Source organism: Heteronotia binoei, chromosome 9, assembly GCF_032191835.1.
Source record: "Heteronotia binoei isolate CCM8104 ecotype False Entrance Well chromosome 9, APGP_CSIRO_Hbin_v1, whole genome shotgun sequence".
Classification (NCBI taxonomy): Eukaryota; Metazoa; Chordata; class Lepidosauria; order Squamata; family Gekkonidae; genus Heteronotia; species Heteronotia binoei.
In genome coordinates, this window is record NC_083231.1 from 43,729,894 (window position 1) to 43,874,072 (window position 144,179).

General features: G+C 42.4%; 4 protein-coding genes across 5 annotated transcripts in view; 2 read left to right on the forward strand and 2 right to left on the reverse strand.

Moving 5' to 3' along the window:
- SCRG1 (stimulator of chondrogenesis 1) overlaps positions 1–1,199 on the forward strand; it is a 5,940-nt gene extending 4,741 nt beyond the window's left edge. The window contains exon 3 of the mRNA XM_060247372.1: positions 992–1,199. Coding sequence (XP_060103355.1) covers positions 992–1,064 — 73 coding nt within the window. The 3' untranslated portion in view covers positions 1,065–1,199. The remainder of the gene's footprint in view (positions 1–991) is intronic.
- An 11,310-nt stretch (positions 1,200–12,509) lies between these two features.
- SAP30 (Sin3A associated protein 30) lies at positions 12,510–19,834 on the reverse strand. The gene is made up of 4 exons (XM_060246530.1): positions 18,927–19,834; positions 16,713–16,835; positions 16,051–16,149; positions 12,510–12,827 (listed from the first exon to the last, which is right to left on the reverse strand). Exons 1-4 carry the CDS (start codon positions 19,278–19,280, stop codon positions 12,705–12,707), a joined length of 699 nt encoding a protein of 232 aa, XP_060102513.1. The 5' UTR covers positions 19,281–19,834; the 3' UTR covers positions 12,510–12,704.
- Positions 19,835–29,466: 9,632 nt separating this feature from the next.
- HMGB2 (high mobility group box 2) lies at positions 29,467–37,558 on the forward strand. Its single transcript, XM_060246531.1, has 5 exons — positions 29,467–29,648; positions 34,414–34,580; positions 35,879–36,021; positions 36,187–36,361; positions 37,026–37,558. The coding sequence occupies exons 1-5, from the start codon at positions 29,615–29,617 to the stop codon at positions 37,191–37,193; spliced, it is 687 nt and encodes a 228-aa protein (XP_060102514.1). The 5' UTR covers positions 29,467–29,614; the 3' UTR covers positions 37,194–37,558.
- Positions 37,559–41,402: 3,844 nt separating this feature from the next.
- Positions 41,403–99,091, reverse strand: GALNT7 (polypeptide N-acetylgalactosaminyltransferase 7). Of its 2 annotated transcripts, none has more exons than XM_060246533.1 (12): positions 98,883–99,091; positions 75,913–76,376; positions 64,212–64,378; positions 56,946–57,076; positions 56,189–56,268; positions 55,187–55,369; positions 52,334–52,451; positions 51,450–51,572; positions 50,465–50,683; positions 46,248–46,346; positions 45,247–45,375; positions 41,403–44,374 (listed from the first exon to the last, which is right to left on the reverse strand). In XM_060246533.1, exons 1-12 carry the CDS (start codon positions 99,006–99,008, stop codon positions 44,237–44,239), a joined length of 1,977 nt encoding a protein of 658 aa, XP_060102516.1. In that variant the 5' UTR covers positions 99,009–99,091; the 3' UTR covers positions 41,403–44,236. The 2 variants fall into 2 exon arrangements, with proteins under 2 accessions (XP_060102516.1, XP_060102515.1); XM_060246532.1 differs by lacking the exon at positions 55,187–55,369 and adding an exon at positions 55,519–55,701 and having other exon boundaries at positions 98,883–99,045.
- Between the last annotated feature and the right edge of the window lie 45,088 nt (positions 99,092–144,179).

Below are 144,179 nucleotides of genomic sequence, written 5' to 3' on the forward strand. Positions count from 1 at the left end.
CACAAAGGCCCAGGCACAAAGCAGAGAGACAAGGAGCTTATAACATAATTGGAAGGGGGAATTAATACCGGAAACAAACATCATGCCACAAGGCAGATTATAGGGACAAGAGCAACAGAAGCATCTGGATCTGGGGTGGCCACACTTGCTTAATGTAAGAGCCACATAGAATAAACATCAGATGTCTGAGAGCCACAAGATGTGAACATCAGATGTTGGAGAGCTGCAACACAGCGAGGGAGGGAGGAGAGCAGGAAGGGAGGGAGGCAAATAGATGGGGGAGAGGGAGAAGTGGAAATAAAAGCTTTAACTTTAAATGCCTTCTTCAAGCTGTCAGCTGGTTTGACTTGGAAGTGATTTAAAGAGACAAATGCCTTCTCTAAACTGGCGGGGTGGGGGCTTCAAGAGCCACACGATAAGTGTGAAAGAGCCCCATGTGGCTCCCGACCCACAGTTTGGCCACCCAATCTGGACGTTGGCTAGTTAGCATCTCCTTCTCTCCAATATTTCCATTCAGAAAGGAAGTGAGCACTGTGCAAGATTCTTACATCCCTTTACCCATATCCTCTTTGTCTAAGAAGAATGGGAATTTAGATGTTTTATATTTAAAACTCTAATTCACATGCTATATTGGAAAAAAATGACTAACTAGGTTTCTCTGTTTACACCACAGAGCACAAGATAATTAATTGGAGAAAACAGAAAATTTTGTGCATGTGCTGTGGTTTGCTTTGAATAAAATGAATCCTATTGATTTTGATGTGCCCTATTTCAAAGTAAATATGGATTCCAGGATTGCAGACTACATATGATCAAAATCTCACATATATGGCCAGTACTTTCTAATCTAAAGATCAAGCAGAAATAGCTTTTGTATATGACAAATGTCAATGTTTGATTTTTTAAAATACATATTTGCCTACACATTCATTATCTAGATAAATAGCTATTTCACACTTAAATGATTTAAGTTTCTGGCAATTTCTTTCAGAAGTATTTTCTTTGGGCCAAAGATCTCTTTTGTGATTCCCTGCAACACAGCTCCTGAAGAACACGTTGCATGAGAAATGAAGACAATGCCAAGCTTTTGCTACTGAAGACAGAATAACACTAAAAAACCAACACAGTCATCTCCAAAACTGACAAACAAGCATAACATAATTTCAGTCTATACTTGTGCTATGAAGTCTGCTGCTAATTATAAAATTAATATTAAACACAATGGGGTTACATCAATTCCATTCAGCTAATGGTGGCACCTTCCATCAGTGCAAAAGGCTCTTCCACCAGTAGAAGAACTTTCTGTACTGGAGAAAGACTCCTTGTGACACTGGAAGCTGCTATCAATAGCTGAGTAGAGCAGTAGAATACAATGTAGTGCAGCAAAGCCCTTTTGAAAACCAGAAGCATGCAAGTAAAGGGTAATGTCTGCAGATCCATAAAGGTATCATCTATATTGTAACAAAACTTATGATCAAAATGCTTTAAATACATATCTCAACAAGAGGCTGGCCAACGAAGAGGGAAAAGCAACTTACACTGTTCTCTCCTCTCCTCTCACAACAAACCTGTTAGGTGGGCTGAGGATATATGTGACTGGGCTGAGCCACTAAGCAAACTGCCATGGCAGAGTGAGGATTTGAACCTGGATCTCTCAGATCCTAACCCAACCCTCTAATGGTTACATCACACTGGCTCCCAATATTTGAATGAATCCTGCAATTATTATGAGCATGGGGCTGGATCCAAGCTGCTTTGCCGCAGCTGAAAAGGAGAGAAGGGGCCTCCTTTGACCACCAAGAAGGCCATGCTATGGATGGTTGTGGATGGATACAAGTCATGTGGGACAGTGGCTGCAACAAGAATTAGGACATGACAGAGATTTATAAAATTATGCATAAGGGAGAGTGTTGACAGAGACCCTTTTTCCCTTCTTCAAAAATACCAAAACTCAAGGGCATGCACTGAAGCTGATGGGCAATAGCTTGAGGATGACCAAAAAGAAATTTCTTTACACAAGTGATTAAAATGTGGCATTCTCTGCCAGAGGTTTAAACAGTTTTAAAATGGAATTAGACAGATTCATAGAGGATAACTCTATCAGTATCTACTAGGCATGGTGACTAAAGTGAACTTCCACATTCAGAGTCAGTAAAGCTTTGAATACCAGTGCCAGGAGGCAACATCAGGGAAAGGCCTCTATGGCCTATTGCTGGACCTCCAGAAAAACTGGTTGGCTACTGAATGAAAAAAGAAGCTGGACTAGATGGACCACTGGTCAATCCAGCTGGGCTCTTATGTTCTTAAGTGAGATAGACTGAAAAAGCTAGAGGGATCCAACCAATGGATTCTGTTGAGTTTCTTGCTTTAAAAATTCTAAGCAGCACAAGATTCAGGAACTGCCAATCTCTAAATGTATTGGAAGATCCAAAAATAGCTGGAAACCTGCTTCTGAACAACTGCAATATATTACAATTGTTGTGCTTAACAGTATTCTCTTTTTCAATTGTATCGTTAGACTGTTCCTATCTTTTTTCCTGGAATAGCAGCATCTTGTGGCATGTTAAATAATAATGCATTTAGTATGACAAAAATGTTCATGTGCCACAGCCTGCTTCATCAGATGCATGAAATCCTTTGATTTTGTCCTAGTTTATTATTGTGTATGTTTTGCCCTTATAAATTATGTGATGATTTTAAGATTGGGCTTGTTGCTATGGGTTGTATTATAACACTTCACTGAGTGAGAAGATTTTCTCCAGTGGAAGGAGTATTCCTCCAAAGCAAGAGCATCTTCTACTGGAGAAGTTACCTTCAGAGAAAGGCTCTTTATTTAGCTAAACTGAGTGGTTGGCTGAGTGGAAAGTTCCATCAAGTCACCGCTAACTTATGGCAACTCCATAGGCAAGAGACATTCAGAACCACTGCCTACCAGATAATTCTACTATTCTGTCACTGGATCTTAAATTTGTACCATTTTGCATTCTGAGTCACTGCCTACCAGCTGTTTGTGGCTCTTTTCACTGTACCAGATTCCTCCTCTGATGAAATGTGCTTAGAGCACACAAAAGCTTAAGTTCTGAATAAAACTAAGTTGGTCTTAAAGGTACAACTTGACTCCTATTTTATTCAGAGGTAGTCTCCTATCCAAATACTGACCAGGGCTGTCCCTGCTTAGCTTCTGACAACATCTGGCTAGCTTGGGCCATCCTATATTTGATACTAATTTTGTAAAAGAATCATTAATATATATTAATATGTTAAATACACATAGCTTATGCTTTTCAGTTTTGAGGGAGGGTTGATTTTTAATTCTTGTTGATGCCAAGTATTCTATTGTCTTCCCTGTTTAGAAAACTAAAATAAAAATTATCAAAGATCTAGGAATTCCAATAGGATAGGCCAGGGTTTCCCAAACTTTTATCTTCCATGGCCCAGTTATTTTTACACTTCTCCTTCATGGCCCACTAAAATTGGGGGTGGAGCCAGGAATTATGTCATCTTCTGTGGTGTCACTTCCAGGTCAAGGGCCAAGTGATGTCACTTCCAGGGCACACTGAACCAAAACTCCACCTTTTCCTGTGATGTCACTTCCAGGGCACTCCCCCAAACCTGCCTCTTCTTCTGAAGTAACTTTGTTTTCAGAAAAACAATGGGGGTGGAAAGTGGGTGGTCTGCAACTTTTTCATACATCCCCAGGGTCCTCTCTTTCCACCCTCACACCTGTGTGCACCTGTTTGTGTGTTCTTCTCCAGCTTGCAAGCACTTCTAATGCCCATGTTCAATTGTCTGCACCACCTACACACCCCTTCCTCAACAGCACTAGCCAGTGTATGCCGTTGGAAGTGCTGTTGCCATTGCCATCAGGAATGCCAGTGCTGTGTACCACAGCACTGGGCTCTGGCAGCTGCTGTACCTAAAAATATGCTGACACATTTAGTAGGCCCTTCCTTTAGCTGCTGCTACTGGAACCCTTCCTCAAGCTACAACCAAGCTTGCTTGGTTTCAAGAAAATCTTTTGACAGCTATTTTTCATACTTTTCCTTGCTGAAACACTGGGAAATTGTTGTGAAAGGCAGCAGAGAATTGTACTGCGATTAATTAATGAATTTCAACTTATATGAAGTTCATACAAGCTTTTCTGCAGTTATCCCAAAAAGGATATTTATGAGGGGCTTGCAGCTTTTTACTGACTGTTTCCCATGCCTTTAAAAGCAACCTATTGTGCAGATAGTTAGCCAGTGAACTTTTCATTTTTTTAATATCTACAGGAGGAGTTTAATTTTGGTGTCAGACAGCTGTTAAAAGCAGGACCAGTAAAATGGTGCCAAGTTCATAGTACCATCACTTCCAGTGCTGTTGAGGTATACAGCAGTAATCTCCAATAATCTCTTTCTGCCCCATATCTCTAACACTCACACAGAAATCTCATAGAAAGGCCAGCTGGCTACAACTGGGAGTGCCAGTTTTTCATTGACAGAGCTCCTATGTCTGCAACAATAATATGATGAATAAAAAAGTTTCATCCAGTAAAAATGGAAAATAAGGAAAAGAATGAAATGGAAGGAAAAGAAAAGAAAAGAAAGACATGAAAATAAATAACATAAAAGAAGCCATGTTGGATCAGCCCAGTGGACCATCCAGTCCAAAATTCTCTCATACAATGCCCAAAAAGCACCAGAATGTCCACCAGTGGGGCCAGGGCACTAGAAGCCCTCCCACTGTTGCTTCCCCCCACCCCCACCAAGAATACCCCCACTTACCTAACCCCCACCAAAAATACAGACAGAGCATCCCTTGCAGATGGAAAAAGAAGGGGGGGAAAGCCTTACTCATCATCAGATGACCCCAGCCAAAAACAATTCTGCCCAGGGGTCGTTTGGTAAAAAAAATAGCTACTGGAATGCCGACTCCCTGCCCCTCCCAGCTGAAAAAAACAGACACCCCTTCTTTGCCGCCCAGGAAATCTCCCCAAAAGAACATACTGCAAGGCACATGAAAACTCATACCTTGAAGAACACTTCATGGATCTAGAGTGCCAATGGACGCCAGCTTTTCTCTCAAACACTGGGAGAGGGGGAGAAGGAAGGAGAGGCAGCCCAGCCCAGCTCCTCTCTGCATTAACTCAGAGACAGGGGAAGGAAGCCAAACAGAGCTCAGGCTTTGCAGCCTGTCAGTCTTCAAGGCTAGCTTTACTCTGCACAACACAGAGATGGGGGAAGGAAGGAAGCCAACTGGAGCTCAGGCTTTGCAGCCTGTGTCAGTCTTCAAGGCTAGCTTTTCTCTGCACAACAGAGAGATAGTGGAAGGAAGGAAGCAGAGCAGAGGTCATGCTTTGCTGGGGGTGGGGCTAGCTTTGGCTTTTCTTGTGACCCGGTAGTTATTTAACAATCTCCGATATGGGACAATGCTCTCTGATCTAATGTAGCAGCTAAATAAATTTGCCTCAACAAATTCAAGAATACAACAGTAATTATTCCTTCTTGTTAAGGTTACTGATTTCTAGCCTTGGATAATATGTTTTGGTTTGTATTTTGGGGTTCTCTAAACAGTTTTTACCTCAGTAAAGTCATTCTACTTTTTAGGCAATAATTCAATGTCCATTAGCTTTGTTCCACTCAAGCAGCCACTAAAAGAGAACTGGACACCAGTACTGAAGTTCCCTTTTTGTCCCATTATTTCTCTCTGGTTTTTCTTTACATAGATGCATCCTCCTCCAAAGACTGCGAACTGTTCCTGAGTTTAATTAAAAAGTCACAACCTTAAATATGTTTCTAGTTGGTTAGGGGTGTACAGGGCAACTGATGCCATAATTCCAAACTTGGATTTTTATGGAACATCAAAAGGTGGTGAAATTGTGCCAAGTCATGAATAGAAAAGAGAAAAATGACTTTGCGGAGATTGCAGTGTAAGTGGTTTCTTTAGCCAGACTACACAGAGAGTAGTAGCAATGATTGTGTCCCAGATTTCTGCAAAGAAGAGTATGTTTGTCCAGTTTCACTATTTCACTGACATGGGCTGGAGAAGTGCCATAAAAGAAGCAGAGAGGGATAAGACAGTTCAGAGGTTGGGGGACCTAGGGCACCTGGGAGCAAGGGAGTGGCAGTTATCTTATGACTAAGCCTCAAGACTAATCAGCCAAACCAGCTACCTAGTTCAATTCTACTGCAGATGAGTTCAGAGTTGTCTAGGATGTAGTTCTTTCAGGTATGACAAATCTGTCCCAGACTCAAATCCTGGTATCTCAGATTACAAGGCTGAGGAAGATTTTTGTTTGAGATATTGCCAGTTAAAATAGACCAACGGTACATACCCCCCAGGACTCAAACGGAATATTGGTTTCTTATCTCACTATATGAGCGAAACTCATTGAGTCCTAATATCTGTATTCTCACCAAGAAGGGCTATATGTCCTATTTATTTGGAATAATAGATTGGAATAGTGACTGTAATGTAATAAATATTAAAATGTATGTCATTTAGAATTGTAGATTGAAATTAATTTCCGTGGGCTGGTGACAGAGGATACAAAACAAACTGCATAACCAGTCACTCCACCTCAAAGAAAAGGATGCTGTTAGTTACCTCCATGTCTGAGAGGTGATGAATGGAGCATAACAGGGTCGCAGTTAATTTCTCTCACCACTTCACAATTAAGAAGGATACATCAGTCTCCAATTTTGACATATTTATTTGCTTCTATGTATTTTCCCCCCAGAACTGAATCCAAACAAACAGTGACCATGTAGACTTAGCTTGTTATTCTTGTTTGGTCTTTGCATCTGTTAAAACATCTTCATTGTGTTAAATGGTAACCACAGAAACTAAACGTGTTATTCCTGAATTTCATATCTTCATTATGTTGCATACTCATTTACTGCCCATTCTCTTCCTATATATATGGACTAGTAAATTCCATTTCATTGTATCTGAGGAAGTGTGTGTGCACAAAAAAGCACATACATGGAATCAAACTTTGTTGGTTTTAAAGTTGTCATTGATTCAAACTTTGTTCCAATACTAAATCAGTCTGACAAAAGGAGCAAACTATATATCACATGGAAATCCTGGTGACTTTGTGCCATTTTTAAAAGCATTAAAACAAATGTAGATCACACCATCCCCCAAATCTTTTTTTTTTTTTAATGTGGACTTTGGAACATACATTTGCTAATATGTCATCACCCTTTTCAGAGTACATTCCTGCTGCACTCTCTAGCCCAGGGTCACCAACCTTGTTAAGAACACCTCTGGGATTCTGCCAAGGGAAGCACAGCCAACCACAAAATGACTGTGGGAGGTACCCGCTTTCTAAAAACACTTGGTAGGAGCAAGGAAAGAGCACTTGGTAGAAGTAAGGAACTGCAGGCATCTTTGCATCCCTGGAATCCATGCTGGCAACTCCTGCTCTAGCCATTAAGTTCCAGCCACAATGACAAATGAGCCTGCAGTACTTGACACGTGCAAGTCCTTGCGACCTTAAGTAGCCTGCATCCCCAGCACAAGCTAATAAGAAAAATCATACAATTTCACAAGTGATTACTAACACAAAACCTTCTCTGTACAGATGTCACATCATCACTGAAAACCACGTGGAATACAAACACACCTGATAAGAGGAAACATAAAGGAGTTTTCCCACTGATCTATGGAAACTTTTGCAGCTGCTGTGTTAATTCAATTAAAATGATCAAAGTACATACAATAAGCTACAACATGTTTATAGGACTTTGTGTTTGCACATTTTGTAACCCATTAAATAGCAGCTACTGTAGCACTGCTTCAGATACTTAAAATGCCAGTATATTCTATTGTTGCATGACAGGTTAAAAGGAAATGATGGGAAGGGGGCTGATCATCTGTAGCTGTTTAATATTTGGTTTTAATTACTTATCCAATATATATTTGGTAAAGACACACATCACAGGTAGGTCAAAATCACCCCTACACTGGGAAACACAAAATAGTTGAAATGCAGTTATAAAGTTATCTTCCTCCACAGCCATTCATTAATTCAGAAACCTGAGAGAATATTACCTATTTGTTACACAGCCACAGCAATAGCAAGAAAAGAGGTTTAAAAACTGCTGTAAATGGTCCATGTATATTTGGAAGACCAGGCCTTCCTGCAAGACTTACAAAGGAATACAGAAATAAGACCAAGTCCCATTTTTGCTTTTTGACAGACATGCACACCTCTGCATTTGTTACCCCACTCAACACACATACTTCAGTTAACTTGTCTCCTTTCTGTTTTTTGCTTTCTCTGTCCTGACACACTCAGCACATTTATTAGAATTTTGTCCATTTAAAAAAAAAAAAAAAAAAAAGCTTAAAACCTGAAATTGCCTCAGTGATGAAATTGCATCCTGTCATGAGCCAGCCAATCAGCACTGTGCACAGCCTGGTCTGAGAAGTGCTTAATGATTTGACACAAGGGCTGACCAACTAGCACTGTGTATATGTAGAAAGCAACACCATTGTGGACTCTGCTGAAATAATGTGCATCCAAGGCTTTTTTGGTAGAGAAAGCCCAGCAGGAACTTGTTTGCATATTAGGCCACACCCCCTGACATCACCATTGTTTCACACAGGGTTTTGGGGTAGAAAAAGCCCAATAGGAAATCATTTACATATTAGGCCACACCCCTGACACCAAGCCAGCTGCAACTGCATTCCTGCTCAAAAAAAGCTGTGTGTGTGTCTGCCTTCACTTTAGTATTTTAGTATCAGACGTCTACAGCAACTACAGTTCTCTAGTATGGACACAATTCACCAGCTATGTATTTGGGATCCTTCAGGAGTTGATAAAACCTCATATTGGTTGAATGAGAGGAAATAAAACAAAAGAACATTCACAATATTAACATTATTTAAAAGGTTCTGGCAGAGCATGGAAATTAGTGTTTGTCCTGTTTTTATGAAGCCAGAGAACAAGACATAAGTTTAAGCCATAAGATGATAAATTCATTATAAACATTTGGATAGTTTCCAAAATTTAAAGCAAGCAGATGGAGATCACCTATCCCCACCTCATACAGACGCTCTTAAGATTGCCAATTAGAAGCTAGCGAAGCAGCTCTAAAAGCAGTGTGCAATAGGATTTCAGCTACATAGTAGCATCCTGCCTAGCTCAGCCTTTAAAACTTGCTTGTTCATCTTGTATTGTCCTCACAGTTCTCAGCCAAATGCTTTGTATGCATAAACATCCTCCTTAAAATCTAGACCAGAACAAAGTACTGCCACTCTGATCTAAACCATGCAGAGCACAGCAGTACTTTTACTCCAGAGTATTAGAAAGCTGCATTATTCTAAAGGTAAAAGTAATACAGCATTTGCTTTTTGTCCATATAAGCTCTGAATATGAGTCAATGTAACACTTAAATATTTCCCAATATGGGTACTGCCGGCATAGTTGGGCTCCCAGACTATATTCTTGTTTCCTGTTTGAAGGTCATCAATTCAGCTGAGCTATTGACAAAACAAGGTGGCCTTCAGCAAATCCCAAACTCTCATCCACATTTTAATATGGGCTTTTTTTGTAGCAGGAACTCATTTGCATATTAGGCCACATACCACTGATGTAGCCAGTTCTCCAAGAGCTTATAGAGTTCTTCTCCAGGAGGATTGGCTACATCAGGAGGTGTGGCCTAATATGCAAAGGAGTTCCTGCTACAAAAAAACCCTGGAGTTAACACTAGCTTATGCTGCAGTTAGTGATCAAGACTGTTGAGAAAATGATTAAGAAGTACTATGGCCGCTTGAGTATATAAATAGCTCCCAGAGAGAAGACTATACAGGAACGTAATGAATTAGACTGGCACCATTCCAGCTGTACAGTTTGAAGGCATCTTCAGTGTAGTGCCAATTTCATAAGGTGCCTACTGCTGCTTTCATCTAATTTTACTGCCTACTGTTGAATAGCTGTGTGAGACCACTAGAATCTCCCCAAGTAGAAGGGTCACTATGACAGTTACCCAAGATAGCTCTCAAACTGGTCAGTCAGCCAAAGCAAGAACAATGGCAGGCACACTCTTTTCTATTACATTATTCTCCCCTTAATTTCTTTTTTAGCAGCACAATCGAGATTTTAAAAGTAACTGAAAAAGAAATGCTCAACATATCATTCATACTTGGGTTTCCGCTACAGTGAGTTTGAAGACTAGTTTATTGGAAGCTATCCTGTCAAAAAGTTACCTTACTACATTTCTTTTACAAGCTGAATCTATGCATATTTAGTTGGATGCAAGTCCTGCTGAGCCAACAGGGCTTATTTCCAGAAAAATGTGCAGCCTTCTTCATTTTCAACCACTCTTTAGCGCTAGCCAATCTATGGGGCAAGAACATTCCATGTAGGTCTTTGTATTCAACTACAAGGCAAAGATACCTCAAGATGACAAGACATCGGTGTGTATCAAGAGTAAAGCATCATGTGAATTTCACACCAATGAATATTAGAGACCACAAAAAGATCAGTTAAACTCCTCTCCAACTCACCTGCTTCTTCAATGTTGTACCCCAACCCTAACCGTGTCGTTTTTAGAATTATACACCATGGATTTCAAGGTGCCTTACTCCCAAGTAAAGATGAGCAAGACAGCAACTTTAGAAAAGCTCTTGATCACTAACTGAGGCTCTTTTTAAAAGTTAGTCTTTGAAATAATTTACTTAGATGATAAACAATGGCAATAGTACATCTTAGTGGCTCACTAAGTGCTCAACAAGTATCAGACAGAGCTTAATGCACAGCTTTTCTTGTTTAAGAAAAAATTCAAGTATAATATCTCAACTAATCAAATACTATGTTAACATATTTAAACCGGTATTAGTTAACTGAAACTGGCCACATCTACTCTAAACAGGTCCCAGGACAGATCCTTGAGGCACTCAACTTGTCACTCCTCTCCAACAGGAAGAGGAACCATTAACACTCTTTGAGTGTGATCTGTCAACTAGTTACAGAGTCACCTAACAGGATCCAAACCACATTTTACCAACTTTTCAACAAAAACAGTATGTGGAATCTTATCAAAAGCCTTACTGAAATCAAGATAAACTGTGTCTACAGAATTCCCCAGATACAAAAAGGTAGGAACTTTAAAAAAAACAAAAAAACCTTAGTCTGACATGACTTGATATGGATGAATGTTTTGCACACCTAACAAAGTGAGCTTTCACCCATGAAAGCTTATGATAAAACACCTTTTGTTAGTTTCCAAGATGTCACTAAACTCCTGTATAATTATGTGGGAGAAAGGCTTTAAACTCTGCAAGCAATGTGGCAGGATACTATTAGAATGAGGCCTGCTACTGTGTCCAAACACTTGCTGCTAGTTCCAAGAACACTGATCGCTGGTTATAGCTCCATCTAGAATCACCCTTAGCCAAAAAAACAAGTTGTGCACAGATACCTCCACCCACCATCGGAATACAAGCAGATCCATTTGCAGAATGCTCTTGGCTAGATCGGGATTCCTGACTGGCGTACACAATTTAAAAGGTTGGATCACCAATTCAAAGCTCCTTATACTCTGCACTTTTCAAGTTGTACTGACGACAAAGAACGGATCTTAGCTCATCTGCTAGGAAGTTAGTACAGAAATAAAGAGTACAAAAATAGTACTTGGAATAGTAATACAAAACATTCTGCTTACTATTCCCCAGCAAGAATTCCATAGTGGATACAAAAAGAAAAGTTTGTTGTACACTTAACTAAAGTCTTTGGGAGTACTCTAGAATCAGAGTTTGCTGATTACAGCTTCCAATGCCACTAGTACTGTACATCAAATTACAAGCCTTTATATAATAGCAATCATTATGAGCTACAACCAAGTCTGTTACTCTGAAAGCAGCAAATGCACAACAACTTGGTAATTCTAAGGCTCAGCTCAGGTACAATGTCAAGCTGTGGTTTGCTAAACACACTTTGGAACTCAGACCATGGTTTAAGCTTTCAAGCAACTATTTAGAGTTACATGCCTGTTTCCATTTTCCAGCCAACATTTGCTCATCACCATTCTCCAGCAATATCAGAAGTTTAAACAGCAACCTACCGCTTGTTAATTTAAAAATACTGCCAAACTTAGTTAACACACACACACAGGTTTGCATACCTATACCAAGCCATAGCTTCCAATTCATGGTTTGTGAGCTGATACCAAGCCAGGTTTATCAATACAGACATCATGCCAAAGCATACCGTGATATTTGAATTGACACAGAAGGTAAAGATAAGAACTCAAAAGTGTATTCAAAGTTCTTCTGTGCAAAGGCCTCTTGAAAAAAAAAATTCAAATGCCATCAGTAGTACTTGCAACTAAATTACTGGAAGACAAGTTAATTTGATTACGAAAGGTGCACTTGGTGCTATTGCATTTCCACAGCACTATCCAGATTAAATGTTTGAAAAACTTCACTTTCAGAGGATATTCCACATTTCAACTTATTCCAGGAAGTTAACAGACAGATTGAAAAGAACAGCCTTACACACATGCCAGACAGCAAACCCATGCAGGCACAGAAACATCAATAGTATTTATTTAAAATATCTTTTACCATGGAAATATCATTTTGGAGCAATCCTCCACCCCAACCCGGCAGCAATGAAAAATAACATTAGGATTTCCTCTCTCAATACCAGTTATAAAGAAAGCTTCAGTACATCCAAAACAGTCTTTAAGTCTGCAAGTCTCAAGTGTGCTTATTTAGTGGACAGCACTATCCATTTTTAGATCAGATTTGTTCTTGTCGTTCTTCACAGAGTAGATAAAATAGGTTAAGGTGTCCTTTTCATTCACTGGAATAGTCCGAAAATGACATCCAATTATCTGTGAAAAAAAAGTTCAAGAATGTTGAATGTTCCCTATATTACTCAGAGCATTTATAATTTATTTGCTGATACAGCTGGAACTAGTCTTAGTCCTTTAAAAAACCTTAGAAACAACACATTCTTCAAGCTGGTTTGCTGTTGTTCATCCAACATCTTTTTCCTAAAGGATCATAACACTTCATTATCACAGCCTTACACTATTTCATCCAGACTAAAACATCCCATAAATACCTAACTGCCCATGTTTTCCTAGGGATTCTGGAGTACTGAGAATCTATACACTATTTCTCTCAGTGTGGGCAGATCTGAGGATACCGACATCTGCGGATCAGGCCCACACAGAGAAAGGAGATTTTTCTCCAAATTTGTGATATTCTCTAGGTTTACCAAAAAATCTTAAAACTTGAAAAAAAATGTTTCAGGAGGTTTTAATGCCCCTCAAAGAAGTGTTGCCTGTGCATGTGCAGACAATGCACTTATGTACTCTCGGTGACAATGGGAGGGCAAAAGCCACAGCAGGCCTGAGCCTGGGAGCTGCAATGGGCTTGCTGATAGGAGCTGTGACAGTTGAGAGGACTCAGGAGTTGCAGTGGGCCTGGCACTGGAGGCCAGGAGCCATGCTGGGCTTGCTAGTATTGATTTGGGGTGGTGGAAGTCGCACTGGGTTCATCCATGGAGGCTGTGAGGGTGGGGATTGGGGGAGTCTCAGCAGGCCCAGCAGTGAGGGCCAGGAGCCATGCAAAGCTTGTCAGCATTTTTATACATAATGTGGCTGTTATGTTCTTGTTCAATACAGTTTACAGCTTGTTTATACATACTTCTTACTTAGCTATAGTCAATATTATTTACTGCACTGCAATGTTATTTACATTCTTGTTCCTTTGCAATCTTGTTTGTTTTCTGTATTGGAAAACTCCAATAAAATGTTAATTACCAAAGCTTGTCAGCATTGAGGTTGGGGGGGGGGATGGGAGCATGGTGGGCCGTGTGGTGGAGGCCAGGAGCTGTACTGGGCTCATTGGAAGCTGTAACTGGGGGGAGAAGCCACGGTATCTGCAAGGGTATCCCTTCCCCCTCTCAGCTTTCATTTACATTTAATTTAAAGTGGGAGCTGTGATGGGCCACTGGCAGTGACAATGGGGATGTTAAAGCTAAAAGGGGGAAGGGACCCCCCCACACACAAGTATTGCCAGCCCCACTTAAATTCTCTCCAGAGCACAAGGGGCAGGTGAGGTTGATGAAGGGAGGCCAGGAGAGTCAGTGCTGTCACTGGTGTGTGTTGGGGGGGGGAGGGCGGTGACCTGGAGAGTTTGTAGTGTGGCTGCTGGGAATGAGGAAGCTGCCAGAGGGTACCCAGAAGAGCTGGTCGTGTTGTTGCTGAGGGTGAGTTGCCAGGCGGGTGTCCAGGAGAGTTGGCAGCATCACTGAGGCAGTAACAAAGAGTGCTGAGGCAGGGGAGGCAGTAAGTTTAAAAGTAGGCACACAGAAGTAAGACAAAAAGTAAGAGGAAGAAAGAGAGGGGAAGAAGAGAGACTAAGAGAAGGTGGGGAGAAGGAAGGAAGCAAAGTGTGGAGGAATGAGATGACCACTCCCACAAGTTTTTTGCAGGTTATTTGTTATTTCCAATTACCCATTTCATTGCAAACGACATCTGAAAAGAAAATGGCTCTGAATCACTTCATCCAGCCGTGGCACAAACTCTGGGAAAGGAGCAGTGCTTTTCTGCCAGGTAAGACAGGTGTGTGGGTTAAGTATTAAAACTGTCTACCATCAAAATGAGCCTGGTTTAGAATATCCATCTTCTAACTGGGAAATCAATTGGGTTACAGCAAATTAGTGACATGTTATTTTTCTCTTTAGTTGCCCACTCTAGACAGAACACATCTGAAGCCTGTGTAACTAAAAGAACACTTATGAGTCACTAACATTTTAGAACTGAATTGTCAAAATTAAAAATTAACAAGTCACTGAAGCTCAGCAGCAATCACCTGACAGTTCATTAATAACATCAAGAAGAAACACTGATGTTTTAGGAAGACTATGCAACATTAAAACCAGCTCTCTTAACAGTGGGTTAGAAGGCAGTCAGACTATGGATCTCCAAACACTTGACCATCTGATTCTCTGCCAGGGTATCAGAGAATACAGCTTCTCCCTACTCCTCATTCCTAGCATCAGGAATATATGCATATATAAAATATGTATATGTAAACAAAATATGCATACAAAATATATATATTGATGAGCTCATTGCTATAACTTCTGAAAACTAATTCCAGACGTTTGATGGCACAAGCTCTATACAACATTATCATTTTCACTGTATGTTCCCAAGCACTACCATTCTGGAACTGAACAATCTTTGCTTTTACTAAGTATTTTTCATAAATCTAATTTCCCCTGTCTTAGCTGCCAGAACTCCCTGAGGATTCTTTTTTCCTGTAGTTTCACCAGATTTATAATGGATTCAAATATTCCTTTCCCTTAAGTGAGGAGGCTTCCATTAAAGGAATACTCCCTAGGTAGCAGAAGAAATTCCTAAGATCCACCCTTCACCTTTTATGACATGAGGCTGGCAACTAATCAGCCTCCAAATATATATGCACACCTACTAAGCTTGAAAACGTGAAAGCAATGTCACCCCAGAGTTGAAAACGACTGGTGCTTGCACAGGGGACTACCTTTACTTACCTTTTAACTAAGCTTGCAATTTTTAATGTTCTAATTGTATGCCTGCTAATGGTGAACAGCGAATCTGCTTTCTCTAGTTTTACATCAAACCAAGCTGACACTTCTATCCAAGATTTCTTCTCCAGTTCCTTACCATCACTTCAGATTCCACTGGCAAACGTGTGAAGTTAGTACTGCTTGGTGCAGAATCCAGCAATTGGTAGATACTTGCCACAAAATCTCATTTATCATTCTACTAATCAGTTAACCAGTTTGGTGAACCTTTTGCAGTTCTTCTAGTTAATTTGGATTATGTGCATCCTAAATACTTTCGTTTAATGTCAGTTTTGACTACTATTCTCAAATAGTTCCATAACTATAAGTACAAAAGCAAAACAACATGGCTACGGATATGGTCAGGAAGAAAACAGAAGTCTGCAAAGTTACAGTCAGCAAAGATTAAAAATAGACAGTCTTTAATATACAAAGGTGAAAGAACTACAGTTCAGAAATACACATTTATATTTAAGGAAGTTACAATCTGCACGTACTTCAACAAGCTGTGCTTTGTTAAGTCCTGGTCTAGTCTGTAACTTGAAGTGCCTTTTGTATCTTCTTAGTGTGTTTACTTGCAACTGATACAGGTCAACCTAGAAAGAAAACAACAGGATTCTTTAATCTGAACACTGGCATGCAAATTACCTCTACTGTAGGGATGCAGTTTGAAAACAACCTCTCTATTTTTTCCCTACATTGTCATATGTGCCATGTGATTCTGCTGCATTGTACTGAGAGCTTCTAGCACAAGACCAGCTTCTGCCACAAAAAGGTGGTTCTGAAACTCTCTCTCATCCAACAGAGTTGCAGCAGTGGTAGAAGATACCACATGAAGGCAGCTTCAAAAAGATCCCACATGAGAAACTGAACAAGTACCTCATTTCCAATATTATCTAAAACTATGCTCTTTAATGAAATATTGCCATCTACACTTGTTCCACACTCCTAAACAGTCTTTTTAAAAAAGGTAAGCCTAAGCATGAGCACTGCCATGAAAACCAACCCACACACATACAACAGTACGTGAGATTAAATAGTTAAAAAAAAAAAGCTTGAGCCACTAATTGTAACTCTAGGTGATTAACAAAGCATTGCTTTCAAGAGTCCTGTATAAGAAAGTTCTATATTTCCACAATTGCAAGAACTATCAGTCTACCTCTGGAGTATCAACATCTTGCACAGGCGAGTCCCCATCATCATCACTGCCTTTTCTCTTTCTTCTGTTTCGGACACTTTGGATTAAGTTTTTGTGAAAGTCACAAATATACAGATGCCTTGCCTAAAAGTTTAAAAAGACACATCAATTATATGCCACACAACCAGAGTAAAATTTCAATTTCTTTATTACACATGTGGTACCCAAACAACAGCAGCTTACAGCAAGTCAATCATTACCATGTCAACATCTTACTGTAGACCACATGATAAACACACTGTATCCAAGCCTATCAGTCAAAAATTGGTGCATTAAAAAAAGTTACTGCAGTGTGGCCAGCTTGCTTTACACTGACCAGCCAAGTGAAGAAGACTACAGCAGAAGAAGCCTTTTTAATATAGGTAGTCGGAAGAAGGGAAAGTGACAAAATGAAGTGTTCTGGTTTTAAAAATGTTTTTGTTGCTACTTGTTAAGATTTTCAATAAGATTTAAAATGTTCAAGGCTAAATCCTGGACATTACTCTGATTTCAAAAAGATGCTTCAAGGAATGTACCCATTTCTAGGGGCAAGGAGATACTCTTCATTTTCATATATAACTACTTTGGAATCTCAAACTATCCAGATAGAGCATTCAGATAATGGTCTTAAACATCTTCACAAGTCCCACAGATCAGGATTTGTATCAAGTGAGGCTTAAGACTGAACCTAGCATTGGAATCCTAACCACTGCAACGCCTAATCAAACTTACCAATAAACTCCAATGGTACTTACCATGAAATAGCCACAGGTCAGCCTGTAAATCCTGCATCTTTCCAAAAACTAGGATTCAAATATCACTACAAGCATGCAAGCGAAGCAATACAAACTGCAAACATTTTTCAAAAGCCAAACCTTCAGGATTGCCTGACAGCAGACAGCAAATTCAATGAATTTTCTTAGAAACCTCTATTTGCTGTTATATTTAACAACACACTTCAACTGCGTCAGTATACACAAAAAAAAAATCCACACATTGGTGCGCACTAACCGGAACGAACAAGTATTGGTGGAGCATTAGGGAGCCATAAGCCGACAGACATTTACTCCGCAGGTTAACGTGCTCCGACTTTAGGAATGTCTCTTTCACTAAATGGCTCCTCCCCCGCCTTCCTCTTCCATTTTATATTTGGACGGAAAGAGGATTGTGACCATCCTTGCACGTACCCACGGCTGCAGTTATTTCACTCGCAGGCAAGGGGGTTATAAAGAGCCTGATGGCTGCCAAGGGGAAGAAGACATAGTGGCAAAGTCGGACGTGCAACACTGCAGCACGAGGCGAACCAGCCAAGGACTGCCCTCCCCGGGGAAAACAAGAGCACTCCAAGAACCCGACACAGTTCTCAGAGAAAGCGAAACAGAAATGAGTGCGATCTCCCGCACAAGGAATCTAGGGAGCCCGAATTCTTACGCAAATAAGTTCCCATGGTCGCCCTTAAAGAAAACACCTTGGTGGGTTGCGAGGAGCAAGGGAGAGGAAGGGGAAACATCAAAATATGGAAGGGAGGATGGGGGGAAAGGAAGGACGAAGCCACTTCTACCCGGACTCACAAAGACCAGCAGCAGAAGCTGCTCCGCTGTTGCAACGTCAGCCATGCAGCCAACTGTTCCAAGGGCAAACAAAACGAGGAGGAGTGGGGGTTGAGAAGAAAGCCCGCGACACTGGCAGGCACCAGGAGGAATAAATCAAGCCCCCTGGCCTGGAATCTCTCAGCTACTTTGAGCGACCTAACCCTTTCTCACACAAGGACACATTCTCACATTTCAGAGAAAGAAACAACTCATCTCGGGGAGGGGGGGTAAGGAAAGGAAAGGGGGAGAACGAGGTGGAGGCAAAGAGGGCAACAGGACGGATGGAAAGCAATCCAAGCTCCCACGGAGCTCAGAAATCTAGCCAGATTTCCTCCGAAGTAAGAGGGCGCGAAGGAAGCCGGTGCAGCGTCGGGCTCCCACAGAAAAGACTTCTCCTCTCTCATTATTTCCCTGCCCCCGACTTGCTTTTGTTTCCTTCGCCGCCGCCCCACCCCCGAGAGAGTGCATGGCGGGAGCGGGGGGGGGGGAGATGCCCCCAACTACCTTGGCCTCGGGGTGGGGATGACACCCCCCTCCCCAAGCCTGAGCCAGCCACCCTGCAAGGAGCCCGCCGTCGCCAACTGCCCCACCGCGGTCAACTTACGCTCTTGTCCAGCTCGATCTTCACTTTCTTCTGCGAGATGCTCTTCTGGATCCTTTTGCTGAAGCTGGCGTTCCCCGCCGCCCGGCTGCACCTCTCGCCTTCCTCGCGCAGGCAGCACAGCTGGCCCGCGCCGGGGCCGCCAGCAGCAGCCGCCGCAGCCGCCGCCCCGGGGGGTCCCGCCGGGCCTGCGTCTGTTGCAGCCGCAGAGGCAGTGCCCAGCCCGGCCGGCGGCTGAGGCAGCGGAGGAGGAGGCGGCAGGACTTCGACGGCCGCCGCTGCGTTGGCCACCACGGCGGGGACGGCGGCGGCTTCCCCTCCACCGCGGGTGACTTCCTCGGGACCGAAGCCGTTCATCCCGCACGGCCGCTGCCTCGAAAGTAAAGTAACTCGGCAGGGCGGCGTTGCTGCCGCGACGCCGCCGCCTCCGTCTTCCCTTTTGTCCGGGCGACCCAGGCGGGGGCCCCGAGGGCCAAGCAGTGCAGTTCAGTCGCCGGCTTACAGCCGCACAGGCTGCTCCGAGGCTCTGCTTCAACGCCGGTGGGAAGGAGCACCAAAACGCCCGCTCCGCATTCCCGAAGTCCGGCTAGCCACTAGTCTTTCTCCTCCCACCTCCTTTCCGTACAAAAAAGGAGCCGAGAGCAGAGCCCGCAACGCCTGGCTGGACAAGGCTCAAAACTCCAGCTTGCCCCCGGCCAAGGCAGCGCGTGGCTCGCTCCGCTTCCCGCTCTGGTCATGTGCAAGACTTTTCAGCTGTTTTCTATCCGGCCGCTGCAGCCCAGCGATACCCGTAACAACCTGCCCCGCTGGGCTCGCTCTGGATCTACGTGTGTCTGTTTTTCTTTCTCCCTTCCCTTTCCTCCCTCCGTCCATGGGCGTTCACGGGAAAGGTAGTTCTGTCTAGCTCCCTGGCTCAAAGAAACGGTCCAGCCGCACACTACAAATCCCGAAATGCATCGCCACACGCAAATATTAAATTTATTTACAAAGCGGTGGCGGAGTGCAGCCTTGGCGCTGCACGCGCGCACGCACGGGCCATTTTACTAGCCGGGGTGAGATCGCACACGAGTCGGAAGATCGCCTTAGTGTCGGTGCAAAAAATAGCTTCCCTCGTGCAATACAAACACGCCATTACCGAGCCGCTCTACGCCAGCCGGTGTGTTAGGAGGCATGGCTCACCCACACGACAGGCGGGGCCACAAGTCCCCTCCTCTTCTCCCCACCCCCAACGGAGGCTCCAGGCAGCCGTTAGAATTTGAAATCTGCGTGCTTGGAGAAAGTTGACAATGGAGCAGCTGCCTCCTTGTGGGGCTGCAGACAGCTTTCTGAGCCAAGCCGCCGCAGTAACCTGCCTGGCTGCTGTCTTCACCGGTTTCTTAGCGCAGCCGCTCCACTCAGACTTTGCAGTTGCTGTCTATCAAGACACAGCAGAGCTGCCTGCACAGCCAGCCCCCACGCTTGGGTCAGCGCCAGCGACCATTGCTTTTTTGGCCCACAGCACGCAAGGGCGCATTCAGTGGGGCTCTTTGGCTGGCAACGTGTGAGAAAGGGACGTGACTTCCTTTCAGGCAGCATCACCCCAGCATCCTGAACACGTACTGAGAAAAACTCTGAAGAAGTGTGCATGCACACAAAAGCTTATACCCAGAATAAAACTGTGTTGGTCTAAAGGTCAAAGTTTGTTCTGGGGAAGAAAAAAAAAAGACGTCACGGATAACATCGGCTGCACACGTCTTAAATTTGCCACAAATTCACAGGGCAGATGGGGGGGGGGTGTCACGTGTAAAAGGAGTTTGCGATGAGTTTTTCACGCGTTGTGCGAAAACAGGGTATCCGGAATAAATAATTTTACTGTCGTGAACAGGGCACAGTCTTAGTGTGGCTTTAAAAAATACAGGGTTGTATGCCGAAGGAGAGAACGCCTGAATGGAGAGAAGGTGGGGGAAGGCGACTCATGACGAGACAATCCCGATGCATAACAATCTTGCAACTGAAAACTAGAAACCAAAACCACTTCAGTACTCGGTTGCATTATTAGAAATCAATGGTAGTACCCACTAAGACTGCCAGGAACATCGAGGCTCTATATCACATAAAGGATTAGGGTTGCCAGGTCTGTCTCAAGAAATACCTGGGGACTTTGGGATGGAGCCAGAAGACTTTGGGGGTGGAGCCGGGAGCAAGGGTGTGACAAGCACAATTGAACTCCAAAAGGAGTTCTGGCCATCACATTTAAAGGGACCAATGTTCCTTTTAAATGCTTTGCCTCCATTTGGAATAATAAACGATAGTGGCACTTTCTTTTAGGGCTCATAGAATTGGACACCCTGGTCCAATCTTTTTGAAACAGGGGAGGGGGTGTTGAGGAGAGGCACCAGATGCTATGATGAAAATTTGGTGCTTCTACTTCAAAAAAAGAGCCCTGTGGCGCAGAGTGGTAAAACTGCAGTACTGCAGTCTGAGTTCCCTGCTCACACCCTGAGTTAGATTCCTGTGGAAGCTGGGTTCAGGTAGCAGGCTCCAGGTTGACTCAGCCTTTCGTCCTTCTGAGGTCAGTAAAATGAGTACCCAGCTTGCTGGGGAAAATGTGTAGATGACTGGGGAAGGCAATGGCAAACCACCCCGTAAAAAGTCTGCTGTGAAAACATTGTGAAAGCAACGTCACCCCAGAGTCAGAAACGACTGGTGCTTGCACAGGGGACTACCTTTACCTTTTTACTTCAAAAAAAATCCCCCCACCCCCTGAGCCCCAGATACCCACAGATCAATTTCCCATTATAGTCTATGGGAATCAGTCTCCATAGGGAATAATGGAGTGCCCAGCAGACATTTCCCTACCCCACCCCACTGTCTGATGATCCTGAAATGGGAGGGGCCAAACCAGGAGATTCCCTGCCCCCATCTGGGGATTGGCAACCCTATAAAGGATACTTCACAAACATCACACCTTCCTATTTCTTTCATATTTTCTTTTGAGGCCATCTTTCCTTATTCTAAGACACCGAAAATCTGTACTGCAGAAGCCTTAAAAACTAATGCAGGAGCCTTGAAAGCTCCAATTCTTGCCATTTCCATTTGTGAGCTAAAGGGTGAAGCAGGCATCTAGCCCACCATTTAAACCCAGAAATGTATTTTGGAAAGCAGGCAGAGTTGATATAACTACAGCAAACTTCAAATCAAAACAACTGGTAGATAGCTCCCATCTAAGATCCCCCCCCCCCATCACAGTCCTATGCATGTTCATTCAATAGAAGTTCCACTACAAAACTTACTTTCAAATTGTGCATGAGATTACAGATGCAAATGAGAGAGGGAGGGATTACAAATAATCCTCACATTAATTGTGGAGGAATATCTGTTTCCTTCCAGGGGGACAATCTACAATGGGGGGCATTTAGGATTTAAGACAGTCCTTTCTTTTTGAAATGGTGTCTAGTGAATGAGTTTATTTTATACAGCTCACTCCACACTGGGGATTAAATATCAGAGTTCTCTCATAGACCTTTAAAAATGGGCGTAGAGCAAACAGGAATCAAAACCAACATTAAGGAATTAGCTGATTGCATTGAATGTACACCTGAGACCTGAGTGTATCACATGTATATATCTATATAAGTGGGGGACCAGGAAGAACTTGTGAGATATATTGCACTTCCCCCTTTATCCCCTTCTATTTCTCCTTGCCCTTTTCTGGCAGCCCCTATAACAGGGGTGGTCAACCTTGCTTAACATAAGAGCCACATAGAATAAATGTCAGATGTTTGAGAGCTGGAAGGAAGGGAGGGAGGAGAGGTGGAAAGAAAACAACTTTAAATTCAATTCATTTTTCAAGCTTGGCGAAGTGATTTAAAGAGAGAATTGCCTTCTCCAAGCTGGCCAACAGGGCAGTGGGGGCTTCAAGAGCCGTACAATATGTGTGAAAGAGCCACATGTGGCTCCAGAGGTGCAGTTTGGCCACCCCAGACCTATAACTTCTCCACTTTTCATTCTCTTCTTCCCATTAACCAGTCAGTTGACTCCCAACTTTAGCTCTCTACTCCCATCTTTAGCTTTTCCTGTTTCTCTCACTCTAGTAGTTTTTCCCAGGAAGGAGCTGTCCAAATGGCAGTGTCCACTGCTGGGCCGGGCCTGCCCCAAGTACTAAGTCCTCTGCCATTAGGAGACATGACAGGGGAGAACCAAACTGTTCTAGCCTCCAAGTCCACACCTGCCCCTCCCACCCACCCACCCACCCACCCACCCTTTGTTCTATAGAAACTAAGATTTTGAAAGCTCAATAATATTTTTGGGGTTACCAAGCAAATGCCAAAATGACAATTGAGAGTAGGTAGATGTTCTAGCCTCAGGCTTCCAAGGCTTACCCTGCAGATGGTCACTTGTCCAGTGTGGAATGCAGAAGCAAACAAAGCCTGAAACTGAACCTACAAGCAACGGCTGTGGGCCATTGGGCCAATTGATCCAGCAAAGCAGTCTTCCCAGACTTCAGCCTAAGCAGGCTGGGATGTAATTGGTCCCAGCTGCACTACAACTGCAGATGCTGAGTGCCTGCACATACCTCTGGCCAGGATCCTGCAAAGAACTACCACCACCAGAGCAGTGCTTTAGCTGGATTGTGTACAGCCGATATGGCGATTAGCCTCCTCTGTGCCACCTTGATCAGGGACCGCTGCTGCTGCTGCTGCTGTTCCTGCAAACTGAGAGAGGATTGTGAGGCACTACAGGCCCAGATTTGAGTTTTGCATGGCAGAGGCTTGGCAGCTGCCTTGGGCTGGTGGCAAGGTATCTCTTGCAGGCTCTGGCATGGTGGCCTCTGGTGCTGGTGGTTTAATATCAACGGAGGCCTCTGCAGTACTGTGACCTCCATGGACCCTTTGGTCGTCCTCAGCCCCCAACTTTGGCTCCTTAAGGTCCTCCATGAGGACTCCGAGAATCACTGAGCTGCTTGGAGGGGGTCATGACAGTAGGCATTATTTTCTCAAAACTAAAGTAATTCTTTCTATTTTGGGTAGTTTTAATTCCCCCAACTTCGTTATTAGTATTATTTCAGATTTTTCTGCAAACCTGGGCCTTCATTCAGATTTGTAGAGAAACACATCTTCGCTGTCCATTTTGATCCACGCTTATGATACATTTTGGATTTAGACATACATTTGAATGACTATTTTACGTTCTAATTTTTATCTGTTACGGACCTATTTTGTTACCTCCAATCCTCCCAGAGCCTTCTCCTTATTAAACCTTCCCTTCAAGCTGTCTGTTAAACTGTAACATGGGGCTAGTCTGTTTCTGTTGTAGTTCCAGCATTATAGACCACCCCCAAAAGTCCCTAGGTTGTCCACCTTCCATAATAAATATGCCATTACTCTTAGGTGGGCATTCCCACCTAAGGGTATTGATGGAACTCTGTGTCTAGAGCAGTGATGCTCTGTATTCTTGGTGTTTGGGGGAGGCAACAGTGGGAGGGCTTCTAGTGTCCTGGCCCCACTGATGGACCTCCTGATGGCGCCTGGCTTTTTGGCCACTGTGTGACAGAGGTTGGAGTGGATGGGCCATTGGTCTGATCCAACATGGCTTCTCTTATGTTCTTATTTCAAGTGCTGAAACAGGTGCAGGAAGGGAAAAAAGCTCCTGGTTCTAATTAGAACTGGGCACTCACAACAGCTAGAATGTTGGACTATGAGTGGGAAGACCTGGTTCAAACTCCAAATCTTCCAGAAAGCCTCTCAGTTGAACCTACCGCACAGGGTTATTGGGAGGATAAAATGGAGGGGGGAGGCGTAATTGGAAGAAGGGTGAGAAAAATGAATGAATTCCATCTTCTCTATTATGGCAAATTAAGTGATTCTCACAAACTCAACTGACAGATTACACATTCAACACAGAAATTAAACCATAAGCAACTAGATAATTAAGTATATACAGCACAAGCCAGGGGTGGCCAAACTGTAGCTTGGGAGCCACATGTGGCTCTTTCACATATGCTGTGAGGCTCTTGAAGCCCCCACCAGCCTGTCGGCTGGCTTGGAGAAGACATTTTCCTCTTTAAATTACTTCGCCAAGCCAAGCCAGCCAGTGGCTTGGAGAATACATTTAAAGTTGCTTTCTTTCTCAAACATTTGATGTTCATGTCTTGAGGCTCTCAAACATCTGATGTTTATTCTATGTAGCTCTTATGTTAAGCAAGTTTGGCCACCCCTTGTACAAGCTGAACACTTGTACAAAATATGTCCCTGGAAGAGCTTTGTGCTCTATAGTAACAACACTCTGGTGATCTCTGGCCTGAGGGAGGTCTGGTTATCCTTGGCCAGGGCCTTCTCAGTTCTGGCCCTGACCAGGTGGAACTTTCTGCCAGATGACATCAAGGCCCTGCATGCAGAGATATTCTGCCAGGCTTTTAGTTAAGGGAACAGCAGTTTTCTATTCAGCTGTACCTCCTTTCCCCCCCTCCCCCCAGACGCTTTGTAAGTTTTCTTCCCTCCACCCCAGCAGGATGCCCTTGTAATCTAGGATTTTAAAAGAGCATACAGGGTGCATCTGATTTTTATATTGGGTTAATTTTTGTGTTGGTGATTTTATGTATTTTTATGCATTTTAACCACATGGTGCATTGCCCAGAGCCTGGCATGAACTGGGACTGGGTGATTCATTATGTACTACTACTACTAATAATAATAATAATAATATAGAATAACTTAAAGTCCTTCTGACTTCATTCAGCTTGATCAAATTCTGGCTTGTAGCATTCTGTTCCTGGTTTACAGAATTAAAAATGGTATGAAGGGACAAGGAAATATTATACTAGAGTTATTACATAGTGAAAGAGCCCCTTTATATAACATGGTGGAGTGCCATATTTTTCTAGCTCCCTTCTATGCTTAACCACAGCTAGGTATGTACTGGGTCTTAGACTGCATCTTGATAAATGTAAATCTTTTTTTTAAATTGTGAAGTTTCAAATTTCAGATAAAACTACATATGTGCAGTCTCTTTCACAGGCTTACTTGGAAGCAAATCAACAAGGTTTAATTATAGATAGGTAACTGAACATAAGACTGTAGCCTTAAGAACCCTACAAGGGAGAGTAAGAAATAGACTTTATAGATATAAAAATTATCCTTTGGATGTATTCCACAGCAAAGTTACTATGACAGACTACATACTATTTTGAGTTTACAAGCCCTAGAGCTTTAAAAAACAAAACAAGAACCACTTTCCTATTTAGCAAGTAACTTCTGTAAATGACCATGAAGTTAACCACCAAACTGACATTTTTTGTGCTTGTCATTGTGGTATGCTGCAGTGAACAAAAATCTGTTTAGTATTCAAACCTTGTATTTCTGATGAACACTTGACATCTTTTCTAACCTTGTGCTCTATCAACAGCTGTTAAGTATGGCAGCTCAACTTTCAGTGGCTGTGTTCTCCTGATTACCAGCTGCTGGGGACATTAGGCCTGACAGAATACAATTTTTAAAAACCTACCTTTATTTTTAACACTATCAGTTTAGTGGGACAAATAACAGTGCAATACACTTTCTTGGGAGTAAGCACCATTGAGTTGACCTAAGTAGGATTCCACACAGATCTGCTTAAGAGCCCTTAGTGTCTGAAGGGTATCCTACCCAAATGTGGGCATGCACACCAAAGCTTACATTCTGAATAAAACTTTGTTGGTCTTAAAGGTGCTACTGGACTCCTATTACCCAAATGTGTGTTATCTTTCCATGTAAGGAAGTTGCAACTGAAGTAGTTAGTAAGAAGACTGGAGTTCACCATGACATAGGGAGGTGGCTGGAGTTCACTATGACATAGCGAGGTGTCAGTTTTCAATCTGTATTTCCCAGAATACTATTTTGATAGACTGCTTGTTCTCACAAACTGAAAGAGCCAGTTTGCTTCCTTTTGAACCTTGAAATGGAATTTCTAGTATACTACTACCCATTTTTGTTCTTAACTCTCCTAAAAATAGTTGCCAATCCTTCACACTCGTTACTGCAGAAGCAGCTTAAATGCTTCTTCTTCTTTAAAAACCTTTTATTTAACTTTATTTATTTTGTGTGATGTCATCTTGCTCTTTTTAGGCTGTTTTGGACTGGATAGACAAAACTGGACCACAGATGAGGTCTCTTTGTAAACTACTTTTCACATACCAAGTTTTAAAGGGAGTACATTCACATTCATCTGAGCAGATACATTCCTGAAAACTGAGATCAAAAGTCAATTGCAGTTGAGTTGTCAACTTTTAAAAAATATACCAGTCTGCTTTGATACTGCACAGCAATGACCTGGTCAGCTTTATGGAAACAGCCAAAATGTCTTTTTCAGGACCGCCCCTTGCAACAGACCTGAGAAACTGTTTGCTGAAACCTGCTGTCTTGTGATCTTCTCTTCCTACAGTAGCCTTTGGTGTGAAATGTGTCACTACTGCAACTTCAGTTGGAATGAAAGATGTGTAGCGATAATGTCCTAATTCTTTTTCTTTTTGGTATTTTTGTATTTATATGGGCATGTGTGAGTCATTATGACCTCTGGTGACTGACCCTGACTGGGGGCATGGAGGATATTCAGAGAGGTGGCTGAATAAAGCCTGCCCCTGACTCCTGGCATTCCAAGGAGGTCTCCCTTCCAAGTACTTGCCAGAGTCAACCCTGCTTAGCTTCTGATATGTGATGAGGCTGGGCTTGCCTGGACTACCCAGGTCAGGATGATGTCCTAATTCTTGTTTCATAAATTAAATGGATATTCTCTGAACAAACATGGATTATGTTTCCTTGACCTGCAGAAATGCGTCTGTGCTGCTGCATTTCCGGCTGGTGGGCCATAAAAATACATGCCAGAAGAACTGTCCTATTGTGTGGAGACTATTCATGCCAGCATCAATTTGCATGCCTCTGTTTGGCAAGCCAGGTGTATACATTGAGACCATCTGTGCAGGCCAAATAATTGCATGATAATTTATCATGATTTATTTCCAGCCTGCAAAATACATCTAGAGCTAAGTAGCAGCATGGGTGTGGATGGAAGAAAAGGAAAAAACAACATGGTATAGTGGTTAGAATGTTGGAATCTGGGAGCCCCAGGCTCATATTTCTGCTTGCACTGGTCACTCTCAACTGAACTTACCTCGCAGGTAGTTGTGAGGACATGGTAGGAGATAATAGTATATACTGCCCTCAGCTCATTGGAGAAAGGGTGGGTTTAAATATCCTAATAGGAAACAAGGCAGATTTGAAATGTTGCAAAACACTGGGTATCAGACAGGCAGTCTGGAAACTTCTTATACAGTTTTAGATATTTATCTGTCTAGTTATAAAAACATAAAGGTCTTCAGAACTGAAACTGCTATGCCAGCTAACATAATTGTATTATAGCAGCACTCATTTTCTAGATAGAAATGGTGTGCCTGTAAGGGGACCTCTGATTCCATAACATTCATAGCATTGTAACTGTTTAGCAATTCCAAGTGCTTTGGGGGGATTTTAAAGGCACAGAGTATGAGCTGGTCATCCTTGACTGACCTTTTTGCTATACATCGCATAAAAACGTAATTGTACACATTCTTTCAGAAGATCTGCTTCCCAATCCTTAAAATAATGCCTTTATCTGCCTGCAGAGGGGGAGTCTTATGTACACTATTCAGGGCAGAAATGGTTCTGTTTGCAAAGACAGTTGCCTGGAGACATTCAAGAGCCCAGCAGAAACCATCAGGCATGAAAGAAAAACAGGAGGGAAACATGAAAAATAACATATAACAAATGGCCAATATACACAATGTACGCAGTTTCCATGTCAAAAAAATCAGAAAAGTTCAGCTAAATATGGGCACAGCAATCTTTAAAAGCAGAGCAGTTCCAGTTGCTAATATTCAGGAAGCATTAATATATGAATGATATTCATTGTCTGTTCTGTTTTTATGTTTATTACATGTTCAGTGGCTGCCTTATGTAATATCTAGAGTTGATTGTCTTTCTGTAGAAGACACACAGAAAAACCTTAGGCTGTTTGCTTTCATGTCAAATAATAACAAAACATTTTATTGACACAGGTCCCAATAGTGTGAATAGTAAATCTTTAAATTTGCAAGTTCCACAAGGATCACTTCCAAGAAAAGCTTGAGAATTTTTCTCTCAGCTTACACCAGAAAAAGAGACCATAGCTAAGAATGATCAGCAGTCCTAAAGGTGCCACTCCAATTTGGGAAATTTCTGACAACTTGGGGTAGAGACTGGGAGAGGTTGGGTTTGAGGAGGAAAGGGACCTTAGTGGGATATAATGGCATAGAGTCCACTCTCCAAAATAGCCATTTACAAGAAGAGTCCTACTGGATTAGACCAGTGGTCCACTTAATCCAGCATCCTGTCTCACACAGTGTCTAATGTCTTATTTTGGAGGGCCACAACAAGACATAGAAGCCAAGGCCTCCCCTGTTATCAGAATGCAGAACACAGCCCCATTACTGAGCTGACTGATTCTCCTTCTCTCCACCACTCACTTGTTGAACTCCCTCCGCCTACATTTAAAGCATAATTCAGTCAGTATTGTTAGTGACCTCTGTTCCAATTTCAAGAACAAGGAAGAAGTGGGGATAATTGACCTGCTAGGTCAATTTAACAGCCTGGCTGGGCAAAAGCCTGCCGACTTGACATGGAACAAAGTAATGTTGGCAGCCCATCTGTCCTCCAAACCAAGTAATGGGAGAAGGTGAAGGACTTTGTGCTTGGAAAGGTAGGGAACAGCAACTTTATCAGGGCTTTCCAGGAGTGGGTTGAGAGTACTCTCTCTCTCTCTGCTCAAGACGCATCCATACCACCTGACCTGACTTCTAGGAATGTAGTAACTAGCAAGGACTAACTTTCAGGATCTGTGTAGATGGTGACTAGAAAATCCCAAGTTAGTATCTGCTTTGGCTTTGAAAGTAAGGGAAACCATTATGATCATGGAACAGGAATCACTGGGGGTATGTGAGGGAGGTACTGGTGAGAGCATTGTGCAGGGGGTTGGACTAGATGACCCCGGAAATCCCTTCCAACTTTATGATCCTATAGACCATTGAGGACAGTCATAATGTGCTTCCAAGCATTTATCACTTAAGACGAGTGTTAATATGTTCTGAATCAGATGTAATTTCAGAATGGTTTTAAAATACTGTAATATGGTAAATCAACACAACAAAACTTTCTACGTATCACTACATAAGTTAATTAACATTATGGGGTGTCAGTTAAGGAAACCAACTGTGCAATCCTCAACACAGTAGAAGCTTTTTTGTTGTTGTTTTAAGAGTATAGTTTGTTTAGAATGAAACAGTAACTCTGCACTGGTCGGCATTGTATAGCACAGCAAGATCTTATATAGTGGTCAATGCCAGACCTCAGAGCTCAGTAAGTTAATTATGTCTGTTTCAGAAATAATTATGTCTATTTTATAGATGAGCAAATTTTTATATCTTACAGTTGGAGTAGTACATATGAAAATATGAATTAGAAGTAAATTCCACTGAACCACTTTTCCAGAAGTCCATGTTTAGGATCAGAATGCCAGCATACCAAACTGGAACTCAAATGCAAATGTTATATTGCACACCTTCATGATTTTTCATCCAAGCTCTAAACTTTGTTCATCTAATTAATACTTACCACTAATAGAAGGAAAGCCTAAATCAGACTGTTTGTATTGACCTCTATTTATCCCTTGTTCACCTTGCCTTTTTTTCATTTTGTCTAGATTCCAATTTTGACATGATTGGAGCATGGACCTTTTATGTTACTTTGTGATGTCCTACCCAAATTATTAACAGTAACAGTCTGAGTTAGCAACACCAGGAACTTTGGTCAAATTAACTACATGAAAAGGGAGTAATATCTTCCAACTCACTACAACTTGTTTCTCAAACAGATATAATTTGTACATACATGGGAGCTTGATGAGCAATGTAGATCTGAATTGATCTAGATTGGGTAACAATCTGTGAACAAGCCTTCTCAGTTATGGAATCAAAATAATGGAATTTCCTCCTCGGGAGATTTGTCTATCTCCCATTATCATTGTCTTCCACCAGTTATCAAGTGAAAGCTTATCTTTTATTTGGTATTCTTTCACTCAGTCTCTTTTGTGTTTGTGGGTTTTGTTTAATTGTTGGTTTTGACTGGTTTTATACTGTGTATTTTTAAAAACTTGTTTTGATTGTTCATTGGCTTGGGGGCCCTAAATTGGAAAGGCAACATATAAAGGTTTTAAATACATTAATTAAAATTAGATGGTGATTATCTGCATTGCAAATAACATCTAATCTTTTATCAACAGTTGCATAAATGGCTTCTAGTGTAACTCATTTTTCATTTCTCCCATCAATAATGCTAGAATAGATGCTAGCATTTAGTGCAGTAGAAAAGTAGATTAACTGTTACTGAAAAGTTTACTTTCTGGTTGTACTGAAGTCCCATCCAATCTTTTTGTTTGAGAACTTTTCTATCTAAGCTGCTTTCAGCTATGGCTTCAGCTCTGCAGGAAAAAAACCCACAATATAAAGACAGAATTAAATTCTTTCCTTTAAGAAACAGTCTAGTTTAATCCCAGTCTTGGGAATTAAGGGCCAACCCACTGCTTTAATCAGAGCACCAGGATTGCAGATTGAAACTAAATTTCCCTTCCACTTGTCATGAACTTTTGAAAGGGATTTGTTTTTATAGCATCGTATGCAAAGAGGAGCAAATGAGAACAAGACCAAAGTTTTCTGGTGATAAAATTAAATATAGAGATTCACATGTGAAAAGAACCATACAGAGTCAAATGGTTCTAAAGTATAGAGCCTTTTGTAAGCCTTGATGACTTTGCTCATGATTAAACAAATCCTTGAAAAATGTGGTACATCATTTTTTCTATGATGTGAGCAATTCTGTTTACATTCTTGCAAACTCAAGTTTAGAATGAACACATGTTGATGTACTGAAGACAAGAGCTTTACCATGCTTCTCTTCCCACATTTTACTCCAAGTGGTCTGGGGCCAACCTTCAGGACCATCTCTCTCAGTATATCTCCCAGACAACATTATGCTCTACAGATCAACATTTTTCAACATCTATTGGTGATTCTTGGCCTGAAGGAAGCCTGTCTAGCCTCAACCAGAGTCAGAGCTTTCTCAGGTCTAGGGCTTGCCTTGTGAAACAGTCTCCCAAGTGAGATCCAAGCCCTGTAGGACTTGATGCAGTTCCACAGGGCCTGTAAAATGGTGATGTTCCACCAGACCTATTGTTGAGGCAGCCAGAATCTCAAATTGCATTTGTCTCCCCCTGCTCTATGCTGTTCCATCTGCATTGCTTTCAACATGCATTGCTTTGTCTGTCCAGCCCCTGGGTTGCCAGCCTCCAGGTCAGACTTGGGGATCTCCCATTTTTACAACTGATCTCCAGCTGGCAGAGATCAGCTCCCTTGGAGAAAATGGCTGCTTTGAAGTGTTGGCTCTATGGCATTGTACCATGCTGAGGCCCCTCCTCTCCCCAAGCTCTGCCCTCTCCCAGATCCACCCCCAAAGACTCCAGGTATTTTCCAGTACAGACCTAGCAACCCTAACCCCAACCTTAATTCCATCTACCTGGTACACACATAGGAGCAAATGAGTTTTGACATCACCACCAGTGGTCTATTAGGAAAAAAGATCGCTTTATAATTATGTTCTAACTAGTTATGGTGTTGTCTATTGATGTAACCTGCCCTAAGCCTGCTTGCAGCGTAGGGAGGGCTAGAAACCCAAAAGATAAATATTCTGAAAGTTGATAGATTGCGACAACACTGGAAACAACTAATTTTTCAAGTAAAAAGCTATATGCTGATCAAGACTATTCTTTTCACTGTGGCATCCGAAGTTGCGAGGGCCAGAACTTTCCAGCAGCTGAGAGGGGAAAGCTGGAAAAACAGCAACAGGTGGAAAGGCAGCCCTGTGCAAAAGGTGGCCTCCAACAGGAAAAAAGGAAGCAGGGCACATTCCAGAGGGCTCTCGACGACCCCTGTTGTCATGTCAAGACTACCCCCTCCTTTTTTTGAGACACAAGCACGCGAAAATCGTTTCCTCTCTGTGCCCAATACAGAGCACATTTTCAACGCCCTGAAGGGAGAAAGTGAGTACTCGAACGACGCCCAACAAGTACCGGAGTTGGGGAGGGGGGACGACCCATTCCGTTGCGTCGTAATCACGAGTAAGTCCTAAGTGGAACGGGACCCACTCCGCAAAAGTGAGTTTACGGTTGTACTCTTGCGTTGCCCTAAGCAGGCTGTAACGCTATGGGATTACTCGGAAGAAGTTTCAGCGCAAGAGTTTACTTCCGAGTAAAGCCTTGACGCAAGAATAAAGTATTAGTTCCTTTTAAATAGGGAGACATAACTTTACCATCTGCTTTTAACATTCACACTTGAATTAAAACAAAAAGTATAAACTGATTGAAACCCTCGCCCGAGGTAAGCTCCTCTGCTCGTTTCGCCTCACATTTGCCACCCGCACTTTTATTTCCTTTCTCTTGCCCTATTTCCCCCACCCCCACTCTTGTTTTGCCACTACTTCCCCCTTCCTCCTCCTCCTCCTTTGTATTTTTAAACCACGCTATGTTACACTCCTCCGACCAATAGCGACTCAGAACGTTTTCCTTAGCCAATAGCAGGTGCCTCCGAGATATTTTTTTCAACTGTATCGGCCCTCCAATCGGAAGCGTGTTCTTAATCCTTCTCTCTCCACACTCCCTAACCGGTTTCAACGGGTATGAGCGTAAGCGATCCCCCCCCTTCTGTCTTCCCTCCCCTTTCTCGACTGAACACAGTAAGTTCGGATTCGAATGACGTTCCTTCAACTCTTGGCCAATCAAGTACTCCGCAAGACTCAGGGGTGTGGCTTTGTCGCGTTTAAACCAACAGGCCAGCCAACCAGAAACCCTGAGGGGTGGGCCTTGTAAAGAGCTCCGCAGGTCAAGTTGCTGTGGCGGGTAGGGCTGTGGAAAACAAGAGGCAATCAAGTGCGCTAGGAACGACGACCCAGTTGGCCGCTGCGAAGGAAGACGGTGATCCGGGAGCTTTCGTCGACTCTCAGGCGTCCCTTCACAGCTGCCGCTTCTTTCCCCCACGCCATACTAGGCAAAAGGTTCAGGGCGATACTCGTGAATTTCTTTTGCTTCAGAATTTGGGCTGCGGGGTCTGAGTAATGGTGACGGGGCTGGTGGAGGAGGGGGAAGGCAAAAGTTTTCGGCGAGGGAGTAGATAAGGCTTGGGGGGGGGGACTGAATCGCTTCAGAAGGTGGGGATTTTTTAAAAGAAATAGAAGGGAAAGCGCAGTTTATGGGGAGGGGGGAGATTAAGTATTCTGGCGGGAAAGCGTTACTGGAGCCACGGGAGATTAGAAGGGCTTTTAAGAAAAGGGAGGGCTTTTAAGGGAGGAGGTATCATTATTCCCAGCGGCGGCCGTTTTTTCCTTCGTGTTTACTTTTCCTGCTCGTTTCTCCCTTCCAGAGAGTGTTGCCGCCGCCATGGGTAAAGGCGACCCCAACAAGCCTCGGGGCAAAATGTCCTCGTACGCTTATTTCGTGCAAACGTGCCGCGAGGAGCACAAGAAGAAGCACCCGGATTCCTCGGTTAACTTTGCTGAGTTCTCCAAGAAATGCTCCGAGAGATGGCGGGTAAGAGGCTCCTCCGCCAGGCCCGGCCGGGCCCGCCTTGTTCCCCAAGCCCCGCCTCCCGCTGACCGCCCTCTTGGCGCGCCTTGCAGTTGCAGCCGCGCGCCTAAGCATTTAAAAGGCGGGAACGGAGTTTTTGTGTCAGGCCTCTGCCGGCCATCGCCAGAATAATAAATACTTTGAAAGCTCTGTTACGCGCTTCCCTCACCCCCAGTTCTGGAGTAAGCAACATGAACTACAAGAAATTAAGTTCTAAAACAGGCTTTTTACAAGAATTTGAGTTTAGGTATTGTATAAACATGAAAACCTGCATTAAAAGCCAAGCAGGGTGTTTTAAAAAAAACGTTGTTGGGGGAGGGCACAACTTTTTGACAGTTTGTTTCATAGGCGTCTAAAGCTGGCTTTAGATACCTGACAGTTGCACTGACAGTTGAGCCACTTATAATTCTAAATGGTGGGAACTACAGTAGTGATACTTGTTCAGGGGTTGAATGAGAAAGGCATATTAAAATGTTTAGTAGTGAAGGCAGTGGACTTGATTCCTTCAAAGTAAAGGTTGCAAGGAATTCTGTATTCGAATAACTAGTGTGGTGGTTTTTTCTGTGACTATAGCTGAAGATTTGGACTTCAGTAAATTCTTACCCAAGTTGTAAAGGCCATATGATTGCATAATGAAACTTAACTGGATATTTGGGAGGTACACGTCTTCTATAAAAATTAACATAGAGAAGAAAATTGTCTTTTTTGACAGTTGTGCTCAGGCAGTAGTGCTTTTCTGTAAGCTACCTTAGAAATAAATATTTTAGAGGGGTTATGGTAGTCTCTTACAGCAAAACTACTGGGATTACCTGAAAGACTTGTATAGGTGCACAATACATCTGTGATTGAGACTGTATATATATACACTGTTGAAGAAATCTGAGTTGTAAGCATCAAAATGCTGTATTGCTGTTCACTTTGATGTCTCCCTATGATATATGGAACGTATCATACAGGATCCCAATTAAGACTTCAACCATTCTTGCAGTTTTGTCAGGAAAGAATTCTGTATTTTTGGGGTGGGGGGTGGGGCTTGGTTTGCAAAGAGTCATAATATCTCTTAAGTCAGTTGGCTAAATAATAATAAAGCCTTTAAAACTTGATTTCTATATCGCAGAAGTAGTATAAATGGTTTTTTTTGTGTGGCTTTTAAGGTGTGGAGGCTTTGGACATATGGTGACCATGCTTTGTGGAAAGTATTAACTGCTAATATCCCAATATATTTTCATTTTAAAAACCCCATTTTCTGTTTTTTTTTATAGACAATGTCTGCAAAAGAAAAGTCAAAGTTTGAAGATATGGCAAAGGGAGACAAAGCTCGTTATGAAAGGGAGATGAAGAACTATATTCCTCCTAAAGGAGAGAAGAAGAAGAAAAAGGATCCCAATGCTCCAAAGCGACCACCGTAAGCTACATTTTTGAAAGCCTTGTAAAGTATTTAATTTCACTTGTTTTGGTGAAGTTCCATATTTATTTTACAGGGGGAAAAAAGATATATATTTAAATTGGCAAAGGATGGCAGTTTTGCTGTGTTGGGAGATATTTGACCGTTCTTTCCTTTATTCTTTAGGTCTGCATTCTTCCTGTTTTGCTCTGAACATCGTCCAAAGATCAAAAGTGACCATCCTGGTTTATCTATTGGAGATACAGCAAAAAAACTAGGTGAAATGTGGTCTGAGCAATCAGCAAAAGACAAACAACCCTTTGAGCAAAAGGCAGCAAAACTAAAGGAGAAATATGAAAAAGTAAGTAGAAGTTATTCATCTTTGAGCTGTTGGCTTTGTTCCTAGCTGATGTTGCAGGAAGAGAACCCAGTGCATATTTTGGTTACTGTTAATTTTCAAATCTGTTCCGTACAAGTTAGGAGAGCAACAAGGGATGTATGGGTGGTTATCTCAGTATGTGGAAAAAACAGGAGAAAGACCATATAGGCCACAGCCCTTTTAAGCCTGTGGTTACCTTTGGAATTCTGATAGAGGGTAGTGGGCTCAATGACAAAATAGCTGCATGAGAAACAGCCAATGAGAAAATGGCTGCTGCAAGAGGCAGAGCCACACATAGAGAAAGCTCATATGCAGGGGAGGAGTAATTAAAAAAATACAATAGAAAGAAGGTGAGATAAAATGAAACTGGTGGCAGCAGCAAAAGAGACATTCTGCATAGTGAATCAGAAGCCCTGCTGGGCTAAACTCCACATGGTTCCACCCACATTCTAAAAATGCTTGAGCACCAAAGGTGTCAGCTTTTACCAAGGCACCCAGGGGCCACCCCATTGAGGACTCCAGTAGAAAATGTGACTTGAAAGAGCAGTTGATGGGATCCCAAATGCCAAGAACAAATTTGAGAAACATTTTCAGTTCTTGATGTATGTTAATACACTAAGCTTGTGTTTAATTATGCTATTTGCAGGATGTTGCTGCATACCGTTCCAAGGGCAAAGGTGATGCAGGGAAGAAAGGTCCAGGTAGGCCAGCAGGTTCAAAGAAGAAGGCAGAACCTGAAGAGGAAGAGGAGGAGGAAGAAGAAGAGGAGGAGGAGGAAGAAGAGGAGGAGGAGGAGGAAGAAGATGAAGAGTAAATTGATAAACTTGCTGTAAAGATTTGTGCTCAAAAGTCCATGATTTTGCTAAGAATGTGAAGTTGAGTGCAGCTCATTGTTAGCTTCAGTATATAAAAAAAAACTGTACAGAATTGTGTATAGGTAATGTGATTCTCTGTAGGGAGATCTGTATTCTAATGTATGTAGTAGCTAAATGCCACTACTGTTAGATTTGAAAGCTGATACTGTCAAATGTTCTGGCATATTTAATGGTTTTTTGAAATTCAATGACTGCTTGGTTTTGAGCAAAGTGAAACATGGGTAGCAAAATAGTCAACTTTGTTTTGCATACTATTACATTGTATTACTTTTTTAACAATTTTGTAATAAAATGATGTACATTATTCTGTCGTGACATGGAGAAGTTAATTTGACCTTGCATGAAACAAGGCAGATTTTTGGACCATCATTACCAGTATTAGGCAAGATTTTGAATCACTGTTTTTAATACTAATGAGTAGAGCAACAACTAAAGCAGGTTGCACCTCTGCATTATTTGCCATGAATACGAGAGTACTAAGCCATGGTATGGTGTTATATACATGCACCTCTGACTCATGCTCTTTTGTATTCTGTAATTCTTAACTGTTAAGGATAGCAAAACCCTAACTTACATCTGATCTGGCAGGTTATAGGTCACATTTATCCTCAAACCATTATTTGCATCTGAACGAGATAGAAGGAAATCATTTTTCGTGATAGAAGAGGGAGAGAAAGAAGCATGCCAACCCATCCTTTGATGTCTGAATCAGGATGAAGTGGCAGTTTTATTTATGGCATTTATATGCTGTTCTTTCCCCCAAAGCAGTTCACAAATTTGTAAACAGAATAATACAATACAACGAACTATATAACTTCACAACATCCTTTAAACAATTTTTACTTGTCCTAGTTGGTAGTAATTGAGCTATCTCCCTCACTCCATTCAGCCAAAGCTATTGAGAGCCTAACCAGCCAAGACAGCTTGAGCCTGGACCTTCATGTCACAAAAGTAGAAAGTAATGCGCAGTGGCTAGCTTCAGATTCACTAGCTAAAGGTAATGTCCTCTAAGGTAAAATCAGCATTCATAGTTTTCAGAAGATGGAGTGCTGAGCTGTGTTGGTTCACCTTTTCACGTTTTCCTTGGTGCTCAGTATATTGGATAATAGTGGAAGTGTCCTGGATTCAGTGAGCTGTGGCATAAGCAGTCTTAGAAACCCTACTTCATGAACAAGTGGGAGGGGCTATAATCTTAGTCTTTATATTTACCAGAATTTTATACATGTAGACCAAGATCTGAATATCTGCTTCAGACCGACTTCAGGGGTTGCCTGCAACACCTTTTTTTACTATTAGGTGATGAGTTTAAAGCATTTCAAATTCTCTAGTTTACATTATGTGACTAGGATAGAGGGGGTGGAGAGAGGAACAGGGATGACTACAATAATATTTAATGACAAGGGTTTCCAAGTTAGATAATTTTTTTGTGATCAAAACAGTAACTAGCCATCCCTGCAAGCTCAATTATCTTCCATCAAGTGTTCCTCTTCTGTAGGTAACTGATCTTTTCCACTTTGGTGCATATAATCATTTTGCCACTGATGTGTAAAAAACTTCCATAGTCCCCCCCCTTGCCCCTTTATACATTTAGACATGTCCTGCCAAAATGGTACTTAAGTTGTCAGAACAGATAGTCTGGAACAAGAATAATATTTTAGGTAAAACATCTTAGTCACTGATATCCCCAACAAATATAGCTGTATTTTATCCCATTTTAACATTTTAAAACCATTCCATACCTTGACAATTATTTTGAAACTAGGAAAAAGACCGATTCTGGGGGAAAACAGGCTCTAGAAAGGATCTGTGTAAGTCCACACCCAAGTGAAGGCATTCACTCAACTGCCCAGTGTCTTCCCACCCCTCGTCCAACTACCACCACCCCCAGCCACCTCCTCCTCTCCACTTCCCCTGCAATTGCACCCTTGGCACTCCAATACTCTCCCACCTGTGACATTCACTAACCCCCCACTCTTGCTGTCTTCCCACCCACACTGCAGCTGAAACAGATGCCACCCCCCGCACAATGTATATGTGTCCCCATGTGTGGTGGGTGGGTCAAAGTCCTGAAACAGGCCCATAATGGAAATAAGGAATAATTATGAGGTTTGGGGGGGGGCATTATGGTCACAGACACTAAAACTCCATGTTCCTTTTGTTTGCAATGCATTGTTGCCCTTTCCTGCCGTATTCAACCTTGAGGTGTTTAGTATCAGCATGAGCTTGTGGCATGTTCTGGTATTTTTGACCTGGCAAAGGTAAAGTATGTATCTCAAAGCGGCCATTTTCTGGAGGGGAAGTGATCGGCTTTCCATCTCCTTCCCCCTTGCTACAGCCTCTACCTAAGAAAAGGACAGTTTGTCTCCATAGTGGGGGCCAAAGCAGCTCTCATCTCCCTCTTTTGATCTGCGCAACAATCCTGTGAGGTAGGTCAGGCTGAAAGTCTAGGAATTGCTGCTGAGTCATTACAGATACAGACTGAATCAATACTTTAGTTGTAGAAATGATACAATTGATAGGCTTTTTGTGCATGTAATCTCTTGAAGATAAGTTAAAACAGAAAGGCTATTTATATAAAAACAAGGATGGTGAAAGCTGCAGGTAGCATATTAATTTCTTGGACCATGAACAGTGATTTAAATTGATTTGTTGCTCACCATGTAGTTAAATAGGGCACTACCAAGATGGGCTTGGATGTATAGTTTTTATAGTAAAAATGTATGTTCAAATAAAATATTTTTCTGTGATTGGAACAAGAAAATAACAGATTTTATGAGGATTCTATTTAAATATTTACAAGGCCTTTTTAAAAAAGCAGGAATGCACAGGAACGCAGTTTCAGCTGGCTGTCAGGAGGTGTGGCCTAATATGCAAATGAGTGCCTGCTGGGCTTTTTGTACAAAACAAACCCTGAATATTTATGTTATTTTTGGTCTCTTCTTTGTGGGTGCGTAGTTCCTATTAATCTCATATAAAGAAGAGTTGCTTTCTGCCTATCTTTGCATCAGAAACCCAAATTTCAGTTTTAAAAATACAAGTAAAATGGCTCCAGGGGGGTAGCCATGTCAGTGTGAAGTGGCACCTTTAAGACCAACAAAGTTGTATTCAAAGTATGAGCTTTGAGTGCACACACACTTCTTCAAATACAATGAAACAGTTATTCAAAGAAGTGTGCATGCATGCGAAAGCTCACACCATGAATAAAACTTTGGTCTTAAAAGGTGCCATTGGACTCTTCGACAAATGGCTGTTAGTGGCCTTATACACTCATCCAATGATTTAAGGTACATTAGATATAAAGCAGCAATCTTGCAACAGCTGCGTAACGAAGATTTTACTTGTAGACATACACCGATCAAAGCAGCAAGTAGATGTTGTAACAATTTAGATGTTACTCTTGTGCAAACGAGATTCATGAGAGATCCTGGAGGTGGGGGAACAAATGATTGGGAAAGCTATGTCCCCTCCCAAATTTCTTCTAAAGGCCTGAACAGGATGATTTCCCCATCTCCTTCTGCATGTGCCCCCCTTCAATTTTTAATTATTTTTGGCATTGTCAAGAATATGCACATTCGGTCCTCACTTTTTTTTTTAACCCTACTTTACAAACATGTTATTCTGCATATTTAGGGAGACTTCTGTGTATGGGGAGAGAACTCAACATTTTCTGGGTAGGCACTATTCCTTGCTTTTACCATGAGCATTAGATGTTGCAAATTGTATAAAGACTCTGAGATTCAGTAGGAACATAAAGGAAAGGTCCCCTGTGCAAGCACCAGTTGTTTCCGACTCAGGGGTGATGTTGCTTTCACGATGTTTTCACGGCAGACTTTTTACAGGGTGGTTTGCCATTGCCTTCCCCAATCATCTGCACTTTCCCCCCAGCAAGCTGGGTACTCATGTTACTGACCTCGGAAGGATGGAAGGCTGCGTCAACCTGGAGCCGGCTGCCTGAACCAGTTTGCGTGGGGATCGAACTCAGGTTGTGAGCAGAGTTTAGGACTACAGTACTGCAGCTTTAACACTGTGCCATGGGGCTCTTAGGAACATAAAACACATCCATAAATAAAAAAGTTGTGTAAAGACTGTGATTCAGTAGGAACATGTCTAGGTTTTTTTTAAAAAAGGATCAGCTTTTGGTGCAAATATATAATAAACCCACAAGATAAAATATTTATTTTCCTCACCTAAAAAACAAGCAACCCAGAATTAAGATATACACAGGATACCCAGATTTATCCCTAATAAAACCTTTGAAGATTTATACAATCTTTACAGAAACATACAGTGTTATCAAAATCTGCATAAATCAAATTTATAAAATGTGTAGAAATGCATAGTGATCAACTTACAAAGCAAGGATATGGAAACTACTTTTTAAAAGGTTACAGTAGGAAAAGTCATTAGAGTAACATTTTATGTTGTAAGATTTGGAATTTAAAAATACAGATCCGTATTCACATAAAGTATTGGATTTTAATGACATTGCACACAATACCCATTTAACACAGATGTGCACAATCTATGTGCAATCTCTTTCACTTATGCATAGTAATGTGATTAAATTAAACTCTAATCAACAGAGAAAATGAATCAGTTTTCATATACACAACTAAGAATATGTCCACACCCTTATCATCCTTTAGTCCTCCTTTATTTTGTAATTATTCACACCTTTTAAAAAGGAGGCTAGAAAAGACTCAAGCCACAAAAGATCCCAGGCCATATGTACCTGGCCTTTGTAAGGCCAAAATTCTGTGTTCATGAAAATATTATATGCTACTTTGAACTGCACCTAAATCGAAAAAAAGACCTTATAATGGAAGCATTTCCATTACCTTTTAGGTGTTCCTTCACTTTTGTTCAAAAAATTATGCTATTGAAGCCAAAGTATACTTGTGATAACAGTTGAATAATTTAGGAAGTTAGTTTCAATCTGAGATATGAAGTCATATGCACAGTAAACCAATTGATCAAAGTGGGACTCCTTGTGTAGAACTGTTTACAAGACCCACAGGCCAATATAGCATGGTTAAATTGACAGCAATCTCTGTGGGATTATGCCTAACATCTCATCCTTCAGATTAAGTCTTCAAACAGGTTTGGCTTTTCACATTTTTTTAAAAAAATCAAAATTTAAGATGACCTTAAAAGCAAAAACTTGCAACACAAACATTTAGGAAACTATTCCTTGGTATGTGAACTTCCTAATATATATTCTTTTCTCTCCATGCTATGGCACAAATATGGAATTTGGAATCACGACACTGGAGAAGAGTCAGCATAAATCCCAGTGTCAAAAAACACCATGTAATCTTTTTCCAAATATGGGAGGGAGAAAGTTTGAGAGAGAAGACACTTGTACAAAACAATAAAACCAGCCCTGATCTGCCCATTTCTAATCTACATATGATGCTCTAAAACGAGATGCACCCCCCCCTCTGCATGCTGCCTGTTTGCAAAATAATCATGAAACTTCTTCAACCAGCTTCCCTTTGTCACAAGAAAAGTGAATTAGATCAATTTTACTCTTCTGTGTTGTGCAGAAGTCGATATATTTCAATTCTGACATATACAGAAGATTTGTAAGGCTTTGATACAGTGTTTGTATGTTTTTAGCTGTAATCTGGAGTGCTCACTTCCACTGAACGCATCACATAGTGCTAAATTTCAGCTTGATATTGCAAAACAGAAGATTTAAACCGCTTTAATGCTGTTTCACATAAGTGGTTCATGGATTTCAGTGCTACCCAATATCCAATCTTCTTTAAAGGTCCTGATGAAGTTACAGGAACATTGTTTTGGGTTCTTCATACAGAATTAATTCATAGTAGCCCTGTACAGAGAATGTGGATCACAGGGAGGGAGTGTATGCATGGACACTTTCTCCACACATTTTCACTCTGCAGGTCATTTTTTGATTGCATGGAAGTGGAGCTCAGAACACTCATATTTGGTTTTCCTCCCTGTGCGATCAGTCAGCTTATGGATGGGTCATCTGTACAGGGTTAGTAAGACGTGCACCAATTGGTTACTTTATTGGTACAGAATAAGCAGTATGCTAGAGAACATGGCAATTTTTTTTCTTTAAGCATCATGTGGGTAGTACCAACTCATCCCTGTTCAAAAAGGAGACACCTAAATATCCCATGCTATAAAACAAAAAGCTTTTCTCGTGGAAAATACAGAGGTAAAATTAAAGAGGCACTAAATATGTTGAAAATTCACCTTTCAAAAAAGCAGCATGACTGTGAAAGAAGGCCACCCTGGCTAAAAACCTGTGGCAGTGCTTATAATATGTAAAATCAAAACAACGTACAACAGGTTGATAATCACCATGTTATAGCAAAATCTGGTTACTCCAACCTTTTTCAAGTGTGAGTGTGTTAAAAAACAAAACAAAAAAACTGCCTGCAGACCCCTGAGTGTAATCCCAAACACAATAATTGCTTGGATCTGAATCCTTTTACCTGCGCATGAGCACAAGGCACATCTGCATGCACAGGAAAGTTGTATACATTGCTAACTCTCCTGTCGCCACAGTCCCCTGACATTCCATCAGCCTTCATGAGGGGCTTTTGCGATGACCCAGGGGGAAGGCCCTGCCAGAAGGGTTAGAAGAAAGTCCTCCTGAACAAGCAGAAGCAACTATTATTTTCAGATCTAAGCAGATGCTTTTAACTTTGTTCCAGTAAATATGGAAACAGAGTCAAAAGCACATTAAATTATCACCTATTTAAAACATCTTAAAATGAAACACACACAAATAAAGATGTAAACATCTATAAAGTTTAAGGTAAGAGCAGTTTTGTAAACATTAACTGCAGACGATAAATCTATCACAGTTCGTCTATGTCCCTCATCCAGATCAGGAGGTTCTGGGCTTGCAGCTGTATAAAGTTAATAGTTGCAGCAGTTTTCAGGCTATCTTCAGTCCTATATGAATTAAATTTATCAGTAGGTAGGTTTCAGGCTGTTCAGTCTACACACTAAGGATATTGTTCATTTCCCATTTTTGTGTTGGTTTGCTAGAGTCACAGTCTGAGATGAATATTTGATGCAGAACCTCTGAACGATCCAAACATTTCCCTGAAGGAATATGGGTAAATCTATGTAGATTCTGGGAAACAAAAATCGAAAAAAAGAGTTTATTTTATTTAATTGTCTCATGGAAACCATGCTAGCTTTACTAATTAAGAAATATAGGGCTTTGACAGCAGTTTGTGATATGACATGCCGCTCTGCTGTTTAAAGGTGTTAACAGTGGTTACAAATTCCACTGTGCCAGTGAATGGTACTTGACTGAGCCAAAGCAGCTCTGTGAGTCTTGGACATATCTTGGGTCTTGAGAGTCAGTGTGGTGTAATGGCTAGGGTATCAGACCTGGATCTAGGAGAATCAGGTATGAATCTCCACTCTGCCATGGAAGTTCATTGGGCCAGCTTGGGCCCACACTCTTCCAGCCTAACCCACTGCTCAGGGCTGTTCTTGTGAGGCTGAAATGGAAGAGAACGGTGTTGTCAGCACTGTTTGGTTCCCATTAAGCAGAAAAGCCAAGTATAACAGATAAATATAGTTTTAATCCCAAATGTATTAGTTGCTATTAAATTTTTTAAAAAGTGTAAACATTAAGGGATTCATAAGTGCCTTAGCCATCACATTGCAAGCAAATAGGCATACTCTGTTCCTGATCAAAAAGGTATTATTCTGCAGCAGGAAATACCTAGTTTGTAGAATAGGAGCTGTTGACTTAGAAGTCTTACACAGCTCCCAAGGACTTTACTAAGTACTTGGTATTCCTCAGCCATTACAGGTGTCATACAGTTTGATCTATAAGGGTTAGACAGGGATAAGCAATATTTATTCAGTTATAAGGGAAATGCACTCTGCACACAGATTTCTTTTCTCATTGCTACATTTGGTTTTCTGACTGTCTACCTCACTGGCTTCTAGGAAACCCATCTGACTCCTACATCTAAGTCCATCAGATACCTTGAAGTACTGCCACTCTTTGAATTCATTTAGATTGCAGTGTGTAATCATGACTTTAGATCCATCTGGTCCTTTTGTCAAACACTGGTCATATTGCATGAGCTGATTTGCTTCATTGATTCTGAACAGCTACCGGGAGAAAAAAACAAACCACTATTCAAATAATGAAATATTTATAGCAATAAAATCTGAAGTAGTACATAAATACTTTTGTATTTTAATGAAAAAGTAAATATCCACCTACTATTATTAAAAGTTCATAATTGATTAAGTACTGTCATATAATATTCCCTTTATATCAAATCCCATCAAAGCCTTTCCTCCCAAAATGAAAGCAATCTGTCACACATATACCTTCTTTCCAATTTTTCAAGTTTCTCAAGCTTTTGAGGCAGATACTTTGTCAACCTTACAGGAGCCCACACTCATTCCTTTTATTACCTCATATAACATGGAATGTGATCCTATTGCTCCATTCCTTGTGTTGGCACCCCTAACAACTCTGACAGTGTAGCAAGACTAAACAGTCTGCCTTGAAGAACAGTAGAGCAGTGTAACAACAGGGGAGACACATGGAGTTGGAATCTAAAAGATCTCTCTCCAAATCAGCAAGTAGACAGTTCCTTCCAACAAATCAATCAGAGGTTCAGAATGGGCCTGAGGAGATGGAGGTCTGTGAAGGCATCCTCTCATGAGACCTACTGGCTACCACAAGTGCCTGCATCTGTAGGCACTTTAATCCAAACCTGCACTATTGACTGGGAGAAGTAGATTCTAATTCCACAACCAACTGACCAATAAGGTCTCTTATTGACCTCTTAAATTTAAAATTAAACACCAGCAGCAATTATGTGTTTTAGACTTGGTGCAGAATACATCGACTGAGGACAAAAATCAGATTCAAATGAGTCGTTATTGTAAATAGAAAGTGGGGCATAAATACTCTAAAATAGAATTTTGGCATCACCTCATTCAAAACATCTTATACTGAATTAACTTACTTGATTTCCTCCCATTCTATGGCATGGTCCAAGCTCCACAAAGCCTCCATTGGTGTGCCCCATGCTGTCTATGCAATAAGCAGTTTCAAAGCCTCTGATCTGGAATATGAACATATATAGCTTATATTATATCTAAATGTTATAAAAGAGAAAGATACAGGTACTCTTAAATAGCATGTAACTGCATTAAAAAATCCTTGAATCAACATGAAACAATTCAGTAAAGATATCAGATGAGTGTGCTGCAGCCAGACTATATCAAGGGACTCTTAAAAGATACAAGAAAAGCAATTCCTCCTTGATAAACACATGTCAAGGTCAACACTTTTGGAGTATTCTGAATATGGATATGGATATACACCCAGCTGCAGAAAAAAACGAAACAGGAGAAAGGTCTGCAACAGACAATCATAATTTGTTTTATACAGATCTCTCTCTCTCTCTCTATCACCATGGGAAAGCAAAATAAGGCTTAAAGAAAAATTTCCAAACATGCTACAGCATGATTACCCTACCCAAGACAATTTTTTCGAAGGCACTTGCTGCACAATATACAGTTACTACAGTACAGTTGTGTGTCTTGCAAGGAAATAAAAAGGGGATTATTCCATGAGTCATCTCCAAGCAGGCATTTTCCTACATGTACTGAAAGAGCAGCAGTCACACAGGAAATGCAATTGCCTCACCTTTTTTTCCCATAAGTTTGCTTCTATTTAATATAATTTATTGTGTATTCTTGGTGATTGTTAAGAGGACAATTACATGTATAACTGATTAGTTCAATGGATCTGCCTGTGCTTGCTAGACTTATCCTAAAATCTGCTAGCTACATATGCACTTATGCTTCTTGCCTATGTTGAAAAATCAAATATTTCAGTTCCTATTCTACAAACTAGGTATTTCGTGTTTGCTTTGCTTCAATCCTTGATTTTTTTGGTTGCCAGCAAATGTGACAGATTGATGAATGAATCATGAATAATGGCTTCCAAAGCCCTTTCAGTTCCTACCTCTTTGGCTCCCAAATTAGATTCCTTCAAGACTACTCATATTTTAACTACAGACTCCAGCTGGCTTATTTCTTGCTTAGTCACACTGCGATACACAAAGGGGGAGTGCTGTGATCAGCAAAGGCTTGCAGCAAAGGTTTGCAGCAACAAAAATGTTTGGGTGGAGGGCAGCTGGGAAACTTAAAACCAACGAGACAATAGAAAGCAGTGGTAAAAAGTACAGAATCACACCCTTTTATACCCACTCAAGTCAATTGGGTTAATGAAGACAATAACTCAGGATTGCACAGAAAGTCTCTCCGTAGCTATACTCTTATCACTCTTTCATAGTTAGAAATCAGAATTGTGTGCTTTGAAAGGCTGAAACCATGCATAAGAGCAAACATTACTTTAGAGACTGCAAAAAAGACTTGCTTCTACCAGGTAGTTCAGATGCATCTTGCAATCAACTAAGCTCTTCAATGTTATACAGTTACTTACAATGAAGTAAGTAACTGTAACTTTGTTTCTTCCATGTGCTAAGCCATTTAAGTGTGGAAACACTGCATAACTTCACATCTAATACTATTTTATAAGAAAATGTAATTTGCCATTTAGGACAGATCAAACGGCAGCCATTTAGAGGTATCTTGGCTCACCTGACTGAAGAAACAGGTTTTCTAAATGCGTGCTTTTCTTTGTATCCCTCCCCTCCTCCTGCAACCATGGAGATTTTTACTAGTTCCAGCTGCCTGATTTTAATATTCTGTAGCCTGAATAATAGGAGTTTATCTTTTCATAGTGTCTGAGCACAGAGGATCCTTTCCCAGTGCAGGAGAGTCAGCTACAAGACTCCAAGACTCTTCGAGCATAATTCTCTGGTGCTGGTGCTGTTTTGTTTTATCTTTCTCTCCCCTTCAATCTTGAGATGAAACCAGCTTCTTTCTTCTAGTTCTAGAGGCCAGGTTTGGGGCCATTGTAACTCCAAAAGATGGAACATTGGCAGAAGGACTAGGCCCCCACCTAATCTCATCTCAAATACTGAGGGAAACAACTATTCCAGAGAGAACTTCACCAAGTACCAGGCTGTTAGACCATTAATCAGACTATTAATCAGTCTGGTTTTAGCCCTGTGATCCTACTGTATTAACACTCTGCCAGAGAAGGAATCAGCATCTCTCACAAACAAGTCAGACTGTCCCAATCATGTAATTTGGAAAGTTTTATGGGCAAGACTGCTCTAAACTACCACCACCCTCCCTACCTGGAGACCTACCCCCCGTTTCCCTATTCAGAAATACTCTCAAGACTCTGAACCACTCTCTTATTTTGCGCCAATTATGTACCATGCCTGATTCCTTATCTGGCCCACTCCCTCTTTCCAAGTATAGCGAGAGGAAAAACAAAAAAAACAATCTTTTGTTTTTGAGGGAAGGTGTTTGTCTACAACTGAAGCTAGCATATACTCAACATGTACTGGTTTCACCTACGTTTGCTGCCACAGGAGTTTATTCTGGCATAAGAAACATTTGTTTGTCTCTTTCACTTTAGGTTACCTTTTTGTATGACTGGCCATGAAGAATCAGGATGCCTGGACCCTGGTTCAGGAAGTGGACCCCCTTGACCCAAATAAATAGGATTTAGTCCTTGCTCTACCTAAACTGGCCTCTTGATCCCCTTTCAAGTAGAGTATCAGACACAATGTATGGATTATGAAATAACTGGAATACTTCAGATCTTCTGAGTTTGGGTACTGAGTTCCTGAGTTCGCTAATTGTTAGGAACAGCTGCTTGTGGTGTTTTCTCTGTCCAGACTCTCAAAAGCTTGTTCCAAGCTTGTACTGGTGTCTTGCTATACTGTCAAAGATCTCTTATAGCCCTTTGTTTCTTCCTTGTGCTAAGCCATTTAAGTGTGGAACAAACTGGAAAGCAGGCCCAATTCAGAATGACATGTATCTAGCATACATCTGATAATCTTTACCATGTGTGGACAAATACTGAAATGGAAGGCAGATCATTTCCAAGCTGCTGAGTGGGAAGGATAGACAAAAGAGATAACAGATTTACAGTGCAGTATCTTTTCATGTGCAGCCAATAAAACTGACAATGAGAACTGCTTCATTTTTCTCTTCAAAAGCTTCTAGTATAAGTTATTAGTACAATAAATATTTTAGAAGTCAACTCGTTCATGAATAGTGCTCTTCAGTCACAGCTTCAGCAAGGAGTACCTCAACCTATTTAAGCCCATTCAAAACAAAGAGACCAAAAAAGGCTTGAAGCAACTTTCTTACAGCTTTCTGCACTGTGTGAGCATGCCTGAATCTCTCTTTGCTATTTACACAAATGAACAGCAATAATCGCTCAAGCACGTTATGAAGACCAATTCCTCAAAATAATTAAATCTGACAGCAATACAGGAATTCGTGTTGAATGTAGAATCATAACTAGGGTTGCCAGGTGAACTGGATCAGTGGGCTGGGAATAGTTTTACCTTTCCAGGAGCAAGAAGGGAAAAACAGGAAATAAACATGATGTGTTACGTCACCAGGAAGTGATGTATGCATACTGGTGACATGGAGAGGGGGAGACATTCCAGCTTTGGTCAGAACTCTAATTCTACCACAGAGTTTTGTCCCAAAACCAGTGTCAACCTTGACATCACTGATGTCACTACCTGGGTGCCTACATCACTTCCTGGGTACACAAGCCCCACAGCCATCTCCCTCTTTGGCTCCCAAATTAGATTGAGACTGCTTTCTGAAAGCTCTGATAGCAATCTGAACTGGGGACTGGCAACCCTACTATTTGCAAAAATGCCTCACAAATCTGAAGCTTTAAATCTATGAGCTACATTATATATGTATGCTAGTTATACTTCTAAGAGTCAAACAACATGATACATTTGGCCAAAAGAGGGGTCAGGGTTACTCCAACCTGGCTTACTTTCCTGTAGGGTAAGTGGGGAACTTCCCTAAATGCTTTAAGGCCCAATTCAAATTGGGACTGTGGCATCAGGTGAGGCTTCCATCACCACTCATTATCCTGAGGAGAAATGGCACTGCAGTCTCAATCCAAATTAGGCACCTGGGCGACCAAGTTCCCAATATCTGCCATTTGGCTATTTAGAAAGTGAGTTGGATCAGGGGAACCCCACCCCCAGTCACGGGTAAGCATATTGTGTAGCTAAACCTTAATTCCCACATGGTAACTTGCAGTGGTTTTAGGATTTACCTCTCCCCACTCCACATTTTTTGGTGGTAAAGGGTAGTGTGATGTAATATCATAAGCTATTTCTTCCATGAACCATTTGAAACTTTTACATTGATGATCTTCACGAAATTTCTTCAATTCAGATATATCACCATAAGCTAGTGCTTTAGTCTCAGGGCGACTAGCATAGAAGTAATCTTTGTATTCATCCCACCAGACCTCCACAACTCTGACATAGTTCTGTAAAAAAAAAAATATATAACATATAATAGTGAAAAAAAAACATACCTGATTTTTAACTTTACATCTCCCCCTTTTATTTTGGGATTGCACTTTGCACGAGGAGGACTAGGGTAGTTTTAATCCCAGCAATTAAAAAAAAAACTTTTCAAGGGTTATTATATACATCATAACAGTTTTGGCATTTTTAATGAAAAATACTACAAGATTGTAAATGTATTAAAAATAAAACCGTATCAGGACTAAGAAAAGCATAGTAAAGTCCAGTTGCCGGGGGGGATACCAATCTAATAATATATTGTGGAAGTTGGACTTTTATACTAGAAAAAGAATGCTGGCTAGTCATCAATAGGTTCCAACTCCTGAGAGTTGTAAGTCTCTCTCCCTCTCTCTCAACACCCCCCCCCTCCCGCCAAATGAGCAGTACCAGTTTTAAAAAAGGATTCACTGACCAGCATTGACTAGAAAATTAGACAACAGCAAACTGTTGCTCTTTTCTACTGCTACAGACAGACTAACATGGCTATCCATCTTGATCTAGCATTGACTAGACAAGGATCTTTAATAAATAATTATCATTTATGTGACAAAAAGAGAGCCATATATTTTAATCCATCTATAAACCCAATCCTATGTACATTTACTTGGAATTAAGACCTGCTAAGTTCAATAGGCTTTACTGCTGAGTAACTGTGTATAGGATTGCAACCTGAGACTTTTAATTTAGCCATTGAAGAGAATGGTATTTTAATGACATAGGTCGCACTTTTAAAGTAGGTGATGATCCAACATATGCTGGTGGTGGATTTCCTTGCCATCCCTGGAGACGATAAATGTGTCCAACACGAGAACAAGGGACAAACAAAAGCTTCCCTCCACACTGCCAAATCTGCAAAGTGAAGAGGTAAAAAAAGATTAAACATTCACAGAGTTTAGAATATCAAAAGACATGTGGTAGGTATCAGCCTATAGTGACAATAAACTGGTGTCGGCAAGTAGCAACTACTTTGCAACCCAAGAGAAACAGCAGCCTCACAGAAAATCAGGCTTCAGCTTTCAAACACTGCAATGGAAGGAAGAAACGAAGCATAGCACTAGACAGAAATGACATAATGGGGAAGAGGGCAGTACTTCAGTCACTGGGCCAACTGAGACATATGTAAGAACTGGGTTGAAATTAGGGTTCTCAGATCCCCATGCCTGTCCAGTGGAGGGATTTTTTTTGGGGGGGGGGATTCCGGGGGTGGGGGGGGGGAGAGGTTGTGTGACATCCCCAACACAATTACATCACCTGGAAGTTTAGAATATCAAAAGACACAGTCTGATTTTAAAGAATATCAAAAGTCATCACATCAGGAATGCTCTGGTATTTGGGTGAAACACTATGGGTTTTTCACCCTTAAAACCATACAGTTTGCCTAAATACCAGAGTGTCCCCCCCAATGTCCTTGTTTAGGGGAGGGGTTTCCCCCACTGGCCAGCTGGTCTGTAGCAGAGAGGAGCCTCTAAAACTCTGGGATTCCCCGCTGGGACCTGAGAGCTGACAACCTTAGTTGAAATTTGATTCATATATACTTGAAGAATGAATGTTTTATCCATTGTTTTGGAGGGAATGAAGACTCTTATTTTTAGTTAAATAATGTTGCTCACCTTGTATGAAATTTCAAAATTTTCACCACCCCAGATTTGTAGACCTGGGTCATAGAGACCTAGTTCAAAAAAGAAGTCACGTTCAATGGCAAATAATCCACCAGCCATCGCAGGGGATCTAGGAGAAAGAAAATGTAATCAGAAGTTCACAAGGCATGGAGGTGAAAAAGAAATGCCTTTACATAAAAAGCAACTAGCTGTTGTCTTAGACCAAAAAGAAATTATAAAGCTTTGTTGGTAGCTAAAAACAAAGTCTACAGCAATGGGTTCTGATTGTAGACTATGATGATTATAGTTTTGAAATTATGGATATCAAACAAAGGCTACACAGGACACCCAACTGCACAGTTTTTTGTTTTTGAACAAGGCAGAATTGGAGGCTGCGATTTAGAATAGAAAGAGCTGCAGGGGGAGGTTCTGCTCAACCTTCATAAGACTTTAGTGCCTCCTGTGGTGAAAAAGATATGGCATTAGTGAATCTTTTCCCATATAGGTAGCAAAGCTATTTGAGAAGGTAATTTTGAGCAGACACTCCCTCTTTAGTAGACTTTTTCCTTCTCCACTGCAGTTTCCAAGGCTGCTTTGCATTAATAATACAAAAGCTTCTGCAGGAAACAAACACATAATTGAGTGTCACAAGGTTGCCCTGGTATTGTGAGTCTATTTTTAGTTCAGCCATGCCGCATAAAGAGATTGGTATAACAGTTTTCTTTTAAATGAGGGAGGAGCAGTCATATCACATTTTTCACCTTTATAAGTTGTGGAGCAAATTTTCATAATAGCCTTCTTCAAACTACATATGCATATGGCAAGGGAAGGGGTTTCTGTCTCCCTTTACACATATAGGCATCTATAGACACGTGTTGTTCAATGGGTGCAACTGTGTACCAGGATCATAACAGGAGAAGGCTAAATGAGAACACAGTATTTGGCTGCATGAATCAGGGTTTCCTGTTGAACTTGGCTGTTCTGTTTGTCTCTAACATAATTCTGTTGAATACTAAAATAATGGACTGAAAATTGGTGTGTTCATAGCAGTATCCCTGCATTTCAAGGATGAATTCCATTTTTAAGCAGACCAAGAAAGATGTACAGCATAATGCTATGCAACATCTACTTGGAAGTAAGTCCAGGATGCAATTATATGCTTTATCTCCAAATTCAAGTTCCGGCCCTCATTTCTATTGAGCAGGACTGGTTAAACAAGGCCTCTCAAACCTTATGTGTTATCATTTTCAAAGTTTGTTTTATTTCAACTATTGTTGGCAACTGGCATTGTTTTAGATATCCTACAACTAGAAATATCAGGTGTTCCAGGTACAGCATGGGGGTGCCCATAACCAGTCCTTGGGTGACTCCCCTGCTACATGGATATATTAGTAATACTTTCAGGTAAATCTACTTAGATAAAAGGAATTAATGAAAAATATATCAAGATGCTTTTCCAGTCTTAAGAATTCAATCAAGGCTGCTGGGCATTTCAGCACTTAGTAGTTAAGACTCTACACTTGATACATGTACAAGAGCCATGAATCATTCAGAGTTATCGAATGTTTTGACATTCATACCCCTTCCCTGAAACCAAAAACTAACTTTGTATATTTCCCTCAGTTTAAAAAGCAGTTTAGATGTGTGCATGTATGTCTGTTTGGAGATACCAATGAGAAGACAGCTAACATCAAGATAACTACATTATACATAGTATGCTACACCACACCCACAGAAATAGCAGAACACTTATTTTAAAATTGCACCTTTTATAATGAATTCTAACTTTTACTAGAAATCTAATTTCTATGAAAATTAACAACACATGTTTTATGTTCTTTCTCCACAGTCATGTGGACTAGGAATTCTCCTTTAAAAGTAGAAATCTAGGATCTGCAAAAAGTCAGATTTCAATATGCACAACATGTATTGTCAAGTACCTGCTGCTGATTTTTTCTCACTGCTACAACTGTTTCATAATACTGTATGAATGCCAATAAGACATTTAATTCTGTAATGGGGACAACATTTTAAACTTCAGATATTGAAATTGTCCAAAGCTTCATAATTTCTTGGGAATATTTTGGAATGTTAGTGAACACACCAGAAAAGATACAATAATATCCGGAATAACAGAAACTTAAATTCAAGTTTAAATCAAGAGTATATTACAGAAATTCTAGTTGCAAGGTTAGTAAATCAAAAGAGAACCACAGCTTCACTAAGGAGCAGGAGAATGTAAATAATCTCAGAATTTTCTAGGCAAACACATTTTGTTAAAAAAACCAAATCACTCATGAAGCAAAGAAAACGGATGGAAAAATCTGAGAAGAATATTTTCCAAACAGAACTGTTTGGAGTGTTCAGGTAACAGATGTCTACATTTTACATTTTCTTTCACTAAATCTCCAGCTAGCATATTTACATTTATTAGACCAGCTGGCTGAGCAAGGCAAAGTTTAACTTACTCCTCTAGCTAGTAAGAGCTGCATAGATGCATGGAGACCAACTGCCTTAGACTGGAGTAACTGCACAGGATAGCACTGTTTTGAGTATCTGATTCATAAAAAGCATGCTAAGCAATTTCTGAAATTATATCAGAAGCAGCTCACATATTTTGTTGAATATGAACATCCATCCTACAGTTTACTTAGAGTGCTAAGTATGTGGCAGAGAGGTGCAAAATGAGTTAGTAAGGCTACATTAGAAGAGCTGAACTATGTATTAGTGAAAAGAATGATGCCTCTTAGCAGAGTGTCTGCTTTCATTAGAAATGGCTTAAAAATCAGCAGAGTCCATGCAAGTATTTAATAGTTCAGTACATCCTTAAGAAAAGGAGAAATGGGTAAGTGGTTTAGTGATTACCGATACGGCTCAGTTTTTGTCTTTCTCATTGCCTTCTCACGTTTGGTCAAGGGCACCCTCTTCCAGAGCATACTCCAATCCCATGCTCCTCTAGCAAACCCATCTTCGTCACCACCCCCTTGGGGTACAATCTGATAAGTGTTGCCATCTATGACATCTATAAGCGGCACAGTGCATGTGGTTCTGCAGGATTATGGTGGTGGTGAGGATGAGAGCAGGTACATGGCACATTTTAAACGAGTCATGGTTCATGGAAAAGAAAGGGGGAAAAATGAAAGGATTTAGATAAGCATGAGTTATAAAAACAACGGAAGGAAAACAGCACTCTTTACCGATATGGCTCAGTTTTATATTTTCTTTTTGCCTTTTCCTTGTGGCTTAATGGGATGCGTTTCCACAGCAAGCTCCAGTCCCAGGCCCCTCTGGCAAAGCCATCTTCATCCCCACCTTGCTGTGGCTCAATGGAATAGTCATCCCCATCTATGTAATCTATTAGAGGCACAGTACATGTCGTTCTGAAACATTCATGGGAGGGGAAGAGACAAGGTTTAACTGTCTAATCTAATCAATCAGTTGCTGTCTTTTCTACTTCATTCTAACTAGAATAATACACCACAAAAACTGCTGCCATTCTTACAGAAAGATGGGGAAGCAGTGCAGATGCGAACATGATGAATTAAAACTATTAAAAGTATACATTCATGGCAGAAGTAGAAATGGCAATAAACCCCTCTATGTCTTCCTTTATATATATATTTTTCCTGACAACACGTTGTCGAAAGGAATGATGGAAGCCAATATGTTTGTTGCTTCTTCCTGTGAGAAGAAGGGAGGGAAGGAGTGATGGACATCTTTTTAGATTAAAAAAAAAAGCCTCAATTTGTACCATTACTTTGTTCTTGGTCTGATTAGAGCTAAATATACCATTTTAACTTTCCCAATATCTAGCACACGAAAATAAAAAGGTGACCTGCAAGCCCACAATAAGCAGAGTATTATTACCTGTCTTTAGATATAGGAGCTATTAGTGGTGCATACCAGTTTATTGCCACCTCACAGTGGGCGTCAAGGTAAATCAAAACCTTTAAAAAAAAAACAGGAAAGGAGGTTTCAACTCAGTTAAGATGTCCTTATATGGAACAAATGTATTTACTTGAGCATTTTTCATTTTATGTCAAAATCAGTTTATCACTTTTTTCAAGCAGAAGAAACCAGGGGCCCCAACATTTTCAAGCTTGTGGGCATTGTTAGAATTCTGATACAGGGTGGTGAGCATAACCAAAAATGGCTGCTGCAGGAGGTGGAGTCAATAAAAATGACTGGTGCAGAAGGTAGAGCCAACCGCAGAATGTCAGGGGGTAAAGTTATACACAACTCTAATAGAAGCTCTTCAACATTTTAGGCAGAATCTTCGTTTAACAGGATGCCTTTAAAATGAACACAGAGTAATGCAGTGAAGACTTTTGTGCTGGGGTAGCAGCAGCTACTGAAGCAAAAAAAAATCTTCACACCCATTCAGAAGCCCTGCTGTGAGAAAGTCCCACCTGGCCCTACCCACTTTCTACAAATACATGGCAGGTGCCAGCAAACATATTAGTGGGTGCAATGGTGCCCATGGGCATCACATTGGGCACCCCTGCTGTATAGCACTATGCAATGTAAAGAACAGTTATTGACACAATCAGTGGTTTTAAGATCTGTTCAAAGCAAAATTCAGACTATGGAAAAACAAAGGTTTTATTTAGCAAATATTTTCTACCTGTCCAAGTTTAGCCTTCTGGGCTCCAATGCTTCTAGCTTGAATTAAACCTTCTCTCCTTTCATTTCGAAAAATCTTTACAAGGCCATTCCACTGCTTAATATACTCCTCTAGTCTCTCTTTTAAGTGTGCTATCAAATAATAAAAAGAAGTTTTCATATATGTTATAAATTATATTGTTTTGTGCTTACAATACAATAAATATGAATTGACTAAATATGGAGATTCTGCAGATGCCGAGGATCTTAAATAATAATTGCTTGATTTATTGGACAATGACAACTGCAAGCTAACTTAATAGCCACTTTCACATTACTTGCATTTCTAAAAGTGTTGCTGGGAAATACAAGAGACGTGTGTCTTCACAAATGTTAGAAAGGTCAGACCTGAGAATGCGACTAGAGAGACACAGGTCTCATGCTTACACCTGCCCCTTTCAGCAATAGAAGGGAACAAACTTTTAGTCATTTTCCAGCCACTTCCTCTACACAGCTTTAAAACATGAGTATGGAAATGTAACAGAAGTTGCCTTTATGGTAAGCACTAAATCTTTTCTATGTGCACCTTAGCACTGTGAATTGCAGTCATTGGCAACTGTGGGTAAGTGGCAAATTCACAGCTCCTCTGATATGCTAAAAATAAATATAATCAATTCACATAATAAAATGCCAACATTTATAGGCAACAAAATCCATTAGATGGTGCAGAAGATAAAGCATTTACACCGCACAATAAATATTAGCAATGTCTGAATTGGAAGGCATATGTGGACGTAAAGACCCTCCAGAAGTACGTTCAATAGCTCCCCCTTCCAAATGCAATACGGAATACAGTAGTGGCTGATGTTGCTTACAGAACTGGTAGTCTGCTGCTTCTTGTGCACCTGCATTAGTACCCTTTATCCATATGGACTGGGTTATCTTTGGGATTTAGGAGTATGGTTTTATTGCAGTTACATCCCAGGTCCTCTTCCTCCACACTGTGTCTAATGACAGATTATAAAAATGCCAGTGTGGGAACCTGCTATTAAGAATTCTTGTGTCCTTCTCTTTAAAAAAACTTTCTCACAATTCAGGCCACTGCAGCTTATTTGGTCACTAGAAACACTATATTATTTTATTCGATTTTTAGCCTGCCCTTCCCGTAGAACAGGCTCAGGACGGGTTGCCTCATAAAATAAATAAAACCCACAAAACTGTCCCTCTAAAGTTGTTGCTAGCCGCCCTGAGCCCATTAGGGGAGGATGGGATATAAATTTGATAAAATAAATGAACAAATAAAGCGAAGCAAAAATAGACAGTAAAATGTGATGGCCAGAAAGACAGCAACAATACGATGTCACCTGCATGTAAGACTTGGAGTATTCCACAGGGCTTTTGTCCACATTAAGTTTTATGTTAGAATTGGCTTTAAGTTTGCAAATCTGCCTGACTATGCCTCTAGAAACGAGGCCAAGCTCACAGTAAATTCCTGAACTTAATATAAAACTGTGCACTTAAGCATTACATCCCCAGACTTTTCTGCTTGTTGAGATTCAGTTTCTCCCTCTTCTGACATTGCAGTTTGAGGACTTCAGCTGATGCTCACCCAACCACATTACTAGTCTGACTATGGAAGTGTGTAGAGTGGTATCTTTAGTGCTAACAGTGGTGGTTATTTTGCTGCGCTATACCCAGAGATAATGAAAATCCAAGACTGACTCATGAGGGATCTATAGATGCATAGGTATAGATAGCTTCCTACACGGGGTTTGTACGCATGCGTTAACTAAGCCGGCTGTGTGCGTGTCCTCCCCTTCGAACTGGAATTTTAAATAGCTCAAAAGAATGTAAATAGCTCTTTGGCAAGTCTATTTGAAGAACGAGCTTACTTACGAAGGTCTGAAGATCATAAGAATTCCTTTCTGGGGTCCCAGAGGGTAAGACAACAACTTTTACTATCAAATTAACGAGGCAACGCCCTGGTTAATTACTCAGCGGTCGTGGGTAACTCCGGAAAATAATCATCATGGCTAAGACAATTAAAGAATTATCTGAGCAGATATCAGCTTTCCAGACTTTAATAATGTCGTCCCAGGACCAGATGAGATCTGAAATTAAATCACTGAGGGACGCTTTTACAGAGTTGAGTGCAGAGCTCAAGGACACTTGGAACATTGCAATCTCTGCTAATGAGCTGGCCTTATCTAATAAACAAAAAATACTCCAGCTGAATTCGCAACTTACAGAGCTCTCTGATCGTAACAGAAGAGCGAATCTGATCCTGGGTGGAATTTCAGAGGAAATAAATAATAAGCTCCTGGAAGGAACCCTTATAGACTGGATGGGTGAGCAAGGAGTCACTCTGCAATCTCAGGATATTGAGAGAGCTCATAGACTGCAAAGGAGACAAGATGGGGGTGCCCCAAGGGAAGTCATAATTAAATTTTCAAGGGAAAAGACTCAGCAGACAGTTTTCAAGACTTTGAAAAAAAGGAAAGACCTTTCTTTTAGAGGAAGGAAAGTTTGGGTGAGAGAAGACTTCTGCCAGGAAACCATCAGAAAGAGAAGGCTAATGAGACCCTTTGGGCAAAAATTATATGACAACAAGATTAAATTCTCTTGGGGGTACCCCTCCTCAATAATTATTTTTAAAGACGAAAAAAGGCTGGTGGCCCGCAACCCTAAAGAAGCAAGAGATCTCCTCACTCGCCTGGGCATCGCCACAGACGACCTAAGAACCCGAGAGAGGAAGAGGAAGAAGAAGAAGAAACAGTGGAGCTCGGTGTGGACCCGGGAAAAGGAAGCTCAAGTAGACAAGAGAAAAGGCCAAGAACGGACTACTAAAGGGAAGTATAAAATATTTTGAGCTAAATTTAGCTATAAGCTTGAAGGGGAGGGCGGGATGCGTGCCCCCTGGAAGGTGGAAGACAGGATGATGGTTTCATCCAGGAAGTAGAGAATGGATAGATCTTTAAGAGTCCTTTCACTGAATGCGAATGGTCTAACATCAAATCTTAAGAGATTCAGAGTAATTAAAATGGCTAAAGAACAAAGAATAGATTTGTTGTGCCTACAGGAAACTCACAAAGAAATAAATGATAGAAAACCATTGATAAAAGATCTGAGGTGGCAGGTTTTAGCAGAAGCAAGAGGGTCTTCCAAAGCTAGAGGCGTGGCTACATTGATTCGTAAGGATATTAAGGTGGAGAACATGGAAAAATTAGTAGATAAGGAAGGTAGATACCTCTTAGTTAAGTTTAAGCTGGAAGCCATAAAAATCACTATAGTAAATGTTTATGCACCAAATAAAAGACAAAGGAAATTCTTAAACTTGGTTTTTAAGAAGATACAACAGTTTTCAGAGGGCGAACTAATTATAGTGGGTGATCTAAATATGGACATAACTAAAAACAATAGTATTAACCTAAGAGATTGGGGCTTGAAGGACGCTCATGAGTTCATCAATATGAGACCCAGCCCGACACATATTTCTTGTAGACATAAAACAGCATCCCGCTTAGATTATATAATTTTGGAAAAAAATAATAATATGGTGGTTAAAGAGATCAAGACCCATCCAATTTTGATTTCTGACCATGCCCCTCTAAGTATTGAATTAGAATTAAATCTTCCCTCGAAAAATAGACCTTGGAGGTATAACAACTTGGTAATGACAAAAGAAGAGGATAGGGAATACTTAATGACACAGTTAAAATTATATTTTAAGGAAAATAGAGGAACTGTGTCAACTAATATATTGTGGGACGCTGCTAAAGCGGTAATAAGGGGCCATTTGGTTAGGAAGGAAAAAGACATAAAAAGTGAATGGTATAAAAAAGGCAAACAAAACTTAAGGAATTGGAGGAGTTACAAAAAGAAATAGTGGGAAAGTGTAATCCTAGTTTACAGATTAGAATTAAAGAGATTCAAAAACAGTTGGAGGCCCTAGATATGGCAACAATGTGAAAAAAGGAAATAATGGTTAAGAACGACTTCCAGAGGAATAGCATTAATACAGCAAAAAGATTAGCTAATTATTTGAAAGTTAAAATGGCAAAACAATCAATTAGAACTATTAAAATTAATAATAGCACAACTCAAAACTCTAAGGAAATCACTAAGGCATTTGAAGACTTCTATAAAAATTTATATATGAAAAAGAATATAACGGAGGTGTAGGACGCACCTAAGCTAATTATAGAGGAGGAAGCAAAAGCCTCACTGGGTACTGAGATTACACTCCAAGAGATAAAGGAAGTAATAAAAGCGCTCAAAAAGGGTAAATCACCAGGGCTGGATGGCTTTACTTCTGACTTTTATAAAGAAATGGTAGAAATTATAGCACCAGAATTGCAGGTAGTTTTTAACGAAGTCTTGGAAGGAAAGAAAGCCCCGGACTCATGGAAGGAAACAGAAATAATTTTGATATTAAAGCCCCAGAAAGATCCAGAAGAAGTAGGTTCATATAGGCCCATTAGTTTACTAAATCAAGATTATAAGATTTTTGCTAAGGTTTTAGCAAATAGACTTAAGAGAGTTATCCCGTCAATCATAAAAGGGGACCAATACGGTTTTATTGAGGGTAGATCTATTGCCCATCCTATTAGAAATATCTTAAATGTATTGCACCATGGCCAAAAGGAAAAAATAGCTTTGTTAAAGTTGGATGTTTATAAAGCCTTTGATACTCTCTCACATGAATTCTTGTGGCAAATATTAAAGAAGATAGGTTTAGAGGAACGGTTCTTACACGCTATACAGGAAATATACAACGGAGGTAAGGCCAAAGTTAGAGTCAACACTGACCACTCACAAGCGTTCCCAATTCAAGGGGGGGTAAGACAAGGCTGTCCACTATCCCCGCTTATATTTATAATAGCTATAGAGCAACTAGCAGAGCGAATTAGGAATGCCGGGAGAATAGAGGGGTATAAGTCAGGTATTGAAGAAATGAAAATTAATTTATTTGCGGATGATATCATAGTAATTATGTCTAACCCAAAAGACGGAGTTAAAGAGATTAAGATAATTTTAGATGATTTTGAAAAGTGTTCAGGGCTCGGAGTGAATATGGCAAAATCAGAAATTCTATACCTTAATGTTAATAGAGAGGAAAAACAGGAAATAAATAGGATTACGAATATAGGAATGGGAGCCAAGAGATTAAAATATTTAGGGATAGTCCTCCAAAAAAATATGGACAAAATGATAAAGGAGAACTATGGTAAAATATGGAAGAAAATAGAGAGGGATATGAATAATTGGAATCATAAAATACTAGGGATATCATCTAGAATAAGATCTCTTAAAATGTTCATGATACCAAAGTTAATGTATTTATTCCAAACGTTACCCTTAGGTTTGAGGAAAAATCAAATTGAACAATGGAATAAAGCAATCAAAGTGTGGATTTTTAATAATAAAAACAGTAGGTTTCATAAGAGAATTCTATACAACCTTAAATCAGAATTAGGTTGGGGAATCCCAAATTTAAGTAAATATTATGAGGCCTTCCAACTAAGAGCGTTACTTGATTTGAGTGAGGATAAGGTACAGAAGTGGATTAATTTCGAGAATGCGGTCAACAGTGGCATTGGAAGATTTGGATTTTTTTCCACAGTGTCGATAAAAGATCTAAAATTAGCTATAGGGCCCAGAAGAGCAGCATTAGAAACCTGGATGAAATGGTACCCACAGTGGCTAGGGAAGGTTTCAAGGTGGAGCCCCCTAGAAGCTATTGTTAAGGAGGTGCATGCTATAAAATGGTGGGAAAGGCTTAAAAACAAAGGCTATTTTAGAGTGGACGATATGTTTAGGGGTGGTAAGCTAAAACCCTTACAGGAAATTATAGAAGATTTAGGTAATCAATACTGGTTAAACATAGCAGGCTTGCATAAGAGAGTTAAGATGATCAGTGAAAAGGGAGAGCTTTGGTTAGACACTCCAATGGAAGAGATATATAAGGTAATGGCCAAACAAAGGAAGGGTCTAGTGGGGTTATTATACAGAAAAATGATTTCAAATAAAGATAAAATAATAGTACATTTACAAAAGATTTGGAGTCATGAAGGTCAGTTAACAGAGGGGTTGGCTGGGAAAATCTTGGATGGTCTAGAAAGGATTAAAGTAACCAAATTTAAAGAACTGGAATATAAATTTTTCACAAAATGGTACAAAACTCCCGCACAAATAGCCAATATATTCCCAGGAGTGAGCTCCAAGTGCTGGCATTGCAAACAATTTAAGGGTTGGTTTGCACATATGTGGTGGGAGTGTGAAGAGGTAAAACCCTTTTGGGGGGAAATTATTCAATTTATTAGAAAAGTCTGCAATGTACCATTAACCATTGGCTTTAATATGATGTTGTTAAGTATAATAGGAAGTCCGGCACTAAGTAGACCCATGCAAAACCTTGTCAAGGCAATGATACTAGCGGGGAAGGCGGTCATCGCTTTGGGGTGGAAAGATAAAAGTAAATGGTCAATAGAAAGCTGGCACAGCTATTTGTTTGATTACATACAGTCTGACATCGTGGCAACAATCAACAAGGATTCCACGTGGGAAGATAAAGTCAAGGAAATCGAGACCAGATGGAACCCTTATTTAGAGTGGATCTCAGGAGAAGCAAGGAAGGACATTCAGTGGAAGATCAGGACTCTGTGCCCTTGGCTGAGGGGAAAAGACTAAAAGAAGATGGGGAGGGTTGGGTGGGGGGCGAGGGTTATTTGTAATTTCAACATCCATATGCTGTAATGGCCAATTGTACTAAAGTCAATAAAACATAAAAATACTTATTAAAAAAAAAAGATAGCTTCCTACACTTCTAATTTTGTACTCTATGCCCAACTTGGATGTAGGAATGCATTGTGTCAATACGCCTTTGGTCATGAAAACCTCTATGATTTAATTGCTATTAAAATGGGGTTGCAAGGCAACCACTGTGTTCTCTCTGACCAGGAGTCCTGATTAGATACTAAAACTCATAGCTGTACACCATCACTGCTCTTTGAAAAAGAATAGGAGTCTAATATGGCAAGGAAATCTCAGTTCAAAGGAACAGTCAGACATCTGTCATATCTTACAGCACTTTATTCTTCTTCATTCAGTAATCATTGAGCACTTTTTCAGATAATAATTTATTAGGAAAATTTACCAAATCCTAATTATCTTTAATGTGGTAAACTGTGTTAGTTTACTCAAGTTTTCAAAACATGAACACATCACACTAATCAGTTTAGATGAAAAATATATTGCAAATTCCATTATTCATATTAAATACATTTACCTTTATTGCTGAAATCATCAATCAGAACAATTTCAGCCAGATACTTCCTTGGTGTTCTTTTAATCACACTGTGAACTGTCCTCATGAGTGTGGACCATCCTTCATTATGGAAGACAATGACAACGCTGGAGGTGAGTAGGTTTTCATCATAATTCCAGTACTTGCACCTGTAGAAGATAATTGTGTTATATTTCAGCTTTTTGCATAGCATCAGGGACCAAACATGGATGCTCTGAGAACCAACTGTGAACAAAACTATCTAGATCTACCAACTTGGATTATTATTTCTGTCTCCAAAACATAACACCAAAGTAACTGAAAGTAGGCTTTCTAATATGCCTTGTATATCATCTCTATATGAAATTCACTATTATCCCGGCAATCCCTATTTTTTTTTGGGGGGGGGGGGTCTAGCAGAGAAGGGGGGGGGGAACAGATTTTCTTCATGGTCTCTGTGCAGTCCCACACTTGGGTTCTGTGCTCACATAGAAGCTCACCTCGGGGTTTCCAAGGCTCCAATCTGAGAATGCTGATGCTCTCACTCTGCCCTGGGGAGCAGGCAGCAGTGCGCATGCCCGAGGCTGAGGGAGAGTGCCTACCCACTCAGTTTCAACCGCAACCGCTGGTAAGTCACATCAACAAGGTAAGTAGACGAGAGATGCCAGCAGTGGGGATGGCTGGGCGGGTGTGTGAGACTGCACAGATGACCACTCAAAGATCATCAGTTACAGGTAACCAAAAAGTAACAGCATATCACTCCCCTGTCAACTGTTTTTGGGCTTTCTACTGCAGTGTGTGTGTGTGTGTGTGGTTTTAAAAAGATTGCAGAAGACAGCCTGATGAACAGTGAACCCCATCTCTCCATGATCTGAGGACTGGCTTCTCCCGCAGCCTTGTTTAAAGGACGTTGTGAGAAAAGCCAGCACAAGGCTGACCTGGCTGGGAAGGCTCTCATTCCAGCTGGCTCAGCTGATCTGAGGGCTGGCTTCTGCAGTCCCTTTAAACTTTAAAGAGACTGCAGAAAGTCTGACAAACAGTTGAGAGGCCTCTCCACTGGTTTTTGGATCTATCCCGAATATATCCAGGATTTTTGGGGTGGAGGGGTAGGGGGATGTTTTCCTGAAAGATTCTGGATATCTTTGGGATGCCAAAATATACCCCAAAATACCAATAAGGTATTTTTAAAAATATATTTTCAGCTCGGATAGATTCAAATACACATCCCTACTTGCAGGTTTGGCTATAGAAAGCTGTGTCATCCTAAGAACACTTTCCTGTAGGGTTTCTAGGTCCAACTCAGGAAATATCTGGGGACACTGGAGGTGTAGCCAGGAAACGTTCCCTTTCCCTAAAAATAAATAAAAATATAGCAGTGCAGTTCCCCTGAATATAGTCTTCATTTCCTCCTCTTTATTGCATTCAAATGGTTCCATAGTAGATACACTACACTTTTTAGTATTCCATACTAAAAAGAAAGTGAATTTACACACACACTCACTCACAAAGCAGCCAGAGTAAACAGTTTATATGTCCACACTTTTGTGATCTCCCTGGGGCAATGGTATAGATAGCTTTGCTCACCGGAGTTGCTGAATGTAACAATCTGCTGTATTCCAACGAACTTATGGAATGAGAGGTCTCGGGGATGGAGTTTACCTCTATCCCATACTCAGGTTCTAGATAGCTCTTTTACTACACAAACAACCTCTGAAAGGAATGCAAAATGAACAGAGGGATTGGGCTCTTTGGCTTCCTCTCTCTCCGGCACACATGGCTCTTCCTGCTCAACCCTAGCTTCAGTCTTATTGAGATTTAAAGGCACCTTCCAAAACAGAAGCAGTTGAAAGCTTTTAAGCCTGCCTGTGATCAAAGGCACATTGTGGCTGTTGGGGCAGGGCTTCCCCCTGCCGGTCAGCTGGCTGGTGGTGCAAAGGAGCCTGCAAAACTGGGGGATCCCCCTCTCCAGACCTGGGGACTGACAAGCCTACTTTCCTGAGAGTAACCCAACTTAACAGACTTAAGTAGGATTCTGAACAGACCTGTTTTGGATGGTACCGTAAGTAATTTATACTTCTAAATTCCATAAGCACATCAAATATTGCAATTTTATGAACAAACTAAATTATAAATTATGCATTTCATGTAGTTAAATAAATTTAGGTTTGATAGGAAAGAAAGCATTACATATATTTCAGTCTTCTTCCAAGATTCCATTTCTCTCCCCCTCCAATAGATAAATTTTTTTCACTGGTTTCAAATTTTCCAACATTTTTCATCTCTAGTTTGAGCCAAATTATTGTGAGCAGAGCAAAGCTTGCAGATGGGGCTTTCCTGCCAACCCCCTGCTATTGCAACCCACCAAACACTATGAAATCCTGCTGCTAAGGCAATGGAACCAGGGCCGTAGCCAGGATTTCATGTTTGGTGGGGCCCACAGCAGGATTTGTTGTCTGGGGGGGGCGCAGTTTGGCAGCTCAGGACTCTTGGCATTGTAAGCTGCCTTGAGTTCCACAAGCTAACCACCCTTTGTGCCTGGGCAGCCACAGCAGCTCTGCTCTCCCCACCCCTTTCTTATGTGCTCCTCTCTCAGAGAAAGAGAGACCCCTTGACTCTCCCCTCCCCTTTTGCTCTGCAAGGTGTGTTAGCGAAGGGGAGAAAAACAATTGAGAAGACCATCAGCAATGCTACTACTTGTTCAGAGTAGTGGTGAGCAAAGGGGACAGATTAGGGGCCCTCCAATGGAGGGGCCATATAGTTGGAAGGGGGTTGAAAGGATGGGCCTGGCCTCTCCCAGGTCCCACTGTAGCTATGGGCCTTAATGGAACCCTTGCAGCAGAGGGAAGTGAAATGCGGGTGAATACTGAGAGTGGGAAATGAGCAGAAGTTGCCAGCTCTATGCTGATGGATATATACCGTAGGTCTGCTACCTTGAATGGTTCTTTTGGATCCAAACCATAATATTTATCTCCCAACAAGTTTAATGGATTACAAATGTGGTGTTTTAAATGTGCAATGAATAAAGAGCATATCTATCAAACTATTAAAACAAAAGTCTCCAGCTTTCTTGCAACATACACGATGGTGACTGTAATGGGTCATAGGGACCATATCATTTCAATCTTGGCCCATCTACACCGTTCCCAATCTGTTTCTGGACCCAACTCAAGGTGCTGGTCTTGACCTTCAAGGCCCTATATAGTTTGGGAGCAACATACCTGAAGGACCGCCTACTACCTTATGAACCTGACCAACCACTACTTTCCTCTTCAAAGGAATTTTCTGCAAATGGGTGAAGTCCTTTACATTTCATTTTGTGTTCCCTCAGTGATGCCTCCTTCTAGCCCAGTGTGTTAATTGCTGTTTTTATGTATTTGTATTTAGCTCCGGTTTTAATTTCTTTGAATTTTTGTTCATTTTAATATATTTTTTTAAAATGTGTTATTATTTATATTTTTAATTTGTCAGCCACCTTGGTGGCCCTTACAAGGCCAGAAAGTCAGAGTATAAAATTCATAAAATAAATATGTAAATAGGCACTTTAAATATGAATTTCAAAACAGCCACCTCTAGTGGAAATTCTGGGCTTGCTCATCCTTTAAAAAATTTCCATGAAGCATGTAATTCCAGGTTTTTTCGCCTGCCCCTCCTTTTTTATAAATGAAGCATGTTTAAAAAAATACTGGTTCTTCATAGTGATTGCTATCACTTACTGCCATCTCAAATTAGATTACCAAACAGTAGACAAAAATGCTTTATCCTTTTATAGAGCAATAGTGACATCCAGTGGTTATCTAAACTAATACAAGTTAACAAAAGATGGCTTTTTATCCTGCTTTATATAGCCCACTAAAATACAAATAAGAAAAGGCTCAGTATGTTACTTGTTTGATATTATTGTTCAACAGTTTAAAATGCCTTGTGCTCTATAACTATGTACAAAAAAGCCAAATCAGATGCTGAATGCTCAATCATGTCTCAGAATGAACACTGTTGTATTAAGCATGATATGAAGCCCTTTTCCTTGGGAGTGTTGTCTTTCTCTCTGTATGTTTCCTGACATCTTCCACATTAGGTAGTGGGATTATAACATTTATTTTTCCATGTGGACCTCCTTTTTGACTAAAGGGAAGGAATTGCCCACCCACCCCAAGCAAAATCTGTAGATCCCAGCAACAGTACTCCACAGGCTGGATGGTTGTCTGTGAGTTACTGCCTAATGCAATACAAAGGTGCAAAGGACTCAGAATAGTCAAGCCTCCAGTGGGCTGAGCTTCAAAAAGATACCCAACATTACAGGACAACTTTGCATAAAAAGAAAACCATTAGGTTTCAGGATTTTAAAGTACTTTTTAAGTACTTTGACCATGAATTGTATACATTAAGAATAACTTACTTAAGTTATGTAGAAAGAGCAGAATTTCTGAATGGAAAAAAGGAAGCTTTCAGGAACAAAAGATAAAATTGTACGAGCGTTTTGCTGTAAAGCTAAATGCATCCTGCCATCTAGTGACATATCTTTAGTACTGAGCAGCCGTGTTGGTCTGAAGCAGTAGAACAAAGCAGAAATCAAGTGGCATCTTTAAGACCAACCAACGTAAAGCGATGTAAGCATGAAAGCTTACGTTCTGAATAAAAATGGGTTGGTCTTAAAGGTGCCACTTGATTCCTGCTTTGTTCTATATCTTTAGTACTGCTCAGCCACAAAGCAAAGGTTCAAAACAGTACTTGAACAATAGTCTAATCTTTCATTTTGAAGCAGCTTTTATTTACCTGATAGGTGACAGGTGCTAGTACTCATACCACACTGACATTTCCACCCAATCCCCCTAGGATTTCAGAGACTCTCAAGAGAGTCCTCAAAAAAGAACCTGATACTCAGTACCAGTGAGCTTGTGCATGTCAAGTCCTGTGAAGTTGCTTTTAACTTATGGTGACCCTATGAATTAATGACCTCCAAAACATCCTATTGCCCAGGCCTTGTAACCTGAGGGTCATGGCTTCCTTTATTGAGTCAATTCATTGTATGTTGGGTTTTCCTCTTCTCCTGCTGTCTTCAACTTTTAAAAGCATTATTGTCTTTTCCATTGAGTCTTATTTTTAACTAAAACAAAATGCTACCAGAGGATAACATCAGTCTCTTTACTATGGCGCATACTGACACATACCTGGAAGTCCACCTCTCTTTCCTTCTGAATGAGCCCAAGTGTCAGTAAAGATTAGGGCAGGGATCCCCAGTGTAGTGTCAACAGGTATTACAGTGCTCACCAATACCCTCACTGGCACCTGCAGAGTGTTTTTAGAAAGTGAGAGGGACAACATGTGGCTTTTGCTTAGCTCTTATAAAGAGGATGGCCAGGCCAGATGTCTGAAAAATCAAGATAGATACTGCCATGTAAGGGAGTCCCATTAGCTTAGTGTATATACACTACAGCACAAGGATCATCACTGAATGACTGAAGGTAAGTTGTGTGTATACAACAAAATATTTTAAATGGTATGTTCATTTAGAAAGGCATCCTTTTAAAGTGTATACACAGAGAGCTAATGGGAGTGTCTGCTTGAAATGCTGAAGACTTACTAGCAGTTATGCACAAAGTCAGTCCTTGACGTTTTGTAGCTGACTCTGCCATCCTGGAGCAGTCATCTTGTGGCTGTGGCCACTATCCTTATCAGAATTCCAAAGGTATCCACAGGCTTAAAGAGGTTGGGGACCCCTGAATCAGGGTATCCATTTAAATAGTCATGCAATATATATATATATATATATATATATATATATATATAAAATCCCCTCTTCCTTCTTAAGTTAAGTGGGTCTCCTTTCCCCCTCAATTTTGGCCAGAATATAGACACTCCAAACAGAAGCTAAAGCTGCTGGCTTCCTCATCACGAAGCATCAGACTTACTCCAAATACATGAATGCAAAAGGCATAGGAAGAGTTCCACCCTGAAGGAACAGTGATAGGAGAAACACACGAGAAATACAACAGTGGCTGTATAAAAACAGTTCACAGCTTTGGTGCATGATTGGCACATTTGTTCACAATACAGGATTCTATAGTTGTCTAAGGACTTTTTATATAGCTTATGTATATTTATCATGCAACAGTGAAAGAGACATGCTGTACAGCAGCACAAAAACACGGAACATAAGCCATGTATTGGAGAATAGCAAACATAAACTCAAAATAAAACATTGATATTATTACCCCAAGCAAATTTCTGTGAGCACAGAACACGAAACATTTAGCATTAAAAACTATATGCATATGAAGAAACAAAACATAGCAATGGCATTACCAAGATACTCCTTTTCCCATTTAGCATCCATACTGCTTTCGTATAAATATGAAGGATGAGAAAGCTTATATATTACATGTCCTAAAACATTTTCTCTTGTTTTTTTAATACAGGCCACAAGAGGTAGGATGGTAATTTCCATTATATCTCACCAAATATATAATGTCACAAATCATAAGTGATCTTATTATAGCAAACTCTACAATTACAATGATATAATCTGGGGTTTCATGGTAGTAAAGGCCTGTAGCATTTCCAACATCTAGAGTTCTCAATTAACTTTCTTAGAAAATAAGCCTGTTTTAATAGTGCAATCAAAGGAAAAAATTTGTTAAACCAACATGATTTGTTTACAGTAAATTTACTAACATCTATCAGTCTCCACTTAACTACATTTGCCCCATCGCCTTTGAATGTCAGAGAGCAAACTACAGTCTTGAATGCAATCACAGAACAGACCAAGGCACAAGCCTTGTCCTCCATACATAATGTAACACATTGCTGGCACAGGTAAGATTTTAGTCAACATGATAGGAACAGGACATGCTTTTTTATGTCTAAAGGCAATCCCTGGCCTCAACAGTTTAAAGGATCTTGGGTAACAGAGCTCAGAAGGATCCCTGTCCAAGGAAGACACTGCAAGGATGTTCTCAATTTAAATAGGAGGCACAGGGCACAAACAAACCAAAAGTCTATATGGCTTCTTTTAATATACTAGGAATAAGGCCTGTTGTGAAGAAAGAGACTCTGGGTGAGTGCCCCCACCCTTGCTGTCTTCCCACCCACACAAGTGAAGGCTTTCACTCCCCCTCACCTACAGGGGAGCAGATCTCTGCCATCTGGAGAGCAGATGTAATTCTGAGTGATTTCCACCTCTCACCTAAAGATTGGCTACAATGGATCCCCAGGAGGAAAGGGTTGGTTTGGAGGGTGGAGTCTAAGGCATTGTATCTTAGACTCCACCCTCTAACCCCCTACCCCTCTTCAAACGCACCCTCTCCAGACTCCACACCTCAAATCTCCAGGAATTTGCCAACCTGGAGTTGGCAACTGCTAAGTCACACTGGCTGTCATAGCAATGCTGCTGCTGAACAGGAGCAAGTAACCAGGTCTAATTAAGTCATGCCAGTCAAGTGGCATCAAGTCACGCAGAGGGTGCTGCCAGGCCTAGAGTAGCCAACCTCCAGATAGCGCCTGAAGATCTCCTGGGTTTACAACTGAACTCTAGACAACAGATCTCTCTCCCCCCCCTGGAGAAAAATGCTTTGGAGGGTGGATTCTGTGGCATTATATTCAGCTGAGGGCAAACGACTGCCTAGCAACGACCTCTGGTTAGCAGCTTTCCCAGAGGACCATGGCCTCTGAGGAAATGCTTCGTGCAGCTGCAGTAGAGCGGCAGCCCTTTCTGCCCCAAGCAGAGCATAAGAACAGGGCAAGAGGGGAGGAGGTTTCCCTTCACCCACTCTACTCAGCCGGCTACCTCTTTCGTCTCTCTGGGAATGGATCTGGCTTTTCCTATTGGCCACACCAGACCATATCCTTTATATGCTCCCCCAGGGAAGGGGATAACCCCAGCCTCTGCCTATCTTCCCTCTCCACCCAGTCCTGGGAAATGACAGATCCCTGGGCCAAAGGCTCCCCCACCTTGGATTGGCAAGTCCACAAACTCTTCCCATGGACTCTTTAAAAGGCCACAAGCACTACCTGATCTGCTCTAAGAGGGCCACGGCTGCCTGTTCCTCCTGTCCCTTTGTCAAAGTCTTTAGAGCCATGGCCATGTCTGGCCGGGACTCTTGTGAGTCAGTTTCCTTTTGCTACCCCACGTCCTGCTGCTGCGGGTCTGCCTGACTCCTTTGGTGGCCAGGCATTTTTGCCACCTGCTGGGCCACAAATGGGGGCCTACTCGACTTTGTCTTAGCTTGGGACAGCCAGGGGACTTGCTGGGAGCTGGCCACTCTCAAGTCAGCTTTGTCAGGGCTGCATCTGGCAGCAGTCTGTCTGGTGGTTCTCCCAGTGTTGGGGCCATCTGGCATGTCTTTGGTGGGGCTGGTGGCCTGCAGTGGCAACTGCGGGGTTGGAATTGCCCAACCCTGGACAAATGCATTTTACAAATGGAAGGGAGCCTTCCTTCTTTCATAATGAAAGAGGCCAGACTCTTTTCATGGAAGGCTAGGAATCTATTTTATAAAAATTAGCCTAACCCAGTTTCAAGACCATGCCACTCATACTTGCCAATCCTCATAGCTCGGCTCTATGAAAGTATGTGCAGCAGTACCTCTACAAAACTATTTTGTACTTCTACAAATATATTTCAATGTATGGACCAATTTCCAAGCCTCTGCTTTCTTATTATCACCAGGTGTGCAGTTATTATGAGTATTTGTCTATAAGTTCAGCAGGTGGAGAGAGTTTTGATTTGAAACAGATGACATAAAAATTCACCACCTGCACTGCAAGTGTTCACATGCATATAAACACATTCCAGAAAAGGACTGTGCCCGCTAATCACAAAACAGATTCAGAACAGAATACAAATATTGTATATAAATAAAATTCTTTTAAAGGAGGGTGATTGGGACTGCTTTATTTAAAAGATGATGTCATTTGTGAAAATATATCCTGTAGACACCCTGCTTAGAAAGGGAAGGGGTGATTTCTGCTGATTCCCCCCATCTCCTGCAGGCTCCTACTGTGTCGTTCTTGAAAGACCACTGGCCCTTTGTAACAAAATGTCAGGAAAGTGGAAGGGGTAAAACATAAATTGATGCACACTTTTTAAAAAAGGGCACACTTTTTCTTAACTTTTTCTTAACACAGAGGTCCTGTGCTTGGGTCGCGGTGCCCTCGGAGGGGAAATCCCCTTGCCAGTTCTTGACGGTGTGCAGCTTAAAGCGGCACACAAGGTCAAGAGCCTGGGGGTTCTTCTGGAGCCTTCATTATCAATGGAGGCACAGATAGCGGCCGCTGCTAAGTCCGCGTTCTTTCATCTTCGACGGGCGAAGCAGTTGGCCCCCTTCCTGGAGCGCCGCGACCTAGCAACGATGATCCATGCTACGGTCACCTCGAGACTGGACTACTGCAACGCCCTCTACATGGGGCTGCCCTTGTGCCGAATTCGGCGGCTGCAGCTGGTGCAGAACGCGGCGGCTAGACTGTTGCTGGGGCTCCCAAGGTGGGAGCACATACAGCCGGGGCTGCGCGGGCTGCACTGGTTGCCAGTGGCATACCGAGTTCGCTACAAGGTGCTGGTTATTACCTTTAAAGCCCTATATGGCCGAGGACCTACCTACCTAAGGGACCGTCTCTCCCCATATGAGCCCCAGAGGGCACTGAGGTCATCTGGGAAAAACCAGTTGAATATCCCTGGGCCAAGGGAGGCCAGACTGAAGGCCACCCGGGACCGGGCATTCTCTATTACCGCTCCATTACTGTGGAATCAACTCCCTGAGGAGGTGAGGGCCCTACGATGTTTAGATGGATTCCATAGGGCCTGCAAGACCCACCTCTTCAAGATGGCCTTCAACTAGTGGAAAACTAGTGACAAACTAGGTATGCTGCTGGAAATGCTTTTATTCTTGAAATGCTTTTACTCTCTGAAATTTACTGAAACCTGTTTATAACGCCATATTGTTAAGTTAATTTTAATAATTTGTAATTGTTTTAACCATGTTTTATAAGTATAATTGATGTAATGTGTGTTTTCTGTTGTGAGCCGCCCTGAGCCTGCTCCGGCGGGGAGGGCGGGATAGAAATAAAAAATTATTATTATTATTATAACATCATGGCCAGATGCCTCATAGATATATCTGCACTTCAAATTATGTCAGTTTTCCTTTAGTTTTTATTTTGCAGTCAAACATGCTGCCTAAGATAACATATACCTTCCTCCAACAATTAAGAAAATAAAATAGACAAGGCACAAAAGTCTCCCTGACAATCACACACAGCAAAAGTTCTATGAAAATTGAGTGTAGATTATAGGTTTCTTCCCCATCAAAGGATCACTGGCTTCAAGCAAGAAGAATAAAACTCAAAATGTTAAGATTCTTAAATTTCTGAGAGCGAGTTTAAAAGATAATACCTGGTTCTTCACAACTAAAACACAGAGCACATTCTCCATACAATATCCTTCCCAATATTTACATTTAAAGAAGGAAGGTGAAGAGGAGCATTTAAAGGAACCATTACACTATTATATACTGATTTCACTCAGAAAGACTGCATTCTGCACTCAAAGTCAAAGAACAAAGACAAACATTTATTTATTTATTTATTTCGATTTATATCCCGCCCTACCCCACCGAAGTGGGCTCAGGGCGGCACAAGTCAAGTCAAGCTAGCAGTCAGTTGATTGTGTTCACAGCTCACATATTAGAAAATCCTATTCAGAGAAACAAACAGTTGAGCTTCGGCAGCCATAGATGATGATAGTGGTGTGGTTACTAGAACCCGGAGACGTGCCTTATGGGAGTGACAAGAGCTTTATGTATCTCAAAGAGAAATAAGGGTAAAGGGCAAAAAAAAGAAAAATGGGCTTTCTATCGTTCTTACCTGCCCACTGCAGAAAAAGAATTGCAACTCAAATGTGAGCCCGGCTTAGACAGCTGTAATGTATTACTTATTGTTTGAATACCTGCCAGAATGCATGTCACATTAAATCAGGAAATTAAGTTTGAGGCAGTGGTGGTAAGCACATTTAAATCTCACTGATTTCAATGGGAGAAGAACAGTGCAATCCCAAGAACACTCTCCTAGTAGTAAGCTCCATTGAAAAGATCTGCGTAGACCTACTTAGGATTGTTCTCATAAACAAATACTTACATCTTTCCTATAAAAATGCAAGGCGTTTTTAAGAACTACTGAACTATAACTGGATTTCACCCTCATTTTCCTATTTAAAGCAAACCATGGCATAACTACAAACAAGATACTATAAAATGCATGAATGCTAAACCCCACTGTCAGACACATTCTCCCTGGGAATACAAACTTTTTTTTCTGAAGCTGTTGCGCACATAGAGGGAAAAAATATTATTCTATTAATAGGCTTCATCTTTCAATTGGAAGAAAAGCAATTTAGGGGGGGAAACCCAAATGAGAATTACAAACCTTGCTGAACCTGGAAACACAAAAGTACAATATTTACCACAACAGAAATCTGAAGAAGGTAGAAACAGAAGAGTTATCAAAATACCAGAACAGAGCTGTGTTTATTAGAAAGTGGAAAGAACAACTGGAAAAGAAATTAAAGAGATTAGATAAAGTATAAATCCTAATAAAAAGGGAATGAAAATGGATTAGTTCAATTATATTAGTTAAATTAAACATGCACAATGAGAGTTACTAATTCTGTCCTACAAGAAACCCAGAAAAAAGAAGCAGAGGCAGACAGGGTACTTACTCTTCATCACGCAAGTCATTAATAGTCCGATCTAGTGATATCATGTCACTTGCTACCATGTTAAAGCCAAACTCTTTAACACTGGCTTGAACCGATTCTTTATACTCTGGTCCTAAAACATATGGCTTGGCTTCCTCTCCAGGGCCACCTACAACTCCATGGGGCTCAGGTTCTTTGGGTTCAAAGTTACCAAGAATTCCAGATTGCAATATGGGATCATGGTAGTTTAGTGCCTGTGGCTTAAATGTGAGATACTGTCGCTGCATGATGTTTTGCTGATCGTTATTGCCACCAGCATGAGGATTTCCTTCATTTTTGGCCTTATTCCTTCGCCGAATTGATTCCAAGTCTACTTCCACACCTTCTACATGAGGCCAGGGTAACACAGGCTTGAATTTGTCATTTCCAGGAACCAGCCCACGGTCTCCATTGTTTGGCAAGAGATTGCTGGAATCCTTGTCATCCTACAAAGAGAGGCAGAGAATAATTTAAAACAAAATCATTAGCACAGTTTCAGTGCCCCTTTTGTTGCCAATTCTTTATTCCCAATCTCAGTGACAACTATCCAGATCAATGGACTCTGCACACAAGTATGACACACAGAAATTAAATTATAACACACATTAGCATAAAATTAGTATTAAGTATGATACCTCCTTTGTTCCTGCTAATTGTACTGCCAAATTCATATTTCATAATCCAATATCCACATATTACAAAGCAGAGAATATAAAAGGGTTGCACCAGATACTAGTGTGTATACAGGAAGTCCCCTGTCAAAGTAATGTCAGAAAGGCAGGGCTGATTACAAAGGCTGTACATGTCATTTAAGGATCAGGTAACTAATTCTAGAAAGTTGTTGTTAGATAGATATATTCCACAATCTTTTGCAATATGTACAGTCTACTTAAAGTATCATAACCAAGACAAGGAGTGGCCAAACTTGCTCAATGTAAGAGCCACATAGAATAAATGTCAGATGTTTGAGAGCTGCAAGACATGACTGTCAGATGAGAGAGAGAGAGATGGGGCAGGGAGGAAGAGGTGGAAAGAAAGCAACTTTAACTTTAAATGCATTCTTCAAGCTGCCAGCTTGCTTGGCTTGGATAAGTGATTTAAAGAGAGAAATGCCTTCTTCAAGCTGGCTGACAGGGTGGTGGGGACTTTGAGAGCCACACAATATATGTGAAAGAGCCACAGTTTGGCCACTCCTGATCAAGACAGACACAAGTTCAACAATATGCGACTGAGCAAGGCAGCTTATGTTAGATCAGGAAAAAACCCCACCAGAATAAATGGGGCTTAAGAAGCCTAATGTGAACTGGGACAGCCAGTCTGGTGTAGTGGCTAAGGGTGTTGGACTAGTATCTGGTAGAACTGGTTTGAATCCCCATTCATGCCATGGAAGCTTGCTAAGTGATCTTGGGCCAGTCATATGCTGCCAGCCTAATCCACTTCACAGGAAGTAGAGGGTTAAAGTGAAGGAGAGGAGAATGATGTAAGCTGCTTTGGAAGAAAGGTGAGTTATATATGAATTAATAAAAAGGGGTTCTATATTACCATTCTGAACATTTCTGTTTTCATTAAAACAAAGAAAACTTGCTTGCATGCTCACAGCTGAGGTGAACAGCCTTTTATGGTTCCAAAGGTAGCCAACAGAATAAAATAGTTAATGATAAAGATCAGCAAAATGTATCAGTGATTATGAGTTAGACACAAATTGCTTCTCCTGCTACAACATATACAGAAACTGTCAATACAATCCTGAACAGAGTTTTACTCTTCTAATCCATTAAGGTCAATGAACTTAGAAGGGTGTAACTCTGGCTAGGATCATAGTGTGTGTTTCCAGACATTACCATGCGTAAACCACTATTGTGCCACATTGACTTGAACTCTTGCTTTTCTTTTTTTCTTTCTGGTTTTTGGTAGACTTTCCTCTATGTTTTGTATTAGATGTGAAACAAACCCTTACTTTTCAAAATCTCATGATTTCCACTTCTCTTTCAGCACTGAGCATACACTTGATGATTTTGAATATTTTGGGGAAACAATACTTAAGATTTTACTGTATGGCCCAGTCACTGCAGAAAATAACATACTCCCCTACATGCCAGAACCTCTCCTGAAAATCGAACACCATGCAAATGCTTGGATTTCAGAGAAGGTTATCTCATCGCAAAGAATAAAGGTATCAGTACAATTTACTATTTTTTCAGCCATGGCATCTGAGGATGCTAAACTATAACTGCAGATGTTTTCATTAATTGTATCAGATTACAGTGCCAGTAGAAACTCTGAAACCAGAATTCCAGGAGCCTCTGGACAAATTAAAATTTTAAAGAGTGCACAAACCAGTGTTCCTCCTTGATATCACATATTTTTGTAGACAAGGGTAGTATTCAACCCTTGAACAGAAAGGCCTCTGTATTCGAGCAAAAGAAAGGCCTTCATTATTTATTTAGATATTTATACCCCACCTCTCCTCGATGTGGAACCCAGGTGACTTGCAGCATCATTCTCCTTCATTTTTACCTCACAGCAACCATCCTGCAAGGCAGGTCCGGCTGAGAGATTGTGACCGGCTCCATTTCACCCAGTGAACTTTCATGGCACAAGTAGGGATTTGAACCTGAGTCTCCCAGATCTTAATCTGGCACTAACCACTACACAATGCTGGCCCTCTTACTTAGCTATATCACTGGTGCATATTGTCTGCAAAAAAAAAAAAGAATGGTGAATTGATCTCATTTTATGGATAATTCAAAATTCAACTCTACACCAACTCTGGTAAGCCATTCCTGGGAACTGGGCCTACCATAGAAAAATAGCCTTTGAACCAGCTGTTGCCATATAGACAATCCTAAGAGAGGGCACCCCGAAGAGAAGTTGTCCAATGAACATAGCTGGCATATGGGAAATGATGTTCAGGAAGTATGAGGCTCCTAAGGCCGTGAGGAGCTTTAAAGGTAATAACCAGCAATTTTAATTTTACCTAGAAACAAATGGGTAACCACAGTAGTTGATACATTGTAGAGGGAAATATACAAGCAAACTACTACATTCTAAATTGCAATACAAGCTGCCAATTTCCAACATGCATTCTCAAATAAAAATTACAATTCAGACTTGGATAGCAACTTATTTGGAATACAGCTTTTTTTATTTAGCCACCTAAAAATTGCAAGGAACATTCAAGTAGCTCATTTATAATCAGCTTATAAATCAGTTCAGTTTATTATTACAGTCATTGACCAGAACATTTTAGTCATTTAGAGCAACCTTAAAAGTACCTTATAAAAAGTCTCACAAAGAATCTGCATGTTAAGATTCGATAACTTAAGGGTTGACAGTAAAAAATAATTTAAAAGATTATGATGTAATCCTTTAAACGATTTAAAAAGTCACTTTAAAATTTGTTAAACTTATCAATCAAATATTCATACCAGGCAATGATGCTATGTGAGCCTTCTGCTACTTTAAGTTACATTAGTAATGATACAACTGGTGGGGGAGCATCTGGATTGCACAGCTGTCACTGGTTGTTTAAAAGATATTAACATAATGCCATGAAAACATAGTTTACAGCTGAACCGCATGACACATCCAGAGATTGCAGTGCTTCTCATGCAGCTCCAATGCTACATGTTTGAACTCATCCAAAACATGCCAGGAAAAGGTCAACTATGATAAGAATGCAGGAAAAGGTGATCAATAACTGGAAAGAGACACAGAAGATGACCTACCCATGGTTATTTAACTATGACAATAAGGATCTCAGCTGTAACATCATGATATATTCATTTTTAATTTTTTTTTAGTTATTACTGGACTGCTTTAAATATGAATGAAATGACTCTGAGAGCATACCAGTGTGAAGTGAGATTACAAACTGACAAAATCAATACAAGTTGTAATGTACAAGTTCAAAGAAAAAAAGATGCAATGACCATTATCTCTCTCCCTCAGACACACAAGATTTCCATAGAACCTGTGATCACAGATGAATGAGTTCTATGAAATGGACAGACATCATCGCAAGACCTTTTATAGTTTTTGTGTTCTTGCCTGAATTTTAATTTTAAAACATTAATGTTATTTTTTATTCAATATGGTACTGAACTTTACTATTATTGAGAGCGGGATACAGTTATATTAACAGTTGCATACTCATCACAAATAATTAATCATTTTATTTGGCTGACTGCTTTGAATCCCACAATAGGAACTAGACAAAATGACTAGGGAAAAACCGTATACAATGAACTAAGAAAAAAGCACAGTGCTCACGGTTAACAAAAGCTGTACATTAAATATTTAAATACAAAAAATGACACAATTGTAATTTTTTCAAACATTCCTAAGGGGACAAGTCCCACCTCTTTATAAGGTAAGTACAATGCAGACTCGACAACAAAGCACTCGCTTAAGTGCATGTAGAAATATTGTCCATTTCCAGGGAACTTTCATTCCTTATACTATGCTGGTGTCACAGGAAAATGTCCAATAGGCCCCAATTCTTTGTTGGTCCCTGCACACACATGTTGTAAAGCAACAGAATGCTAGCCATGCTGTTCCGTTTCCCAAAAGCTTCCTCGTGCCAGCCTTTTTGCATGACTCAAAGTGCTTGAATTGTTTGGAAAATGTCCTAAGAGCACGCATGACTGAGGAAGCCTTTGGGAAACAGAACAGCATGGCTAGCATTCCGTTACTTTACAACGTATGTGTGCAGGGACCAACAAAGAATTGGGACCTATTGAACATTTTCCTGTTTGACACCAGCATGGTATAAGGAATGAAAGTTCCCTGGAAATGGACATTTCTACATGCACTTAAGCGAGTGCTTTGTTTTCAAATCTGCATTGTACTTACCTTATATAGAGGTGGGACGTGTCCCCTTAGGAATGTTTGAAAAAATTACAATTGTGTCATTTTTTGTATTTCTTTAAATATTTAATGTACAGCTTTTGTTAACTGTGAGCATTGTGCTTTTTTCCTGCTTTGAATCCCAGGCATATGACAATTCCCATGACTGCCCAAATGAGAACTCCAACATATGCAGTTTTGAAAAAGATCTATTCCTATGGTACATCTCACTCTTATCTAGGCAAAGGAAAGAATGTGCTCCCTAGGAGTGTCATAGAAGCAATTAAAAAAGAAGAATCACCATAAATCTTACAGGCTGGATATTAATTTCCTTATAAGAGTTATTGCTGTTTGAAATACATAGATCATGTACTTACTGGATACAGCAACTGATTAAAATAAGCATTTTCTCAATCTTAGAAATATGTAAGGCAATAGTTATGTATCTGCCTCAAGTCTTTTTGATAAAGTCTTTGTTGATATGAGAGTTACAGCTTGATAGGTAGCATCACTGGGAAGCAGGAACTACCACCCTAATTCGAGGACCAAATTGCTATCAATGTTATTTATGTATATTGGACAAAGTCCCAATTATGTGATTGGATATGCCAGGAAATAAGTAAATACAAGGAAGATAATGAAGAATGAGCTAGTGTCTAACCTGTTCTCTGGATCAGAGTCATGAGCCAAGAAAAATGTTATGCACATGGAGCAAGGATATGTTGCATAAGAAATGAACCAGTCTCATAGAAGATGCTTCTGTGATAAGTGGAATAAAGAAAATTTTCAGTCCAAACCACTTCTTAGGCTGACAGTAGCTGTGTCAGTGTTGTATGGTTTATTTCCTTCATCACAAGCAGAGGAATGTCACAAGAAACTATGGTCAGGTATTTCCAGCAATAACTCTGTCCTCTTGATTACGTTATGTCACAGAACGTCACACTGTAGTTAATTATGGTGGGACAAACCTAAAGAATTGGCCTGTATTTGCATAGTACAGCATAAGCACAAATTCCTACAGCGCCACCAATTTGGTGCAATCTCAGATGTAAGGTGGTTTTTAAGATCTTCCTCTTCCTGCGCAGCTTATATCTGCAGTGAAGAGAAGCAGATGGATTTTTTAAAGAAGTGCTCTTTAAGAGTCTAATGAATGTTGTGCAGACACTTGAAGGCAGATATTGAAAATATGAACCCTATCTCATCCACAAAATGGTATAAGCAACATTCACTATGGTAAGACCAGCAGAAAATATCCCATCCATGTAGCAGGATTCCTTTTGCCTTCTCTTCCAGTGTGGCACAGTGGTTAAAGTGTGGCAGACTCCAATCCGGAGAAATGAGTTTGATTCCCTACCCCTCCACATGAAGTCTGCTGGGTGCCTTCAACCCAGTCACAGTTCTCTCAGAACTCTCTCAAGCCCACCTACCTCGCAAGGTGCCTGCTGTGGGGAGAGGAAACGATGGCAATTGTAACCTGCTTTGAGATTCCTTAGGGTAGACAAAAGCAGACAAAAGTCACCTTAAGTAAATTCCCTCTGTTGTTCACTGGGTACATGTTTGTGTGCACATGGGTGTGCAAACCTTGGGAGACTTCTTTGAAAGAAAAAAAAAATACCCACAAACTCTCTGTACTATACTTTCAAAATAATGACAGAATATACCTATCCGTTTTGGGAGGGGTGAACAAATCCTGAAATTCTGCTCATTCTTCCACTTTACTTCATTCGACTTTCTAGAATCTTAGGAGATTTGCTTGCTCTAATAAGTCAAACATACTCTTGCTGCTACTATCTATTTGCTGGCAAAGAAGAGTCCCTATTACTCAACTTCACATCTCATTTGTCAAAACCTCCCCCCAAAAAACACCTATAGCTACACCTCCTCTTTCCAAAAGGCTGCCCTTGACAATATCTTTTGCTGCTTTTCCAGCACTGCTCCAAAGGCAACTGCTAGAATCCACATTTTGAACTTCCCTGTCAGTAGCACTATGCTTTTTTGGATATTTCAATAAGACAAACCTCTAATGAATGCCAACCATAACAATCCATTTGTCGTGATAAAGCTGAAGCCAGTTGCACCACATTTCACAGGTATACGTGTTCAAAGGATTCAACTGTACAGACTCTGAGCACATTGTACAAGATACTGACACCTGAGGTATAAAATGGCAAGTCATTAGCTCTGCACATTACAGGCAGATATCTAATCCTGTCTGCTTGATTGTAATAGTGTATGAATTTTCAATTAGCCCTAGTAACTCATAACTCAAAATGTAACCTAACAAGGATACCAAGTCATCCTATGTTTGTTTGATATTAGTCATAGCAGCCTCTTTTCCTGCCCTTTCCAATTTGATATCAATCATTTTACCTGGCTATCCCCTCTATTCCTCCAATTCCATTCCATCACGTTTTTCCTGCCCTGGCTTTTTATCAGACATTTTATCCCCACCCCCCTCCTTTACACACTTTTGGCCCTCTTTTCCTTGCAGCCTTTGTCTTTTTACCCCTCCTTTACTTGTTTTTTTGATTTTTTTCTCTCTCTCTCTCTCTGTCCAACAGTATTTCCTCTAGTCTACACAGATAATTAGTTTTCCAGTTATTCTGGGTAGGATGCAAAGACCTATATTTTAAAATAAAAATCTATTCTCATTCAGGATTTGAGACTCTATGGAAGTTATGGCCCTTCCACTGCATCAGACCAATGGTTCATCTAGTCCAGCTTCCCATCTCACACAGTGGCCAACCAGTTCCTCTGGACAGCCAACAACAGAGCACAGAGGCTAAGGCCTTCCCTTGATGTGTGGTAGTTAGGTGTTATAGCACATTGCACAGGCTAAAAGGAACCATCTTCTTTGTAATTACACAGTCCAAGGCTTGAGCTCTAGTATTAAAAGTAGGTTCTGGAATCTAGTTCTACTTCAGTTGCACACCATAGGCAATAAAAAGCCTCCATATAGTTATCAGATATGCTCCCCATTCATCAAAACAAGAGCTCAAATAATTTGTTCTTTTGCACCTTTCATTACAGTTATTTTCTACCTGTAGTGCATGGTGATATGGACTGTGGAGGTAGATCTAGTTTTTATATGGGCATGGACGGGTAAATGATACTGCTTTTGTGCAGATTACTGGGCTGGCTGACTTGTGGACCCTTCCTACGCTATAATTCTCATTTTTTGTGTCTTATAAAAAGCAGGAAAATGTGTTTCAATATTTAGTTTGTACCTGAATTTATTTATTGGAAAAGTTAAGACACTTCATAATTATTGACCTGCACCAGGTATTTCAGGAGGAAAGATACTAATAGAGAAGAATGATATTTAGTCATGACTTCTTTTTTAAATTTTAGTTATATTTAAATTTAAATTTTAAATTTAAATATTTATATATTTATATTTATATATATATATATATATTTATATTTAAATTTTAGTTATGTAAAAATGCAGTTTAGCCCTAACCTGGATAGCACAGGCTAGCCCAATAGCATCACATCTCAGAAGCTAAGCCAGGTCTGCCGTGGTTAATACTTGGATTGGAGACCACCAAGGAGTACCAGAGGTGCTACGCAGAGACAGACAAGGCAAACCACTTCTAAATGTCTCTGGTCTTGAAAACTCTATGGGGTTGGCATAAATTGGTTGAAAGTTTATTTTAGCATTTTTGAAACTGGTGTTACCCATCCTGATACTAAGTAAGAAGGTGATCTAGAATATTTTAAAATAAAGTAGTGCTTGAAGATCACAGTGTTCATTCAAGCTGTGGAAATATTCATTTGCCTCAATGCCAGTTTTTAAATTTTCCCATGTACTATTGTTGCTGTAAACAATCATGCCAAATACCTCTAGAAATTTCCCAAACCTCTATGGTAAAACAAGGTAAAAAAGCAACCTCAATAGCTGCAATTTCATTAGTAACACAGTAACTAATCCAGTTCTAAATTAGAACACTTTCATTTATTAATCCAAGAATCAACAACTATGACATAAGGTTGCCATCCTCTAGGTAGAGCCTGGAAATCTCCTAGAATTACAACTGATCTGCAGATAACAGAGACCAGTTCCCCCAGGGGAAAAATGGCTGCTTTAGAGGGTGAATTCTAGAGTTATACCTCACTGAGACCCTTCCCAAACTCTGCCCTCCCCGGCTCCCCCTAGCAAATCTCCAGGAATTTCCCAAAATGGACTTGGTAACCCCAAGTGACTGTTCAGACTGTTAACAAGATACTAACGAGCCAAGTTAAAGTGTGCAGTGGTAGGATTTCTGCTCATCGAGCACAATTTTCTCTTCCCCATTTCAGTGCAGCCCCCTAACTCCCACTGAGGTATGGGGGATCTCCAAGGAACAGCATGAAGGGGATGTTAGAGGGCTACAGTTGAAGGTGAGGGATTGTTTCCTCCTGTGCTGATGTATTTGTTCAACAATATCTAACCCCCTGACTCATGCACTAGTCACAGTCTGAGGCCTGTCTCAGCCTCTCTGGTCTTCAGAATACATTTTCAGAGGTGAAAATGTTGTATTTAAGCAGCCAGGCTGAGAACAACATATTTATGCCAAGGGCATTCTGCCACCACATGACAGGCTGGGGTGGGGGGATGACACATAAGGATGAGAAAAGCACCTTACATGTTTGGAAAGTTCCCATGGAAAGGGGGTTTGTGAAAATACCAGATGAAGCAACCAAAAGGAACACACAAAATATAATTTGCAATAAACTTACCATCCACACATAGGCAAAGGAGAGTCATGCCAAGGGTTAACATTATATTTCATCTGAAAATTCAATAGCATAATAGCAAAAGATAATAAAACCAACAATAGAACAATAGAATACCATCTCCTTGATACCAAATAATGATCTTTTATATTATTTTTACCTGTAGGATTTTGGACTTTTAATTGCATCCTCAGTCTGTGGAGACAGTCCCTAAAGTCCTGAACCTGCTTCAGCGGGGAGGGTGGGATATAAATCCAACAAACATAAACATAGTGCATTTTTTAAAAAAAATTGTGGTTTTGCTTCACTTACACAGTGAATCTACTCATTCATTTCATACACATATTATTAAGCATCTCTCTTCAATCTACACAAAAGGCAGAGATTTCAGAAACAAAACAGAATCCTCTTATGTCTGGTATCAAGGCTCAAGGTTATGCACTCATCTGCAATATCTATCAGAGGTCAGACAACAAAATGAAAAGATAGAATGTACAACATCTGTTTTAGTAGAATGTATAACATCTGTATTAGTAGAATGTACAACATAGTATTAATAGTAAAGAATAAGAGTCCAGTTGCACCAAAGCTAACAAAATTTGTGGTAGGGTATGAGCTTTCTGAGTCCTCGCTCACTTCCTCAGAAGTGACTCATGAAAGCTCATACTCTACCACAAATTTTGCTAGTCTTTATGGTGCTACTGGACTCTTACTTTTTAATACTGCTACAGACAGACTAACATGGCTATTCATCTTGATCCAACATCTGTTAAAAGACTAATATAACGAACAATGCCACAAGTTGTCCCACATGGAATTATTCAGAATCTCACTGTTAAAAGTTGCTTTCTGCCTTGTTTGGCATTCAACCATTCTTTGAGACAATACATATGCTTAAAAATACTACTCTTATTTTTAGTTCAAACAGAATCCTTCAGTGAATAAGGATACATTTCACAAAAGCAAGTAGAACACTTTCTGGGAAGAGTAGATTCAGGTGGGTAGCTGAGTTGGTATTAACCATCAGAAAAAAGTTTCAGTCCAGTGGCACCTTTAAAACCAACAAAGTTTTATTCTGGGTATAAGCTCTTGTGTACAGTTTGGGATGCCAGCCTCCAGGTGGAACCTGGGGATCCCCCAGAATTACAGCTCATCTCCAGACTACAGAGATCAGTTTCCCTGGAGAAAATGGATGCTTTGGAGGGTGGACTCTATGATATTGTACTCCACTGAGCTCCCTGTCCTGCCCAGGCTCTACCCCCAAATTTCAGGAGTTTCTAAACATGGATCTGGCAACCCTACCTCCTCCATCCTCCTCCAGAGGTTGAAGGGGACCTGGCAACCCTACTGCACACTTCTCCAGTAGTTATTCCATACTGCGACATTTTAAATACTACTAGAGAGACCGTGTAAATGCAGATTTGGCAGCAGCCTCAAAAGAACATCCTAGCACCTGTGGATTCTCTAACCTTTCTCAGCTTCAAGTGAACTTTAGATTCCCTCCCACCAGATGTTGCCAACATTCTTGGGAAAGGTTACCTTTAGCTTGTTTAAAATGTAGTATAACCACTCAAAGGCAGGTTAAGCACAGCAAATTACTCCCAAGAACATGTACCATGTCAATATTTTTATCTCTGCAGACTGCTCAGCTCAAGGGCAGAGGTACTGCATAAAACTTGTGCCTTACTAACATAGCCCAGCACACCCAGCCTCAAAATATACAAGGATAAAGCATCAAAGAACTCTTGCTACACACTAGTGATCACAATTTTGCTGGGCTGAGCTGGCTCTTCTTAATGCAAAATGACAAGGTCTATGTCCTATTTTATCAAATTCCAGACAAACTTTAGAGGAGCCTAATACAATGGATTAAGCTTGGCCCACTCTGCTACATTAATACAGTCAGTCTACAGCATACCAACAGAAACTTTCACAAAAAAACAATGCCAGCTGTAAAGAAAGCTTCAGGGAACGTCCATTCCCAGTTCACATTTGACCTTAACCATCAACATACTGGGTGGCCCTAGGCAGGCCACTATCAGCATCTCTCCCCCCACCTCCCCTGCATCTGTAATACAGTAAAAATGGAAGCCTTAAGGGAAAGCATTATACAGATACCAAGTATTATTAACAGAGAAGTCCTTTCTCTTTCCTCTATAATCCCTATCAGAGCAGCACAATGGAACATTTGTTCTACTTCTCCTTTTGTTCAAGTATTACCATACACTAAAGTTTACACAGAGAGGGTCATAAGTAACGTTTTTTCAAGCCAGAGCACCTAAATTACATCTCCCATCAGCCATACCTCACAATATCTATACCACAGAATCTTTTCTGTATCAAGCAAAATATGGCCAGTAACAGCTTTTTATTTGTTTGTTTTAAGCAGAAGCACAACAACTGCATCTTCACATTGCCACATTCCCTTAAAACACAATGCTAGTTCACATAAGTCTGCAAGTTTTATTGGGTGACGGCACACAAACAGCAAGAAAATTAAGAATATATTTGGATCTAATGCAATAGGGATGTTAGGTAACTTTTTAAATGTAGGCCTACCATCAATTGACAATAGACAAAACTATCTTGCTTGGTTATACAGAGCAAGATCATTCCATTGTTTCATGCTCAAACCTTCTGGGCAAGGAATGCTAGCCAGAAACAGGTTCTTCTGGGCTTGGGGCTTTTAGCTGTGAAGCTGCCTCTGAGTAAGCCTAGATTAAAATAGCCTTTGTCCTATTCCATGTAGGCCTTCCCAGGCCAAAGTTGTTTATGAACTGAACAGGCAGGTGGACTGGTGGAGCAATAACAGCTTTCTCTTCCTCCAAGACCTAAGCCCAGCAGAGCATATCCTAGGTTCTGCTGGGCTTTGGGCTAGTTGTGGAAGAAAAAAGAAGTTGCCTCTTGAAGTACCTGCGTCTTCTGCAGTGCCTGTCTGACTCTCCCAGGCTGCACAAACTACTATTGCCCAAGCAAAGCTAAAAGACCCTGCTACCTGCTAGCAGCCAAAGAAAAAACTGCTACCATCAAGGGCAGGGCAGTATTCAGCTTCTCAGCACTACTCAAATACACACACTTTCATGAATACCCAGACAGACAAATCACACACAAACACCCCTCTCCCACTCCTGCACCAGCCGACAACATTCTTTAGTGAGGAGAAGGGAAGTTCTCAGCAATTTATGTCTCTGTGTAAGCTCAGGGAGTTGCTGCCTACCCCTAGTATGAATACATGTTTGCTTACATCATAATAATACAGACAGTTCCATTTTCCCCTGAAAGTTAAACCCATTTAGTCAAGCTGGTCATCAAAAACATTATTTAACTCTTATCTCATGATTTACCCACACAGACACTTGCTACTTAGCTTTTCCTCCTCTCTGCTGTAATTTAAGAGTAGTTTTGTTAACAGCACAATCCTTTGTACGTTGTCTCAGAAGTAAGCCCCACGGTCATCAATCCAACAAGTGGGGAGGAGGGAAGACAACAAAAAACAGCATTATGGTGTATCACCCTGATCGTCCGGGGAGGGGGGGGGAATACTGCACGAATTAGGTGCATTCTGCTGCACAGCAAACAGATTTTTCATGAAAGGGCATTACTGTTCACATGATACCTCTTTAGAAATCACTATGGTGTGGGGGCAGGAAGGGGACTGGGAGAACAGGCTGTTTCTTCCCTATGCACAAAGAGCAGCACACTTAAGTTTTACAACATCAACCAATCGGCAGTACCCAGAGCCTCAAAACAAAAACATCATCCCAAGAGAGCTAATTAGTGTGATAATGTTAGGCTAAGAAATAGTGACTGGCTCAAGGTCACCCAGGAAGCTGCACGACTGACAAGTACTTGCAAAAAGACCTACCCATTCTGTGTCCATTTTCACATGGGTGATATGCCTTCAGTTTGACATGTTGTTGGGAAGTGTCTCTCCCCCCCTCCCACTTCCGAACAGCATCATAGAGCTTTTGTACACCACCCAGGTTTTCCTTTACTTTTGTGTGATCTTTCCCAATCATGTATTGCACTGGGAAGGATTGTAAAAAAAAGTTAGGCTGGCTGCAGTGAGGCCAGGACTGTCTGGATTTTTCCAGTCTCACCAATACAGTAACCATTTTCCCTGCCCCATCCCCACATCCACCATTCCCCTCCCCCAGGAGAGCTTTCTGACTTTTTTTTTTTAATTACCGATTGGCATAGCAATATAATGATATATTGGTATGTCCATTAATAATAGAATTAATGGTTGACTCACTGAGATCCCTCACAGGGTTTAAGGCAAGAGATGAGCAAAGGTACCTTGCCATTGCCTTCCTCTGCTATGTTCATTACTGTTTGTTGTTTAAACCTGTGGAAAAGACCCTTCTTGTAAACAAGTGGGAAGGGGGGAAATGGCCAACAAGAGGACTGGGATAGGGATAGGCTTGCTATGTTCCTGCGGGGGCAGGGGATCTTCCAGAGGGTCCTGCTCAGCTGGCAGGACCGGTGCTTGCCTTTCTGGCGAATATATAGGGAAAATGAAGAGCACAAAACTTGAAACTTTTCACATTTTTAATTTACTGATTTTTAATTTTAATTTTTTTAAAAAAAATGTGATATGTTATTAAAAATTGTGAGAATAAGTGCTTGCCGGCCAATCCAAGAAGAAGGGTGGCAGGATAGGATGAGGTGGGAGACCAAGTCGCACATCGGGGAGAGGGGGGGTGGCTTGGCTTTGTTGAGGGCAGCTTGGTGATGGGAGAAAATAAGGCGACAGTGGTCAGGAGCCAGAGTAATGTGTCTGGGAGGGGGCACCCAGTGGTGCTCCTGAGGCCATGTGGTGCCTTAGGCAACTGCCTACTTTGCCTACTCCCACGCACCGGCCCTGTCAGCTGGGCAACAGGAAGAAAATGCTGGAAATGAGTGTGTGTGGGGGGGGAGATGTTCTGATGTCTCTTCTAGCACAGCTAGACATCATGGCATGGTGTCACTGACAACACTCCAGCGTTCAGAGTGTGCAACCATAGTTTTGGCCAAATGCTACATTGCTGCCAACAGTGCAATGGCATCACTCCCAGTTTTGCACCAGAAGTCATGTCAGCAGGGCCAGCCCTAGACTGTCTGGCACCCTAGGTAATGCAAACTTCTGGTGGCCCCTCCCTGCACTGTTAACTTCACTTAGTCACATGGGAGGGCACCCAATTCATCACCCCCAGAAGGCCAGTGCCCTAGGAAATTGCCTAGTTTGCCTAGTGGCAGGGCCAACCCTGCATGTCAGTGTATTGCTAGCAATATCATGCTTCCAGTGAGCTCCCCCCCCCCAAAAAAAAATCTCCCACTAGTTGCTACCCTAGGGAGGGAAGATACTAGCAAACCCTAAGCAGGGAAAATGCAAGAAAAGTTACCATTTGTAAGCCCTGTTGCCACTGGATTTAAAAAACTGACAACTGCAGTAACACTGGTGATTACACAGGGAAGTACTGCCTTGAGGAAAAGGTCTCTGTCTAGCACTCTGACTGTTGCACCACACTGGAAATGTGAAGGGGGGACAGGAAGAGCACAGCAAACACTGAACTCACCAAAATTAGCTGCAGCTCCCCCAGTGCTTAGCTCAATCTCTTCTCCCAAGGCTTGCTGAAAATGAACTAACGGCACAGCTGCCCAATTCTCCCCCTACTTCCACTTCAGCCCAGTCCAGCCAGGTGGGACTCTGCTACTCCTTCCAAAACCAGCACTTCAGCTTTATTGAGGAGGCAGGGGGAAATTAAATAAATGATATTAAGGCTGAATTCTTCTTAATTATCCAATTTCTCATTTCTGGGGGTGCAATTGCACCTGCTGCACCCTGTTAATTACAGCTAGGAATACTGCAAGGGTCTCATATTTATATTTGAGATCATTTTTGTAGGAGCTCTGTTCAAGTTCTTACGTTCAAAAATACAGAAGCAGCCATTTATCTGAACTACTGAAAAGTCACTATTACAGACAATAATCACTTAGATGAAATAACAATCCATATGAATAATATAACTCTGGAATACCATGCTGCTTTCTTTGCATATGTATTAGGAACTCATTTAGTAAATATGCTCCCAAAAGATTAATTTTTGTGCATAACACACATACTTTCTATCAGACAAATGAATGCTATATTCTCTGATCATTGGATGAATATGAAATACAAATTTATTGATGTTATTTTAACTGTAAAACTGCAATGTAACTTGAATTATACAGCTTTTAACCAAATCAGTGGCAACGAAACTTAGACCCATCACTCAAAGGCCAGTTTGGTGTACTGGTTAAGACTGCTGGACTACAATCTGAGAAACCCGTTTGTTTCCCTACTTTGCAGTGGAAGTTCACTAGATGACCCCAAGCCAGTCACTTGGTCTCAGCCTAACGTACCTCACAGAGTTGTTGTGAAGATATAATGGAGGAGGAGAAATGGATGTTATAAGGCACTTGGGGTCCCTACTGGAGAGAAAAGGAGGAAATAAATATAATTTATGGATGACTGTAAAATATCTAAAGCCTAATGCAAGCAGACGCTGTTCACTAAAATTAGGATTTTAAATTTATTTGTTAGTGTATCAGTTGTAAAGATATTCAGATTCCCAGCAGCAGTCTTATACTTTCTGATACAAATGTAGGTACGTAGTTCAATTCCATCCATATTCTGTGTTGAATGGAATCCTAGGACAGAGTGGATGGAATTGTAACCATAAACTGCTAGGCACTAGTGTTATATTTTGGAGAGCCCAGATGGTCATAAGCCTAGGATTTTTCCAGCACTATTAAGGGCATGCCATGCCGCAACAATTTTAGATTGCTAAAAACAATTCAAATTACAGTTTCACCTCCCATATTGGCTTATAATGGTAAATACATTTTGTTACACATTTTAACATTTACTGTTAGCACTGACAAACTGCTAACAGATAAAATAAACACTGGCTGGGATCCAAAGAACCCTGTTTGCAATCAGCAGGTGGTCTGACATGCAAACAGGAAGTTGCCAATTTTCCATCTGCATACTATTGTACAGTACTGAGTCTTTTTCTGGAGGATTTCTTGGCTTTCAAGACTCACTGGGGAGCAGGCAATGGGGTCTACTGGGAAGAAGGGTCAGATCCATTCCACTGTACACATATGCATAGTCCTTTGAATCCTGGCTATTGCCACACCATGGTGGCACTGCAAATGATGGGGGGAAAAGATTATAACCTTAAAGCTTTCTTACTTATTTTATTTGCATCCTACCCTTCCTCTAGGATTTTCTAGTCCTCCAACTGTATCCTCATAATAAACCTGAGATATAAGATAGCGACTCGCCCAAGATCATGCAGTGAGCTTCATGGCCAAATAGACATTTGAAGCCAAGTCTCACTGTTTCAAGTCTGCCCGTATTGATCACTTCCATTTCATTCTGTTCAAAACCAGTTGATAACACGTCATTACTTTGCACATTCTCATTTCCCTGCACCTCCCATTCCAGATCCATTTTAGGCAGGGTGTGGAAGAGAAAAAGATGTATGTGCCAAGGGGCAGACCGACTTCCACAGAGGCCCCAAGAGTGTTACCCTAGCAACCCTCCGACAAAGAACCACAACCATAGCTGTTAATTTTAGGAAACAAACGAAACAATATGAACACAGCAATCCTGCACAAAGCCTTTTCTAGCAACAGAATGCAGTTTTACAGCCTATGGCTAAATATAGATGATTGAGGTGACAAGGTCATCTCATACACACCCTATAGGTAAGAAAGTCATCACTGAGACACCCTACAGGTAGTCAGGAAAGAATGCACTATGATTGTTTTCTATTTCAGACCTGTTCTTACATTGCTTTTAAAAAATATATCCCACAAGACTTCTTACAAATGACCCGAGATGGTTTTCACTGCTTGAATGCAGCTGAAAGTGTGCATTCAAGGAAACACATCAGTAATCCTGCTGCTTTTGTCCAACACTCAAATTTATTATGGTCTTAATGCTGAAGTTAAAGATCTTGTTTTGCAGTCATTTTCAATGCATTGTCATCAGTGTTATCCCGTCAAATTTACCACAAAACCTCACTGCTATATTAGCTGACAGCATTCTTAGACAGCAAATAAATACATACTGCATGTAATTAATGTAATGTAATCCATGTAATTTAATGCTTTTAAAGATGCAATTCTGTATTTTATTACTATAATGGTACATAATAGGCAGCATGGTATAGTGAGTAGAGTGCTGAACTAAGATCTGGGAGATTCCAGGCTCAGATCCTCATTTTGCCATGGAAACTTGCTGGTGATCTTGGGCCAGTCACACACACTCAGCCTTACTTGGGGGGGGGGGCATGCCCCACAAGTCATCCCTCTGTTTTATCTTTTTGGCCCTTCCATTGTTGCTTGCTACCATCGCTCTCCTGCCCCGGTGCCACCTTCCCCGCTCTCATGCCAGCTTTCTCACTGTCCTGCCATCTTCTCCCCTCTCCTGCGGCTTTCTCGCTCATGAACACACTGGTGCACATACTCTCATAGTCCGACTGTGACGGCTCAACAGGGGAGCAAGCTGCCTGTTTTTTTAAAGTTTGTGATATCATTTTGTGCCCCACACCCCCTACCTAAAATTTTATCCCTTGCCCCTCCCATCTAAAATTTTATCCCCTGCCCCCCCTAACATTTTCTGGCTACGGGCCTGGCCTTACCTAGTTCATAAAGTTGTTGAGAGGACAGAACAATGGAAGGTACTCTGAGCCCCTCACTGGAAAAAAAAGCAGAGTATATACAAAATAAATAAAGGGGAGCATTTGTATCCTTTCTCTCATCTCCAATATACCTTATTCCAGCCTTGTAAATAATTCAAAATTTGCTAGCAGAAATGTTTCCCAGATCATGCACATCTGCTGTGGTCCACATATTGCTATGGGTAGTCATAAAGAATAGCTGAACCAACTCTTCTCCAGTTTGCACAAACATCTGTCTGGTCACCTAGGAGCAAAACTAATCTTCAAAAACTCTTTCTATGCAGAAGACATCTCATCAACTTAAAACCAAAGGCATAGACCTGGATTTTTCTTTTCCATTCAAAACTGTGCAACTCCAACTTTTCTTATAACCATTATTTTAAAAACAGATTTCAGCTATTTCTAGTGAAAATGTCACATGACTACATTAACACCTCTTCACACTGAAGGAAATAAAGAACAAAACACCCAGAGTTCCAACCAAATGCACACATAAAGCGTTTTGCAATTTACTTTCTCCAAACCCTTCCTCTCTGCAGCCTGCACATGAGCACTTCCCAATACCACATGCAAAGGATCAACTATATTGTCCTTTTAACATACAAAATCTTTACTTTTTTTTCTTGTTTGCCTCACAACAGCCTTGCAATTTTTATTTAAATCTGTCCCGCTCTAATTCTTAGCCAAACAAAAGCAACTCCTACCACAGCTAGTCACAATGGACAAATACTTCATGTTTAGAATCTATGTTAAATCCAGGCAGTTTATTCTAACCCACAGTGGTTCTCTATAAAAGGATTCAGAGTTGTTGAACCTGCAAATTTGTTTCCTTGCCCTGGCCTCAAAGAGCAGTATTTTTATAAGCTGCCAGCAATATACATTTAAGAAGGAAATTCTGCAACCAAGGTACTCGATGGTCCAGGATTTCATAAGCCATCCAAGTGTCAGAAAGCAGTGATTTATGGACTTGTCTGAGGCTTGATCTTTGTTGCATTTTTTTAAAAAAATCAGCAGAGCGAGTTTTTCTACCCATGTCTGGAACTGTACCTCCCACCTATCACAATCGATGTACAACACATTGGTGAGGTTATTTTTTTTTCCTTGTGAGCCACTTGTAAACTAATTTCATGGCACACTGCTCCCAAAAAGAGACAGTTTACTGTTAAACAATTATTTTTAGAAAACAATCCTGTCATACTGAATGTTTATTTACAACACACCATAAGACACCATCTACAATCTAGAACAGGCCACAACCCAGTGTTTCAGCTAAATTTTACTGGACTACAGCTAGGGTCAGCAAATATCAGTGTTTTCCCCAGAAAGACCTAAAGTTCATGTTGCTAAACTTTTGGTAACAACCATGATTAATCAGGCTCCTACTGACCAGGTTATCGTTCAACAGAGGGTAGATTATGCATCCTAACCAAATGGATTCCGAAGGTGAAAAATATGATGTGATTCTTCCTCTCCTCCCAATCAGGTTTATACACTGATCTTATGCCATGTTAAAGATTATAAAGAAATAAGGCATAGCAGTTATTCTGAACATGGTACCCCGAAAAGAACTCAATGCAAATTTCAGGGAACATTCAAGACATCAAGGTTACTGGCATACTGGTGATGTGTGGATTAAGACAACACAACAGATCTTGAAGACTGTGGTTATTCTTTCTCAATTCTGCACTAGGATGGCAAATCCCTAGCTGTCATATAACCAGAGCACAGAGACATTTCTCTCAGGGATCCCTAGGGTTGAATCCAGTCAGCTGTCTCACTCAATCTAATCCAATTGTTCTTCTTACTACAGCCTTCATCCCATGTGACTGTTGACCATGCATGTTTCAATGATCCCCAGTGTAGCTTAATTTGGTAGTCAGATGAGACTGACTACCCCCATGATCTCAGCAGTGGAAATGCTGGCTGGATCTACTGAATACCCTGTTTAAAAACTGATTCAATTTATACTTTGGATGCTGTTTTTTCAAAAAACAACTGATTCAACTACCTTTAATATCCAACTTACTACAGTAAGAAAGAGGACGTGGTATACAGTTACTGGAACTGGGCATTTAAACACGTAATATTCTCTACAAAATGAATTCCTCTCTCACCTTCAGATTTCCTGAAGTGTGAACCTTAATAACCTTAATAAGCTTTACAACTTCATAATGCCAAGGGGTAACACATGCTTAATATAGCGCCTTCAGTTCCCAGCTGTTGCTGAATTGTTCAGATATAAAGCCATACTCCATGAATAGACCTTAAAGGAGTGCTATATTTTCCCTAACAAATTTCATATTCAATGATGTCATAGGAAAATGTCTCCAAGTTTTTCCTCACTATACTACTACAAGTTGAAAACAGTCTCTTTTGGTGGACAGAACTACCCTGGGAAAGAATGAAGCTCTCATAGACCCATCAACAGGAAGTAAAGAGGAATCTATTCCCCAGTTACATCCTGGGGTTTAACTTTTCTGTTAGTGACAGCAGTACAGATGTGCACAAAAGATAAGTGAAAGTCACACCCACATGAAACTGAAACCTGTAGGCTCCTTCAAATACCAATTCCAAAGCTGCCTCATAACAATTAACATTTGGGTTCTACAGTTCTGAGCTGCTTGACTATCCCAGGCAGCATTTAGAGTAGAACCTCCTAATAAAAACTGAATACTTCACAAGACAAAGTCAAAGCATTCTGGCTCACATGGCATCAAAGACCACAGATGATCTGGTGACTCCTACATTCTTTTGTGCATTAATTATTAAAATTAGGTGGGTGGTGCTCATTAATGAACAACTGGACCACTCCTACTCTGATTTTAAACACAAAGTTAAATACAAGTCTTAATTAAGACATTACACTCATTTAAAACAAAGCAACTGTTTAAAATCTGTCTAGCTTCCAAGGATTTAAGTCAGTCTGAAAAAGCTCAGACAAAAGAAACAAAGCTGCTTTCAACTCTTTGTACAACTGGGCCTTAGGATCAGAATATTTCCCAAGGGAGCAAATTCTAAAGCTGCTGGATCTGTATCAAAAGCAACCCTCAGGAGATAAATATCAAAGTGTGTGCCACCAGCAGTTAAATGTTGTGTTAATTATGTTGGCTGCATATTCTTGAGTCGAAACCTTACCATTAAGTTTAAAAATAAAAAACATATTTCCACCTAACAACTAACATGAAAAAAGCTAAATTGAGCTGATGTGCAAATAACCATGCACAGTCAAGGGAGTACAGAGAGAATGTGTGTGTGTGTGTGCCCCCAAATTGACATTTACTGCAACTACTTTTTGCACATTTATGAGACTGTCTACTTTCACTTGCCTTTATCAAAACTGCCAATTAAAAAAACATACTGGTTTTATTCCTGTACCTTTAACAGCATCATGGCACACAGAAATGTAACATGCTAAACTCTTCCAGGCTTGGAGACCAATGCTGGGAAAGCTTCTTCTCCAGCTGAATTTCTGTATGTCAGACTGCCACATATAGCATGAATGGCTAAAAAGAAGGTCATGGTCCTAACTAAATGGTATTTGCATCAAAAAGTTCATCCTCAAGGTTACTCAATACCACTCAAATAGGTTTACTCTGGCCCAGTGAGACATCAGCTAAAAAAGTACCATATGTACCCAGCAGCTCATTGAAATCCGGCCTTGGGTTCTAAAATCAGCACAACCGTTCTGTGTATACCTGGCCAAAAGCAGAGAGACAGCCAAGGCAACTTGAATTAAAACAAGCCACTGAACACCTGCAGTACCACACAAGTAAGCTCTTCTTGTTCACAAAGCACCACACTGAAGTCAAGTTTTCACATTTGTGTGGTTGGGGTAAATTTTCACTCTGTTGTTCTAATACATAGTTGTGGATGAGTGGGGGCTTCGAATCCAATGTTGGTAAACAGGTCACAACCTCTTGTGGTATCTTGAAAACATTTTTTTAAAAATTAATTGAAGTATTCCTGGATTAGAGCGACACATCATCAGATGGAAGAATTTTAATCCATGGAGGCATCTCTAGAATTTAAAACACCCTTCCCCCACTAGTAACCTTCCACAGGACTACTCTTAACAGTCTCACACAGATCCCACTCTGGAAGAACAGCAAATAGACCCCCCCTTTTAAACACCCCCCCATCAACTGAAACACCACCTATGGGGAAGGGGAGGTAATTACACCAAGCAGGAGAAAGTAGGCTCGTGAAATCAGAGCCCGGGCTTGCCGCTCCTACTCCTCCCAGCTCCACAGGGGGTACGGTATTAACAGCAGCCTCCTCCACCCCCGAGCAGAGTCCCTCGAAGTCCCGGGGGAGGGGGCGCCGAAGGCAGCATCTCTCAAGGCGCCAGGACTTCTTACAGGTGCGACGGCCGCCCCGGAAGATCCTTCCCGAGCCCGCACCCCAGGAAGCGAGGGGGCGCCAAGCGAGCCCCGTCCGAAGCCGCGAGCGTCCCCTTCGCAGGCCTTGCCAGCACCACAGGCCGCAGCCTGGGCAGTGACAGTAGCAACCGCCGAAGCCGCCCCCTCTCGGAGAAAGCGAGCGAGGACTCCGGCCCGCAGCCTCCCAGGGAGGGAGGGTCGGCGCAGCAACAGCCTGCCTGCCCAGCTACCCTCCCCTCCCCACCCCACCCCCAACCCGTCGCAGCTCCTTCGGGAACCGAGGACTCACCCGCACCCTGCCCAGAGGGCTGGGCTCCTCCGCGCGAGGCGATAGCGACGACCAGAGCAGCAGCAGCCCCAGGAAAGAGCCAAGCAGCAGGACGGCGCGCAGGAGGAAGCCCAGCTTCAGCCGCATCCTCAGCACTGGCCCGACCCGCTCCCCTCAGCCGCCGCCGCCGGGCTCCCCCGCCCGCCTGCCTACCCCCCCACCCCCCTCCCGCTGTCGTCTGTTGTTGCTCCTCACTTGCGCCCAGCCGAGCTCTGCGTGCCCCCCCCCTTCCCTCCTCCTTCCACTGCCGCCTCTCTCTCTCCTAGGCAGGCGCCTGGCGCCGAGCCCCGCTCTTGCTCTTGCTCTCGCTCCCCTCCCTGCAGCTTCACTTCTCCTGCCTCAGCCTTCCTCGCTCTTGTCTTGCGCTGCCGCCGTCTCTCCCGACTCCTGCTGCTCGCTGTGATCCCTCCCCGCAAACTTTTTATAAGCTTCCTCTTTTTTTCCCCCCCTCTCTCTCCTTTTACTCGCAGCCTGGCTTTCCTCTCTCCGTGCTCTCTTTGCGTCTCCTGGCTAATCTTTCAGCTCAGCTTGCTAGAAAGAAGCAGGAAGTCACCCCGGGAGCAAAGGCTCCACGTGGCTGCTTTACAGCCTAAAGGGCTGTTGCAGATTGACTGGAGGCTGCCTTTTTGACACGTCCCCTTAAAGAGGTGGATTTGTTAGAGTAAACCTGTAAGGAACTGTGCAAATACCTGGCTGCTGTTCCTGGCTTTGGCAAGGTGGGAAAAAGGGATCAGCAGGTTTGCCTGCTCTCCCTGTCCCAGTCTTTATCTTGGCTTGGACTGGCACAGGCAAAAATACTACATTAAGAGGTGCAGTCAGGAACTGTAATACTGAAAGAACGCCAAGAAAGAACTGGGTGGCATAAATGTACGATGGAAAAAGCTGTCAGAGGAAATCAAGGGGATCTGTGTTGCAGCAGCCTGTCAGATGTATCTGTTTATCACAGAGTAATAGGTGTGGTAGGTCTGGCAAAAGAAAGATGTACAGTCCAAAAGGTATTGTTATTCCCTGACAACCAGTGGTTCAGCCCATCATCATAGGGTCTGCACTGAGCACTAAGAAAACCTGATGGACAAAGCAGAGGCAGGTCCAGAAAATAATATATGTGGCTTCCTTCATGACGTTTATGAGTGGATGTATCTGTTGTCACAGCAGCTCAGCTTTGCTGATATCTACAATGCATTCCATTGTTGATCCCTGCAAGTATTAAGGGGGCCATGGCTGAGTAGCAGAGCATCTGCTTGGCATACAGAAGGTCCCAGCTTCATGCCCCAGTGTCTCTCCATTTAAAAGGATCAGGTAGGAGGTGATGTGAAATACCTTCACCTGAGACTCTGGAGAACACGGCCAGTCTGAGTAGGAAAGGAAAGGTCCCCTGTGCAAGCACCAGTCGTTTCCGACTCTGGGGTGACATTGCTTTCACAACATTTTCACGGCAGACTTTTTACGGGGTGGCTTGCCATTGCCTTCCCCAGTCTTTTACACTTTCCCCCCAGCAAGCTGGGTGCTCCTGTTACCGACCTCGGACGGATGGAAGGCTGAGTCAACCTTGGGCTGGTTACCTGAATCCAGCTTCCACTGGCATCAAACTCAGGTCGCGAGCAGAGAGTTCAGACTGCAGTACTGCTGTTTTACCACTCTGCGCCATGGGGCTGCTAGTCTGAGTAGACAATACTGCAATTTTTAAATTTTATTTATTCAATATAAAATCTTACAGATAATAGTAGGAATCACAAAATAACGATGTAACGTGTTTGCATACTCACATATACAGACAAATCAACTATATAATAATTACTACAGTGCAAATAAAGTTTACATTAGCCTAGAACACAGTAATAAAAAAACAACATTAAATCTATGAATTAAAAATACAGCATTTCTTTAATATAAAAACACGTTATAATGGCAGCCTGACAATACTGCTGTTGGTGCACCAGTAGTCTAATTCAGTAGAAGGCCTCTTCATATGGCATCTCAGTAGGCTTGTGACCAATGGCTCGGTTAAAATGAAGGACTGTTATGGGGAACTGTCTCACAACCAGGGCACCAGGCTTTTTGGCATCCTAGGTAAGCTCTCCCCCCCGCCCCTCTCCCATGTGGTGGCTCTTGGCCCTGTGTGGCTCAACTCCCAGCTACTGCCCACCAGGCAGGCATACTCCAGTGTGCCTCCTCCCCCGGCGGCTGCTGCTATGCCGGCAAGGGAGTCAAATGGCTGGGCTGGCAGAGCGGCCGTCCGTGCATTCGGCATGCTCCAGCTGGGCTGGGTGCATGATGCTGTGCTGCACTGGGCAAAGCAAGTGGTGGTTGGTCTTTCCCTGCGCTGGCTGCATGCCCCCACTCCTGCGAGTTGTGGGGGGGGGGGTGCCCAGTTTGGCACCTCCAAGGTCCACTGCCCTAGGTAATGGCCTTAGGTCATGCAATGGGTGCACTGGCCCTGCTCACAAATTTTCTTTATAGCTGCTGTGTTATGAACAAGTCTTTAGTCAAATAACTGAACCATAGAGTTACTATATTTGAAACCCCCCAAAGAGGATGTATGTCCTGGCCAACTGCTTCAAACAACTGATCATTATGAAAAATCTCATTTCAAATACCCCTGCTGTTTAAGCTGGAGCTTGCCTTCACTGGGGGGTAAAAGGTAAAGGTAGTCCCCTGTGCAAGCACCAATCGTTTCCAACTCTGGGGTGACATCGCATCATGATGTTTTCATGGCAACTTTTTTTTGTGGGGTGGTTTGCCATTGCCTTCCCCAGTCATCTACACTTTACCCCAAGGAAGCTGGGTACTCATTTTATGGAAGGATGGAAGACTGAGTCAACCTTGAGCTGGCTACCTGAACCCAGCTTCTGCCAGGATCAAACTCAGGTCGTGAGCAGAGCTTGGACTGCAGTACTGCAGCTTACCACTCTGTGGCACGGGGCCTCTCATTTCAAATACCCCTGCTGTTTAAGCTGAAGTTTGCCTTCACTTGGGGAGTACAAGGCAAAACAGACTCAGCCTTCCAACCACAAAAGAGGACATTTTCACCAGTTTTTTTTTTTTTTTAAGAGGGCATGTCCTCTAAAAAGAGGCCATCTAGTAACTCTAATCGGGGAGTATTTCTTCAGCTCTCATTTATGCTAATACTTTGCTGTATGCAGGGGTCGTTTTGTAGAAAAATAGGTGGTGGAGCTCATCCAGGGATTGTTATGCAGCTGCACCTACTATTCAGTGGACAAGGTGGGGAGGAGGACGGGGAACCATCAGAAAGATTCAGGAGTTGCGCTCTTGTGAGTTCTGAATTCAAGGCCTGGCTGTATGGTAAAAATAAAGTTGATTTCAAACTAAATGTGTGGGAAGGCACAGCCAACCCACATACATTGGTCCCTGTTCCTCTTGCAGTTGAATATTGTCGAGGCACAATTCGTGCTCAAGGGTGGTTGATATTATTATTATTATTAGTTATTATTATTATTAAAGAAGTAGTATTGGTGCTGATTCTCTCAAGTCTTGGAGTTAATTTTGAAAAGTCTAATGTTTATTATAAACTACACATACACACACACACATAGGGGTCATTTCATAGAAAATGAGGTGCTGGAGCTCATTAGCACAACTCATTTACGCATGCCACACACCCCTAACATCACTGGAAGGTGTACCAAATTATATCAGCTCAGCATCCACATTAAAATGCTTCTTGAATTATAATTGTCATAATAAAACCTTACTTCCATCATACTTTTAAAATTACTTTCTCCTATGTGGCCACAGTGGCATGATGAAGGTTTTCATCTGTTTGCTTTATATGTTTTGGTTATATTTCCCATTTTTTGTGGGGGAAAATATTAGAAAGTTTGTCAAATCTTAGAGTTCAGGAAAATTCTCACAAGGGGTTTGAACAATGGAGCCCAAAGGCAAGCATTTGAATTTTTTTTTAAAAAAATTCTGTCTTAGATTATTTTTGGCGTTTTGTATTAGTTTCCATAATTATATTGGTAGATCTTATTTCAAATACACCAGCTTTCAGAATAGTATGTGCTAGTTTTTACAGATTTGGAATTATATAATTACCTTACTATAGAGAAAGTATTTGAACCTGTGAGCCTTGGATAAATCTTCAGTTTCAAAAAATTTGAAAATTAGTTCTGGAGGATAGATTACACTAGAGGTAAAGCAAGCATTGTATGGAGAACAATGAGTTTGTCATAACATCTAAAATTTATTCAGTGTTGGGGGTGGGAACTATGCTGTCTGCCACACCTGGAAAGCAAAGTCTTAATTTGTTTGCAAATCTGTTTAAGCTCTGCTAGTGACATGAACAGTGAGCAGAAACTGAGATGTACTTCTGTACAACAAAGACTTAAGGTATTGCACTAGGAATGAATAGCACAGTAATTATCTTTACATGTAAGCAAAGTGCTCAGAAAGTGAAGGTCTGTGGTGAAAAAAATGGCTCCCTTATTGGGTGCATATTCAAAGTAGGTAATGAAATTTTAAATCTTTATTGAAGTGGTCCAAGGACAAAATGTGGTGAAATCAAATTGCTGTTGCCACAGTTTATCACACATTGTATTGAAGTATTGTCCATAAACATAACATGTGAACAGTAATATATAAGAACACCCACCCTATGTTGTATAGTTACAATGTTAAACCAATGTCTGATATTCTGGTTCTGAAAGTTCAGGGCTAATTTGGCATGTTATTTTTGTTTAAGAAGATATTAGGAAAGCCCATGCCATGGTCAGATAAATTTCACTTTGGTGGCCATGACACAAGAGCTTGGGTTAGGTTAGTCTGGTTCAAAATCACCCAGTGAGCTTCCACAGCAAGATGGGGATTCAAACCTGGATCTCCCAAATCCTATTCCGAAGCTCTAACCACTTTACCACACTGACTTTCATAGAGTGACTGCTGTTGAACAGTAGCAAGCAACCAGGCCTAGTTGAGTTGTGGAAGTCAGGTGGTATCAAGGCACCCAGAGGCTGCTGCCAGGGTCAGCGATACCAGCTAACAGGTGGGATCTGGAGGTCAGAAATCAATCCCCCTGGAGAGAATGGCTGGTTTGGATGGTGAACTCTGTCACATACTTAGGTAGTTATCTACAGTCCTTTTGCTGTAAAACAGACCAGTAAAAGGAAATTGGATTGTTCTAGATTCAAGGACTCACCTTTTTACAGCCAGCATAAATAATAAGATATTTACTTACGTGGACTTACTTTTGCAAATTAAATAACAGTAAATAAAAGTGAGGTCTTACATTGATTAAACATATGAATGAAAAGGGAGGGAAACATGCCTATATAAAGAACTGTGTGATTAAGCCAAGTATAAGTAGTTTGCCTAAATTGTTTTTCTGCCAGTAGGGTTATCTCTATTGCAGGGGTGGCCAATGGTAGCTCTCCAGTTGTTTTTTGCCTACAACTCCCATCAGCCCCAGCCAGCATGGCCAATGGCTGGGGCTGATGGGAGTTGTAGGCAAAAAACATCTGGAGAGTTACCGTTGGCCACCCCTGTTCTATTGGGTTAAATTAAAAAAAAATCATTAGCTGCCTTGGAAGCACAGAAGCTTTATGTAGTGTCCCCAATTCTCCATGTTTCCTGGTTAAGGGGAAACTGCTGTTCAAACAAATTACAAAGATGATCTGACTTCAGTGGTGACAAGAGAAAGTAATTTTTCTTACAAAAATAGAAACACATATTGCATAACATATTTAACTTATTGTGAACAGATTAACCTCAAAAAGACTAACTTGTTACAGCTCCAAGCAAATGTAAGAGATAGAAGAAGAGATGAAACAGAAGGCAAGCAATGGACAAAGAGGCTCAACATCTAACTGATGAGAGGGCAGGGCCAACTGCCAAGTATACTGAGAGAATGCTCTTAATCCTTTATCTCCCAGATCCTCTTGCTCTTAACCCTATATCTCCCAGATCCTCTTGCAAGCGAAGTTACAATATTAAAAAATCTCCACCCATCCACCCAGAGCACGCTGCATACAGTAGCTGAGCCAATTCAGCTGAAATCAACTAAAAAGACAGTTTGTTTCTTCTACATGCACATCCCTGTGTCATTTTAAAACAAGATATTTTCCCCTAACTTTTGCCAGCAATTGTATTGACACAAGCTGGCGTATTGACACAAACTGTACCAGATACAAACTTGATGTAAGAGAAGCTTGACTTAAAGAACTGCTACACACCAACTTGGGTTGGTTTGTGTACATAGATTTAAATGTGTTAAACTATTTAAGTTTGGGAATAAATGTATCAAATGTATTTTCTGTAGGGATTTAAAGGATTGCTGGAAGGGTTCTTAATGGACTTCAAGATGAAGAAATTCAGTACTAAGATTTTTTTCATGTATTGATGAATCATTTTCAAATGGTATAATCACTAAGTAAGCAGAGTTGGTAACCTGTTGCTATCTGGAGGTGAAGTATTCTTTTCCTGTTCCTCTAAACTCCACTGCAGGTGTCACTCCACTGCAGAGGATTTGGGGAGGCAGCTAAAACGTAGCTGTAGTAACATTGGCCTCCTTCCTTGCCAGCAATGAACTAGAACTTATTATAAATGTGATGCTGTAGCTTAAAAGGTCAATGACATTTTATGTTGCAGCAACAGGAACATTGTTTCCAAGGTTTAAGAACATTATTGTACAGATCTACCCGTACTGGTATGACCTCATTTAGATTACTATTTTTAGTTCTGGCCACCAGAGGAAAGTTACAAAGAAACTGAAGAGTTTACAAGGCAAACCCTATGAATACAGGCGAGATGAACACAGTCTAGAGAACAAGAAGATTAAGGAATGGATATGCTCACAGACTTCAAATACTTAGGATGTCAGAAGAACTGAGACGACAACAGAACTGTTCACACAATCTAACAATGGTAGAACAAGAAGCAACCATTTTAGCCACAGGGAAGCAGATTTAGGTTCACATTAGGAAGAAGACTCTGCAGTAAGAAAATAAAATCATCAGTGGAATGGTCTATTGATTCAGGCTGTGTTTCACCATAGAGTTTTTGAAGAAAAGGTTTTTGTTAGGTTTATGTGTCAGCATGTCCTCCTTTTCTGAACAAGACTTGAATAATCTACTGGGTCTGTTCTAACCCTATGTTTTTTTACTGTTCTATGATAAAGCACATATTTTCTGTTGTGTGTGAGCAGAATATGTGTACCCTAGACATGTACCCATGTGAATGTGTAAGCCAAAATGCCCTCAAAAGGTTGGGGAATTGACAGGTGGGCAACTTCGGCTCAAAAAGACCTAGAATCTATGTATACAGGATTCCACTTCCAGAAATTACTGCTAAATTTACCAAGGACACTAATTAAGTAAAACAATTATGCTTTTATTACAGAAACTTATAGAATACACATATAAGGTAATGGATACATATAACACATATACAGACCTAATAAAAATAGAGAGAAATGCACAGAGGTAACACAGGGATAGACAAATAGGGTGATAATTACCGATCGTAGTCTTCAAGGAAGGCTCCAATGGCGACAAACTAGGGCGATGGGGGAAGGGACCCTCAACTGATCAGGAATCGGGGATGTATCTAAATAGCAGGAATGGGGTACTGCTAGATGCACACGTGCAGAATGTTGGGTCAGAGGTTATAAAGTCTACCTTGACCCCTAAGGGGGTAGGAGGTTCAGGGGCGGATGACAGGTTGTCAGCTGGTACATGACCTCAGAAAAAGGGGAGGCTCTGCAATGACCATAAGGGCTGGACTTGTGCGGTAGCCAATGGCCAGTTTATTGAGGGCACTTGATTGGATACCTGGCCAATGAGCGGAGTTGGCCCTGGTTACCTGATGGGGCTTCCAGGTAACAATGGGCAAGGGGGAGGCCCCAGTGTGACAGTTAGGGCAGGGCATGGGTAGAGGTATTGGGTGGAGGTGATTAAACAAGCTATCCAAACTTATCTATAAGTGACAATAGAGGGTCAAATCGATACCTAAGGTGACACCCGATTCATACAATAACTATGGCTCTGAGTGAAGCTATTCTTCCTCTTCTTTACTCCTCTGCTGGCACCATCCTTTGTCTTGAGTTCTGTTGGACAAAAGCTTAGGCAGTCTGGCAGGATCCACGCCTAAGATAAGCTTGATTGCCTTATGCCGAAGTTGAAGCAGCTGCTGGATACGTGAGTCTCTTGCTTTGCTGTAATCGAGTCAGGAAAACAAGATGGATTCTGGTGGTGTTAGCCTTTGGTTCATGGAAACAGGCTGGAAACTGTTTGCCTGTACAGTTCATGGTGGCGTGGCTTCTTCCTCTGCAAAGGCCGAGATTGTGCACTCAAGGAGCAGCTGGAAGCTCATCTGTAGTTCTGGCTAACACCTATCCAGAGATGTAGAATGCTGCTGCAAAGCTGAGGCTTACGGTAGTCACATAAGCCTTAGAAACCGTGGGCAAAGTCCACTTCTTAGAGCAGATGTGTGCGAGTGAAAACTCCAAGCACCCTGGCAACCATACTGGTGATCACAATGTCCATGTGTATGAAAAGTAGGGGGCTTTTTCTTACAAATGAGGCTCAGTTTCCAATTTAACTCAAAGTTAAGTAGCCTGAGCCCAAAGAAGATAAATACAGGTTTGAGTTTTACATTTAGATGTGAATCCTAGGTTGGTAATGATCAATGCAAATTGTAACCAAGTGATCATTGGCTTCTAATGCAAGTTTAAAAGAAGTACCTGAGACCTTGAGCATGATGAGATCAAAGAGTTTTATTGAGGGGAACAATTAGCACAGTCATGATAGTATCAAGTTTGAATTATAATACTTTATCACTAGGATGCTCAAACAGATACAAATAGCCCAATTGCCCACCAAGAGTCGGAATAAAGAGTCGGACACAATGCATTGGAATAAAATTGGGCCACTTTATTAACTCACAACATGAACAGCAAGGGCACCCCACCAGCAGCCTGGTCAGGGCTAGGGGTCACCACGACCACTCCCTTGCCATTAACGGGCGAGAGACCCAGCCCCCCAGCTGGAGCTGAGCCACTCAGCTCCCTCCAGGCAGGCACAGCAGGGAGGCCCGCACTAGAGGGCCCAAACCCAGACGCACGTCTCGGCAGAAAGGCACCCTCTAGCCGAGCCTCCTGAACAGTCTGCATTCTCCAAACCCGGGTCTCCAAAACCCAAGGTTGATCATGCAAGACCCCAAAATTCCCCAAAAGGGGGATGCTTCACAGTCCTCCCCTAGCCACATAGTGTCCTAAACACCTAAAACCTGCCAACTAAAGAGACCACCTATTTAAAGGCACCTTCCCCAAGCCAATTCCACAATCCACTGCACTGCTATGCAGGTTAGGCAAAACACACACCCCAGCGACAACCAATCAACCTGGGCGTAAAAAATTCCTACCCGGCTCCCCAAATGAGGCAACCAGCAATGCCTACATAACAGACAGGGCGGGTGGGAGGGCCGATCGACGAGGGACTGACACGAGGGGACGGGGAGCTAGCCGTTAAAGCGGCTAAACCCCGCCCCCAGCAAAGCGCACCCAAACAGGCGATCTCCGTCTCTTCCCGCCCTGGTGGGCAAACAGATTCAAGCAGCCTAGCAGCTATGCTGCAGGCTGCAAGATCAAGAATCTCCACAAACACCAAGCAGTGTGCATCACTCAAGAAGAGGAAACCAGCTGCTAAAGAGCTAAGCAGGTCATAGGCAGAAGGTCTGAATTCAAAGGAGGGGTTCTGCAATGTCTAAGCAGCCATAATTGCAGTCACTGTTAAGTGTACCTTAAGCTCACCACAAACAGCATTCTGAGTACCTACTGCCTGGATTCAGAGCAGTAGCCAAAGTGCAGGTAAGGAAAGACACAAATAGGTATAGAAAAAGGCCTGCATGGTTAGCAATCAAAGTAATGGAAGCTCTAAAAGGTAAGAAGGATTCCTTTAAGTGGTGGAAAGCTAGTCTTTGTGAAGTTAATAAAAGGGAACACAGGATGTGTCAAATAAAATGTAAGTCTGTGATTAGGCAGGCAAAAAGGGAATATGAGGAACATATTGCAAAAAACAAAAAGACCAACAATAAAAATTTGATTCAGATTGAGGTGACAAGAGAGGAGATCCTATTGCTGACAGACAATTTAAAAACTGATAAATCACCAGGTCAGGATGGCATACATCCAAAAGTTCTGAAAGAACTCAAATGTGAACTTGTGGATTTTTTGACAAAAATATGCAATCTTCCATTAAAATCTGCCTCCATTCCTGAGGACTAGAAGGTTGCTAATGTCACCCCCATCTTTAAAAAGGGTTTCAGAGGAGATTACAGATCCATTCATTCTGACATCAATACTGGGTAATTTGGTGGAAACTGTTATTAAAGAGAGAATTAGTAGGCACATTGATGAACAAAAGCTATCGAGGAAGACTTTCATGGGTTCTGTAAGAGAAGATCTTGTCTCACTAACCTGTTAGCGTTCTTTGAGGGGGTGAACAAACATGTAGACAAGGGGGACCCAATAGACGTTGTTTACCTTGACTTCCAGAAAGCTTTTGATAAAGTTCCTCATCAAAGGCTCCTAAATAAGCTCAATAGTCATGGGGTAAAAGGACAAGTCCTCTCATGGATCAAAACCTGGCCAATTAATAGGAAACAGAATAAATGGGCAATTTTAACAGTGGTGGGTAGTAAGCAATGGGGTACCACGGGGCTCAATACTGGGTCCAATGCTTGTTAACTTGTTCATCAATGATTTGGAGTTGGGAGTAAGCAATTAAGTGGTTAAGTCTGTGGATGATGCTAAATTGTTCATGATGGTGAGAACCAGGGAGGATTGTGAGGCACTCCAAAGGGATCTGTTGAGGATGGGCAAGTGGGCATCAACATGGCAAATGAGGTTCAGTGTGGCTAAGTGCAAAGTAACACACATTGGGGCCAAAAATTGTAACTATAAATATACATTGATGGGGTCCAAACTGGCAAAGACTGACCAAGAGAAAGATCTTGGAGTCATGGTAGATAACTCACTGAAAATGTTGAGACAGTGTGCGACTGCAATTAAAAAAAAGGCCAACACTATGCTGGGGATTTTTAGGAAAGGAACTGAAAACAAATCAGCTGGTATCATAATGCCCCTATATAAATCAATGGATAAATCAATAGCCAGCTCTCCATGGCCATCGACAAGATCACTCCCCAACGTCCTCTTCATCCTCGTTCACGATCCGCTCCATGGTATACCTGGGAGCTGCGATCAATGAAATGGCGATTAAGACGACTAGAGAGACAATGGCGACATACTCGTGATGAAGCTATGAGAACATCCTATAGGTCATTTATGCGGACCTATGAGATGGCAGTCCAGGCCACAAAGAAGAATTACTTTGCATCCCAGATTGCAGCTGCAACCTCGCGCCCAGCACAATTGTTTAGTATAATTCGGTCACTAACAATTTTACCGCATGGTAAACAACATATTAGAGAATTGGAAATAGGCTGTGAGGCTTTTGTGGGTTTTTTCGCAGATAAAGTCTCATCACTCCAACATGACCTTCCCGCCATACTTGATAGAGTGAAAGAACTTGGGGCACCGAGCACGTCTTCTGGTCCAGTTCTGGATTCCTTCAGTCCACTCAGCCTGGAGGAAGTTGACAGGATCCTTTTAGATGTCCGCCCTATGACTTGTAGGTCGGATCGATGCCCATCCTGCCTTATAAAAGCTAGCCAGGCGATGCTACGTGAACCACTGCAAGATATCATCAATAGATCCCTGATAGAAGGGATCTTTCCCATGCCCCTTAAAGAGGCTGTGGTCCATCCCCTCTTGAAAAAACCATCTGCAGATCTGGCCATATTGGTGAACTATCAACCAGTATCAAACCTTCTCTTTTTGAGTAAGGTTATAGAGCGGGCGGTGGCAATTCAGCTACAGGGATTCCTGGAGGACACTTCCACACTGGATCCATTCCAGTCTGGCTTTCAACCAGGTCACGGGACAGAGACAGTTCTGGTCGCTTTCATGGATGACCTCCTGCGACATCTGGATCGGGGCGGCTCAGTAGTGCTGCTATTATTGGACCTGTCAGCCACTTTTGATATGGTTGATCATCAGCTACTGACTGGCCGCCTTGCTGACGTGGGGATTCAGGGGTCCGCCTTGCAGTGGTTGACCTCCTTTCTCCAAGATCGGGGACAAAGGGTGGTGATAGGGGAGGAGTCATCCCAGAGGCACTCACTTGCATGTGGTGTGCCTCAGGGTGCGGTTCTGTCCCCGATGTTATTTAACATCTATATGTGCCCCCTTGCCCAGATTGTCAGGAGGTATGGATTGGGTTGTCACCAATACGCAGACAACACGCACATCTATCTATTGATGGGTGGCCAGTCTGACTGTACCCTGGAAAATCTGGACCTGGTTCTTCAAGCCGTAGCATCCTGGCTCAGGCTGAGTCGGCTGAAATTGAATCCGACGAAGACGGAGGTTCTCTATTTGAGCCGGGGTGGTTCAAGGGTAGGGGTACAGCTGCCAGCTCTAGATGGGGTGCCATTGATACCGGCCCCTAAGGTCAAGAGCTTGGGCATGCTCCTTGAGTCCTCCCTTACAATGGAGGCCCAGGTAGCAGCCACTATTAGATCCGCCTTTTTTCATCTTCGGCGGGTGCAGCAGCTGGCTCCTTTTCTGGAGCACAATGACTTAGCAATGGTGATCCATGCTATAGTCATCTCAAGAATAGATCACTGTAATGCTCTCTACATGGGGCTACTCTTGATGCTGACTTGGAAACTACAGTTAGTGCAGAACACTGTGGCACGGCTGTTAATGAGGCTCCCTCGATGGGAGCACATTCAGCCTGTGCTGAAAGAGCTGCACTGGCTACCTATTGTGTTCCGAATCTGTTTCAAGGTGTTGGTATTGACCCTTAAAGCCCTTTATGGTCAGGGACCTGTTTATCTGTGGGGCCGCCTTTCCTCATATATCCCCCAGAGAGCACTGTGTTCAGGGACAAAAAATCTGCTGTCCACCTCTGGACCAAAGGAAGCCAGGCTGCGTTTGACATGAGCCAGGGCCTTCTCAGTGACAGCACCAGAGTTATGGAATGCTCTCCCGGAGGCCATAAGGGCCCTGCGGGACCTTCCTACATTCCGCAGGGCCTGTAAGACCGAATTGTTTTGACAGGCCTTTGATGCTTAAACTGAGAGAGAGCTGCCACCTGACGTCAGCTAGAGTTCCTGGTGACCAACCGTCTGAAAAGCAGAACCGCCAACATAGTAATGGTACAGCACCGTGGAATAGTTTTTAAATTTTAATTGTATTAATGTTTTATAGATTTTATTGACTTATTGTTTTAATCATGTAAACGACTGTTGTAAGCCGCCCTGAGTCCGCTTGCGGAAAGGGCAGGATAAAAGTCTAATGTAAATAAATAAATAAATGGTGCAGCCTCATTTGGAATACTGTATACAACTCTGGTCCCCACACCTCAAAAAGGATATTATAGCATTGAAAAAGTGCAGAAAAGGGCAACTAGAATGATTAAAGGGTTGGAACACTTTCCCTATGAAGAAAGGTTAAAGCACTTGGGGCTCTTTAGCTTGGAGAAACAATGACTGAGGAGTGATATGATAGAGATTTACAAGACTAAGCATGGGACAGAGAAGGTAGAGAAAGAAGTAGCTTTCTCCCTTTCTCACACTACAAGAACTTGGGGGTATTCAATGAAATTGCTGAGCAGTTGGGTTAGAATGGATAAAAGGAAGTGCTTCTTCACCCAAAGAGTGATTAACACATGGAATTCACTGCCATAGGAGGTGGTAGCAGCTACAAGCACAGATGGCTTCAAGAGGGAATTGGATAAATATATGAAGCAGAGGTCCATCAGTGGCTATATTACTAGAGTTGTAAATTTGTGTTTTTAATTGTAGGAATGTTCTCTTTTGTGTGCAATTGTAGTACTTTTTGTGCATACTGGCTATGGGCTGTTAATAAATCTAAATCTGAAACCAGTGGCTGTTAACCACAAGGTATAAATGGAACTCTCTTTCTGGGGCAAGTGCTGTTCTGTATTCTTGGTTCTTGGGGGCAGCAATAGTGGGAGGGCTTCTAGTGTCCTGGCCCCACTGGTGGATCTCCTGATGGCACCTGGTTTTTTAGCCACTGTGTAACAGAGTGTTTGACTGGATGGACCATTGGCCTGATCCAACATGGCTTCTCTTATGTTCTTATGTTCTTTGGTGCAGATGGAAAGAGAAGGCATGCAATATGTCAATATGAAGCTTCCATAGCACCACATATAGCAGAAATGAACTGGAACTTCAATTTGGGCCTGGATCCTTTCCAGAGTTACAAAATTTGGGTTTGAATGAAAATAAATTATACTTTCCTCTCCGGGCTTAGGGAACCACATAGGGGTTATACCAGCAGAAATGCTCAGGAACTTCAGTTTGGGCCCATATCCTTAAATTACAAGGCTTAGGGCTGAGTGAAAACAAATTATACTTTTCTCTCTGGACTTAGGGAACCCAGTGAGGTCCACTGTCTGACTGGTCCTGTGGGAGAAGGCAGTCCCAAGGTCCCAGGGATATTTACAAATAAGGAGAGGAGGGGAAGTCTCTCTGGATGGAGAAGTGGTGGGTTGAAGGCAGTCTTGGTTACTGCATTGAATTTAGATTTGTAACAGGAAATGTCATCATCTAAACTAGCTCAGTCTGAATGAAAAAGGCTTTTATTGGACAATCTGCTTTAAATTTTGTGGTTTCTAAATCGGCTTGACTTTTTCTAATGTGGCCAGAGTTTTGGTGCTAAAGCACTTTTTTAATTGCAGAAAACTACAAATTAATGAAGCGATAAAGGCATAGGCTTGTTCCTCTCTAAGGCTTTCATTTCTAGAGACTGTCATTATTTATTTATTTATTATGCTAGATTTATATCCCACCCACTCTACGAAGACTCAAGGTTATGTGAACTATGAGGTTATATGAACTAATTCCAATCCTGCCCCTTCTCTGCTGGCTCTTAGTCATTCTGGTGTAGATAGCTCCAAATTTGTTTTCTGGACTTCTCATAACTAAAAAAGAAGAAATGGTTACCAAAATGGAGGGAAAGAGAGAAGTTAACAAAATGGAGGCTTGATGGTAACATACTATATTCTATGATGTGACAGTTCTATAATGTGAGCTTCAGATTGCCAACTGACTGGAGAAAACAGTCCTTTCTCATTAATATGCCAGTTTGGTGTAGTGGTTAAGTGTGCAGACTCTTATCTGGGAGAACTGGGTTTGATTCCCCACTCCTCCACTTGCACCTGCTAGCATGGACTTGGGTCAGCCATAGCTCTGGCAGAGGTTGTCCTTGAAAGGGCAGCTGCTGTGAGAGCTCTCTCCAGCCCCACCCACCTCACAGGGTGTCTGTTGTGGGGGAGGAAGGTAAAGGAGATTGTGAGCCACTCTGAGCGTCTTCAGAGTGGAGGGCGGGATATAAATCCAATATCTTCTTCTTCTTCTAGACTTAATGGTGTATTTTTTACCTCCATGCCACAAAAGGCTTCCACTGCCCATCTCCACCCTTGAAGCCCCATTAAAAGGATAGATTTTTTTTCTCCATGCACTCTAAAAAGGTAAAATATATAGACATAAAAATTCCATTTAAATTTATTTGTTTAGTTTTCTTACTGTGTTTTAATGAAAAAATTGCTGAAGGCAGTTCTTAAAAGATAAAATAAACACATTACCACAACAGTAAAAACAAACAATTCGAACAGAATTAAAATGCAGAGGGAAAAATCATCTTTCTGGAATAAATAAGTTTCTAGTGGAAACTTTAAGACATATTATAAGGAAAGCTGAATGGAGCTTTTGGGAAGGGGAATTTTGAAGTTTGGGGGTAGCAGTTGAAGGTGTCAACTAAGCTGTCAACTAAGGGTGCATGTGAGTTCCCACAATCCAGTCCCATTGGATGATGCCAGAGCACCAGCTGGTACATATGAGAGGAGGTGGTCTTCAAGAATGTTGGACCCATTGAGTTTTGAGACCATCTTCAAAAGCAGACCTACCCAGAGCACATTCAGTAATCCAATCTGGATCTCACCAGGGCATGTGTGACCTATGTTCTCAATAGACCTACAATATAGGTTAGTATTCATTGGAGCCTTGAAATGATTCTTTTGGTTGTTCAAATGGGAATAGTCACTATTTGACTCCTTTGGTAGGTACGGAACAAGGGCCTGCCCAATAAAGTACAGTGCATTTAGTGGATGCTATGCTGAATTTAAATGTGTTTTTGTACAAGAAGTTCTGAGTCCACTGGCAACACTGAAGGAAACTGGGAAGTTTTTACATATGCTTCTCTCTCTGTGTATGTGTATATATGGAACCAAGTTCTGAACATTTTTTCAGTACCCCAATTTTTCCTGACAGCAACTTCCATCTACTTCTTCTGCTTAATAAAGAAAAAAGAAAGTTGCCCTAGCAATCTAATGCAGCTAGGTCAAACCCACTGTGTTTTTCATTAATATTTTCAGTCAGAAGCATGTGTTCATCGGTGGCTATAGTGAATGTGAATGAACCATTTTACCTTGAGAGGGTACAACCTTACACCTAAGAATTTTTAAAGCTTAACTTTACATTTAGTAATTCTTGTCAGTGCAGCTTTCTTTCACCAAGAATGGGGGTAACTTCCTCTAGAAGACAGTCTGTCAAAACCCCTAGCAAACCTAAGATTGCCTTTAAAAGTGCCAAAATACACATACACTCTGCATCTGCATAGCATCCCTACGCATTATGAGTTTCTCTTGTTGGGACTCTGGAAGCAATAGGGAGGAAGCTGGCTGGGAACCCTTTCTAGTGCATGACCACATGCTTATTTTGTTATTTAATTAGCAGCTGGTTAAAGAGGGGTGGAGTTGGTATAGGCATGGTGGAAATAGCCATGTCATTTTGAGGCAGCTTCTCCAAAACCATGACTCATGCTCTACTTTAGTTGTTCACTCTGTGGCTTACTATATGATCAGGTACGAAATCTGCAAGAGAAAACCTTTTTCCTGTTCAGTTTTCCAAAACGCAAGAAGAGGGATTTAATGTGTGTGCGTGTATCAAACAGCAGATCAGATTTAAAAAGTTGAAACTCAAACAGAGAGATGGTCTGTCTTCAAGAATGTTGGCCTGTCTTTAAAAATTGGTGGGATATTATATATACCAGAAGACAGATCATCTCCCTATTTGAGTTTCAACTTCTTTAATCTGATCTGCTGTTCCATTAATTAATTTAGGCTCAAGAAGCGTTCACATGTGTTTTTGCTTGTGGGCGTAATAAACCAGAGGGTTTGTTATCTAAAGCTGAATAAAGAGTTTGCATTACACATCTAGTATTGTAAAATTTGACAAGATTCCAAGTGATAGTTTGGGATTAAAGGGTTAAAATATTTTGAAAATGAAGATTGAAGGAATATATACTGATGGCTGATATAAGTGTGACAACAATGTAAATGTTCTCATCCAAGGTGAAACTGGTGGGATATTTGTCAAAAGCAGGCTGGATCTAGCTGTGGCCAGCAAATTTTCAGGGAACAATTCAGAAAAGCCAGAACTGAAATAATCTACACAAATTTGTATTTATTGTTTTGCAAATGTTGCTGGAAAGTGTGGTGTGATAACTTTGGCATAATTGTGTTACTTTGGAATTGATTCATTCGAATATAAAACAAGCAAGCAACTGCCAATTGCTAGATACAGGCCTGTTTTTTTCCTAAGCTGTTGATTTTGGTTTTCTCTGTTCCAATTAGTGGCCTTTCTTCATTATTTATTATTGTTTCCCCCATCATGACATGGGGATTATAATAATTTCAACATGGCTAATGAATGAATGGGAAGTTTGTCTAGTTTCATTTTAACTTCCATTGTTTCTAATGATGGCATCTTTTGTTAAGATAATATTATAATTTGCACTTCAATGCTGCCTTCCATTTGTAGAGCTCAAATAGCTCTGCAAGTATTAATGAATTCAGTCTCAAGAGTGGAGGGTGAAATGTTATTGTCTTCATTTTACATCAAGGAAAAGTGCTGACGCACAAAGAGCTTTCCTCCAAGTAGAAGCCGATTACAGAAATAAAGGTTAGAATCCATTACCATGCATCAGTTACATCAAGTACACATGGTCCCTTTTGTGCTCTTGGCCCACAGCTACTAATGTCCATGTAGACTCTTGTGGACCAGCCTTGCACCTGGCACCACAGCAAGCCACTGAACATGACCTGTCAGTGCGTTGCATTGCTTTTGTTCAGGCTTCTTCTCTTTCCCTTTTGGAAACTTCAGCGTTAGGGAATGGAGAGAAAGGAATACATACTGCAGTGCTACAACTGACTCAGGCCTGCCCATCAGATTTTATTTCATTCGTTGACAGATTTGTTTTTGCTGCTTTATTTCTTTTGCAACTGTATAACCATCCAGACTTGCAGCATTGAACAAATTGTTTCAAGGCTCTTACAAAAGGGTTGCTGCCAGAAAGTGGCAGACATGCAAACTCTGCCTACATATTCTGAGAATTTTGCCCAGAGACTGGGAGAAACTGGAATCTGCTTTATACAGAATCAGACCATTCGTCCATCAGGGTCAGGATTGTTTACTCAGACTAGCAGTGGCCCTTCAGGGACTTAAGTAGAGGTCTTTCACATTACTTACTACCTGATTCTGTTTTTAAATCGGAGATGTCAGGGATTGAACCTAGGACCTTCTACATGCCATGCATGACACTATACCACTGAGCCAAGTCCCTCCCCCAGCGAGCATGGTAAAAAAAAGAAAAGAAAATGTATGGCTGGTAAAGAAAAGAGAACACAATGAGAGATGAATGTGCTGTGTGCAATGTGAACCAGAATTCAAAGACTGGAGCTCAGACCCAATTAAAGCTGTACAAAAACTATTATGAGAGTAGAACTATGCATTGCATAGCAAAAACGACACCTCCAGTATAGGTTTTGCCATATTCCTCAAAACATATAGGATCATTTGCTCCCTGTTATGTCTTTATGGTACCATGTATTTTTGACCTATTAGTGACAGCTAATGATGTGGAGTGGAAAAAAGGAAATGTACACTGGGTTGAAGTGAATGGCATGAGGTTAGCGATTCTACAAGTTATGAAGACAAGGGGGAGAACATACCACGAGAATGCTGTTTTTGGCAGCCTTGCACATAGTATAATTCCATGCTAAGACTTTCAGTGTTCATTTGTAATAGCTTTTTTTGGTGGTGGGGGTGGTTAGTACATTGAGAGGGGACAAAGACTCAAGGGAAACCATGTTCTGTATGGAACGATAGTGAACTTCACTCCATTGTTTCAAAATAGTGTCAATTGTCTGATTTAAAACTTCCTCAATGGCATTTAATTTCTTCTGGTTTCATTGTGATTTGTTGCTTATCTGTTCCTGTGTTGTTCTTTGCTTTATTATAGTATGTGGTCTGATTTGACAAATGTTGGCTGCCTGGCCTCCTGCATTTACATCTGCAGGTTGTAAATCCCAAGTGGACTGCAGCTACACATCTAATTTCTGTGAGATGGGAATACCCTAATTTGGAAGTGGAGACTTTTTTTTTTGCTTTTCTATATCTGTCAAAATTAGACACCACTTGCTTCATAATATCACTAGACTTGTAGTCACCATGTCTCCTATTTCTTCTCTGACAATTCTGTAAAGATCATATTCTTTCACGTTGACATTCTTGTCATGAAGACCAGCTCATAAACTCTTCCGTGACTCATGTCTCCTCTAATTCTCCTCCTGCAACATAACCTCTAGTTCACCCTGTATTTCACTGTCTCTTAGCAGCGATATGTATTTCTTCACTCTTGTGTCTCCGTAGACTGCAGTCTGTCAATCTTGTGATGTACCTTTCTTCATATTACTGTACAGTCTTCAGGGCAAATAGGAAAAAAAGAAACATGTTTGAGAAGTTTGGCTACCCGTTATATTTTGAATGGTTATTACTTCTCTGAATGTTAAGCTTTGACCATTTAGCATTAAGCAGGGACTATGGCTTAGTGCGAGGCATCTACTTTGTATGCAGAAAAGTCCCAGGTTCAGTCTCAGGCATCTCCAGTTAAAAGTATCAGGTCATTGTGGTTAATGTGAAAGACCTTCACTTCAAAGCCTTGAGAGCTGCTGTCAGTCTGAGTAGACAGCGCTGACCTTGAGGGATCAGAGGTTTGAGTCAGTATAAGGCAGTTTCATGATACTTTCCAAACACAGTGATGTGAAATATTGTGTGTCTTTGACATTTTTTTAAATCCTCAACCTTCATGGCAAATAAAATTATGGTCTTTTGCTAATCGGTGTATCTGATTCTCATCATGGCGCTATCTGTAGATAATTAAATCCAGAGGTTGGAGCCATGGACAGAAAAAGACATGTCTGTCTTCAAATCTGAGAAAAGTCCCAGGTTTGTAGAAAAATCTGAAATCTAAAAAAAGTGGGGATTAACCCCCCCCCCAACAATAGAAACAGCGCCTGTTCCTTTAAGAAATGAATGAGATCTTGCTGGCCATTGTGAGGATTGCCAGGCAACCACTACTGTATTATCAGTCTTCAAGTCTTGGTTTCAGCCAGTAAAAGGCAGGGGAGAACTCTTTTTCCATGGCTATTTGACCTCCCAGTCCACAGACTCATAAGGGCCAGACTCAGCACCAACCACAGGAAATTTGGCAATTTGTCAGATTAGGATCCATGAGACCAATGTTTGAATCCCTGCTCTGCCATGCGTGACCTTGAGGCAGTCATTCCCAGCTTACTCTACCTCAGAGGGCTGTTGTGAGGATAAAATGGAGGTGAGCAGAATGATGTAGGATTGGGTCCTCAGCAGAGAGAACAAATGAAAAAAATAATAAAGCTGAGGACAGAGGAACATTTTTTTAAACCTTGGTTAGTGAGTGAGAAAGAAAAATAATATGGGGCTGTCAGGAGGAGAGAAAGAGGAAATGGTGTGAGGAAGGGAATATAAGGAGAAATGAAGTCTCCTCCCACCATGGAAGTCCTTGTGGGTTTCCTATTTGTCAATATAACTAATTCCCGATATGGTCAGAACTGTGGCTATGTAAATCCTGAGATTGGAGCCATGAATAGACAAGACAGATCTTTCTACAAACCTGGAAAATGCTCCAGGTTCGCAAACAAATCTGAAATCTAAACAATCATAAGAATAGCAATAATGATGATTAACAATCATGATGATAACCTAGGGTTAACCCCTCAGTAATAGAAGCGGCTCCTGCAGTTTTGAGAAACAGGTGCTCTCAGTTACCTTGGCTATGTGCTCCTGAGGTGCTCTCAGTTACCTTGGCTATGTGCCATCACAACAGTATTGCCAGCTTTTGAACCCTGGTTTCTGTCAGTAAAAGGCAAGGAGAGGCACAAGGCCCTTTAAGGGAGGACTTGTTTTGGCCTTTAAGGGAGGTCATGTTGGGGCCAGGCCCAGCAGCACCCACTGGGGGAATTGGTAGCACATGACTTACATGACACAGCCAACCCAGTTGCTTGGCTCTAGTCAGGCCCAGCACTAGGGGTTCTGGTGTCCCAGGCCGAACCCTGCTCCCCACCCCCCAAGGAGTCTTCTCACGCACGCTTTGTGATGTCATCAGGCTGTGCACACTTTGTGCAAACGTTCAGCCTGGCCCTCTCCCGCTTCAGAGGCAGCTAGGAGGAGGCCACCTCCTAGAGAGAGCCAGTTTGGTGTAGTGGTTAAGTGTGCGGACTCTTATCTGGGAGAACTGGGTTTGATTCCCCACTTCTCCACTTGCACCTGCTAGCATGGCTTTGGGCCAGCCATAGGTCTGGCAGAGGTTGTCCTTGAAAGGGCAGCTGCTGTGAGAGTCCTCTCCAGCCCCACCCACCTCACAGGGTGACTGTTGTGGGGGAGGAAGGTAAAGGAGATTGTGAGCAGCTCTGAGACTCTTTGGAGTGGAGGGTGGGATATAAATCCAATATCATCATCATCATCACCATTATCATCATCATCATCATCATCATCATCATCATCATCATCATCATCATCATCATCATCATCATCATCTTCTTCTTCTTCTTCTTCTTCTTCTTCTTCTTCTTCTTCTTCTTCTTCTTCTTCTTCTTCTTCTTCTTCTTCTTCTTCTTCTTCTTCTTCTTCTTCTTCTTCTTCCTTCTTGCTTTGCAAGAAAGAAGGAGGCAGCCTTTTCCCAGCTGCCTCTGAAGCGGGAGAGGGTCAGGCAAAGGGCAGCCTGAGCTGCATGTTATTTCTTAGAGAACATGCGGCTCAGGCTGACCCTTACCCAGCCCTCTCCGGTTTAAGAGGGAGCCAGGAAGAAGCTGCCTCCTTCTTTCTTTCAGGAGGAAAGAAGGAGGTGTTCTCTTCCTGGCTGCCTCTGAAGCGGGAGAGGGCCAGACAAGGGGTGGTCCGAGCCACACATTCTTTGCAGGGTTGGTGTGAGCCAGGAGGGGGAGGTACACCCTCACCCTGCGGTGGGGTGGCACTCCAGGCGGCTGCCTACCTTGCCATCTCCCATTTGCCAGCCCTGGTTCTAGTCTACAGCAGCCACTCCACAAAAGCCACTGTGGTGTGGTATTTAGAGTGTCAGATTAGGATCTGGGAGGCCCAGGTCTGAATCACCACTTTGCGATGGAAACTCTCTGGGTGACCCTGAACCGGTTACACATTCTCAGCTGACTTACCCTATGGGATTGTTCTGAGAGTAAAATGGAGGAGAGGAGAATGTTGTAAGCTGCTTTGAGTCCCCATTGTGGAGAAAGGTGGGATATAAATGAACTAAATCAGTTCATAAATGTAGCTGAAAATGGGTGGCAGATAAAAGATAGGTTGGTTGAAGTGTGGGAAGCAGAGAAGGCAGCAGGGAAATGTGAGGATATGGGGGTTGTCAGGAGGAGGGATAAAAGAAATAGTGTGGGGAAGGGAAAAATAAGATCCCCCCCCCCCCCGAATCATTGCAGGTTTCCTACCATGCAACTGGGACCAGCCAGCAGCTCAGGCACAGCACCCAACGCTTGTCCTGTCACTGGTGCCTGTCCTCTGAAGGCTGGCAGAAGAGGAGGAATGGGAATTGCTGCCTCCCACCCCCCCCCCCCACACACACTCTGTGAAGCTGTCAGAGCTGCAGGCAGGGGAGGAAGAGAGGCTGGAGCCACCCCACTGCATGAGCCACGTGGCCAGGCAGGGAGGAACAAGCAAGGGTTGTTGTCCCTTCTCCACTGCCCCCCTGCCAAGGTGGTGGTGCTGTGGATGGGCAAGAGAGGAGGGGCAGGAGCTTGAGCCACGTGGAGGTTCACAGCAGCAGATAAGTGGGCAGGTGAGGAGGCAGAAGGCTGGGGAAGAGGAGGATGACGGACAGGAGCCAACACCTCCCCCCTGTCACTGATGAATGCAGGCATAGTAGGGATGGGTGGTGGGCAACAAGACAGACAGCATGTGGGGGAGGAGAAAGTCAGCAGAACAGTGGGGAGGCAGGTGTGCAAGTGACAGAATGGGTCAGCAGTGGGATGCTACAGCCACCAGGATTCTCTCTCCTTCACTTCTCATGAATGCGATCATTACTTTTTAATGCTGTTGTAGTGAATCTTATTTTTGGTACACAGGTTCCATATTTAAGCCTTGATAATTGCCTGTTTTGCATTATTCCCCACCTCCTTTATCCAATCAAACCACTCCTCCCAAATTCCTATCATCCTAATTTTAGATGCTACTGTTGACGGCCGGGTGGATGGTGGTAGATGAAAGGTTTAGAACCAGTGGGCTGATGCTCTCCATTCCTGTCTAATGTGGGGCTGGACACAGTGTCACAGTTGGTCACTGGCCACAGAATTGCTAAGAATGCTGCTACATTACTACTTCTTTGTCACTGCCATTATTATGCTTTTTATGGGGCTGCTGGACGAATGTAGGACTGCAAGTTACAGCTGCTTTGTGGTGACCCTGTGGGGTTTTCAAGGCAAGAGATGTTCGGAGGTGGTTTGCCATTGCCTGCCTCAGCATCAGGACCCTTGCATTCCTCAGAGGTCTCCCATCCAAATACTAGTCAGAGTCAACTCTGCTTAGCTTCCGAGATCTGATGAGATCGGGCTAGCTTTTTTTTTTACTTGGAAGTAAATCCAAGTGGATTGAAGGAGACTTACTTTCAAGAAAGTGGCACAAAGGATTACAGCCTAATTGCTCCATCTCATGCTGAAATGATACTGGCTAGAAGAGGAAGAGATTGCTACTAAATATCCACTGGTATAACCACATTAAGATGGTATAGTGAAATGATGGTAGAGTATCATGACGGTGTTACTCTGGGATAATTTTAGATCTGTGTAACTGAGATATACAGCTATTTCCGAATATACGGCCCCATTATACCTTATGGGCCATTGAAATCAATGGCAAAATAGGGTATATTGGAAGCCGCCTGGAGGGGAGGAGGTTTGAGGGAGATGTCCCAAATTCGCAGGGGGCCTGCAGGGGACTCTCCCCTACAAAACCCCCAAGATCCAAAAAGATTGGGCCAGGGGTTCCCATTCCAGGGGCACCCAAAGAGGGTGCCCCTATCCCACCATTATACCCTATGGGCCATTGAAATCAATGGCAACATAGGGCATAATCAGAGGCTACTGGGGGGCAGGGGGTTGAGGGAGAACCCTCAAAACTGCAGGGAACCCACAGGGGACTCTCCCCTACAAAACCACCAAGTCCCAAAAAGATTGGGCCAGGGAGACCCTGTCTTTGGGCTCCCCAAAAGGCCCATTGACACCAATGCTGGGGAAAGCCCAATTAGCTACTTCCTCCATTCTAATTGCTGTGGGAAAAGTGGCTCTGGCCAGAGGGGGGTTTGAGGGAGAAGCCCCAAAACTGCAGGGCAGCTTCAGGGGACTCCCCTGCATGCAACCCCCCTGGCCCAAAAAGACTGCACCCATCTGTGGGCACCCCAAAAGGAACACTGTTCCCAATGATGAGAAAAAAACTGGGTCTTTCACCCAGATGCCAGCTTCCCTGCCACAGAACGCGCAATCTACAGATGCCAGCTCCAGCCCTGCCCCAAGCAACGCGGAGAGAGCTGGCGAAGCACAACAAGCATGCTGGTTCTGGGTCTCTCACCCAGATGCCAGCTTCCCTGCCACAGAACATGCAATCTACAGATACCCTGCCCCAAACAACACAACTCTCAAACAAGAGAAGCCATGTACCACACCTAGCTCCACATCATTCTGTATCTGACACAAAGCAAGAAGCATTTAGACTTAGCTTGAGTGATGGATGGTTGGCTGGTCCAGGCTCTTTTGCATTACCCAGGGTGCACCACGAGGAGGCAAACCAGAGTTGCACCCCAAATAAGGAAGATCACTGGGAGGGCCTCAGATTATGTGAGAGGAAGGGAACCATTCCTTCTCTCTCAGCTCAGCAGCAACACACCAGCTATCACTGTCCTCAGCATTGGTATGGCTGCTGGCTGCCTGTCATCATCACTGGTACCTCCCTCTTTCTTCCTCCTGCCCCTGAAAAAAAACCTGGGTTATCCTGGCTGGGCCTGTGGGTGCTTTCGGTTACAGTTGGGGGCTGCAATGGCCCTTTCAGTTCCAGTATGTGTGGATGGGGACTGGGGAAATTTGGATTGCTTTGCAGATTTTAAATCAGCATTCACTTTTGGTTTGGGGATGGATGAGGGGTGGGGTGGGTGCACTGCCAATCAAGTTGTGAGTGAGTTTTTGGGCTGTCTGGACTCTAGTCTATGTTTAGTGGGAGAGCGTTTTATAACCACCTTCCAAGCGTGGACTAAGAGAGGATGCAGGCACAAGTAGGTGCTCACTTCATTCACTCTCAGAGTCTACATTCTGGGAGCCGAACAGAGGCAAGTTGACCTTCAGGAAGACCAATTGCTCAACTGTCCAGGGTTGCAGGCAATTGCAATGTGCCAGACAATGTCGCCCATATGGGAAAAGACACGCTCGCTTTGTGCACTCATCGGTGGGCATGAGAGGAATGCCTTGGCCACGGAGGAGAGGGCCAGCCATACCCCCTCCTTCACAACCCAGTAGTCCAAAGGAGACGTTTCCTGTGACTTGTTGGGCTCCGAAAGATAGTCTTTCGCCATCGCAGAACCCGTCTCCACTCTCAGGGGCCTACCACTCCCAGAAGGGCCAATGAGCTGCCCGATGAGTGTCATCTTGGCACTCTTCTTGGCGTGAGTCTAGTGGGAAACACTGCCTAGCCAGGGAGGTTGGGGATGAACAGCAGTGGAAGTGGCAGATGAACTGCCACCCCTCTCCTCCTCAGCTACCAGCACTGGGCCCGCCCTGACTCTGCAGCACTCGACCTTCTGGGAGAGCTCGTCTTGCCAGCGATTGAGCTTGGACAAGACCTTATCCTGGGTGAAAGTCTGAAAGCGGGCCTCAAGCCCTTCCTGCAGCCTAACAACCAGGGCACGCACCGCTGGAAGAACATCTGCACGGCCTTGAGCTGGCACTAGAAATGAGGCCAAGTCCTCACGGGCTATGTGGACCATGGGGACGACCAGTGCGATGCTCGCTGTGCCAGACAAGAGCATTTCTGTGTGGGTCTTGAAGGGCCCAAGAACCTCCACAGTCTGAGAAATGACCATCCAATTCTCTTGGGTGAGACAGTCCTCATCCCGAAAGACCCTCGTCTGAGAGACAAAGGCATCCAGGGCTGCTCTCTGCTCCACCATGCACTCTAGCATGGCACAGGTGGAGTTCCAGTGTGTGGTGACATCACCGATCAGGCAGTGCCCTGGCACGCCTGTCAGTGTCTGTTTCTCATGCAGCAGATATTAGTCCGTATTGCTGCATGAGAAGTGACCCGTGATGTGCCGACACTTCTGGAGCAGAAGTCAGTACTCATGGGTCGTGGCTATATACTGACGATCCTGGCTTTTCGTCTGGCCCAATGCAACCTTTATCATGAGGTGGAAAAGGTGGGCCATGCAAGGTAGGCATTTTAGGACCTGACGCTGGACAGTCGCCTTGATGTTGGAGCCACCGTCAGTCACCATGAAACCCGTGGTGACATCCCTGCTGCCTACCCAGCCCTCTAACTGCCGTGAGAGGATGGCTCTGAGAATGTCCACCGTGTGCAGCGTGTCGACTGCTTCGGCGTGCAGCAAGGCCCAGCGATAGCTGGCCTGGCGGCCCTGACCCTACCTGCTACTACTGCCACTCCCACCCCGCAGCTCACTGGGTTGCCACCAATGCGCAGTCAGGGAGAGATACCCCTCGAACGCATGTTGGAAGCTTCAGATATCTGAGGTGAAATGAACAGTCCCCCTGGCAGCATGGGACAAATGCTCCTTCACCACAGATCTGGTCGCCCTGAAAACAGATGGCACAATGGTCCCGCTAATGGTGGTTCTAGCAGGAACTTTGTACCAGGGCACCAGGTATTCGAGCAACCCTAGCACCCCAGAATTCTCGACCACTGAAAATAGAAGCCCATGGGCGATCAACCTGGCAAGGTTCCAGGCAATCATCCTCCTGCTGTACCTGATTCCCCCTCTTGGCATGCAGGTGCCACCCCCACCAAACATCTCAGGCAGAGATGCCTGGCATCCCTGCCCTGTCGCAGAACTCTCCTGGAGAGCTCTGGAGATAGTCACAGTGGGACGGACCTTCTGGCTGAGTGGTGTTGGCCGCTTGGGCACCCCAGCACCAGCCTGCTTCTCCCCCTTAAGAAGCACCACCTGGTGGTGCTTCTGCAGGTGGTTTCGCATCCCCCCCGGAGTCAGGTGGGCAGGGTCCTGCCCACGATTGATCTGGGCCCTGCACAGCTGGCACTGAGCATAGCGTGGATCCTCCATAAGTCGGAAATGACCGGCATCTTGGGTGTCCAGAGCCACCTCCTGTGAAGTGCTTGGGGCAGACACATCGTGCCTTGGGGTGGCAGGAGGGGCTGGCTGCCAGGGGGAAGTGGGCAGAGATGGAGGCACCTTGTGTGTCTCCATTTCTTCCCCCTCCACCCCATGTGACCTCCCCTCCTGGCCATTCCCTGAAGGACTACTGGTGCTCGAAGGAACCGAAGAAGAGGGCTGGTCCTCCTCAACCAGCTTCTCCTCCAGCTCCTGCATGACACTCTGCACCCTCCTTGGGGTGATTGTTTTGGACAGAAAACTGCTGCCCCTCTTCCGGCTGCTGAGGCCGAGCGGCATCAGCTGGAGGAGAGACTGCCTGAGCAGCAGACCCCTGCTCAGTGCCAGCACCTAATGGCACCTCTGCTGGGGGCACCCCAGCAGCAGCCTTGAGAAAGGCCCAAGGCAGGACTTCTTCATCACACTCCGGCCAGAGGTTGGAGTGCTGGGCGGCTGTGGAGTGGCCCTACGCATAGGTGGAGGGGAAACCTGGGTCCTCCCCCTCTGCTCCACCCCTCTAGTCTTCTCCTTGGCCTTGCCCCCAGGGCCCCTCTTCTACTGCCTGTCACTCATGTCACCCTTGGCCAGGCTCACACAACCTGAACTGAGAGTTGGGTTTTTTACAAACTCCACTGTACTCTGAACCAACAGGTGCCCCAACTTCTTTTTAAAAACCATCCCACCAAAACTTGTTTTTTTGGTCTCTAACCTGTCCTTCTTTGGGTTGGGTAGTAGTAGTCTGGTAAAGTTTAGGAGACTAGGTGATCCTGCCTCTACCTGGCTACCTTGAGATGAAGGCAATTCCTGTTATATCATTCTAGTTAAACTTCTCCTAACTAGATCCTGGGACAAACTGGATTTCCTTGCAAACTAGAAATCAGGTGTCCCCTATAACTAGAAAGAAGCTGTGGTTTACCCTATGGAAATCTAAGGATGCACCAGCTTTCAGTGGCTGAAAGCAAGATGCACTGCAACCCTAGTATCTTTAAAATGGAGCCTGATGTGGCATAGTAGTCATGCTGCCTTTTATGAGAAACCTAAAATCTTTTTTAAATTGCCCCTATCTGACCTAGTTGAATTTTGAAAGAAGATAAAGCCCTAAAATGGATTAATTTTTTTTTAAATTTCAAAAAACACAATCCCTAAAAACACCCTTATTAGTGGGGCAGCCTATTAAGTGCCCCTAGCCAAACCGAAAGCACCCTCAGACTCCAAAAATAACTCTATAAAAACATGAAAATGATCACAAATGAAAAACAAATCACTGAGAAAAGTCCAACAAAATCAACTGTTAAAAACTGACCTTTTAAACAATAAAAGGCCAAATCAGTCAACACCCCCCCCCCCCAAAAAAAAAACACAGAACCAGGAAAAGGGACAACAGGACAGGATGCAAAACCAACAACAACAGATCCAAACAAATCACTGAGAAAAGGCCAACAAAATCAACTGTTAAAAAACTGACTTTTTAAACAATAAAAATTAGGCCAAACAGCGCCCCCCCCAGAACCAGAAGAGAAAAGGAACAACAGCAGCACAAAACAGCAGCAACAAATCAAACACAGAATCCTTTTAAAACAGTAAAAAACTTGACTTTTAAAAATACAGGAACTTTACCAACCCCTCCCCCCAAAAAAACCTTCACCCTAACCCCAAGAAATCCAAGCCACCAAATCAGGAAAAGTAAAAGGACACTGCACTTTTAAAAGCCCTCTCACTAAAGTAAGATATAGGCAAACTGGCAACCCCCCCAACCAGGCCTCCACCCCCAGCAGAACACCCTAACCCTAACCCCAAATAAGCTACCCAGTACCCACCCACCCAAATCTGGATAAGTAAAGGGACTCTGAGTCTTTAAAAGTCCTTTTACTTTTATCCTAACTAAAATAAAAACAAGAACCTCAAGACTGTCTTACTTTAGATGTCTTCTTTTCTCCAGGCAGGTCAGGCAAGGTTGAGAGAGAGTAGCAGCAGCTGAGGCCAAAGGCCATGCAGCACAGTCTCTCTCACACACCAACACAGCAGCAATGGAATGGAGTCCAGCCAGGCAGACTTCTTAAAAAGATTATCTGGCCCTACACAGAGCAGTTTCAAAAAATACCACTGCTCTGTGATTGGCCAGAGAACAGTGTTTACTTGGATACCCAAGTAAATAAAGAACAATGTTGCTGATGGCTGGGGGATTAGCCCAGCCATCAGCTACACAACAGCCTTGCAATGCATTTTGCAAATGCATGCTTTGGATTGGCTGATCTTCCCCTCCCCCTCCCTCCCTGATCCCAGGGAGGCTATGGGAGAGACGGGAAAAGGCTTCCAAAGGCGGGAAAGGAGGCTGCAGAAGTTCCTTTCCCACATTTTACATTGAGTTCTGTATGCTTCCAAATATTGATTCAGAAGTATACGGGGAGCCGTTTATGGCTCCCGTATTATGCCTTCCAATTGGATTCGGAAGTATACGATGCCATATACTTCCGAATCAGTGGGTATTCGGAGGTCTATTCGGTTCATCCGAACCGAATACACACCCCTACTCAATGTCTCCCCTCCTGCCCCTTTCGTGTATTGCTTGGGTTATGAGCCCAGCTTTGTCATTGCTATGAACTGCAATAGAATTAGGCTAATAGGAATTTGGGAGGAGTGGTTTGATTGGATGAAGGAGGCAGGGAAGAATGCAAAACAGTTACCAAGGCTTAAATATGAAGTCTCATATACGAGGCATGTACCTTTTCCATTGGGTTTCAACTCTTCATGGTCATGTGATTGGGTCCAAAAGGGCTGGTGGTACAAGAGAAGAGGCTGTATCATCAGTTGGGCCTTAGGCAAACAACAAAACCTCATCATGCTTCTCTTTTTCTCTTGCTACTGGGATTGTGTTGCTAGTTTGTTACCTAGGAAGCAAGACCTTTATTTTATTTTTTAATTCCTTTTCTATCTAAAATTACTGAGGCCTGCAGGACCTTCAAAAGCTGGGCTTTAGTGTAGCTGACCAGGGAGTGACTCAGATCCACAATTCTGAATGCCCCATTGTTTTCCTCTTGCACACTGAGCTGCCAACCAAGTCATATTGGTGGGCAGTATGCATTCTTTCTTGTCCAATTGGCTCTTTTCCAAAAAGTTTGTCTCCCTCCCACACTGTATGCAGGCCTAGGGGTCATGTGAAGCCTGCCACACTTCCTAAGCTACAGCTATGGAGCTGCCTGGTTGTTGTGAGTAGAACTGTGTCCTTTCATTTCTGGATGGATTTGGCTTTTCCTCTGGCAGAGTAGAGGATAGCAGTTCAACTGCTGCCTGTGTTGGTCCAATGGGGGATTCAGATTCCTGTCTAAATAAATTCCTGGAGTTTGTGGCTAGAGGTAGGGGTTGTTGCTTCCCTGCTGACTGTACTTCTTTGGTACATTGCTGTGCATGTGAATACGGACATTTCTTCTGTGATAGCTCAATGTCTCTGCCATTACTGCACATTGACTAGTGCAGTGATTTTTAACTGGGGCCATGTGCCCTTCCCCCCATTTGGTGGTCTACAGATCTTGGGGAGGGGGGCATTCATGTTTGGTGGCAAATGGCAGGAGCATTTGACAATTTAGTGTCCCACAGACTTCAGTTCTCTCTCTGGTGTTATTTAACACACACGCACACATATGTCCACTCTTGCTGAGATCATCAGGAGGTTTGGAGTTGGGTACAATCAATATGCTGATGACACTCAACCAGACTTGCTTAATTTCTGCAGGGTATGAGAACTGAATTGTTTAGGTTGACCTTTGGTGGGTAACCACATGATTGGCCTGTTTTAATCCTGGTATGGTGATAGCCATGTATTTGTTATTTGTTTTTATGCTGTTTTTACCTCATTGGTTTTAATGTTGCAGGTTACCATGAGACCCTTTGGGTGAGTGGCAACTAAACTTGAATAAATACAATAAAATACACTTTGGAGTTTAGGCAGTTCTTTTACCCGACTTGCACTTGCAATGAGTACTGACAGCCGAAGAGAGCTCATGTATGGCTCTCCTCACCCTGAGTGTCACATCTTAGTTTTTCTGCCTTAGACCCTTCATCAAGTGGCATACAACAAACAGAAATCAAACAGGAATACCTTCTTCATGCTTGGGGCAGAACACCACCAACAATAATATTCTTTATCCATGAGACGAAGGACATATGATGAGCTCCCAAACAAAAAAATGGGGGGGAAACCCCCCACAGAGGAGACAATGTAATAACACCCAAGACAAGGGAGAAACAGGTTGTCCAAAAAGTGACAATTGGGCTCAAATAAAAATTGGCAAAGTGGACTTTGGCCACAAAACTTTATGCTGGATTAGAACACGTTCATCTGTCAAGGTGCCGCAAGAGACTCCTGTGTCTCTTTGTCTTTTTCTCTTGTCAACATAACATCACAAGTATACCTCTATCAATAAAGAAGCCTCATCTGGAATGCTGTTTTTATGTCCTAAGTTTTTATTTGAGGTGTGGAGTTAGAGCTATTTGATGCTGGGTGGATGGTGGTAGATCAAAGGTTAAGAGCCAGTGGACTGATGCTCTCCATCCCTGGCTAATGTAAGGTTGGAAGCAATGTCACAGTTGGTCACAAGCCACAGGATTGTTAAGAATGCTGCTACATTACTACTTCTTTGTCACTGCCATTATTGTGCTTTTTATGGGGCCACTGAAAGAATGTAGGACTGCTGTTAGCAATGTCAGCGCAGTGACCATACTAGCTGGGCTACGGGCTTTGCCTTCCTGAGTGTCATATTCTTGAATGTCATTAACAAGCCACTCTGTTTTGCTGTACTCCACATTAATTTTTTACTTTGTAAGTGTCATATATTGACTGAATCACTAACCCACACCCCTGTCTTGCTGTCATTGCATTTATGTTGCATCATTTTTTCCATTTAGAAAGGGGGAAAAAATTAGCTCCTTCCAATCCATAACCAGGGGTAGGGAGGGGTGGAATTATGACTAATTTCAGTTTACTTTTGGTTTGTTTTATATTATAGTCCTACAGCTTATTTCAATGTTTTAGAAGGTCTGATGTATTGGTCTGCACTTCACTCACTCTCCAATGGTTAGTCATGCTTGTTCTTCAGATACTGGCCAACAGGGTGACAATTGCCTTGAACCTCACACTTGAACACATCAGCACTGACAAATGGTTCTGTATTTCATTGTTTGAAATCTGGCTCAAACTAGACATTATGTCTTCTAATAGACTGGGACCATTTTCGCACACAGCTTACCATGCGGTCACGTTCCTGTTCTCTCTGCAGCGTCCGTCGGATTTCCCACTATCTGTGCCGAAGTTACTGGAAGTGCCACGGCTTTTGCGTAGCAAACGTAAACCGCTAAAACCCAGTTTACGTTTGCTACGCAAAAGCTGCAGCACTTCCTGTAACTCCGGCACAGATAGTGGGAAATCCGACGGATGATGTGGAGAGAACAGGAATGTGACTGCGTGGTAAGCTGTGTGCAAAAACGGTATGGGTGTGGGGAATCCAGGAGTCCCACAGCAGCTTCAGTGAGCTGCCTTTTAAAGAACAGCAGGGAATCACTTCTGCTTGGGATCACTATTTGAGAGGAGAGGAATTGGGATCACTATTTGAGAGAAGAGGAACCGTTCTACCTCCCCCTGTGCATTTTTCCTGAGTTAAAATGGCTGGGGCTCCCATTATTTGACACATCTGGGAGTTGCACATGCAGAATTCTTTACAAAATGGAGCAAATAATACACATGAGACTATTTCAGCTCGGGGAAATGTTGCAGGAGAAGGCAGAAGTCCCTTCTTCCTCATACCATAGTCCTGAGCAGAATTGGGCCCCTGTGCTCTTTTAAGTTCCCTGCAGCTTGCTAAAAAGCCTCACTTGAATATCATTTGAAGATCATTTTCTGTCTGAGGCAGTGACTTTGGTCAACAAAAATGTAACCTCAGGACAGGGTTTATTTAAGTATGTCAGGGCTGACCTATGCTGCATTTACTGGGTCATTGCCTCCAGTCAGGATTCTGCTTGTAGTGTTGTGGCATTTGACCTACACATATAATCAGCATATATATAATTAACCCCTTTCCTTCTTTCCCATACAGTCTAAAGAAGATCAATAGCTTGGCTGAAGGGTGAGTGATGGAACTAACATACTTGCCAATCAACAAGGATTACTTACTGGCTCAGTTTAAATTCCTGATAAGCAGTGTTGTCAACTTTTGGTTTCTGAGTCACAGTAACTCAAGGGCCTAAAATATCAAACAGGATCCATTTGCAGGAAAAGTGTTTAAATCTCCGGGTGAATCCAATGGTATTTGGAAATTTCCCGTACAAATATATAAAAATGCATTACCAATATTTTGGGAGTATATTTGGGTATCCAAATGATGTTCAGGATTCCCTAGGATACTGATAAATCAAGTCTCCAGAAATATTTGGGAATATTTGGAAATCTCAGAAATATTTGGGAATAGTAGGGAGCAGGCAGCTCTTCCATGCAATGGGATCAGTCATTAGTGGGAGCACTTGTCCACCCAATCATGATGATTCTCTCATTTTTTTCATGGATCTCTGAGCACATAAAACCACAGTAGCCAAACCAGAAAAAGGCACTGTTGCAAGACCAGTAGAACCCATGCCAAACCACAGAGGCCAAGCGGAACTAAGGGCTGATGCAGCAGTATGCTTTGCTTAAACTGGATTATCTAGATTAAACTGGATTATTGGTACCCTAAATTGGTTGTGCTGGGCTTGCCACATGGGCCCATGTATACAAGATGATAAGTGAGGTGTATGCACAAGCCCAGCAACAAGCTGAATTTGTCTTCAGGGATTCTCTGGTCTGCAGGGATTCTCTGATTTGATGTTGGTTCTGTCAGCATGTTGGCTCTGTTTGCATTTGGAGGGTTTGGGCCAGTGATTGCTCTTGTGTGTTTGGTTGGCTTCCATTATTGTGAAATTCAAAAACAAAACAGAACAAAATGGAATACTGAAGGTATCAGGGGACCAGAATTACCTGGAAAATGAGTTTTTGTGCCCTTCTCACAGCCCAAATCTAAAAAATACTGAATTTGTTCAGGTGCACATTGCTACACTCCATTTTTGATATCGACAGTACATGTACATGTTTTTGGAAAAAAAATTATAGGCATACCTATTTTTTCCAAGTGAAACCCCCCCCCCCCCCATATTGACCCAGGTTAAAATGAAAAGAAAAAGTACTCATTTAAATGATCATTCAACCCCTGAGCTTTTCAGCTGTATTCAGACATCACAACAAGCTATTATTGACTTGGGATGTGGACAAATTCAGCTTCTTGCTGGGCTTGTGCATACACCTCACTTATCATCTTGTATACATGACAGGAATACTACTGGCATACGTTGGTACAGAAATATGGAATTAAATCACTGCTGACGTGTATTGTATGGCCCAAATGTACTTTGCATTTCTGCCTCCTGTAGTGTTTATCAAAGGAAAAAAGAACACTCCAGATATTTTGTTACAGTGCCTTATAGCCATGATCCTCTAATGTGTGGTTCATGAGTCTAGATAGATTTATTACCTGCTATGCTGTCAGCAAGTAAAAATCAATATGGATGGCTTGCCAATATTAAAGAAGAATGTGAAAAATCTAAGCAAAACATAGTTTTAAAACTGGGGTTTAAAAACAACAACAGAAGCATTCTTCATGTTTATCTCTCCTTATACAGAAACATGCGTTTTCTTTCTGGCAGGAGGGTCTCATTAAATCGACTGCTGACTCTTAAGCCTGAACATGAACATATATTCCTTTGATCTGCGTGGCACTTTCTAAATGTGCTTAGGTTGCAACTGGACAGCAAAATCCTATAGTTTGGCAGCACAAGCAGTGACTGATTCTATTGTGACTATAGCAGAATTTTAATCCAGCAGATAAAACCCTAGAGGACAGATGATAAATTAGACACCAGCCTACTGACCTTGACACAAATGCTTTGATGTGCAAAAGGGACATTTGAGGATTAAGAACATAAGGAGAACACTGCTGGGTCAGGCCAGTGGTTCACCTAGCCTAGCATCCTGTTTCACACAACAGTTAACAAGTCAACCCAGAGGGCCAAGAAAGGTGGCATCGGGGCCAAGGCTTTCCCCTGATGTTGCCTCCCAGCACTAATATTCCAGGCTTTAGTTCTTGTGCATCTTGAAGTTTCCTTTAGTTACCATGGCTAGTGGCCACTGATGAACCTATCAATTGTGAATCCATCTAACCTAGAGTTGCCAGCTCCCAGTTGGAAAATTCTGAAGGATTTGAGGGTGGGACCTGAAAAAGGTAGGGTTTGGAGAGGAAAGGGGTCTCAGCAGGGTGTAATGCAGTCTATGAGTGCACCTCCCAAAGCAGTCATTTTCTCCAAGGTAACTGATCTCTATCATCTAGCAAGGAGTTGTAATTCTTGGAGACCTCCAGGCCCCACCTGGAGGTTGGTGACCCTAAATTTTATACCCCCCCCCTTTAAAGCCATCCGCTCTCGTAGACATCACTACATTAACTGGCAGTGAGTTCCACAACTTAATTACTCATTGAGTAAAGAATTATTTCTTTTTGTCTGTCCTGAATTCCCAATAACTTAATTTGGGTGTCCTCAAATTCTAGTATTGTGGGAGAGGGAGAAAATTTTCTGTATACACTTTTGCTACTCCATGCATAATTTTATAACCCCCTGTCATGCCCCCTCTCTGGTCTGACCCTTCCCCCCTTTAAAACGAAAAGTCCCAGACTGTTCAGCCTTTCCTCCTAGGAAAGGTGTTCCAGCCTCTTGATAATCTTTTGTCCCCATTAAGCCCACTGAAACGACACTCATTCTTCCAAAGAAGTGTTCCCCTTGTATCCACAGACCAGCCTTCAAGCAGTGCCGGATTAAACCCTGTGGAGGCCCCTAGGCAGTTGAAATCTTGGGGGCCCCTAGCAAATTATTTCAGAGTCAGAGTGCCCACCCTGCCACCCATGACCCCCATTGCAGCCTGCAGCTACATTCTTAAAAGCCGCTTTGACAAAGCTGCAGGAGAGAGGCAGAGAGAGGCAAACTTGGCAACGATGCCAGCAGCAGCCACACCAGGCAAGTCGGGCAAAAAGTGGCTCAGTTGCTGGCTGTGCATGCAGGCTGGAAGAGCTGCAAGCAGTGGGGGAAACAGAGGAGGAAGCCAACCCGGGCCCCCTAAAAGCATGGGGCCCATAGGCCAGTGCCTACTTGGCCTAATTGTTAATCCAGCCCTGCCTCCAAGGCTCATAGGTACCCCACTGGATGAGATCTGCAGCCATGCTTCATTTCCATCTTGTGAACAATATTCCCTGACGTGCATTATTCAACAGGGGACTTCCACCTCACTATCCTGGTCCCTGTTTGAGATTCAGGAAAGAATTTAAGCCACTACTTATGCATGTGGAGCAGCATGTGTTGAATAATATCAGTGGGCTTTCCAGTCTACTTGTCTGTATCTGCCAGTGGGAAGAATCAGGGATCATAGGATGGATGTGATGTCATTTGTTCCCATCAGCCATTATTTTAAACCTCTTGCCTGCTGTGCCCTTTAGCTCCTTTCATCTAAGTACAGCCATACAGCAGCTCTCAATTCACCTTTTCCACACAATTCATGGCCATATTTATTTCTCTGAAATCCTCTTCTCAGCAATCTTCTTGATGAAAAGACCTTATGGCACATGGACATGCACTGCACTAAATCAAGATTTCTTTTGAACTGGAATCTGAAGGATGAAATAAAATAGCTGAAGCTCCTCTTTTAAAACAGGGCCCGGGGGGGGGGGGGGGAGAGAGCAGGGAGGAATCTATGAGCCTTACAGAATGTACTTGGATTTTCTTTTAAAATCTACAGTTCTGCTTCACACAAAAGCACTGTCTTGTATTAAATGAAATGTTGATAGTGAGTTGATGAACTTTGAAATGGGATGGGGCTGTACACTAGAAGTTAGAACTCTACCAACAATTTTGGCACTGAACATGGAAACAGGAAGTGCACTCAGATATAACTAAGACAGACAGACAGATAGATATAAAACAAATGATGATTGTTGCAGACCTTTGTCCTGTTTTGTTATTCTCTGCAGCTGGGTGCAGATCCATATTCAGAATAATCCAAAACACACCTTGACGTGTGTTTATCTAGGAGGAATTGCTTTTCTTGTATCTTTTAAGATAGATAGATCTCCTAAATATATCCTGAAAAATCTTGGAAATATTCAGAATTACCTGGGAATATCAAGACCCAGAGTTTGCAAGATCTCCTGGGTTTTGGTAGCAGCTTAACAGGCTGCTTTGGGTAAGATTCTGTGAGTCTTTTTGTTGTTTTTAAGAAGCTTGTACTTTGTGGAGTTGGTTTCTGCCAGGCTCATTTTTTTTGTTCTTTGTTGTTTTTTAATGTGGATTCTTGCACTTTCAGTTGAGATTCTTGTGGTTGACATAGGTTGAGGTTCTTGGGATTTACATGGTTTTAGATTCTTAGGTTTCACATAGGTTCAGATTCTTGAGTTTTACATTGGTTGGGCTTAGCACTAGTTTACAGTGGGGGATTCTTGGTTTTATGTTCTTCACTTTTTTTCTCCATAGGAATCGACAGAGGATGGCTGAGGGCACCTTGTTCAGGGGACCCTAGAATTAGGCCCTTTGGTACAATTGACTTGGAATTTGGGAGTAATTTAAATCAGGGGTGACCGATGGTAGCTCTCCAGATGTTTTTTGCCTACAACCCCAATCAGCCCCAGCCAGCATGGCCAATGGCTGGGGCTGATGAGAGTTGTAGGCAAAAAACATCTGGAGAGCTACTGTGGGTCACCCCTGATTTAAAGGACTGGCATCAGTGACTCCTCTGCAGTTTTGGTGCTAGTACCTTTAAAAACACACTCCATCTCCCTGGAAAGTTTTTCCATAGGAAATAATGAAGCTGAAAAATATCTGAAAGCTGGAGGGAATGGGAACAACCTGGATCCCAATACCATATTGGTATAGGGAAACTGGAATACCTACATTTTTTTCTCTCCAATAAATCTGGATCCAAACCTACCCCCTTTTTGTTTTTTAATGCACACCTGTACAGCAACTTATTCAGGGTGAAACTCCTTCAAGTGTGGAGTGTACCTGTCTTCATCACTGTCTTAGTTTTCGTTGCTGCCCTGCCTACCATTTTCCCTTTTGTTTTGTGAGAACAGTGCATGCAGATGTGTCGGTGGTGGCAGCAGGGAGGGATCCACTGGGCTGATGTAACTCAGCACTGGCCTTGCAGTGCTGACATCATCACCCGGCAGTGAAACTGAATGACCCAGTTCACTCTGGGACCCTTTTTGATCTGTACTGCTTTTCAGCTCTCATGAAATTAACTTTTTATTGCTCTGAGAGTGGACTAGAATAGGTCCTCCCATCACCAAATATTGGTCTTTAATGAATCCCAAATGTTTTTAATGGATGTTATTAAAACATATTACATGGCTGAATGGTAAATGTTGCTGCTCAAAATTTTAACATCTTTATGAAGGAAATTCTCATTCTACTAAATACTAAGGCTACAATCTTGCCTTGCATAAATCACTGGGATTTGTGCTATAACTTGAATCCCAAAGAGGCATTCTGATCAGTTCCATTTTGTATAATCCTCTGGAAAAAAGTCACATGACAGGGCGGTGCTATGCGCAGTGCATTCCATGGTCTATTTGTTGCTCTCCACTTCTCATTTTTCTCTCATGGGAAAGCAGCCATCTCATTAGAGAGAGATAAACCTTCCTGTGGTCATTCTGAATGAGAAGTCTAGTGCAGCCTCTCTTCTTGGCTACTTTCCCAGCCTTGCTTGGAACATTAACCTAGGCTGTATATGGGAAATATATAAGGATGTAGTTCAAGGACAGCAAGGGACAAAACTGAACTGAACTGAAATGTGGCAAGACTGTTGGTTGAGATGCATGATTAAAATACTCCCACTGATTCCTGTGGGCCAGAAGAGTTCTGCTCAGTTGGCCCACTTTTGATAGTGCAGCACCTGATATCAGAAGGAGGCCACATCTGTATGTTTTCAGCTTGAATAAAAATGTGCTTCTGGATAGCTGGTAGTCGCAAAAGATGAAGGAACACAGTCTGTTCCTTGGCATATTTACTCAGAAGCAAATCCCACTGTGTTCAGTGGGAGTTGCTTTAAGGTAACCACATGCAAGTTTGCAGTGTTAAATCTACCCAACTGCTGAGTATCATCTCCCTCCCACCAAAAAGGCACAGCTCCAGTTTCTTTTCCTGAATTGTGATATGGAACAAATGCTCAGACAGCTTTTGGCAGCATCATTTCTGAGCTGCCAGCATATTCAGCTAAGTGGTCAGTCAAATTATGCCATCAGTTACATTTCTGCAGGCCCTGTTCTTTTTTTCATTCATAGAGGAAGGCTGCTATCCACAAATCAATGTAATGCTAAACCAGAGGATCTGCTTATGTCTACTTCCTGTGATGTTTTTCAAGCTACAGAAGCATGCCTTGCTGCTATTACCTAGACTAACATTATAGCAAAGGAAGGATTTATTCTCGTATTTAGCATCCAGAAAGGGTTCTTTTATGTCTGAGAATTTGGAAGTGGCTTAGTCACTTCTGTGCCCTTTTCTCTGCTGCAGTGATGTATACTAACCTTTCTTGCATTTCAGTTTTACAGAACAGCTGAAGAAGCATAGGAATGACAGAGCAATACACACCATGGTGTGATTTAGAAGTCTTCGTCAACTCCCAGAAAATCTTTCATCTGCTAGGATGATGCAGTCAACCCAAAATGTTTTTTTGGGTGGAGACCAATGGCTGGTTTTTAAGGACTGTTGTGACCAGTGTTCCCTCTAAGCTGAGTTAGCGTGAGCTAGCTCACAGATTTTTAGTCTCCAGTTCACATATTTTTGTCTTGGCTCAGGAAGGATGACCCCAGAGCACACTAATTTATGCAGCAGCTCACAACTTTACTGCCAGTAGCTCAGAAAGTAGAATTTTTGCTCACAAGACTCTGCAGCTTAGAGGGAACATTGGTTGTGACACATCATAGAAAGGTGGAATGACCAATTTTGTAAAGAGAAGGAGAAGGAAAAGGATTCCGTGTCTGGGCCTTGCACGGGTACTATGGTGGATCAAATCAGCAAAGAGTAGAATCCTAGCTCTGGTAAAATCAATGGTTCCAGGTTCCAAAGTGTATAGAATGCAAGCTATACACATCGAATACACAGGGAACCTCACCCTGCCACTTGCTCCTCTACAATCTCTCCAAGTTGGGTGTGGAGTCCCACTTACAGACTGAGGGCTCTAAGCCACCCTGTCTCTCTGCTCACGCTGAGCAGAGGAGCTTAGCTACTTGGTGTCTTAGCTGAGGACCCACATTTTATACCCTTCCACCCCTCTTGATTGTGAACACTTCTCCCCTGGTGGGGTTTGGGTGTCAGGTGGACTAAGGGCTCTGAGCCACCCCATCTCTCTACTTACATAGAGTAGAAGGGCTTGGTTACATTTGTGCCCTCCCACCCCTCCTGATTGGGAACACCTCTGTGTGCCATGAGGATGAAAGTGAGTGCAAATGTGGGGAGAAGAAGTACTTCACCCTCTGCATCTCACAGGCCCCCAATCCCAAGACACCATACCCATCCCACCAGCCCACTGGAGCCCAGTCCTAGCAGGGTATCACCAGGAGTTTTAAAGCTTCCTTCCCCTTATCTGTTCCTGGGGCTCTTCCCAGAGGCAGAAGAGTTGTTGGCACTACCCAGAGACACCAGGAGACACTCTTTGGAGAGAAGGACTCTGCCAGCAGTGATTCAGAGGGTCAATGGGAAGCATCCTCCTCTTCCACATCTGAACTCCCTATTGCTACTCCCACACTGAGTACACCCCTCTGTGGTCTCTTCCAGCCCAGCACCAGAAAGCAGCTATGCCTACCACTTTCTCCAGTCCTGGGACTTCATTTCCAGCCCACAGTGTGGAAACATTTATACACCCTCCCCAGTGACTCCTGTGCCAGCTGTGCCACACTCATGTTCAGAGGAGCAAAACCCCATAACCCTTGTTCTCCTCCATAGGCACCTGCAAAGGGTGCATCCAACTATTTTGCCACTGGAGGAAAGAGTAGCAGCCAGCAGGGGGGGAAAGAGCCCCACTCCCTCTCAGCATTGAGAAGCAGAGGGGGAGCAGGAGGCCCCTCCAAGAAGGGCTCCCTGCATCAAGGCAGGCTACCCTCTGAGAGGCCGTTCCTCCAGAGATGCCAACAGTGCTATCCAGAATAGCCCAGGAAGAAGTCACTTGCATCATCAGTGAGATGATGGTTGTGGATGGTCAACCTTTCATACAACCCTCATAGAGGATGTAGCCTTTCACTGGCTTCTGTAACACCTGGGTCTCTGGTACTCAGAGGACCAGGAGGCAACATGTCTTGCCTAGCATACACCACTCTGCATTGGTGATGGTCAAGGTTCAGCTCTCCAAAGCACAAGGCAGAACCTTGCAGTTCACAGCAGACCTCTGAGCAGCCAGCAGAACCTCTGCCTCTCCCTCATTGCCCACTGGTGGCAATAAAAGGACCTCTCTATCTGCACTGTTGGGGTTTAGGCCAGGTCCCAGGAGGGGACAGTACAGCCACCGGGCTACAAAGTGGTTCTGCTCCATGAGCAGAGGGGTGGATGCAGACCTCTCTCTCTCGGCTTGACTTCGCGAACGAAGATTTAAGAAGGGTGCAATAGTCCACGTCTGCTGCAGGCTCGCTGGTGGCTGACAAGACCAATGCGGGACAGGCAGATCCGGCCACAGCGGCTGCAGGGAAAAGTCTGATTTAGGGTTGGTCCTGTAGCAGTGCGATTCTTCCTCAATCTCCTTTTGTCCTCAAGACCAGCTATGCGTGCGTTCTCAAAGGAAGAGACAGCCTGGTGGATGGTGTGCCTCCATGCTTTGCGATCTGAGGCTAGGTCAGACCACTGGTGATGGTTGATGCGACAGGTGCCAAGGGATTTCTTCAAGGAGTCCTTGTACCTCTTCTTTGGTGCCCCTCTATTTCGATGGCCGGTGGAAAGTTCACCATACAGAGCAATCTTGGGAAGGCGGTGGTTTTCCATCCTAGAAATATGCCCTGCCCAGCGCAGCTGCGTCTTCAACAGCAGTGCTTCGATGCTTGTAACCTCCGCCCTCTTGAGGACTTCAGTGTTGGTCACAAAGTCACTCCAGTGGATGTTGAGGATGGTGTGAAGGCAGCGCTGATGAAAGCGCTCAAGGAGTCGCAGGTGATGACGGTATAAAACCCACGATTCGGAGCCGTAGATGAGGGTTGTCATCACAACCGCTTTGTAAACATTGATCTTTGTGCCTTTTTTCAGATGCTTGTTGTTCCACACTCTTTTGTGCAGTCGGCCAAATGCACGGTTTGCCTTCGCCAGCCTGTTGTCAATCTCCTTGTCAATCTTGGCATCTGAGGAGATGATGCACCCCAGGTAGCTGAGCTGCTGGACTGTCTTCAGTACTGATTCACCCACAGTGATGCAGGGAGGGTGATAATCTTCCTGGGGTGCAGGCTGGTGGAGAACTTCTGTCTTCTTCAGACTAACTTCTAGGCCGAATAGCTTGGCAGCCGCTGCAAAGCAGGATGTCATATGCTGCAGAGCTGATACCGAATGGGAGACGAGTGCAGCATCATCAGCAAATAGTAGCTCTCGGATGAGTTTTTCCATTGTCTTGGAGTGAGCCTTTAGTCGCCTCAGGTTGAACAGGCTGCCATCAGTGCGATAGCGGATGTAGACACCATCGTCATCATCTAGATCTACTGCGGCTCTTTGAAGCATCATGCTAAAGAAGATCGTAAAGAGAGTTGGCGCGAGAACGCAGCCTTGCTTTACACCTGTGCCTATTGGGAAGGGCTCCGAGAGGTCGTTGCAGTGTCTGACTTGGCCTTGCTGGTCTTCATGTAGCTGGATGATCATGCTGAGGAACCTTGGGGGACATCCTAAACGTTCCAAGATTTGCCACAGGCCTTTCCTGCTAACGGTATCGAAAGCTTTGGTAAGGTCGACAAAAGTCACATATAGACCCTTGTTCTGTTCCCTGCATTTCTCTTGGAGCTGCCTGAGAACAAATACCATGTTGGTGGTGCTCCTGTTAGCTCTGAAGCTGCACTGGCTCTCTGGGAGGAGTTCTTCTGCAATGGTGGGCACCAGTCTGTTCAGGAGTTCAGGATGCAGACCACATGGTGCAAAATATCACCTCTGTAATACAAGGTATCCTGAGGAGTGCATGGGTGGCAGCAACATCGTCCATGGCTACATGATGATAGATGTCAGTTACTGGCCACCACTTTTTACACAGCATCAAGTCTGCCTGTCTGCTTCACAAGAAACAGAGGGAAGAGGATGATCCTGAACATCAGCTCATCTTGGACTTACCTGCTGGACTTACCCACCTACAGAAACTTCACTTATGCTATAACTGCACATTCGGTTTTGCAGAAGAGAGTGCTGCAAAATGTTATCTCCTCCATGACCACCCTGCATGAGGAAGAAGAGCTCAACATTAGCTCCATCTACTGGCTGACATTTTCCCAAATGGTGCATGTCCTCAAGCCCTTCCAGGACACCATTAATTTGCTGTGTGCTCATGCAGCCAGCCTGGGACAAGACGTCCTCCTGATTCAAGGGCTGGGCTGGGTGCTGGTCTCTGTACTGGGGAGACCCCACTGAAACTTTGGGGATGTCTACCTTTATGTCCTTCAGAAACTGAGATATGGGAGGGTTGCAAATGTAGGGAGGATGCTTGCCTTGTTTCCAGTGTCTGGCTGGGTCCTGCCCAGGTGAAGTTTCCCTGTGAGTTTGGTGTCACTGGCTTGTTCCTGAGCCATTCCATAGATTCCTGTAACTACAGATGTATTTTCTAGAGAGACCACTGGGGAGACCTTTTTTGGGCATTTACCCAAGGAGGGATTGGAGGATATAAATTCTGATTCAATGGACCAGAATGGGAATTCTGTTATTGGCAGGCAATAGTGCCTGTTAAGCTTTGGAGGGCCCATACTGGAGCTTCCAAGACTGGAGCATTTCACCCCTTCCCCTGTTGCTTTGAAGTTTGTTAAATATTTTGAGTAGAGACAGTCTGTCTGGAACTATATGTCTTCACTAACTGCCATGAATCACTTGAAAGTTCATGGAAAGTTCATGTTGAGTGACTTGCCAAGAACTTTATTTAATGAACCACAAACCACCCAAAATTCATCACAAGCTTTAGTTGATGAGTTGGTTCATGTCCATCCCTAGTAGACAGTATTGACTTTGCTAGATCAGTAATCTGACTAATATAAGGCAATTTTCTTGTGTTTTTATGCAACAAGCATTTCGGCATCATTGGGATGGATTGCCCAAGAGATCTCTAAATGTAAAAGTGATTGTTTTTGTGGTGTTTACATTCTTACTTTAAACATAAT

Bases quoted from the DNA above. Each gene is read 5' to 3' on its own strand.
- SAP30 (XM_060246530.1), bottom strand. From the start codon at position 19,280: ATGAACGGCTTCGGTCCCGAGGAAGTCACCCGCGGTGGAGGGGAAGCC. The intron at 16,150-16,712 runs GTAGACTGATAG...TTTTCTTTCTAG, and splicing joins AAGATGTTGATACTCCAGAG to GTTGACCTGTATCAGTTGCA. The intron at 12,828-16,050 runs GTACGTGCAGAT...TTTTTTTCACAG, and splicing joins ACAAAGCACAGCTTGTTGAA to ATAATTGGATGTCATTTTCG.
- HMGB2 (XM_060246531.1), top strand. From the start codon at position 29,615: ATGGGAGAAGGTGAAGGACTTTGTGCTTGGAAAG. The intron at 29,649-34,413 runs GTAGGGAACAGC...TCTCCCTTCCAG, and splicing joins AGGACTTTGTGCTTGGAAAG to AGAGTGTTGCCGCCGCCATG. The intron at 36,022-36,186 runs GTAAGCTACATT...TTTATTCTTTAG, and splicing joins AATGCTCCAAAGCGACCACC to GTCTGCATTCTTCCTGTTTT.
- GALNT7 (XM_060246533.1), bottom strand. From the start codon at position 99,008: ATGCGGCTGAAGCTGGGCTTCCTCCTGCGCGCCGTCCTGCTGCTTGGC. The intron at 56,269-56,945 runs GTAGAAAATATT...TTTTTTTTAAAG, and splicing joins AGAAGGCTAAACTTGGACAG to GTTTTGATTTACCTTGACGC. The intron at 55,370-56,188 runs GTAATAATACTC...ATAATCCTGCAG, and splicing joins GCTCCTATATCTAAAGACAG to AACCACATGCACTGTGCCGC.